Raw genomic sequence first — 142224 nt, 5'->3', positions numbered from 1 at the left:
ACTAGGCGTAGCGTCAGGACAAGTAGGGTTAGCGTCAGGACAAATAGGGTTAGCGTCAGGACAACTAGGGTTAGTGTCAGGACAAGTAGGGTTAGCATCAGGACAACTAGGGTTAGCGTCAGGACAACTAGGGTTAGCGTCAGGACATCTAGGGTTAGCGTCAGGACAACTAGGGTTAGCATCAGGACAACTAGGGTTAGCGTCAGGACAACTAGGGTTAGCGTCAGGACAACTAGGGTTAGCGTCAGGACATGTAGGGTTAGCGTCAGGACAACTAGGGTTAGCGTCAGGACAACTAGGGTTAGCGTCAGGACAACTAGGGTTAGCGTCAGGACAAGTAGGGTTAGCGTCAGGACAAGTAGGGTTAGCGTCAGGACAACTAGGGTTAGCGTCAGGACAAGTAGGGTTAGCGTCAGGACAAGTAGGGTTAGCGTCAGGACAACTAGGGTTAGCGTCAGGACAACTAGGGTTAGCGTCAGGACAACTAGGGTTAGCGTCAGGACAAGTAGGGTTAGCGTCAGGACAAGTAGGGTTAGCGTCAGGACAACTAGGGTTAGCGTCAGGACAAGTAGGGTTAGCGTCAGGACAACTAGGGTTAGCGTCAGGACAACTAGGGATAGCGTCAGGACAAGTAGGGTTAGCGTCAGGACAACTAGGGTTAGCGTCAGGACAACTAGGGTTAGCGTCAGGACAACTAGGGTTAGCGTCAGGACAAGTAGGGTTAGCGTCAGGACAACTAGGGTTAGCGTCAGGACAAGTAGGGTTAGCGTCAGGACAAGTAGGGTTAGCGTCAGGACAACTAGGGTTAGCGTCAGGACAACTAGGGTTAGCGTCAGGACAACTAGGGTTAGCATCAGGACAACTAGGGTTAGCGTCAGGACAAGTAGGGTTAGCGTCAGGACAACTAGGGTTAGCGTCAGGACAACTAGGGTTAGCGTCTGGACAACTAGGGATAGCGTCAGGACAAGTAGGGTTAGCGTCATGACAACTAGGGTTAGCGTCAGGACAACTAGGCTTAGCGTCAGGACAAGTAGGGTTAGCGTCAGGACAACTAGGGTTAGCATCAGGACAACTAGGGTTAGCGTCAGGACAAGTAGGGTTAGTGTCAGGACAACTAGGGTTAGCGTCAGGACAACTAGGGTTAGCGTCAGGACAACTAGGCGTAGCGTCAGGACAAGTAGGGTTAGCGTCAGGACAAATAGGGTTAGCGTCAGGACAACTAGGGTTAGCGTCAGGACAAGTAGGGTTAGCGTCAGGACAACTAGGGTTAGCGTCAGGACAACTAGGGTTAGCGTCAGGACAACTAGGGATAGCGTCAGGACAAGTAGGGTTAGCGTCAGGACAACTAGGGTTAGCGTCAGGACAACTAGGGATAGCGTCAGGACAAGTAGGGTTAGCGTCAGGACAAGTAGGGTTAGCGTCAGGACAACTAGGGTTAGCATCAGGACAACTAGGGTTAGCGTCAGGACAACTAGGGATAGCATCAGGACAAGAAGGGTTAGCGTCAGGACAAGTAGGGTTAGCGTCAGGACAACTAGGGTTAGCGTCAGGACAAGTAGGGTTAGCGTCAGGACAACTAGGGTTAGCGTCAGGACAACTAGGGTTAGCGTCAGGACAACTAGGGTTAGCGTCAGGACAACTAGGGTTAGCGTCAGGACAACTAGGGATAGCGTCAGTACAAGTAGGGTTAGCGTCAGGACAACTAGGGTTAGCGTCAGGACAAGTAGGGTTAGCGTCAGGACAAGTAGGGTTAGCGTCAGGACAAGTAGGGTTAGCGTCAGGACAACTAGGGTTAGCGTCAGGACAACTAGGGTTAGCGTCAGGACAACTAGGGTTAGCATCAGGACAAGTAGGGTTAGCGTCAAGACAACTAGGGTTAGCGTCAGGACAACTAGGGTTAGCGTCAGGACAAGTAGGGTTAGCGTCAGGACAAGTAGGGTTAGCGTCAGGACAACTAGGGTTAGCGTCAGGATAACTAGGGATAGCGTCAGTACAAGTAGGGTTAGCGTCAGGACAACTAGGGTTAGCGTCAGGACAACTAGGGTTAGCGTCAGGAAAAGTAGGGTTAGCGTCAGGACAACTAGGGTTAGCGTCAGGACAACTAGGGTTAGCGTCAGGACAAGTTGGGTTAGCATCAGGACAACTAGGGTTAGCGTCAGGACAACTAGGGTTAGCGTCAGGACAACTAGGGTTAGCGTCAGGACAAGCAGGGTTAGCGTCAGGACAACTAGGGTTAGCGTCAGGACAACTAGGCTTAGCGTCAGGACAAGTAGGGTTAGCGTCAGGACAACTATGGTTAGCATCAGGACAACTAGGGTTAGGGTCAGGACAACTAGGGTTAGCATCAGGACAACTAGGGTTAGCGTCAGGACAACTAGGGTTAGCGTCAGGACAACTAGGGTTAGCGTCAGGACAACTAGGGTTAGCGTCAGGACAACCAGGGTTAGCGTCAGGACAAGTAGGGTTAGCGTCAGGACATCTAGGGTTAGCGTCAGGACAACTAGGGTTAGCATCAGGACAACTGGGGTTAGCGTCAGGACAACTAGGGTTAGCGTCAGGACATGTAGGGTTAGCGTCAGGACAACTAGGGTTAGCGTCAGGACAACTAGGGTTTGCGTCAGGACAACTAGGGTTAGCGTCAGGACAAGTAGGGTTAGCGTCAGGACAAGTAGGGTTAGCGTCAGGACAAGTAGGGTTAGCGTCAGGACAACTAGGGTTAGCGTCAGGACAAGTATGGTTAGCGTCAGGACAACTAGGGTTAGCGTCAGGACAACTAGGGTTAGCGTCAGGACAACTAGGGTTAGCGTCAGGACAAGTAGGGTTAGCGTCAGGACAACTAGGGTTAGCGTCAGGACAACTAGGGTTAGCGTCAGGACAACTAGGGTTAGCGTCAGGACATCCAGGGTTAGCGTCAGGACAAGTAGGGTTAGCGTCAGGACATCTAGGGTTAGCGTCAGGACAACTAGGGTTAGCATCAGGACAACTGGGGTTAGCGTCAGGACAACTAGGGTTAGCGTCAGGACATGTAGGGTTAGCGTCAGGACAACTAGGGTTAGCGTCAGGACAACTAGGGTTTGCGTCAGGACAACTAGGGTTAGCGTCAGAACAAGTAGGGTTAGCGTCAGGACAAGTAGGGTTAGCGTCAGGACAAGTAGGGTTAGCGTCAGGACAACTAGGGTTAGCGTCAGGACAAGTATGGTTAGCGTCAGGACAACTAGGGTTAGCGTCAGGACAACTAGGGTTAGCGTCAGGACAACTAGGGTTAGCGTCAGGACAAGTAGGGTTAGCGTCAGGACAACTAGGGTTAGCGTCAGGACAAGTAGGGTTAGCGTCAGGACAACTAGGGTTAGCGTCAGGACAAGTAGGGTTAGCGTCAGGACAACTAGGGTTAGCGTCAGGACAACTAGGGTTAGCGTCAGGACAACAAGGGTTAGCATCAGGACAAGTAGGGTTAGCGTCAGGACAACTAGGGTTAGCGTCAGGACAACTAGGGTTAGCGTCAGGACAAGTAGGGTTAGCGTCAGGACAACTAGGGTTAGCGTCAGGACAACTAGGGTTAGCGTCAGGACAACTAGGGTTAGCGTCAGGATAACTAGGGATAGCGTCAGTACAAGTAGGGTTAGCGTCAGGACAACTAGGGTTAGCGTCAGGACAACTAGGGTTAGCGTCAGGACAACTAGGGTTAGCGTCAGGACAAGTAGGGTTAGCGTCAGGACAACTAGGGTTAGCGTCAGGACAACTAGGGTTAGCGTCAGGACAAGTAGGGTTAGCATCAGGACAACTAGGGTTAGCGTCAGGATAACTAGGGTTAGCGTCAGGACAACTAGGGTTAGCGTCAGGACAAGTAGGGTTAGCTTCAGGACAAGTAGGGTTAGCGTCAGGACAACTAGGCTTAGCGTCAGGACAAGTAGGGTTAGCGTCAGGACAACTAGGGTTAGCGTCAGGACAACTAGGGTTAGGGTCAGGACAACTAGGGTTAGCGTCAGGACAACTAGGGTTAGCGTCAGGACAACTAGGGTTAGCGTCAGGACAACTAGGGTTAGCGTCAGGACAACTAGGGTTAGCGTCAGGACAACCAGGGTTAGCGTCAGGACAAGTAGGGTTAGCGTCAGGACATCTAGGGTTAGCGTCAGGACAACTAGGGTTAGCATCAGGACAACTAGGGTTAGCGTCAGGACAACTAGGGTTAGCGTCAGGACATGTAGGGTTAGCGTCAGGACAACTAGGGTTAGTGTCAGGACAACTAGGGTTAGCATCAGGACAACTAGGGTTAGCGTCAGGACAAGTAGGGTTAGCGTCAGGACAACTAGGGTTAGCGTCAGGACAACTAGGGATAGCGTCAGTACAAGTAGGGTTAGCGTCAGGACAACTAGGGTTAGCGTCAGGACAACTAGGGTTAGCGTCAGGACAACTAGGGTTAGCGTCAGGACAAGTAGGGTTAGCGTCAGGACAACTAGGGTTAGCGTCAGGACAAGTAGGGTTAGCGTCAGGACAACTAGGGTTAGCGTCAGGACAACTAGGGTTAGCATCAGGACAAGTAGGGTTAGCATCAGGACAACTAGGGTTAGCGTCAGGACAACTAGGGTTAGGGTCAGGACAAGTAGGGTTAGCGTCAGGACAACTAGGGTTAGCATCAGGACAACTAGGGTTAGCGTCAGGACAATTAGGGTTAGCGTCAGGACAACTAGGGTTAGCGTCAGGACAAGTAGGGTTAGCGTCAGGACAACTAGGGTTAGCGTCAGGACAACTAGGGTTAGCATCAGGACAACTAGGGTTAGCATCAGGACAACTAGGGATAGCCTCAGTACAAGTAGGGTTAGCGTCAGGACAACTAGGGTTAGCGTCAGGACAACTAGGGTTAGCGTCAGGACAAGTAGGGTTAGCGTCAGGATAACTAGGGTTAGCGTCAGGACAAGTAGGGTTAGCGTCAGGACAACTAGGGTTAGCGTCAGGACAACTAGGGTTAGCGTCAGGACAAGTAGGGTTAGCGTCAGGACAACTAGGGTTAGCGTCAGGACAACTAGGGTTAGCGTCAGGACAACTAGGGTTAGCGTCAGGATAACTAGGGATAGCGTCAGTACAAGTAGGGTTAGCGTCAGGACAACTAGGGTTAGCGTCAGGACAACTAGGGTTAGCGTCAGGACAACTAGGGTTAGCGTCAGGACAAGTAGGGTTAGCGTCAGGACAACTAGGGTTAGCGTCAGGACAACTAGGGTTAGCGTCAGGACAAGTAGGGTTAGCATCAGGACAACTAGGGTTAGCGTCAGGATAACTAGGGTTAGCGTCAGGACAACTAGGGTTACCGTCAGGACAAGTAGGGTTAGCTTCAGGACAAGTAGGGTTAGCGTCAGGACAACTAGGCTTAGCGTCAGGACAAGTAGGGTTAGCGTCAGGACAACTAGGGTTAGCGTCAGGACAACTAGGGTTAGGGTCAGGACAACTAGGGTTAGCGTCAGGACAACTAGGGTTAGCGTCAGGACAACTAGGGTTAGCGTCAGGACAACTAGGGTTAGCGTCAGGACAACTAGGGTTAGCGTCAGGACAACCAGGGTTAGCGTCAGGGCATCTAGGGTTAGCGTCAGGACAACTAGGGTTAGCATCAGGACAACTAGGGTTAGCGTCAGGACAACTAGGGTTAGCGTCAGGACATGTAGGGTTAGCGTCAGGACAACTAGGGTTAGCGTCAGGACAACTAGGGTTAGCGTCAGGACAACTAGGGTTAGCGTCAGGACAAGTAGGGTTAGCGTCAGGACAAGTAGGGTTAGCGTCAGGACAACTAGGGTTAGCGTCAGGACAACTAGTGTTAGCGTCAGGACAACTAGGGTTAGCGTCAGGACAAGTAGGGTTAGCGTTAGGACAACTAGGGTTAGCGTCAGGACAACTAGGGTTAGCGTCAGGACAACTAGGGTTAGCGTCAGGACAACTAGGGTTAGCGTCAGGACAAGTAGGGTTAACGTCAGGACAACTAGGGTTAGCGTCAGGACAAGTAGGGTTAGCGTCAGGACAAGTAGGGTTAGCGTCAGGACAACTAGGGTTAGCGTCAGGACAACTAGGGTTAGCGTCAGGACAAGTAGGGTTAGCGTCAGGACAACTAGGGTTAGCATCAGGACAACTAGGGTTAGCGTCAGGACAACTAGGGTTAGCGTCAGGACAACTAGGGTTAGCGTCAGGACAACTAGGGTTAGCGTCTGGACAACTAGGGATAGCGTCAGGACAAGTAGGGTTAGCGTCATGACAACTAGGGTTAGCGTCAGGACAACTAGGGTTAGCGTCAGGACAAGTAGGGTTAGCGTCAGGACAACTAGGGTTAGCATCAGGACAACTAGGGTTAGCGTCAGGACAAGTAGGGTTAGCGTCAGGACAACTAGGGTTAGCGTCAGGACAACTAGGGTTAGCGTCAGGACAACTAGGCGTAGCATCAGGACAAGTAGGGTTAGCGTCAGGACAAATAGGGTTAGCGTCAGGACAACTAGGGTTAGCGTCAGGACAAGTAGGGTTAGCATCAGGACAACTAGGGTTAGCGTCAGGACAACTAGGGTTAGCGTCAGGACAACTAGGGATAGCGTCAGGACAAGTAGGGTTAGCGTCAGGACAACTAGGGTTAGCGTCAGGACAACTAGGGATAGCGTCAGGACAAGTAGGGTTAGCGTCAGGACAACTAGGGTTAGCGTCAGGACAACTAGGGTTAGCGTCAGGACAAGTAGGGTTAGCGTCAGGACAACTAGGGTTAGCGTCAGGACAAGTAGGGTTAGCGTCAGGACAACTAGGGTTAGCGTCAGGACAACTAGGGTTAGCGTCAGGACAACTAGGGTTAGCGTCAGGACAACTAGGGTTAGCATCAGGACAACTAGGGTTAGCGTCAGGACAACTAGGGTTAGGGTCAGGACAAGTAGGGTTAGCGTCAGGACAACTAGGGTTAGCGTCAGGACAACTAGGGTTAGCGTCAGGACAAGTAGGGTTAGCGTCAGGACAACTAGGGTTAGCGTCAGGACAACTAGGGTTAGCATCAGGACAACTAGGGTTAGCGTCAGGACAACTAGGGATAGCGTCAGTACAAGTAGGGTTAGCGTCAGGACAACTAGGGTTAGCGTCAGGACAACTAGGGTTAGCGTCAGGACAAGTAGGGTTAGCGTCAGGACAACTAGGGTTAGCGTCAGGACAAGTAGGGTTAGCGTCAGGACAACTAGGGTTAGCGTCAGGACAACTAGGGTTAGCATCAGGACAACTAGGGTTAGCTTCAGGACAAGTAGGGTTAGCGTCAGGACAACTAGGCTTAGCGTCAGGACAAGTAGGGTTAGCGTCAGGACAACTAGGGTTAGCGTCAGGACAACTAGGGTTAGGGTCAGGACAACTAGGGTTAGCGTCAGGACAACTAGGGTTAGCGTCAGGACAACTAGGGTTAGCGTCAGGACAACTAGGGTTAGCGTCAGGACAACTAGGGTTAGCGTCAGGACAACCAGGGTTAGCGTCAGGACATCTAGGGTTAGCGTCAGGACAACTAGGGTTAGCATCAGGACAACTAGGGTTAGCGTCAGGACAACTAGGGTTAGCGTCAGGACATGTAGGGTTAGCGTCAGGACAACTAGGGTTAGCGTCAGGACAACTAGGGTTAGCGTCAGGACAACTAGGGTTAGCGTCAGGACAAGTAGGGTTAGCGTCAGGACAAGTAGGGTTAGCGTCAGGACAACTAGGGTTAGCGTCAGGACAACTAGGGTTAGCGTCAGGACAACTAGGGTTAGCGTCAGGACAAGTAGGGTTAGCGTTAGGACAACTAGGGTTAGCGTCAGGACAACTAGGGTTAGCGTCAGGACAAGTAGGGTTAGCGTCAGGACAACTAGGGTTAGCGTCAGGACAACTAGGGATAGCGTCAGGACAAGTAGGGTTAGCGTCAGGACAACTAGGGTTAGCGTCAGGACAACTAGGGTTAGCGTCAGGACAACTAGGGTTAGCGTCAGGACAACTAGGGTTAGCGTCAGGACAAGTAGGGTTAGCGTCAGGACAACTAGGGTTAGCGTCAGGACAAGTAGGGTTAGCGTCAGGACAAGTAGGGTTAGCGTCAGGACAACTAGGGTTAGCGTCAGGACAACTAGGGTTAGCGTCAGGACAAGTAGGGTTAGCGTCAGGACAACTAGGGTTAGCATCAGGACAACTAGGGTTAGCGTCAGGACAAGTAGGGTTAGCGTCAGGACAACTAGGGTTAGCGTCAGGACAACTAGGGTTAGCGTCTGGACAACTAGGGATAGCGTCAGGACAAGTAGGGTTAGCGTCATGACAACTAGGGTTAGCGTCAGGACAACTAGGGTTAGCGTCAGGACAAGTAGGGTTAGCGTCAGGACAACTAGGGTTAGCATCAGGACAACTAGGGTTAGCGTCAGGACAAGTAGGGTTAGCGTCAGGACAACTAGGGTTAGCGTCAGGACAACTAGGGTTAGCGTCAGGACAACTAGGCGTAGCATCAGGACAAGTAGGGTTAGCGTCAGGACAAATAGGGTTAGCGTCAGGACAACTAGGGTTAGCGTCAGGACAAGTAGGGTTAGCATCAGGACAACTAGGGTTAGCGTCAGGACAACTAGGGTTAGCGTCAGGACAACTAGGGATAGCGTCAGGACAAGTAGGGTTAGCGTCAGGACAACTAGGGTTAGCGTCAGGACAACTAGGGATAGCGTCAGGACAAGTAGGGTTAGCGTCAGGACAACTAGGGTTAGCGTCAGGACAACTAGGGTTAGCGTCAGGACAAGTAGGGTTAGCGTCAGGACAACTAGGGTTAGCGTCAGGACAAGTAGGGTTAGCGTCAGGACAACTAGGGTTAGCGTCAGGACAACTAGGGTTAGCGTCAGGACAACTAGGGTTAGCGTCAGGACAACTAGGGTTAGCGTCAGGACAACTAGGGTTAGCGTCAGGACAACTAGGGTTAGGGTCAGGACAAGTAGGGTTAGCGTCAGGACAACTAGGGTTAGCGTCAGGACAACTAGGGTTAGCGTCAGGACAAGTAGGGTTAGCGTCAGGACAACTAGGGTTAGCGTCAGGACAACTAGGGTTAGCATCAGGACAACTAGGGTTAGCGTCAGGACAACTAGGGATAGCGTCAGTACAAGTAGGGTTAGCGTCAGGACAACTAGGGTTAGCGTCAGGACAACTAGGGTTAGCGTCAGGACAAGTAGGGTTAGCGTCAGGACAACTAGGGTTAGCGTCAGGACAAGTAGGGTTAGCGTCAGGACAACTAGGGTTAGCGTCAGGACAACTAGGGTTAGCGTCAGGACAACTAGGGTTAGCGTCAGGACAACTAGGGTTAGGGTCAGGACAAGTAGGGTTAGCGTCAGGACAACTAGGGTTAGCGTCAGGACAACTAGGGTTAGCGTCAGGACAAGTAGGGTTAGCGTCAGGACAACTAGGGTTAGCGTCAGGACAACTAGGGTTAGCATCAGGACAACTAGGGTTAGCGTCAGGACAACTAGGGATAGCGTCAGTACAAGTAGGGTTAGCGTCAGGACAACTAGGGTTAGCGTCAGGACAACTAGGGTTAGCGTCAGGACAAGTAGGGTTAGCGTCAGGACAACTAGGGTTAGCGTCAGGACAAGTAGGGTTATCGTCAGGACAACTAGGGTTAGCGTCAGGACAACTAGGGTTAGCATCAGGACAACTAGGGTTAGCGTCAGGACAAGTAGGGTTAGCGTCAGGACAACTAGGCTTAGCGTCAGGACAAGTAGGGTTAGCATCAGGACAACTAGGGTTAGCGTCAGGACAACTAGGGTTAGGGTCAGGACAACTAGGGTTAGCATCAGGACAACTAGGGTTAGCGTCAGGACAACTAGGGTTAGCGTCAGGACAACCAGGGTTAGCGTCAGGACAAGTAGGGTTAGCGTCAGGACATCTAGGGTTAGCGTCAGGACAACTAGGGTTAGCATCAGGACAACTAGGGTAAGCGTCAGGACAAGTAGGGTTAGCATCAGGACAACTAGGGTTAGCGTCAGGACAAGTAGGGTTAGCATCAGGACAACTAGGGTTAGCGTCAGGACAAGTAGGGTTAGCGTCAGGACAAGTAGGGTTAGCGTCAGGACAACTAGGGTTAGCGTCAGGACAACTAGGGTTAGAGTCAGGACAAGTAGGGTTAGCGTCAGGACAACTAGGGTTAGCATCAGGACAACTAGGGTTAGCGTCAGGACAAGTAGGGTTAGCGTCAGGACAACTAGGGTTAGCGTCAGGACAACTAGGGTTAGCGTCTGGACAACTAGGGATAGCGTCAGGACAAGTAGGGTTAGCGTCATGACAACTAGGGTTAGCGTCAGGACAAGTAGGGTTAGCGTCAGGACAACTAGGGTTAGCGTCAGGACAACTAGGGTTAGCGTCAGGACAACTAGGCGTAGCATCAGGACAAGTAGGGTTAGCGTCAGGACAAATAGGGTTAGCGTCAGGACAACTAGGGTTAGCGTCAGGACAAGTAGGGTTAGCATCAGGACAACTAGGGTTAGCGTCAGGACAACTAGGGTTAGCGTCAGGACAACTAGGGATAGCGTCAGGACAAGTAGGGTTAGCGTCAGGACAACTAGGGTTAGCGTCAGGACAACTAGGGATAGCGTCAGGACAAGTAGGGTTAGCGTCAGGACAACTAGGGTTAGCGTCAGGACAACTAGGGTTAGCGTCAGGACAAGTAGGGTTAGCGTCAGGACAAGTAGGGTTAGCGTCAGGACAACTAGGGTTAGCGTCAGGACAAGTAGGGTTAGCGTCAGGACAACTAGGGTTAGCGTCAGGACAACTAGGGTTAGCGTCAGGACAACTAGGGTTAGCGTCAGGACAACTAGGGTTAGCATCAGGACAACTAGGGTTAGCGTCAGGACAACTAGGGTTAGGGTCAGGACAAGTAGGGTTAGCGTCAGGACAACTAGGGTTAGCGTCAGGACAACTAGGGTTAGCGTCAGGACAAGTAGGGTTAGCGTCAGGACAACTAGGGTTAGCGTCAGGACAACTAGGGTTAGCATCAGGACAACTAGGGTTAGCGTCAGGACAAGTAGGGTTAGCGTCAGGACAACTAGGGTTAGCGTCAGGACAACTAGGGATAGCGTCAGTACAAGTAGGGTTAGCGTCAGGACAACTAGGGTTAGCGTCAGGACAACTAGGGTTAGCGTCAGGACAACTAGGGTTAGCGTCAGGACAAGTAGGGTTAGCGTCAGGACAACTAGGGTTAGCGTCAGGACAAGTAGGGTTAGCGTCAGGACAACTAGGGTTAGCGTCAGGACAAGTAGGGTTAGCGTCAGGACAACTAGGGTTAGCATCAGGACAACTAGGGTTAGCATCAGGACAAGTAGGGTTAGCGTCAGGACAACTAGGGTTAGCGTCAGGACAACTAGGGTTAGGGTCAGGACAAGTAGGGTTAGCGTCAGGACAACTAGGGTTAGCGTCAGGACAACTAGGGTTAGCGTCAGGACAACTAGGGTTAGCGTCAGGACAACTAGGGTTAGCGTCAGGACAAGTAGGGTTAGCGTCAGGACAACTAGGGTTAGCGTCAGGACAACTAGGGTTAGCATCAGGACAACTAGGGTTAGCGTCAGGACAACTAGGGATAGCGTCAGTACAAGTAGGGTTAGCGTCAGGACAACTAGGGTTAGCGTCAGGACAACTAGGGTTAGCGTCAGGACAAGTAGGGTTAGCGTCAGGACAACTAGGGTTAGCGTCAGGACAAGTAGGGTTAGCGTCAGGACAACTAGGGTTAGCGTCAGGACAACTAGGGTTAGCGTCAGGACAACAAGGGTTAGCATCAGGACAAGTAGGGATAGCGTCAGGACAACTAGGGTTAGCGTCAGGACAACTAGGGTTAGCGTCAGGACAAGTAGGGTTAGCGTCAGGACAACTAGGGTTAGCGTCAGGACAACTAGGGTTAGCGTCAGGACAACTAGGGTTAGCGTCAGGATAACTAGGGATAGCGTCAGTACAAGTAGGGTTAGCGTCAGGACAACTAGGGTTAGCGTCAGGACAACTAGGGTTAGCGTCAGGACAACTAGGGTTAGCGTCAGGACAAGTAGGGTTAGCGTCAGGACAACTAGGGTTAGCGTCAGGACAAGTAGGGTTAGCATCAGGACAACTAGGGTTAGCGTCAGGATAACTAGGGTTAGCGTCAGGACAACTAGGGTTAGCGTCAGGACAAGTAGGGTTAGCTTCAGGACAAGTAGGGTTAGCGTCAGGACAACTAGGCTTAGCGTCAGGACAAGTAGGGTTAGCGTCAGGACAACTAGGGTTAGCGTCAGGACAACTAGGGTTAGGGTCAGGACAACTAGGGTTAGCGTCAGGACAACTAGGGTTAGCGTCAGGACAACTAGGGTTAGCGTCAGGACAACTAGGGTTAGCATCAGGACAACTAGGGTTAGCGTCAGGACAACTAGGGTTAGGGTCAGGACAAGTAGGGTTAGCGTCAGGACAACTAGGGTTAGCGTCAGGACAACTAGGGTTAGCGTCAGGACAAGTAGGGTTAGCGTCAGGACAACTAGGGTTAGCATCAGGACAACTAGGGTTAGCATCAGGACAACTAGGGTTAGCGTCAGGACAAGTAGGGTTAGCGTCAGGACAACTAGGGTTAGCGTCAGGACAACTAGGGATAGCGTCAGTACAAGTAGGGTTAGCGTCAGGACAACTAGGGTTAGCGTCAGGACAACTAGGGTTAGCGTCAGGACAACTAGGGTTAGCGTCAGGACAAGTAGGGTTAGCGTCAGGAAAACTAGGGTTAGCGTCAGGACAAGTAGGGTTAGCGTCAGGACAACTAGGGTTAGCGTCAGGACAAGTAGGGTTAGCGTCAGGACAACTAGGGTTAGCATCAGGACAACTAGGGTTAGCATCAGGACAAGTAGGGTTAGCGTCAGGACAACTAGGGTTAGCGTCAGGACAACTAGGGTTAGGGTCAGGACAAGTAGGGTTAGCGTCAGGACAACTAGGGTTAGCGTCAGGACAACTAGGGTTAGCGTCAGGACAACTAGGGTTAGCGTCAGGACAACTAGGGTTAGCGTCAGGACAAGTAGGGTTAGCGTCAGGACAACTAGGGTTAGCGTCAGGACAACTAGGGTTAGCATCAGGACAACTAGGGTTAGCGTCAGGACAACTAGGGATAGCGTCAGTACAAGTAGGGTTAGCGTCAGGACAACTAGGGTTAGCGTCAGGACAACTAGGGTTAGCGTCAGGACAAGTAGGGTTAGCGTCAGGACAACTAGGGTTAGCGTCAGGACAAGTAGGGTTAGCGTCAGGACAACTAGGGTTAGCGTCAGGACAACTAGGGTTAGCGTCAGGACAACAAGGGTTAGCATCAGGACAAGTAGGGATAGCGTCAGGACAACTAGGGTTAGCGTCAGGACAACTAGGTTTAGCGTCAGGACAAGTAGGGTTAGCGTCAGGACAACTAGGGTTAGCGTCAGGACAACTAGGGTTAGCGTCAGGACAACTAGGGTTAGCGTCAGGATAACTAGGGATAGCGTCAGTACAAGTAGGGTTAGCGTCAGGACAACTAGGGTTAGCGTCAGGACAACTAGGGTTAGCGTCAGGACAACTAGGGTTAGCGTCAGGACAAGAAGGGTTAGCGTCAGGACAACTAGGGTTAGCGTCAGGACAAGTAGGGTTAGCATCAGGACAACTAGGGTTAGCGTCAGGATAACTAGGGTTAGCGTCAGGACAACTAGGGTTAGCGTCAGGACAAGTAGGGTTAGCTTCAGGACAAGTAGGGTTAGCGTCAGGACAACTAGGCTTAGCGTCAGGACAAGTAGGGTTAGCGTCAGGACAACTAGGGTTAGCGTCAGGACAACTAGGGTTAGGGTCAGGACAACTAGGGTTAGCGTCAGGACAACTAGGGTTAGCGTCAGGACAACTAGGGTTAGCGTCAGGACAACTAGGGTTAGCGTCAGGACAACTAGGGTTAGCGTCAGGACAACCAGGGTTAGCGTCAGGACAAGTAGGGTTAGCGTCAGGACATCTAGGGTTAGCGTCAGGACAACTAGGGTTAGCGTCAGGACAAGTAGGGTTAGCATCAGGACAACTAGGGTTAGCGTCAGGACAACTAGGGTTAGCGTCAGGACATGTAGGGTTAGCGTCAGGACAACTAGGGTTAGCGTCAGGACAACTAGGGTTAGCATCAGGACAACTAGGGTTAGCGTCAGGACAAGTAGGGTTAGCGTCAGGACAACTAGGGTTAGCGTCAGGACAACTAGGGATAGCGTCAGTACAAGTAGGGTTAGCGTCAGGACAACTAGGGTTAGCGTCAGGACAACTAGGGTTAGCGTCAGGACAACTAGGGTTAGCGTCAGGACAAGTAGGGTTAGCGTCAGGACAACTAGGGTTAGCGTCAGGACAAGTAGGGTTAGCGTCAGGACAACTAGGGTTAGCGTCAGGACAAGTAGGGTTAGCGTCAGGACAACTAGGGTTAGCATCAGGACAAGTAGGGTTAGCATCATTACAACTAGGGTTAGCGTCAGGACAACTAGGGTTAGGGTCAGGACAAGTAGGGTTAGCGTCAGGACAACTAGGGTTAGCGTCAGGACAACTAGGGTTAGCGTCAGGACAACTAGGGTTAGCGTCAGGACAACTAGGGTTAGCGTCAGGACAAGTAGGGTTAGCGTCAGGACAACTAGGGTTAGCGTCAGGACAACTAGGGTTAGCATCAGGACAACTAGGGTTAGCGTCAGGACAACTAGGGATAGCGTCAGTACAAGTAGGGTTAGCGTCAGGACAACTAGGGTTAGCGTCAGGACAACTAGGGTTAGCGTCAGGACAAGTAGGGTTAGCATCAGGATAACTAGGGTTAGCGTCAGGACAAGTAGGGTTAGCGTCAGGACAACTAGGGTTAGCGTCAGGACAACTAGGGTTAGCGTCAGGACAACAAGGGTTAGCGTCAGGACAACTAGGGTTAGCGTCAGGACAACTAGGGTTAGCGTCAGGATAACTAGGGATAGCGTCAGTACAAGTAGGGTTAGCGTCAGGACAACTAGGGTTAGCGTCAGGACAACTAGGGTTAGCGTCAGGACAACTAGGGTTAGCGTCAGGACAAGTAGGGTTAGCGTCAGGACAACTAGGGTTAGCGTCAGGACAACTAGGGTTAGCGTCAGGACAAGTAGGGTTAGCATCAGGACAACTAGGGTTAGCGTCAGGATAACTAGGGTTAGCGTCAGGACAACTAGGGTTAGCGTCAGGACAAGTAGGGTTAGCTTCAGGACAAGTAGGGTTAGCGTCAGGACAACTAGGCTTAGCGTCAGGACAAGTAGGGTTAGCGTCAGGACAACTAGGGTTAGCGTCAGGACAACTAGGGTTAGGGTCAGGACAACTAGGGTTAGCGTCAGGACAACTAGGGTTAGCGTCAGGACAACTAGGGTTAGCGTCAGGACAACTAGGGTTAGCGTCAGGACAACTAGGGTTAGCGTCAGGACAACTAGGGTTAGCGTCAGGACAAGTAGGGTTAGCGTCAGGACATCTAGGGTTAGCGTCAGGACAACTAGGGTTAGCATCAGGACAACTAGGGTTAGCGTCAGGACAACTAGGGTTAGCGTCAGGACATGTAGGGTTAGCGTCAGGACAACTAGGGTTAGCGTCAGGACAACTAGGGTTAGCGTCAGGACAACTAGGGTTAGCGTCAGGACAAGTAGGGTTAGCGTCAGGACAAGTAGGGTTAGCGTCAGGACAACTAGGGTTAGCGTCAGGACAAGTAGGGTTAGCGTCAGGACAAGTAGGGTTAGCGTCAGGACAACTAGGGTTAGCGTCAGGACAACTAGGGTTAGCGTCAGGACAACTAGGGTTAGCGTCAGGACAAGTAGGGTTAGCGTTAGGACAACTAGGGTTAGCGTCAGGACAACTAGGGTTAGCGTCAGGACAAGTAGGGTTAGCGTCAGGACAAGTAGGGTTAGCGTCAGGACAACTAGGGATAGCGTCAGGACAAGTAGGGTTAGCGTCAGGACAACTAGGGTTAGCGTCAGGACAACTAGGGTTAGCGTCAGGACAACTAGGGTTAGCGTCAGGACAAGTAGGGTTAACGTCAGGACAACTAGGGTTAGCGTCAGGACAAGTAGGGTTAGCGTCAGGACAAGTAGGGTTAGCGTCAGGACAACTAGGGTTAGCGTCAGGACAACTAGGGTTAGCGTCAGGACAAGTAGGGTTAGCGTCAGGACAACTAGGGTTAGCATCAGGACAACTAGGGTTAGCGTCAGGACAAGTAGGGTTAGCGTCAGGACAACTAGGGTTAGCGTCAGGACAACTAGGGTTAGCGTCTGGACAACTAGGGATAGCATCAGGACAAGTAGGGTTAGCGTCATGACAACTAGGGTTAGCGTCAGGACAACTAGGGTTAGCGTCAGGACAACTAGGGTTAGCGTCAGGACAAGTAGGGTTAGCGTCAGGACAACTAGGGTTAGCATCAGGACAACTAGGGTTAGCGTCAGGACAAGTAGGGTTAGCGTCAGGACAACTAGGGTTAGCGTCAGGACAACTAGGGTTAGCGTCAGGACAACTAGGCGTAGCATCAGGACAAGTAGGGTTAGCGTCAGGACAAATAGGGTTAGCGTCAGGACAACTAGGGTTAGCGTCAGGACAAGTAGGGTTAGCATCAGGACAACTAGGGTTAGCGTCAGGACAACTAGGGTTAGCGTCAGGACAACTAGGGATAGCGTCAGGACAAGTAGGGTTAGCGTCAGGACAACTAGGGTTAGCGTCAGGACAACTAGGGATAGCGTCAGGACAAGTAGGGTTAGCGTCAGGACAACTAGGGTTAGCGTCAGGACAACTAGGGTTAGCGTCAGGACAAGTAGGGTTAGCGTCAGGACAAGTAGGGTTAGCGTCAGGACAACTAGGGTTAGCGTCAGGACAAGTAGGGTTAGCGTCAGGACAACTAGGGTTAGCGTCAGGACAACTAGGGTTAGCGTCAGGACAACTAGGGTTAGCGTCAGGACAAGTAGGGTTAGCGTCAGGACAAGTAGGGTTAGCGTCAGGACAACTAGGGTTAGCGTCAGGACAAGTAGGGTTAGCGTCAGGACAAGTAGGGTTAGCGTCAGGACAACTAGGGTTAGCGTCAGGACAAGTAGGGTTAGCATCAGGACAACTAGGGTTAGCGTCAGGATAACTAGGGTTAGCGTCAGGACAACTAGGGTTAGCGTCAGGACAAGTAGGGTTAGCTTCAGGACAAGTAGGGTTAGCGTCAGGACAACTAGGCTTAGCGTCAGGACAAGTAGGGTTAGCGTCAGGACAACTAGGGTTAGCATCAGGACAATTAGGGTTAGGGTCAGGACAACTAGGGTTAGCGTCAGGACAACTAGGGTTAGCGTCAGGACAACTAGGGTTAGCGTCAGGACAACTAGGGTTAGCGTCAGGACAAGTAGGGTTAGCGTCAGGACATCTAGGGTTAGCGTCAGGACAACTAGGGTTAGCATCAGGACAACTAGGGTTAGCGTCAGGACAAGTAGGGTTAGCGTCAGGACAACTAGGCTTAGCGTCAGGACAACTAGGGTTAGCATCAGGACAACTAGGGTTAGGGTCAGGACAAGTAGGGTTAGCGTCAGGACAACTAGGGTTAGCGTCAGGACAACTAGGGTTAGCGTCAGGACAAGTAGGGTTAGCGTCAGGACAACTAGGGTTAGCATCAGGACAACTAGGGTTAGCATCAGGACAACTAGGGTTAGCGTCAGGACAAGTAGGGTTAGCGTCAGGACAACTAGGGTTAGCGTCAGGACAACTAGGGATAGCGTCAGTACAAGTAGGGTTAGCGTCAGGACAACTAGGGTTAGCGTCAGGACAACTAGGGTTAGCGTCAGGACAACTAGGGTTAGCGTCAGGACAAGTAGGGTTAGCGTCAGGACAACTAGGGTTAGCGTCAGGACAAGTAGGGTTAGCGTCAGGACAACTAGGGTTAGCGTCAGGACAAGTAGGGTTAGCGTCAGGACAACTAGGGTTAGCATCAGGACAACTAGGGTTAGCATCAGGACAAGTAGGGTTAGCGTCAGGACAACTAGGGTTAGCGTCAGGACAACTTGGGTTAGGGTCAGGACAAGTAGGGTTAGCGTCAGGACAACTAGGGTTAGCGTCAGGACAACTAGGGTTAGCGTCAGGACAACTAGGGTTAGCGTCAGGACAACTAGGGTTAGCGTCAGGACAAGTAGGGTTAGCGTCAGGACAACTAGGGTTAGCGTCAGGACAACTAGGGTTAGCATCAGGACAACTAGGGTTAGCGTCAGGACAACTAGGGATAGCGTCAGTACAAGTAGGGTTAGCGTCAGGACAACTAGGGTTAGCGTCAGGACAACTAGGGTTAGCGTCAGGACAAGTAGGGTTAGCGTCAGGACAACTAGGGTTAGCGTCAGGACAAGTAGGGTTAGCGTCAGGACAACTAGGGTTAGCGTCAGGACAACTAGGGTTAGCGTCAGGACAACAAGGGTTAGCATCAGGACAAGTAGGGATAGCGTCAGGACAACTAGGGTTAGCGTCAGGACAACTAGGGTTAGCGTCAGGACAAGTAGGGTTAGCGTCAGGACAACTAGGGTTAGCGTCAGGACAACTAGGGTTAGCGTCAGGACAACTAGGGTTAGCGTCAGGATAACTAGGGATAGCGTCAGTACAAGTAGGGTTAGCGTCAGGACAACTAGGGTTAGCGTCAGGACAACTAGGGTTAGCGTCAGGACAACTAGGGTTAGCGTCAGGACAAGTAGGGTTAGCGTCAGGACAACTAGGGTTAGCGTCAGGACAAGTAGGGTTAGCATCAGGACAACTAGGGTTAGCGTCAGGATAACTAGGGTTAGCGTCAGGACAACTAGGGTTAGCGTCAGGACAAGTAGGGTTAGCTTCAGGACAAGTAGGGTTAGCGTCAGGACAACTAGGCTTAGCGTCAGGACAAGTAGGGTTAGCGTCAGGACAACTAGGGTTAGCGTCAGGACAACTAGGGTTAGGGTCAGGACAACTAGGGTTAGCGTCAGGACAACTAGGGTTAGCGTCAGGACAACTAGGGTTAGCGTCAGGACAACTAGGGTTAGCGTCAGGACAACTAGGGTTAGCGTCAGGACAACCAGGGTTAGCGTCAGGACAAGTAGGGTTAGCGTCAGGACATCTAGGGTTAGCGTCAGGACAACTAGGGTTAGCGTCAGGACAAGTAGGGTTAGCATCAGGACAACTAGGGTTAGCGTCAGGACAACTAGGGTTAGCGTCAGGACATGTAGGGTTAGCGTCAGGACAACTAGGGTTAGCGTCAGGACAACTAGGGTTAGCATCAGGACAACTAGGGTTAGCGTCAGGACAAGTAGGGTTAGCGTCAGGACAACTAGGGTTAGCGTCAGGACAACTAGGGATAGCGTCAGTACAAGTAGGGTTAGCGTCAGGACAACTAGGGTTAGCGTCAGGACAACTAGGGTTAGCGTCAGGACAACTAGGGTTAGCGTCAGGACAAGTAGGGTTAGCGTCAGGACAACTAGGGTTAGCGTCAGGACAAGTAGGGTTAGCGTCAGGACAACTAGGGTTAGCGTCAGGACAAGTAGGGTTAGCGTCAGGACAACTAGGGTTAGCGTCAGGACAACTAGGGTTAGCATCAGGACAAGTAGGGTTAGCATCATTACAACTAGGGTTAGCGTCAGGACAACTAGGGTTAGGGTCAGGACAAGTAGGGTTAGCGTCAGGACAACTAGGGTTAGCGTCAGGACAACTAGGGTTAGCGTCAGGACAACTAGGGTTAGCGTCAGGACAACTAGGGTTAGCGTCAGGACAAGTAGGGTTAGCGTCAGGACAACTAGGGTTAGCGTCAGGACAACTAGGGTTAGCATCAGGACAACTAGGGTTAGCGTCAGGACAACTAGGGATAGCGTCAGTACAAGTAGGGTTAGCGTCAGGACAACTAGGGTTAGCGTCAGGACAACTAGGGTTAGCGTCAGGACAAGTAGGGTTAGCATCAGGATAACTAGGGTTAGCGTCAGGACAAGTAGGGTTAGCATCAGGACAACTAGGGTTAGCGTCAGGACAACTAGGGTTAGCGTCAGGACAACAAGGGTTAGCATCAGGACAAGTAGGGTTAGCGTCAGGACAACTAGGGTTAGCGTCAGGACAACTAGGGTTAGCGTCAGGACAAGTAGGGTTAGCGTCAGGACAACTAGGGTTAGCGTCAGGACAACTAGGGTTAGCGTCAGGACAACTAGGGTTAGCGTCAGGATAACTAGGGATAGCGTCAGTACAAGTAGGGTTAGCGTCAGGACAACTAGGGTTAGCGTCAGGACAACTAGGGTTAGCGTCAGGACAACTAGGGTTAGCGTCAGGACAAGTAGGGTTAGCGTCAGGACAACTAGGGTTAGCGTCAGGACAACTAGGGTTAGCGTCAGGACAAGTAGGGTTAGCATCAGGACAACTAGGGTTAGCGTCAGGATAACTAGGGTTAGCGTCAGGACAACTAGGGTTAGCGTCAGGACAAGTAGGGTTAGCTTCAGGACAAGTAGGGTTAGCGTCAGGACAACTAGGCTTAGCGTCAGGACAAGTAGGTTTAGCGTCAGGACAACTAGGGTTAGCGTCAGGACAACTAGGGTTAGGGTCAGGACAACTAGGGTTAGCGTCAGGACAACTAGGGTTAGCGTCAGGACAACTAGGGTTAGCGTCAGGACAACTAGGGTTAGCGTCAGGACAACTAGGGTTAGCGTCAGGACAACTAGGGTTAGCGTCAGGACAAGTAGGGTTAGCGTCAGGACATCTAGGGTTAGCGTCAGGACAACTAGGGTTAGCATCAGGACAACTAGGGTTAGCGTCAGGACAACTAGGGTTAGCGTCAGGACATGTAGGGTTAGCGTCAGGACAACTAGGGTTAGCGTCAGGACAACTAGGGTTAGCGTCAGGACAACTAGGGTTAGCGTCAGGACAAGTAGGGTTAGCGTCAGGACAAGTAGGGTTAGCGTCAGGACAACTAGGGTTAGCGTCAGGACAAGTAGGGTTAGCGTCAGGACAAGTAGGGTTAGCGTCAGGACAACTAGGGTTAGCGTCAGGACAACTAGGGTTAGCGTCAGGACAAGTAGGGTTAGCGTTAGGACAACTAGGGTTAGCGTCAGGACAACTAGGGTTAGCGTCAGGACAAGTAGGGTTAGCGTCAGGACAAGTAGGGTTAGCGTCAGGACAACTAGGGATAGCGTCAGGACAAGTAGGGTTAGCGTCAGGACAACTAGGGTTAGCGTCAGGACAACTAGGGTTAGCGTCAGGACAACTAGGGTTAGCGTCAGGACAAGTAGGGTTAACGTCAGGACAACTAGGGTTAGCGTCAGGACAAGTAGGGTTAGCGTCAGGACAAGTAGGGTTAGCGTCAGGACAACTAGGGTTAGCGTCAGGACAACTAGGGTTAGCGTCAGGACAAGTAGGGTTAGCGTCAGGACAACTAGGGTTAGCATCAGGACAACTAGGGTTAGCGTCAGGACAAGTAGGGTTAGCGTCAGGACAACTAGGGTTAGCGTCAGGACAACTAGGGTTAGCGTCTGGACAACTAGGGATAGCATCAGGACAAGTAGGGTTAGCGTCATGACAACTAGGGTTAGCGTCAGGACAACTAGGGTTAGCGTCAGGACAACTAGGGTTAGCGTCAGGACAAGTAGGGTTAGCGTCAGGACAACTAGGGTTAGCATCAGGACAACTAGGGTTAGCGTCAGGACAAGTAGGGTTAGCGTCAGGACAACTAGGGTTAGCGTCAGGACAACTAGGGTTAGCGTCAGGACAACTAGGCGTAGCATCAGGACAAGTAGGGTTAGCGTCAGGACAAATAGGGTTAGCGTCAGGACAACTAGGGTTAGCGTCAGGACAAGTAGGGTTAGCATCAGGACAACTAGGGTTAGCGTCAGGACAACTAGGGTTAGCGTCAGGACAACTAGGGATAGCGTCAGGACAAGTAGGGTTAGCGTCAGGACAACTAGGGTTAGCGTCAGGACAACTAGGGATAGCGTCAGGACAAGTAGGGTTAGCGTCAGGACAACTAGGGTTAGCGTCAGGACAACTAGGGTTAGCGTCAGGACAAGTAGGGTTAGCGTCAGGACAAGTAGGGTTAGCGTCAGGACAACTAGGGTTAGCGTCAGGACAAGTAGGGTTAGCGTCAGGACAACTAGGGTTAGCGTCAGGACAACTAGGGTTAGCGTCAGGACAACTAGGGTTAGCGTCAGGACAAGTAGGGTTAGCGTCAGGACAAGTAGGGTTAGCGTCAGGACAACTAGGGTTAGCGTCAGGACAAGTAGGGTTAGCGTCAGGACAAGTAGGGTTAGCGTCAGGACAACTAGGGTTAGCGTCAGGACAAGTAGGGTTAGCATCAGGACAACTAGGGTTAGCGTCAGGATAACTAGGGTTAGCGTCAGGACAACTAGGGTTAGCGTCAGGACAAGTAGGGTTAGCTTCAGGACAAGTAGGGTTAGCGTCAGGACAACTAGGCTTAGCGTCAGGACAAGTAGGGTTAGCGTCAGGACAACTAGGGTTAGCATCAGGACAACTAGGGTTAGGGTCAGGACAACTAGGGTTAGCGTCAGGACAACTAGGGTTAGCGTCAGGACAACTAGGGTTAGCGTCAGGACAACTAGGGTTAGCGTCAGGACAACTAGGGTTAGCGTCAGGACAAGTAGGGTTAGCGTCAGGACATCTAGGGTTAGCGTCAGGACAACTAGGGTTAGCATCAGGACAACTAGGGTTAGCGTCAGGACAAGTAGGGTTAGCGTCAGGACAACTAGGCTTAGCGTCAGGACAAGTAGGGTTAGCGTCAGGACAACTAGGGTTAGCGTCAGGACAACTAGGGTTAGGGTCAGGACAACTAGGGTTAGCGTCAGGACAACTAGGGTTAGCGTCAGGACAACTAGGGTTAGCGTCAGGACAACTAGGGTTAGCGTCAGGACAACTAGGGTTAGCGTCAGGACAACTAGGGTTAGCGTCAGGACAAGTAGGGTTAGCGTCAGGACATCTAGGGTTAGCGTCAGGACAACTAGGGTTAGCATCAGGACAACTAGGGTTAGCGTCAGGACAACTAGGGTTAGCGTCAGGACATGTAGGGTTAGCGTCAGGACAACTAGGGTTAGCGTCAGGACAACTAGGGTTAGCGTCAGGACAACTAGGGTTAGCGTCAGGACAAGTAGGGTTAGCGTCAGGACAAGTAGGGTTAGCGTCAGGACAACTAGGGTTAGCGTCAGTACAAGTAGGGTTAGCGTCAGGACAAGTAGGGTTAGCGTCAGGACAACTAGGGTTAGCGTCAGGACAACTAGGGTTAGCGTCAGGACAACTAGGGTTAGCGTCAGGACAAGTAGGGTTAGCGTTAGGACAACTAGGGTTAGCGTCAGGACAAGTAGGGTTAGCGTCAGGACAAGTAGGGTTAGCGTCAGGACAACTAGGGTTAGCGTCAGGACAACTAGGGATAGCGTCAGGACAAGTAGGGTTAGCGTCAGGACAACTAGGGTTAGCGTCAGGACAACTAGGGTTAGCGTCAGGACAACTAGGGTTAGCGTCAGGACAAGTAGGGTTAACGTCAGGACAACTAGGGTTAGCGTCAGGACAAGTAGGGTTAGCGTCAGGACAAGTAGGGTTAGCGTCAGGACAACTAGGGTTAGCGTCAGGACAACTAGGGTTAGCGTCAGGACAAGTAGGGTTAGCGTCAGGACAACTAGGGTTAGCATCAGGACAACTAGGGTTAGCGTCAGGACAAGTAGGGTTAGCGTCAGGACAACTAGGGTTAGCGTCAGGACAACTAGGGTTAGCGTCTGGACAACTAGGGATAGCGTCAGGACAAGTAGGGTTAGCATCATGACAACTAGGGTTAGCGTCAGGACAACTAGGGTTAGCGTCAGGACAAGTAGGGTTAGCGTCAGGACAACTAGGGTTAGCATCAGGACAACTAGGGTTAGCGTCAGGACAAGTAGGGTTAGCGTCAGGACAACTAGGGTTAGCGTCAGGACAACTAGGGTTAGCGTCAGGACAACTAGGCGTAGCGTCAGGACAACTAGGGTTAGCGTCAGGACAAGTAGGGTTAGCGTCAGGACAACTAGGGTTAGCGTCAGGACAACTAGGGTTAGCATCAGGACAACTAGGGTTAGCGTCAGGACAACTAGGGATAGCGTCAGTACAAGTAGGGTTAGCGTCAGGACAACTAGGGTTAGCGTCAGGACAACTAGGGTTAGCGTCAGGACAAGTAGGGTTAGCGTCAGGACAACTAGGGTTAGCGTCAGGACAAGTAGGGTTAGCGTCAGGACAACTAGGGTTAGCGTCAGGACAACTAGGGTTAGCGTCAGGACAACAAGGGTTAGCATCAGGACAAGTAGGGATAGCGTCAGGACAACTAGGGTTAGCGTCAGGACAACTAGGGTTAGCGTCAGGACAAGTAGGGTTAGCGTCAGGACAACTAGGGTTAGCGTCAGGACAACTAGGGTTAGCGTCAGGACAACTAGGGTTAGCGTCAGGATAACTAGGGATAGCGTCAGTACAAGTAGGGTTAGCGTCAGGACAACTAGGGTTAGCGTCAGGACAACTAGGGTTAGCGTCAGGACAACTAGGGTTAGCGTCAGGACAAGTAGGGTTAGCGTCAGGACAACTAGGGTTAGCGTCAGGACAAGTAGGGTTAGCATCAGGACAACTAGGGTTAGCGTCAGGATAACTAGGGTTAGCGTCAGGACAACTAGGGTTAGCGTCAGGACAAGTAGGGTTAGCTTCAGGACAAGTAGGGTTAGCGTCAGGACAACTAGGCTTAGCGTCAGGACAAGTAGGGTTAGCGTCAGGACAACTAGGGTTAGCGTCAGGACAACTAGGGTTAGGGTCAGGACAACTAGGGTTAGCGTCAGGACAACTAGGGTTAGCGTCAGGACAACTAGGGTTAGCGTCAGGACAACTAGGGTTAGCGTCAGGACAACTAGGGTTAGCGTCAGGACAACCAGGGTTAGCGTCAGGACAAGTAGGGTTAGCGTCAGGACATCTAGGGTTAGCGTCAGGACAACTAGGGTTAGCGTCAGGACAAGTAGGGTTAGCATCAGGACAACTAGGGTTAGCGTCAGGACAACTAGGGTTAGCGTCAGGACATGTAGGGTTAGCGTCAGGACAACTAGGGTTAGCGTCAGGACAACTAGGGTTAGCATCAGGACAACTAGGGTTAGCGTCAGGACAAGTAGGGTTAGCGTCAGGACAACTAGGGTTAGCGTCAGGACAACTAGGGATAGCGTCAGTACAAGTAGGGTTAGCGTCAGGACAACTAGGGTTAGCGTCAGGACAACTAGGGTTAGCGTCAGGACAACTAGGGTTAGCGTCAGGACAAGTAGGGTTAGCGTCAGGACAACTAGGGTTAGCGTCAGGACAAGTAGGGTTAGCGTCAGGACAACTAGGGTTAGCGTCAGGACAAGTAGGGTTAGCGTCAGGACAACTAGGGTTAGCGTCAGGACAACTAGGGTTAGCATCAGGACAAGTAGGGTTAGCATCATTACAACTAGGGTTAGCGTCAGGACAACTAGGGTTAGGGTCAGGACAAGTAGGGTTAGCGTCAGGACAACTAGGGTTAGCGTCAGGACAACTAGGGTTAGCGTCAGGACAACTAGGGTTAGCGTCAGGACAACTAGGGTTAGCGTCAGGACAAGTAGGGTTAGCGTCAGGACAACTAGGGTTAGCGTCAGGACAACTAGGGTTAGCATCAGGACAACTAGGGTTAGCGTCAGGACAACTAGGGATAGCGTCAGTACAAGTAGGGTTAGCGTCAGGACAACTAGGGTTAGCGTCAGGACAACTAGGGTTAGCGTCAGGACAAGTAGGGTTAGCATCAGGATAACTAGGGTTAGCGTCAGGACAAGTAGGGTTAGCGTCAGGACAACTAGGGTTAGCGTCAGGACAACTAGGGTTAGCGTCAGGACAACAAGGGTTAGCATCAGGACAAGTAGGGTTAGCGTCAGGACAACTAGGGTTAGCGTCAGGACAACTAGGGTTAGCGTCAGGACAAGTAGGGTTAGCGTCAGGACAACTAGGGTTAGCGTCAGGACAACTAGGGTTAGCGTCAGGACAACTAGGGTTAGCGTCAGGATAACTAGGGATAGCGTCAGTACAAGTAGGGTTAGCGTCAGGACAACTAGGGTTAGCGTCAGGACAACTAGGGTTAGCGTCAGGACAACTAGGGTTAGCGTCAGGACAAGTAGGGTTAGCGTCAGGACAACTAGGGTTAGCGTCAGGACAACTAGGGTTAGCGTCAGGACAAGTAGGGTTAGCATCAGGACAACTAGGGTTAGCGTCAGGATAACTAGGGTTAGCGTCAGGACAACTAGGGTTAGCGTCAGGACAAGTAGGGTTAGCTTCAGGACAAGTAGGGTTAGCGTCAGGACAACTAGGCTTAGCGTCAGGACAAGTAGGGTTAGCGTCAGGACAACTAGGGTTAGCGTCAGGACAACTAGGGTTAGGGTCAGGACAACTAGGGTTAGCGTCAGGACAACTAGGGTTAGCGTCAGGACAACTAGGGTTAGCGTCAGGACAACTAGGGTTAGCGTCAGGACAACTAGGGTTAGCGTCAGGACAACTAGGGTTAGCGTCAGGACAAGTAGGGTTAGCGTCAGGACATCTAGGGTTAGCGTCAGGACAACTAGGGTTAGCATCAGGACAACTAGGGTTAGCGTCAGGACAACTAGGGTTAGCGTCAGGACATGTAGGGTTAGCGTCAGGACAACTAGGGTTAGCGTCAGGACAACTAGGGTTAGCGTCAGGACAACTAGGGTTAGCGTCAGGACAAGTAGGGTTAGCGTCAGGACAAGTAGGGTTAGCGTCAGGACAACTAGGGTTAGCGTCAGGACAAGTAGGGTTAGCGTCAGGACAAGTAGGGTTAGCGTCAGGACAACTAGGGTTAGCGTCAGGACAACTAGGGTTAGCGTCAGGACAAGTAGGGTTAGCGTTAGGACAACTAGGGTTAGCGTCAGGACAACTAGGGTTAGCGTCAGGACAAGTAGGGTTAGCGTTAGGACAACTAGGGTTAGCGTCAGGACAACTAGGGTTAGCGTCAGGACAAGTAGGGTTAGCGTCAGGACAAGTAGGGTTAGCGTCAGGACAACTAGGGATAGCGTCAGGACAAGTAGGGTTAGCGTCAGGACAACTAGGGTTAGCGTCAGGACAACTAGGGTTAGCGTCAGGACAACTAGGGTTAGCGTCAGGACAAGTAGGGTTAACGTCAGGACAACTAGGGTTAGCGTCAGGACAAGTAGGGTTAGCGTCAGGACAAGTAGGGTTAGCGTCAGGACAACTAGGGTTAGCGTCAGGACAACTAGGGTTAGCGTCAGGACAAGTAGGGTTAGCGTCAGGACAACTAGGGTTAGCATCAGGACAACTAGGGTTAGCGTCAGGACAAGTAGGGTTAGCGTCAGGACAACTAGGGTTAGCGTCAGGACAACTAGGGTTAGCGTCTGGACAACTAGGGATAGCATCAGGACAAGTAGGGTTAGCGTCATGACAACTAGGGTTAGCGTCAGGACAACTAGGGTTAGCGTCAGGACAACTAGGGTTAGCGTCAGGACAAGTAGGGTTAGCGTCAGGACAACTAGGGTTAGCATCAGGACAACTAGGGTTAGCGTCAGGACAAGTAGGGTTAGCGTCAGGACAACTAGGGTTAGCGTCAGGACAACTAGGGTTAGCGTCAGGACAACTAGGCGTAGCATCAGGACAAGTAGGGTTAGCGTCAGGACAAATAGGGTTAGCGTCAGGACAACTAGGGTTAGCGTCAGGACAAGTAGGGTTAGCATCAGGACAACTAGGGTTAGCGTCAGGACAACTAGGGTTAGCGTCAGGACAACTAGGGATAGCGTCAGGACAAGTAGGGTTAGCGTCAGGACAACTAGGGTTAGCGTCAGGACAACTAGGGATAGCGTCAGGACAAGTAGGGTTAGCGTCAGGACATCTAGGGTTAGCGTCAGGACAACTAGGGTTAGCATCAGGACAACTAGGGTTAGCGTCAGGACAACTAGGGTTAGCGTCAGGACATGTAGGGTTAGCGTCAGGACAACTAGGGTTAGCGTCAGGACAACTAGGGTTAGCGTCAGGACAACTAGGGTTAGCGTCAGGACAAGTAGGGTTAGCGTCAGGACAAGTAGGGTTAGCGTCAGGACAACTAGGGTTAGCGTCAGGACAAGTAGGGTTAGCGTCAGGACAAGTAGGGTTAGCGTCAGGACAACTAGGGTTAGCGTCAGGACAACTAGGGTTAGCGTCAGGACAAGTAGGGTTAGCGTTAGGACAACTAGGGTTAGCGTCAGGACAACTAGGGTTAGCGTCAGGACAAGTAGGGTTAGCGTTAGGACAACTAGGGTTAGCGTCAGGACAACTAGGGTTAGCGTCAGGACAAGTAGGGTTAGCGTCAGGACAAGTAGGGTTAGCGTCAGGACAACTAGGGATAGCGTCAGGACAAGTAGGGTTAGCGTCAGGACAACTAGGGTTAGCGTCAGGACAACTAGGGTTAGCGTCAGGACAACTAGGGTTAGCGTCAGGACAAGTAGGGTTAACGTCAGGACAACTAGGGTTAGCGTCAGGACAAGTAGGGTTAGCGTCAGGACAAGTAGGGTTAGCGTCAGGACAACTAGGGTTAGCGTCAGGACAACTAGGGTTAGCGTCAGGACAAGTAGGGTTAGCGTCAGGACAACTAGGGTTAGCATCAGGACAACTAGGGTTAGCGTCAGGACAAGTAGGGTTAGCGTCAGGACAACTAGGGTTAGCGTCAGGACAACTAGGGTTAGCGTCTGGACAACTAGGGATAGCATCAGGACAAGTAGGGTTAGCGTCATGACAACTAGGGTTAGCGTCAGGACAACTAGGGTTAGCGTCAGGACAACTAGGGTTAGCGTCAGGACAAGTAGGGTTAGCGTCAGGACAACTAGGGTTAGCATCAGGACAACTAGGGTTAGCGTCAGGACAAGTAGGGTTAGCGTCAGGACAACTAGGGTTAGCGTCAGGACAACTAGGGTTAGCGTCAGGACAACTAGGCGTAGCATCAGGACAAGTAGGGTTAGCGTCAGGACAAATAGGGTTAGCGTCAGGACAACTAGGGTTAGCGTCAGGACAAGTAGGGTTAGCATCAGGACAACTAGGGTTAGCGTCAGGACAACTAGGGTTAGCGTCAGGACAACTAGGGATAGCGTCAGGACAAGTAGGGTTAGCGTCAGGACAACTAGGGTTAGCGTCAGGACAACTAGGGATAGCGTCAGGACAAGTAGGGTTAGCGTCAGGACAACTAGGGTTAGCGTCAGGACAACTAGGGTTAGCGTCAGGACAAGTAGGGTTAGCGTCAGGACAAGTAGGGTTAGCGTCAGGACAACTAGGGTTAGCGTCAGGACAAGTAGGGTTAGCGTCAGGACAACTAGGGTTAGCGTCAGGACAACTAGGGTTAGCGTCAGGACAACTAGGGTTAGCGTCAGGACAAGTAGGGTTAGCGTCAGGACAAGTAGGGTTAGCGTCAGGACAACTAGGGTTAGCGTCAGGACAAGTAGGGTTAGCGTCAGGACAAGTAGGGTTAGCGTCAGGACAACTAGGGTTAGCGTCAGGACAAGTAGGGTTAGCATCAGGACAACTAGGGTTAGCGTCAGGATAACTAGGGTTAGCGTCAGGACAACTAGGGTTAGCGTCAGGACAAGTAGGGTTAGCTTCAGGACAAGTAGGGTTAGCGTCAGGACAACTAGGCTTAGCGTCAGGACAAGTAGGGTTAGCGTCAGGACAACTAGGGTTAGCATCAGGACAACTAGGGTTAGGGTCAGGACAACTAGGGTTAGCGTCAGGACAACTAGGGTTAGCGTCAGGACAACTAGGGTTAGCGTCAGGACAACTAGGGTTAGCGTCAGGACAACTAGGGTTAGCGTCAGGACAAGTAGGGTTAGCGTCAGGACATCTAGGGTTAGCGTCAGGACAACTAGGGTTAGCATCAGGACAACTAGGGTTAGCGTCAGGACAAGTAGGGTTAGCGTCAGGACAACTAGGCTTAGCGTCAGGACAAGTAGGGTTAGCGTCAGGACAACTAGGGTTAGCGTCAGGACAACTAGGGTTAGGGTCAGGACAACTAGGGTTAGCGTCAGGACAACTAGGGTTAGCGTCAGGACAACTAGGGTTAGCGTCAGGACAACTAGGGTTAGCGTCAGGACAACTAGGGTTAGCGTCAGGACAACTAGGGTTAGCGTCAGGACAAGTAGGGTTAGCGTCAGGACATCTAGGGTTAGCGTCAGGACAACTAGGGTTAGCATCAGGACAACTAGGGTTAGCGTCAGGACAACTAGGGTTAGCGTCAGGACATGTAGGGTTAGCGTCAGGACAACTAGGGTTAGCGTCAGGACAACTAGGGTTAGCGTCAGGACAACTAGGGTTAGCGTCAGGACAAGTAGGGTTAGCGTCAGGACAAGTAGGGTTAGCGTCAGGACAACTAGGGTTAGCGTCAGGACAAGTAGGGTTAGCGTCAGGACAAGTAGGGTTAGCGTCAGGACAACTAGGGTTAGCGTCAGGACAACTAGGGTTAGCGTCAGGACAACTAGGGTTAGCGTCAGGACAAGTAGGGTTAGCGTTAGGACAACTAGGGTTAGCGTCAGGACAACTAGGGTTAGCGTCAGGACAAGTAGGGTTAGCGTCAGGACAACTAGGGTTAGCGTCAGGACAACTAGGGATAGCGTCAGGACAAGTAGGGTTAGCGTCAGGACAACTAGGGTTAGCGTCAGGACAACTAGGGTTAGCGTCAGGACAACTAGGGTTAGCGTCAGGACAAGTAGGGTTAACGTCAGGACAACTAGGGTTAGCGTCAGGACAAGTAGGGTTAGCGTCAGGACAAGTAGGGTTAGCGTCAGGACAACTAGGGTTAGCGTCAGGACAACTAGGGTTAGCGTCAGGACAAGTAGGGTTAGCGTCAGGACAACTAGGGTTAGCATCAGGACAACTAGGGTTAGCGTCAGGACAAGTAGGGTTAGCGTCAGGACAACTAGGGTTAGCGTCAGGACAACTAGGGTTAGCGTCTGGACAACTAGGGATAGCGTCAGGACAAGTAGGGTTAGCATCATGACAACTAGGGTTAGCGTCAGGACAACTAGGGTTAGCGTCAGGACAAGTAGGGTTAGCGTCAGGACAACTAGGGTTAGCATCAGGACAACTAGGGTTAGCGTCAGGACAAGTAGGGTTAGCGTCAGGACAACTAGGGTTAGCGTCAGGACAACTAGGGTTAGCGTCAGGACAACTAGGCGTAGCATCAGGACAAGTAGGGTTAGCGTCAGGACAAATAGGGTTAGCGTCAGGACAACTAGGGTTAGCGTCAGGACAAGTAGGGTTAGCATCAGGACAACTAGGGTTAGCGTCAGGACAACTAGGGTTAGCGTCAGGACAACTAGGGATAGCGTCAGGACAAGTAGGGTTAGCGTCAGGACAACTAGGGTTAGCGTCAGGACAACTAGGGATAGCGTCAGGACAAGTAGGGTTAGCGTCAGGACAACTAGGGTTAGCGTCAGGACAACTAGGGTTAGCGTCAGGACAAGTAGGGTTAGCGTCAGGACAAGTAGGGTTAGCGTCAGGACAACTAGTGTTAGCGTCAGGACAAGTAGGGTTAGCGTCAGGACAACTAGGGTTAGCGTCAGGACAACTAGGGTTAGCGTCAGGACAACTAGGGTTAGCGTCAGGACAAGTAGGGTTAGCGTCAGGACAAGTAGGGTTAGCGTCAGGACAACTAGGGTTAGCGTCAGGACAAGTAGGGTTAGCGTCAGGACAAGTAGGGTTAGCGTCAGGACAACTAGGGTTAGCGTCAGGACAAGTAGGGTTAGCATCAGGACAACTAGGGTTAGCGTCAGGATAACTAGGGTTAGCGTCAGGACAACTAGGGTTAGCGTCAGGACAAGTAGGGTTAGCTTCAGGACAAGTAGGGTTAGCGTCAGGACAACTAGGCTTAGCGTCAGGACAAGTAGGGTTAGCGTCAGGACAACTAGGGTTAGCATCCGGACAACTAGGGTTAGGGTCAGGACAACTAGGGTTAGCGTCAGGACAACTAGGGTTAGCGTCAGGACAACTAGGGTTAGCGTCAGGACAACTAGGGTTAGCGTCAGGACAACTAGGGTTAGCGTCAGGACAACTAGGGTTAGCGTCAGGACAAGTAGGGTTAGCGTCAGGACATCTAGGGTTAGCGTCAGGACAACTAGGGTTAGCATCAGGACAACTAGGGTTAGCGTCAGGACAACTAGGGTTAGCGTCAGGACATGTAGGGTTAGCGTCAGGACAACTAGGGTTAGCGTCAGGACAACTAGGGTTAGCGTCAGGACAACTAGGGTTAGCGTCAGGACAAGTAGGGTTAGCGTCAGGACAACTAGGGTTAGCGTCAGGACAAGTAGGGTTAGCGTCAGGACAAGTAGGGTTAGCGTCAGGACAACTAGGGTTAGCGTCAGGACAACTAGGGTTAGCGTCAGGACAACTAGGGTTAGCGTCAGGACAACTAGGGTTAGCGTCAGGACAAGTAGGGTTAGCGTTAGGACAACTAGGGTTAGCGTCAGGACAACTAGGGTTAGCGTCAGGACAAGTAGGGTTAGCGTCAGGACAACTAGGGTTAGCGTCAGGACAACTAGGGATAGCGTCAGGACAAGTAGGGTTAGCGTCAGGACAACTAGGGTTAGCGTCAGGACAACTAGGGTTAGCGTCAGGACAACTAGGGTTAGCTTCAGGACAAGTAGGGTTAACGTCAGGACAACTAGGGTTAGCGTCAGGACAAGTAGGGTTAGCGTCAGGACAAGTAGGGTTAGCGTCAGGACAACTAGGGTTAGCGTCAGGACAACTAGGGTTAGCGTCAGGACAAGTAGGGTTAGCGTCAGGACAACTAGGGTTAGCATCAGGACAACTAGGGTTAGCGTCAGGACAAGTAGGGTTAGCGTCAGGACAACTAGGGTTAGCGTCAGGACAAGTAGGGTTAGCGTCAGGACAACTAGGGTTAGCATCAGGACAACTAGGGTTAGCGTCAGGACAAGTAGGGTTAGCGTCAGGACAACTAGGGTTAGCGTCAGGACAACTAGGGTTAGCGTCTGGACAACTAGGGATAGCGTCAGGACAAGTAGGGTTAGCATCATGACAACTAGGGTTAGCGTCAGGACAACTAGGGTTAGCGTCAGGACAAGTAGGGTTAGCGTCAGGACAACTAGGGTTAGCATCAGGACAACTAGGGTTAGCGTCAGGACAAGTAGGGTTAGCGTCAGGACAACTAGGGTTAGCGTCAGGACAACTAGGGTTAGCGTCAGGACAACTAGGCGTAGCATCAGGACAAGTAGGGTTAGCGTCAGGACAAATAGGGTTAGCGTCAGGACAACTAGGGTTAGCGTCAGGACAAGTAGGGTTAGCATCAGGACAACTAGGGTTAGCGTCAAGACAACTAGGGTTAGCGTCAGGACAACTAGGGATAGCGTCAGGACAAGTAGGGTTAGCGTCAGGACAACTAGGGTTAGCGTCAGGACAACTAGGGATAGCGTCAGGACAAGTAGGGTTAGCGTCAGGACAACTAGGGTTAGCGTCAGGACAACTAGGGTTAGCGTCAGGACAAGTAGGGTTAGCGTCAGGACAAGTAGGGTTAGCGTCAGGACAACTAGGGTTAGCGTCAGGACAAGTAGGGTTAGCGTCAGGACAACTAGGGTTAGCGTCAGGACAACTAGGGTTAGCGTCAGGACAACTAGGGTTAGCGTCAGGACAAGTAGGGTTAGCGTCAGGACAAGTAGGGTTAGCGTCAGGACAACTAGGGTTAGCGTCAGGACAAGTAGGGTTAGCGTCAGGACAAGTAGGGTTAGCGTCAGGACAACTAGGGTTAGCGTCAGGACAAGTAGGGTTAGCATCAGGACAACTAGGGTTAGCGTCAGGATAACTAGGGTTAGCGTCAGGACAACTAGGGTTAGCGTCAGGACAAGTAGGGTTAGCTTCAGGACAAGTAGGGTTAGCGTCAGGACAACTAGGCTTAGCGTCAGGACAAGTAGGGTTAGCGTCAGGACAACTAGGGTTAGCATCAGGACAACTAGGGTTAGGGTCAGGACAACTAGGGTTAGCGTCAGGACAACTAGGGTTAGCGTCAGGACAACTAGGGTTAGCGTCAGGACAACTAGGGTTAGCGTCAGGACAACTAGGGTTAGCGTCAGGACAACTAGGGTTAGCGTCAGGACAAGTAGGGTTAGCGTCAGGACATCTAGGGTTAGCGTCAGGACAACTAGGGTTAGCATCAGGACAACTAGGGTTAGCGTCAGGACAACTAGGGTTAGCGTCAGGACATGTAGGGTTAGCGTCAGGACAACTAGGGTTAGCGTCAGGACAACTAGGGTTAGCGTCAGGACAACTAGGGTTAGCGTCAGGACAAGTAGGGTTAGCGTCAGGACAACTAGGGTTAGCGTCAGGACAAGTAGGGTTAGCGTCAGGACAAGTAGGGTTAGCGTCAGGACAACTAGGGTTAGCGTCAGGACAACTAGGGTTAGCGTCAGGACAACTAGGGTTAGCGTCAGGACAACTAGGGTTAGCGTCAGGACAAGTAGGGTTAGCGTTAGGACAACTAGGGTTAGCGTCAGGACAACTAGGGTTAGCGTCAGGACAAGTAGGGTTAGCGTCAGGACAACTAGGGTTAGCGTCAGGACAACTAGGGATAGCGTCAGGACAAGTAGGGTTAGCGTCAGGACAACTAGGATTAGCGTCAGGACAACTAGGGTTAGCGTCAGGACAACTAGGGTTAGCTTCAGGACAAGTAGGGTTAACGTCAGGACAACTAGGGTTAGCGTCAGGACAAGTAGGGTTAGCGTCAGGACAAGTAGGGTTAGCGTCAGGACAACTAGGGTTAGCGTCAGGACAACTAGGGTTAGCGTCAGGACAAGTAGGGTTAGCGTCAGGACAACTAGGGTTAGCATCAGGACAACTAGGGTTAGCGTCAGGACAAGTAGGGTTAGCGTCAGGACAACTAGGGTTAGCGTCAGGACAACTAGGGTTAGCGTCTGGACAACTAGGGATAGCGTCAGGACAAGTAGGGTTAGCGTCATGACAACTAGGGTTAGCGTCAGGACAACTAGGGTTAGCGTCAGGACAAGTAGGGTTAGCGTCAGGACAACTAGGGTTAGCATCAGGACAACTAGGGTTAGCGTCAGGACAAGTAGGGTTAGCGTCAGGACAACTAGGGTTAGCGTCAGGACAACTAGGGTTAGCGTCAGGACAACTAGGCGTAGCATCAGGACAAGTAGGGTTAGCGTCAGGACAAATAGGGTTAGCGTCAGGACAACTAGGGTTAGCGTCAGGACAAGTAGGGTTAGCATCAGGACAACTAGGGTTAGCGTCAGGACAACTAGGGTTAGCATCAGGACAACTAGGGATAGCGTCAGGACAAGTAGGGTTAGCGTCAGGACAACTAGGGTTAGCGTCAGGACAACTAGGGATAGCGTCAGGACAAGTAGGGTTAGCGTCAGGACAACTAGGGTTAGCGTCAGGACAAGTAGGGTTAGCGTCAGGACAACTAGGGTTAGCGTCAGGACAACTAGGGTTAGCGTCAGGACAACTAGGGTTAGCGTCAGGACAACTAGGGTTAGCATCAGGACAACTAGGGTTAGCGTCAGGACAACTAGGGTTAGGGTCAGGACAAGTAGGGTTAGCGTCAGGACAACTAGGGTTAGCGTCAGGACAACTAGGGTTAGCGTCAGGACAAGTAGGGTTAGCGTCAGGACAACTAGGGTTAGCGTCAGGACAACTAGGGTTAGCATCAGGACAACTAGGGTTAGCGTCAGGACAACTAGGGATAGCGTCAGTACAAGTAGGGTTAGCGTCAGGACAACTAGGGTTAGCGTCAGGACAACTAGGGTTAGCGTCAGGACAAGTAGGGTTAGCGTCAGGACAACTAGGGTTAGCGTCAGGACAAGTAGGGTTAGCGTCAGGACAACTAGGGTTAGCGTCAGGACAACTAGGGTTAGCATCAGGACAACTAGGGTTAGCATCAGGACAAGTAGGGTTAGCGTCAGGACAACTAGGGTTAGCGTCAGGACAACTAGGGTTAGCGTCAGGACAAGTAGGGTTAGCGTCAGGACAACTAGGGTTAGCGTCAGGACAACTAGGGTTAGCGTCAGGATAACTAGGGATAGCGTCAGTACAAGTAGGGTTAGCGTCAAGACAGCTAGGGTTAGCGTCAGGACAACTAGGGTTAGCGTCAGGACAACTAGGGTTAGCGTCAGGACAAGTAGGGTTAGCGTCAGGACAACTAGGGTTAGCGTCAGGACAACTAGGGTTAGCGTCAGGACAAGTAGGGTTAGCGTCAGGACAACTAGGGTTAGCGTCAGGACAACTAGGGTTAGCGTCAGGACAACTAGGGTTAGCGTCAGGACAACTAGGGTTAGCGTCAGGACAAGTAGGGTTAGCGTCAGGACAACTAGGCTTAGCGTCAGGACAAGTAGGGTTAGCATCAGGACAACTAGGGTAAGCGTCAGGACAAGTAGGGTTAGCATCAGGACAACTAGGGTTAGCGTCAGGACAAGTAGGGTTAGCATCAGGACAACTAGGGTTAGCGTCAGGACAACTAGGGTTAGCGTCAGGACAAGTAGGGTTAGCGTCAGGACAACTAGGCTTAGCGTCAGGACAAGTAGGGTTAGCGTCAGGACAACTAGGGTTAGCATCAGGACAACTAGGGTTAGGGTCAGGACAACTAGGGTTAACGTCAGGACAACTAGGGTTAACGTCAGGACAACTTTTGTTAGCGTCAGGACAACTAGGGTTAGCGTCAGGACAACTAGGGTTAGCGTCAGGACAACCAGGGTTAGCGTCAGGACAAGTAGGGTTAGCGTCAGGACAACTAGGGTTAGCGTCAGGACAACTAGGGTTAGCGTCAGGACAAGTAGGGTTAGCGTCAGGACAAGTAGGGTTAGCGTCAGGACAACTAGTGTTAGCGTCAGGACAAGTAGGGTTAGCGTCAGGACAACTAGGGTTAGCGTCAGGACAACTAGGGTTAGCGTCAGGACAACTAGGGTTAGCGTCAGGACAAGTAGGGTTAGCGTCAGGACAAGTAGGGTTAGCGTCAGGACAACTAGGGTTAGCGTCAGGACAAGTAGGGTTAGCGTCAGGACAAGTAGGGTTAGCGTCAGGACAACTAGGGTTAGCGTCAGGACAAGTAGGGTTAGCATCAGGACAACTAGGGTTAGCGTCAGGATAACTAGGGTTAGCGTCAGGACAACTAGGGTTAGCGTCAGGACAAGTAGGGTTAGCTTCAGGACAAGTAGGGTTAGCGTCAGGACAACTAGGCTTAGCGTCAGGACAAGTAGGGTTAGCGTCAGGACAACTAGGGTTAGCATCCGGACAACTAGGGTTAGGGTCAGGACAACTAGGGTTAGCGTCAGGACAACTAGGGTTAGCGTCAGGACAACTAGGGTTAGCGTCAGGACAACTAGGGTTAGCGTCAGGACAACTAGGGTTAGCGTCAGGACAACTAGGGTTAGCGTCAGGACAAGTAGGGTTAGCGTCAGGACATCTAGGGTTAGCGTCAGGACAACTAGGGTTAGCATCAGGACAACTAGGGTTAGCGTCAGGACAACTAGGGTTAGCGTCAGGACATGTAGGGTTAGCGTCAGGACAACTAGGGTTAGCGTCAGGACAACTAGGGTTAGCGTCAGGACAACTAGGGTTAGCGTCAGGACAAGTAGGGTTAGCGTCAGGACAACTAGGGTTAGCGTCAGGACAAGTAGGGTTAGCGTCAGGACAAGTAGGGTTAGCGTCAGGACAACTAGGGTTAGCGTCAGGACAACTAGGGTTAGCGTCAGGACAACTAGGGTTAGCGTCAGGACAACTAGGGTTAGCGTCAGGACAAGTAGGGTTAGCGTTAGGACAACTAGGGTTAGCGTCAGGACAACTAGGGTTAGCGTCAGGACAAGTAGGGTTAGCGTCAGGACAACTAGGGTTAGCGTCAGGACAACTAGGGATAGCGTCAGGACAAGTAGGGTTAGCGTCAGGACAACTAGGGTTAGCGTCAGGACAACTAGGGTTAGCGTCAGGACAACTAGGGTTAGCTTCAGGACAAGTAGGGTTAACGTCAGGACAACTAGGGTTAGCGTCAGGACAAGTAGGGTTAGCGTCAGGACAACTAGGGTTAGCGTCAGGACAACTAGGGTTAGCGTCAGGACAAGTAGGGTTAGCGTCAGGACAACTAGGGTTAGCATCAGGACAACTAGGGTTAGCGTCAGGACAAGTAGGGTTAGCGTCAGGACAACTAGGGTTAGCGTCAGGACAAGTAGGGTTAGCGTCAGGACAACTAGGGTTAGCATCAGGACAACTAGGGTTAGCGTCAGGACAAGTAGGGTTAGCGTCAGGACAACTAGGGTTAGCGTCAGGACAACTAGGGTTAGCGTCTGGACAACTAGGGATAGCGTCAGGACAAGTAGGGTTAGCATCATGACAACTAGGGTTAGCGTCAGGACAACTAGGGTTAGCGTCAGGACAAGTAGGGTTAGCGTCAGGACAACTAGGGTTAGCATCAGGACAACTAGGGTTAGCGTCAGGACAAGTAGGGTTAGCGTCAGGACAACTAGGGTTAGCGTCAGGACAACTAGGGTTAGCGTCAGGACAACTAGGCGTAGCATCAGGACAAGTAGGGTTAGCGTCAGGACAAATAGGGTTAGCGTCAGGACAACTAGGGTTAGCGTCAGGACAAGTAGGGTTAGCATCAGGACAACTAGGGTTAGCGTCAAGACAACTAGGGTTAGCGTCAGGACAACTAGGGATAGCGTCAGGACAAGTAGGGTTAGCGTCAGGACAACTAGGGTTAGCGTCAGGACAACTAGGGATAGCGTCAGGACAAGTAGGGTTAGCGTCAGGACAACTAGGGTTAGCGTCAGGACAACTAGGGTTAGCGTCAGGACAAGTAGGGTTAGCGTCAGGACAAGTAGGGTTAGCGTCAGGACAACTAGGGTTAGCGTCAGGACAAGTAGGGTTAGCGTCAGGACAACTAGGGTTAGCGTCAGGACAACTAGGGTTAGCGTCAGGACAACTAGGGTTAGCGTCAGGACAAGTAGGGTTAGCGTCAGGACAAGTAGGGTTAGCGTCAGGACAACTAGGGTTAGCGTCAGGACAAGTAGGGTTAGCGTCAGGACAAGTAGGGTTAGCGTCAGGACAACTAGGGTTAGCGTCAGGACAAGTAGGGTTAGCATCAGGACAACTAGGGTTAGCGTCAGGATAACTAGGGTTAGCGTCAGGACAACTAGGGTTAGCGTCAGGACAAGTAGGGTTAGCTTCAGGACAAGTAGGGTTAGCGTCAGGACAACTAGGCTTAGCGTCAGGACAAGTAGGGTTAGCGTCAGGACAACTAGGGTTAGCATCAGGACAACTAGGGTTAGGGTCAGGACAACTAGGGTTAGCGTCAGGACAACTAGGGTTAGCGTCAGGACAACTAGGGTTAGCGTCAGGACAACTAGGGTTAGCGTCAGGACAACTAGGGTTAGCGTCAGGACAACTAGGGTTAGCGTCAGGACAAGTAGGGTTAGCGTCAGGACATCTAGGGTTAGCGTCAGGACAACTAGGGTTAGCATCAGGACAACTAGGGTTAGCGTCAGGACAACTAGGGTTAGCGTCAGGACATGTAGGGTTAGCGTCAGGACAACTAGGGTTAGCGTCAGGACAACTAGGGTTAGCGTCAGGACAACTAGGGTTAGCGTCAGGACAAGTAGGGTTAGCGTCAGGACAACTAGGGTTAGCGTCAGGACAAGTAGGGTTAGCGTCAGGACAAGTAGGGTTAGCGTCAGGACAACTAGGGTTAGCGTCAGGACAACTAGGGTTAGCGTCAGGACAACTAGGGTTAGCGTCAGGACAACTAGGGTTAGCGTCAGGACAAGTAGGGTTAGCGTTAGGACAACTAGGGTTAGCGTCAGGACAACTAGGGTTAGCGTCAGGACAAGTAGGGTTAGCGTCAGGACAACTAGGGTTAGCGTCAGGACAACTAGGGATAGCGTCAGGACAAGTAGGGTTAGCGTCAGGACAACTAGGATTAGCGTCAGGACAACTAGGGTTAGCGTCAGGACAACTAGGGTTAGCTTCAGGACAAGTAGGGTTAACGTCAGGACAACTAGGGTTAGCGTCAGGACAAGTAGGGTTAGCGTCAGGACAAGTAGGGTTAGCGTCAGGACAACTAGGGTTAGCGTCAGGACAACTAGGGTTAGCGTCAGGACAAGTAGGGTTAGCGTCAGGACAACTAGGGTTAGCATCAGGACAACTAGGGTTAGCGTCAGGACAAGTAGGGTTAGCGTCAGGACAACTAGGGTTAGCGTCAGGACAACTAGGGTTAGCGTCTGGACAACTAGGGATAGCGTCAGGACAAGTAGGGTTAGCGTCATGACAACTAGGGTTAGCGTCAGGACAACTAGGGTTAGCGTCAGGACAAGTAGGGTTAGCGTCAGGACAACTAGGGTTAGCATCAGGACAACTAGGGTTAGCGTCAGGACAAGTAGGGTTAGCGTCAGGACAACTAGGGTTAGCGTCAGGACAACTAGGGTTAGCGTCAGGACAACTAGGCGTAGCATCAGGACAAGTAGGGTTAGCGTCAGGACAAATAGGGTTAGCGTCAGGACAACTAGGGTTAGCGTCAGGACAAGTAGGGTTAGCATCAGGACAACTAGGGTTAGCGTCAGGACAACTAGGGTTAGCATCAGGACAACTAGGGATAGCGTCAGGACAAGTAGGGTTAGCGTCAGGACAACTAGGGTTAGCGTCAGGACAACTAGGGATAGCGTCAGGACAAGTAGGGTTAGCGTCAGGACAACTAGGGTTAGCGTCAGGACAAGTAGGGTTAGCGTCAGGACAACTAGGGTTAGCGTCAGGACAACTAGGGTTAGCGTCAGGACAACTAGGGTTAGCGTCAGGACAACTAGGGTTAGCATCAGGACAACTAGGGTTAGCGTCAGGACAACTAGGGTTAGGGTCAGGACAAGTAGGGTTAGCGTCAGGACAACTAGGGTTAGCGTCAGGACAACTAGGGTTAGCGTCAGGACAAGTAGGGTTAGCGTCAGGACAACTAGGGTTAGCGTCAGGACAACTAGGGTTAGCATCAGGACAACTAGGGTTAGCGTCAGGACAACTAGGGATAGCGTCAGTACAAGTAGGGTTAGCGTCAGGACAACTAGGGTTAGCGTCAGGACAACTAGGGTTAGCGTCAGGACAAGTAGGGTTAGCGTCAGGACAACTAGGGTTAGCGTCAGGACAAGTAGGGTTAGCGTCAGGACAACTAGGGTTAGCGTCAGGACAACTAGGGTTAGCATCAGGACAACTAGGGTTAGCATCAGGACAAGTAGGGTTAGCGTCAGGACAACTAGGGTTAGCGTCAGGACAACTAGGGTTAGCGTCAGGACAAGTAGGGTTAGCGTCAGGACAACTAGGGTTAGCGTCAGGACAACTAGGGTTAGCGTCAGGATAACTAGGGATAGCGTCAGTACAAGTAGGGTTAGCGTCAAGACAGCTAGGGTTAGCGTCAGGACAACTAGGGTTAGCGTCAGGACAACTAGGGTTAGCGTCAGGACAAGTAGGGTTAGCGTCAGGACAACTAGGGTTAGCGTCAGGACAACTAGGGTTAGCGTCAGGACAAGTAGGGTTAGCGTCAGGACAACTAGGGTTAGCGTCAGGACAACTAGGGTTAGCGTCAGGACAACTAGGGTTAGCGTCAGGACAACTAGGGTTAGCGTCAGGACAAGTAGGGTTAGCGTCAGGACAACTAGGCTTAGCGTCAGGACAAGTAGGGTTAGCATCAGGACAACTAGGGTAAGCGTCAGGACAAGTAGGGTTAGCATCAGGACAACTAGGGTTAGCGTCAGGACAAGTAGGGTTAGCATCAGGACAACTAGGGTTAGCGTCAGGACAACTAGGGTTAGCGTCAGGACAAGTAGGGTTAGCGTCAGGACAACTAGGCTTAGCGTCAGGACAAGTAGGGTTAGCGTCAGGACAACTAGGGTTAGCATCAGGACAACTAGGGTTAGGGTCAGGACAACTAGGGTTAACGTCAGGACAACTAGGGTTAACGTCAGGACAACTTTTGTTAGCGTCAGGACAACTAGGGTTAGCGTCAGGACAACTAGGGTTAGCGTCAGGACAACCAGGGTTAGCGTCAGGACAAGTAGGGTTAGCGTCAGGACAAGTAGGGTTAGCGTCAAGACATCTAGGGTTAGCGTCAGGACAAGTAGGGTTAGCGTCAGGACAACTAGGGTTAGCGTCAGGACAACTAGGGTTAGCGTCAGGACAAGTAGGGTTAGCGTCAGGACAACTAGGGTTAGCGTCAGGACAACTAGGGTTAGCGTCAGGACAACTAGGGTTAGCGTCAGGATAACTAGGGATAGCGTCAGTACAAGTAGGGTTAGCGTCATGACAACTAGGGTTAGCGTCAGGACAACTAGGGTTAGCGTCAGGACAAGTAGGGTTAGCGTCAGGACAACTAGGGTTAGCGTCAGGACAACTAGGGTTAGCGTCAGGACAAGTAGGGTTAGCGTCAGGACAACTAGGGTTAGCGTCAGGACAAGTAGGGTTAGCGTCAGGACAAGTAGGGTTAGCGTCAGGACAAGTAGGGTTAGCGTCAGGACAACTAGGCTTAGCGTCAGGACAAGTAGGGTTAGCGTCAGGACAACTAGGGTTAGCGTCAGGACAACTAGGGTTAGGGTCAGGACAACTAGGGTTAGCGTAAGGACAACTAGGGTTAGCGTCAGGACAACTAGGGTTAGCGTCAGGACAACTAGGGTTAGCGTCAGGACAACCAGGGTTAGCATCAGGACAAGTAGGGTTAGCGTCAGGACATCTAGGGTTAGCGTCAGGACAAGTAGGGTTAGCATCAGGACAACTAGGGTTAGTGTCAGGACAAGTAGGGTTAGCATCAGGACAACTAGGGTTAGCATCAGGACAACTAGGGTTAGCGTCAGGACAACTAGGGTTAGCGTCAGGACAAGTAGGGTTAGCGTCAGGACAACTAGGCTTAGCGTCAGGACAAGTAGGGTTAGCGTCAGGACAACTAGGGTTAGCGTCAGGACAACTAGGGTTAGGGTCAGGACAACTAGGGTTAACGTCAGGACAACTAGGGTTAACGTCAGGACAACTAAGGTTAGCGTCAGGACAACTAGGGTTAGCATCAGGACAACTAGGGTTAGCGTCAGGACAACCAGGGTTAGCATCAGGACAAGTAGGGTTAGCGTCAGGACAAGTAGGGTTAGCGTCAGGACAACTAGGGTTAGGGTCAGGACAAGTAGGGTTAGCGTCAGGACAACTAGGGTTAGCGTCAGGACAACTAGGGTTAGCGTCAGGACAAGTAGGGTTAGCGTCAGGACAACTAGGGTTAGCGTCAGGACCACTAGGGTTAGCATCAGGACAACTAGAGTTAGCGTCAGGACAACTAGGGTTAGGGTCAGGACAAGTAGGGTTAGCGTCAGGACAACTAGGGTTAGCGTCAGGACAACTAGGGTTAGCGTCAGGACAAGTAGGGTTAGCGTCAGGACAACTAGGGTTAGCGTCAGGACAACTAGGGTTAGCATCAGGACAACTAGGGTTAGCGTCAGGACAACTAGGGATAGCGTCAGTACAAGTAGGGTTAGCGTCAGGACAACTAGGGTTAGCGTCAGGACAACTAGGGTTAGCGTCAGGACAAGTAGGGTTAGCGTCAGGACAACTAGGGTTAGCGTCAGGACAAGTAGGGTTAGCGTCAGGACAACTAGGGTTAGCGTCAGGACAACTAGGGTTAGCGTCAGGACAAGTAGGGTTAGCGTCAGGACAAGTAGGGTTAGCGTCAGGACAACTAGGGTTAGCGTCAGGACAACTAGGGTTAGCGTCAGGACAACTAGGGTTAGCGTCAGGACAACTAGGGTTAGCGTCAGGATAACTAGGGATAGCGTCAGTACAAGTAGGGTTAGCGTCAGGACAACTAGAGTTAGCGTCAGGACAACTAGGGTTAGCGTCAGGACAACTAGGGTTAGCGTCAGGACAAGTAGGGTTAGCGTCAGGACAACTAGGGTTAGCGTCAGGACAACTAGGGTTAGCGTCAGGACAAGTAGGGTTAGCGTCAGGACAACTAGGGTTAGCGTCAGGACAACCAGGGTTAGCGTCAGGACAAGTAGGGTTAGCGTCAGGACAACCAGGGTTAGCGTCAGGACAAGTAGGGTTAGCGTCAGGACATCTAGGGTTAGCGTCAGGACAACTAGGGTTAGCATCAGGACAACTAGGGTTAGCGTCAGGACAAGTAGGGTTAGCATCAGGACAACTAGGGTTAGCGTCAGGACAAGTAGGGTTAGCATCAGGACAACTAGGGTTAGCGTCAGGACAACTAGGGTTAGCGTCAGGACAACTAGGGTTAGCGTCAGGACAAGTAGGGTTAGCGTCAGGACAACTAGGCTTAGCGTCAGGACAAGTAGGGTTAGCGTCAGGACAACTAGGGTTAGCGTCAGGACAACTAGGGTTAAGGTCAGGACAACTAGGGTTAACGTCAGGACAACTAGGGTTAACGTCAGGACAACTTTTGTTAGCGTCAGGACAACTAGGGTTAGCGTCAGGACAACCAGGGTTAGCGTCAGGACAACTAGGGTTAGCGTCAGGACAAGTAGGGTTAGCGTCAGGACAACTAGGGTTAGCGTCAGGACAACTAGGGTTAGCGTCAGGACAACTAGGGTTAGCGTCAGGATAACTAGGGATAGCGTCAGTACAAGTAGGGTTAGCGTCAGGACAACTAGGGTTAGCGTCAGGACAACTAGGGTTAGCGTCAGGACAACTAGGGTTAGCGTCAGGACAAGTAGGGTTAGCGTCAGGACAACTAGGGTTAGCGTCAGGACAAGTAGGGTTAGCGTCAGGACAAGTAGGGTTAGCGTCATGACAACTAGGGTTAGCGTCAGGACAACTAGGGTTAGCATCAGGACAACTAGGGTTAGCGTCAGGACAAGTAGGGTTAACGTCAGGACAAGTAGGGTTAGCGTCAGGACAACTAGGCTTAGCGTCAGGACAAGTAGGGTTAGCGTCAGGACAACTAGGGTTAGCGTCAGGACAACTAGGGTTAGGGTCAGGACAACTAGGGTTAGCGTAAGGACAACTAGGGTTAGCGTCAGGACAACTAGGGTTAGCGTCAGGACAACCAGGGTTAGCGTCAGGACAAGTAGGGTTAGCGTCAGGACATCTAGGGTTAGCGTCAGGACAACTAGGGTTAGCATCAGGACAACTAGGGTTCGCGTCAGGACAAGTAGGGTTAGCATCAGGACAACTAGGGTTAGCGTCAGGACAAGTAGGGTTAGCATCAGGACAACTAGGGTTAGCGTCAGGACAACTAGGGTTAGCGTCAGGACAACTAGGGTTAGCGTCAGGACAAGTAAGGTTAGCGTCAGGACAACTAGGCTTAGCGTCAGGACAAGTAGGGTTAGCGTCAGGACAACTAGGGTTAGCGTCAGGACAACTAGGGTTAGGGTCAGGACAACTAGGGTTAACGTCAGGACAACTAGGGTTAGCGTCAGGACAACTAGGGTTAGCGTCAGGACAACTAGGGTTAGCATCAGGACAACTAGGGTTAGCGTCAGGACAACTAGGGTTAGGGTCAGGACAAGTAGGGTTAGCGTCAGGACAACTAGGGTTAGCGTCAGGACAACTAGGGTTAGCGTCAGGACAAGTAGGGTTAGCGTCAGGACAACTAGGGTTAGTGTCAGGACAACTAGGGTTAGCATCAGGACAACTAGGGTTAGCGTCAGGACAACTAGGGATAGCGTCAGTACAAGTAGGGTTAGCGTCAGGACAACTAGGGTTAGCGTCAGGACAACTAGGGTTAGCGTCAGGACAAGTAGGGTTAGCGTCAGGACAACTAGGGTTAGCGTCAGGACAAGTAGGGTTAGCGTCAGGACAACTAGGGTTAGCGTCAGGACAACTAGGGTTAGCGTCAGGACAACTAGGGTTAGCATCAGGACAAGTAGGGTTAGCGTCAGGACAACTAGGGTTAGCGTCAGGACAACTAGGGTTAGCGTCAGGACAAGTAGGGTTAGCGTCAGGACAACTAGGGTTAGCGTCAGGACAACTAGGGTTAGCGTCAGGACAACTAGGGTTAGCGTCAGGATAACTAGGGATAGCGTCAGTACAAGTAGGGTTAGCGTCAGGACAACTAGGGTTAGCGTCAGGACAACTAGGGTTAGCGTCAGGACAACTAGGGTTAGCGTCAGGACAAGTAGGGTTAGCGTCAGGACAACTAGGGTTAGCGTCAGGACAACTAGGGTTAGCGTCAGGACAAGTAGGGTTAGCGTCAGGACAACTAGGGTTAGCGACAGGACAACTAGGGTTAGCGTCAGGACAACTAGGGTTAGCATCAGGACAAGTAGGGTTAGCGTCAGGACAACTAGGCTTAGCGTCAGGACAAGTAGGGTTAGCGTCAGGACAACTAGGGTTAGCGTCAGGACAACTAGGGTTAGGGTCAGGACAACTAGGGTTAGCGTAAGGACAACTAGGGTTAGCGTCAGGACAACTAGGGTTAGCGTCAGGACAACTAGGGTTAGCGTCAGGACAACCAGGGTTAGCGTCAGGACAAGTAGGGTTAGCGTCAGGACAACTAGGGTTAGCGTCAGGACAACCAGGGTTAGCGTCAGGACAACTAGGGTTAGCGTCAGGACAACTAGGGTTAGCGTCAGGACAACTAGGGTTAGCGTCAGGACAACTAGGGTTAGCGTCAGGACAAGTAGGGTTAGCGTCAGGACAACTAGGCTTAGCGTCAGGACAAGTAGGGTTAGCGTCAGGACAACTAGGGTTAGCGTCAGGACAACTAGGGTTAGGGTCAGGACAACTAGGGTTAACGTCAGGACAACTAGAGTTAACGTCAGGACAACTTTTGTTAGCGTCAGGACAACTAGGGTTAGCGTCAGGACAACTAGGGTTAGCGTCAGGACAACCAGGGTTAGCGTCAGGACAAGTAGGGTTAGCGTCAGGACAAGTAGGGTTAGCGTCAAGACATCTAGGGTTAGCGTCAGGACAAGTAGGGTTAGCGTCAGGACAACTAGGGTTAGCGTCAGGACAACTAGGGTTAGCGTCAGGACAAGTAGGGATAGCGTCAGGACAACTAGGGTTAGCGTCAGGACAACTAGGGTTAGCGTCAGGACAACTAGGGTTAGCGTCAGGATAACTAGGGATAGCGTCAGTACAAGTAGGGTTAGCGTCAGGACAACTAGGGTTAGCGTCAGGACAACTAGGGTTAGCGTCAGGACAACTAGGGTTAGCGTCAGGACAAGTAGGGTTAGCGTCAGGACAAGTAGGGTTAGCGTCAGGACAACTAGGGTTAGCGTCAGGACAAGTAGGGTTAGCGTCAGGACAACTAGGGTTAGCGTCAGGACAACTAGCGTTAGCGTCAGGACAACTAGGGTTAGCGTCAGGACAACTAGGGTTAGCGTCAGGACAAGTAGGGTTAGCGTCAGGACAACTAGGCTTAGCGTCAGGACAAGTAGGGTTAGCGTCAGGACAACTAGGGTTAGCGTCAGGACAACTAGGGTTAGGGTCAGGACAACTAGGGTTAGCGTAAGGACAACTAGGGTTAGCGTCAGGACAACTAGGGTTAGCGTCAGTACAACTAGGGTTAGCGTCAGGACAACCAGGGTTAGCATCAGGACAAGTAGGGTTAGCGTCAGGACATCTAGGGTTAGCATCAGGACAACTAGGGTTAGCATCAGGACAACTAGGGTTAGCGTCAGGACAAGTAGGGTTAGCATCAGGACAACTAGGGTTAGCGTCAGGACAAGTAGGGTTAGCATCAGGACAACTAGGGTTAGCGTCAGGACAACTAGGGTTAGCGTCAGGACAACTAGGGTTAGCGTCAGGACAAGTAGGGTTAGCGTCAGGACAACTAGGCTTAGCGTCAGGACAAGTAGGGTTAGCGTCAGGACAAGTAGGGTTAGCGTCAGGACAAGTAGGGTTAGCGTCAAGACATCTAGGGTTAGCGTCAGGACAAGTAGGGTTAGCGTCAGGACAACTAGGGTTAGCGTCAGGACAACTAGGGTTAGCGTCAGGACAAGTAGGGATAGCGTCAGGACAACTAGGGTTAGCGTCAGGACAACTAGGGTTAGCGTCAGGACAACTAGGGTTAGCTTCAGGATAACTAGGGATAGCGTCAGTACAAGTAGGGTTAGCGTCAGGACAACTAGGGTTACCGTCAGGACAACTAGGGTTAGCGTCAGGACAAGAAGGGTTAGCGTCAGGACAACTAGGGTTAGCGTCAGGACAACTAGGGTTAGCGTCAGGACAAGTAGGGTTAGCGTCAGGACAACTAGGGTTAGCGTCAGGACAACTAGGGTTAGCGTCAGGACAACTAGGGTTAGCGTCAGGACAAGTAGGGTTAGCGTCAGGACAAGTAGGGTTAGCGTCAGGACAACTAGGCTTAGCGTCAGGACAAGTAGGGTTAGCGTCAGGACAACTAGGGTTAGCGTCAGGACAACTAGGGTTAGGGTCAGGACAACTAGGGTTAGCGTAAGGACAACTAGGGTTAGCGTCAGGACAACTAGGGTTAGCGTCAGTACAACTAGGGTTAGCGTCAGGACAACCAGGGTTAGCATCAGGACAAGTAGGGTTAGCGTCAGGACATCTAGGGTTAGCATCAGGACAACTAGGGTTAGCATCAGGACAACTAGGGTTAGCGTCAGGACAAGTAGGGTTAGCATCAGGACAACTAGGGTTAGCGTCAGGACAAGTAGGGTTAGCATCAGGACAACTAGGGTTAGCGTCAGGACAACTAGGGTTAGCGTCAGGACAACTAGGGTTAGCGTCAGGACAAGTAGGGTTAGCGTCAGGACAACTAGGCTTAGCGTCAGGACAAGTAGGGTTAGCGTCAGGACAACTAGGGTTAGCGTCAGGATAACTAGGGTTAGGGTCAGGACAACTAGGGTTAACGTCAGGACAACTAGGGTTAGCGTCAGGACAACTAGGGTTAGCGTCAGGACAACTAGGGTTAGCGTCAGGACAACCAGGGTTAGCGTCAGGACAAGTAGGGTTAGCGTCAGGACAAGTAGGGTTAGCGTCAGGACAACTAGGGTTAGGGTCAGGACAAGTAGGGTTAGCGTCAGGACAACTAGGGTTAGCGTCAGGACAACTAGGGTTAGCGTCAGGACAAGTAGGGTTAGCGTCAGGACAACTAGGGTTAGCGTCAGGACAACTAGGGTTAGCATCAGGACAACTAGGGTTAGCGTCAGGACAACTAGGGTTAGGGTCAGGACAAGTAGGGTTAGCGTCAGGACAACTAGGGTTAGCGTCAGGACAACTAGGGTTAGCGTCAGGACAAGTAGGGTTAGCGTCAGGACAACTAGGGTTAGCGTCAGGAGAACTAGGGTAAGCATCAGGACAACTAGGGTTAGCGTCAGGACAACTAGGGATAGCGTCAGTACAAGTAGGGTTAGCGTCAGGACAACTAGGGTTAGCGTCAGGACAACTAGGGTTAGCGTCAGGACAAGTAGGGTTAGCGTCAGGACAACTAGGGTTAGCGTCAGGACAAGTAGGGTTAGCGTCAGGACAACTAGGGTTAGCGTCAGGACAACTAGGGTTAGCGTCAGGACAACTAGGGTTAGCGTCAGGACAACTAGGGTTAGCGTCAGGACAAGTAGGGTTAGCATCAGGACAACTAGGGTTAGCGTCAGGACAACTAGGGTTAGCGTCAGGACAACTAGAGTTAGCGTCAGGATAACTAGGGATAGCGTCAGTACAAGTAGTGTTAGCGTCAGGACAACTAGGGTTAGCGTCAGGACAACTAGGGTTAGCGTCAGGACAACTAGGGTTAGCGTCAGGACAAGTAGGGTTAGCGTCAGGACAACTAGGGTTAGCGTCAGGACAACTAGGGTTAGCGTCAGGACAAGTAGGGTTAGCGTCAGGACAACTAGGGTTAGCGTCAGTACAACTAGGGTTAGCGTCAGGACAACTAGGGTTAGCGTCAGGACAAGTAGGGTTAGCGTCAGGACAAGTAGGGTTAGCGTCAGGACAACTAGGCTTAGCGTCAGGACAAGTAGGGTTAGCGTCAGGACAACTAGGGTTAGCGTCAGGACAACTAGGGTTATGGTCAGGACAACTAGGGTTAGCGTAAGGACAACTAGGGTTAGCGTCAGGACAACTAGGGTTAGCGTCAGGACAACTAGGGTTAGCGTCAGGACAACCAGGTTTAGCGTCAGGACAAGTAGGGTTAGCGTCAGGACATCTAGGGTTAGCGTCAGGACAACTAGGGTTAGCATCAGGACAACTAGGGTTAGCGTCAGGACAAGTAGGGTTAGCATCAGGACAACTAGGGTTAGCGTCAGGACAAGTAGGGTTAGCATCAGGACAACTAGGGTTAGCGTCAGGACAACTAGGGTTAGCGTCAGGACAACTAGGGTTAGCGTCAGGACAAGTAGGGTTAGCGTCAGGACAACTAGGCTTAGCGTCAGGACAAGTAGGGTTAGCGTCAGGACAACTAGGGTTAGCGTCAGGACAACTAGGGTTAGGGTCAGGACAACTAGGGTTAACGTCAGGACAACTAGGGTTAACGTCAGGACAACTTTTGTTAGCGTCAGGACAACTAGGGTTAGCGTCAGGACAACCAGGGTTAGCGTCAGGACAAGTAGGGTTAGCGTCAGGACAAGTAGGGTTAGCGTCAAGACATCTAGGGTTAGCGTCAGGACAAGTAGGGTTAGCGTCAGGACAACTAGGGTTAGCGTCAGGACAACTAGGGTTAGCGTCAGGACAAGTAGGGTTAGCGTCAGGACAACTAGGGTTAGCGTCAGGACAACTAGGGTTAGCGTCAGGACAACTAGGGTTAGCGTCAGGATAACTAGGGATAGCGTCAGTACAAGTAGGGTTAGCGTCAGGACAACTAGGGTTAGCGTCAGGACAACTAGGGTTAGCGTCAGGACAACTAGGGTTAGCGTCAGGACAAGTAGGGTTAGCGTCAGGACAACTAGGGTTAGCGTCAGGACAACTAGGGTTAGCGTCAGGACAAGTAGGGTTAGCATCAGGACAACTAGGGTTAGCGTCAGGACAACTAGGGTTAGCGTCAGGACAACTAGGGTTAGCGTCAGGACAAGTAGGGTTAGCGTCAGGACAAGTTGGGTTAGCGTCAGGACAACTAGGCTTAGCGTCAGGACAAGTAGGGTTAGCGTCAGGACAACTAGGGTTAGCGTCAGGACAACTAGGGTTAGGGTCAGGACAACTAGGGTTACCGTAAGGACAACTAGGTTTAGCATCAGGACAACTAGGGTTAGCGTCAGGACAACCAGGGTTAGCGTCAGGACAAGTAGGGTTAGCATAAGGACATCTAGGGTTAGCGTCAGGACAACTAGGGTTAGCATCAGGACAACTAGGGTTAGCGTCAGGACAAGTAGGGTTAGCATCAGGACAACTAGGGTTAGCATCAGGACAAGTAGGGTTAGCATAAGGACAACTAGGGTTAGCGTCAGGACAACTAGGGTTAGCATCAGGACAACTAGGGTTAGCGTCAGGACAAGTAGGGTTAGCGTCAGGACAACTAGGCTTAGCGTCAGGACAAGTAGGGTTAGCGTCAGGACAACTAGGGTTAGCGTCAGGACAACTAGGGTTAGGGTCAGGACAACTAGGGTTAACGTCAGGACAACTAGGGTTAACGTCAGGACAGCTAGGGTTAGCTTCAGGACAACTAGGGTTAGCGTCAGGACAACTAGGGTTAGCGTCAGGACAACCAGGGTTAGCGTCAGGACAAGTAGGGTTAGCGTCAAGACATCTAGGGTTAGCGTCAGGACAACTAGGGTTAGCATCAGGACAACTAGGGTTAGCGTCAGGACAACTAGGGTTAGCGTCAGGACATGTAGGGTTAGCGTCAGGACAACTAGGGTTAGCGTCAGGACAACTAGGGTTAGCGTCAGGACAACTAGGGTTAGCGTCAGGACAAGTAGGGTTAGCGTCAGGACAAGTAGGGTTAGCGTCATGACAACTAGGGTTAGCGTCAGGACAAGTAGGGTTAGCGTCAGGACAAGTAGGGTTAGCGTCAGGACAACTAGGGTTAGCGTCAGGACAACTAGGGTTAGCGTCAGGACAACCAGGGTTAGCGTCAGGACAAGTAGGGTTAGCATCAGGACAACTAGGGTTAGCGTCAGGACAACTAGGGTTAGCGTCAGGACATGTAGGGTTAGCGTCAGGACAACTAGGGTTAGCGTCAGGACAACTAGGGTTAGCGTCAGGACAACTAGGGTTAGCGTCAGGACAAGTAGGGTTAGCGTCAGGACAAGTAGGGTTAGCGTCATGACAACTAGGGTTAGCGTCAGGACAAGTAGGGTTAGCGTCAGGACAAGTAGGGTTAGCGTCATGACAACTAGGGTTAGCGTCAGGACAAGTAGGGTTAGCGTCAGGACAAGTAGGGTTAGCGTCAGGACAACTAGGGTTAGCGTCAGGACAACTAGGGTTATCGTCAGGACAACTAGGGTTAGCGTCAGGACAACTAGGGTTAGCGTCAGGACAACTAGGGTTAGCGTCAGGACAAGTAGGGTTAGCGTCAGGACAACTAGGGTTAGCGTCAGGACAACTAGGGATAGCGTCAGGACAAGTAGGGTTAGCGTCAGGACAACTATGGTTAGCGTCAGGACAACTAGGGTTAGCGTCAGGACAACTAGGGTTAGCCTCAGGACAAGTAGGGTTAGCGTCAGGACAACTAGGGTTAGCGTCAGGACAACTAGGGTTAGCGTCAGGACAAGTAGGGTTAGCATCAGGACAACTAGGGTTAGCGTCAGGACAACTAGGGTTAGCATCAGGACAACTAGGGTTAGCGTCAGGACAAGTAGGGTTAGCGTCAGGACAAGTAGGGTTAGCGTCAGGACAACTAGGCTTAGCGTCAGGACAAGTAGGGTTAGCGTCAGGACAACTAGGGTTAGCGTCAGGACAACTAGGGTTAGGGTCAGGACAACTAGGGTTACCGTAAGGACAACTAGGTTTAGCATCAGGACAACTAGGGTTAGCGTCAGGACAACCAGGGTTAGCGTCAGGACAAGTAGGGTTAGCATCAGGACATCTAGGGTTAGCGTCAGGACAACTAGGGTTAGCATCAGGACAACTAGGGTTAGCGTCAGGACAAGTAGGGTTAGCATCAGGACAACTAGGGTTAGCATCAGGACAAGTAGGGTTAGCATAAGGACAACTAGGGTTAGCGTCAGGACAACTAGGGTTAGCATCAGGACAACTAGGGTTAGCGTCAGGACAAGTAGGGTTAGCGTCAGGACAACTAGGCTTAGCGTCAGGACAAGTAGGGTTAGCGTCAGGACAACTAGGGTTAGCGTCAGGACAACTAGGGTTAGGGTCAGGACAACTAGGGTTAACGTCAGGACAACTAGGGTTAACGTCAGGACAGCTAGGGTTAGCTTCAGGACAACTAGGGTTAGCGTCAGGACAACTAGGGTTAGCGTCAGGACAACCAGGGTTAGCGTCAGGACAAGTAGGGTTAGCGTCAAGACATCTAGGGTTAGCGTCAGGACAACTAGGGTTAGCATCAGGACAACTAGGGTTAGCGTCAGGACAACTAGGGTTAGCGTCAGGACATGTAGGGTTAGCGTCAGGACAACTAGGGTTAGCGTCAGGACAACTAGGGTTAGCGTCAGGACAACTAGGGTTAGCGTCAGGACAAGTAGGGTTAGCGTCAGGACAAGTAGGGTTAGCGTCATGACAACTAGGGTTAGCGTCAGGACAAGTAGGGTTAGCGTCAGGACAAGTAGGGTTAGCGTCAGGACAACTAGGGTTAGCGTCAGGACAACTAGGGTTAGCGTCAGGACAACCAGGGTTAGCGTCAGGACAAGTAGGGTTAGCATCAGGACAACTAGGGTTAGCGTCAGGACAACTAGGGTTAGCGTCAGGACATGTAGGGTTAGCGTCAGGACAACTAGGGTTAGCGTCAGGACAACTAGGGTTAGCGTCAGGACAACTAGGGTTAGCGTCAGGACAAGTAGGGTTAGCGTCAGGACAAGTAGGGTTAGCGTCATGACAACTAGGGTTAGCGTCAGGACAAGTAGGGTTAGCGTCAGGACAAGTAGGGTTAGCGTCATGACAACTAGGGTTAGCGTCAGGACAAGTAGGGTTAGCGTCAGGACAAGTAGGGTTAGCGTCAGGACAACTAGGGTTAGCGTCAGGACAACTAGGGTTATCGTCAGGACAACTAGGGTTAGCGTCAGGACAACTAGGGTTAGCGTCAGGACAACTAGGGTTAGCGTCAGGACAAGTAGGGTTAGCGTCAGGACAACTAGGGTTAGCGTCAGGACAACTAGGGATAGCGTCAGGACAAGTAGGGTTAGCGTCAGGACAACTATGGTTAGCGTCAGGACAACTAGGGTTAGCGTCAGGACAACTAGGGTTAGTGTCAGGACAACTAGGGTTAGCGTCAGGACAAGTAGGGTTAGCGTCAGGACAACTAGGGTTAGCGTCAGGACAAGTAGGGTTAGCGTCAGGACAAGTAGGGTTAGCGTCAGGACAACTAGGGTTAGCGTCAGGACAACTAGGGTTAGCGTCAGGACAAGTAGGGTTAGCGTCAGGACAACTAGGGTTAGCATCAGGACAACTAGGGTTAGCGTCAGGACAAGTAGGGTTAGCGTCAGGACAACTAGGGTTAGCGTCTGGACAACTAGGGATAGCGTCAGGACAAGTAGGGTTAGCGTCATGACAACTAGGGTTAGCGTCAGGACAAGTAGGGTTAGCGTCAGGACAACTAGGGTTAGCGTCAGGACAACTAGGGTTAGCGTCAGGACAAGTAGGGTTAGCGTCAGGACAACTAGGGTTAGCGTCAGGACAAGTAGGGTTAGCGTCAGGACAACTAGGGTTAGCGTCAGGACAACTAGGGTTAACATCAGGACAAGTAGGGTTAGCGTCAGGACAACTAGCGTTAGCGTCAGGACAACTAGGGTTAGGGTCAGGACAAGTAGGGTTAGCGTCAGGACAACTAGGGTTAGCGTCAGGACAACTAGGGTTAGCGTCAGGACAACTAGGGTTAGCGTCAGGATAACTAGGGATAGCGTCAGTACAAGTAGGGTTAGCGTCCGGACAACTAGGGTTAGCGTCAGGACAAATAGGGTTAGCGTCAGGACAACTAGGGTTAGCGTCAGGACAACTAGGGTTAGCGTCAGGACAAGTAGGGTTAGCGTCAGGACAACTAGGGTTAGCGTCAGGACAAGTAGGGTTAGCATCAGGGCAACTAGGGTTAGCGTCAGGACAACTAGGGTTAGCGTCAGGACAACTAGGGTTACCGTCAGGACAACTAGGGTTAGCGTCAGGACAAGTAGGGTTAGCGTCAGGACAACTAGGGTTAGCGTCAGGACAACTAGGCTTAGCGTCAGGACAAGTAGGGTTAGCATCAGGACAACTAGGGTTAGCATCAGGACAAGTAGGGTTAGCATAAGGACAACTAGGGTTAGCGTCAGGACAACTAGGGTTAGCATCAGGACAACTAGGGTTAGCGTCAGGACAAGTAGGGTTAGCGTCAGGACAACTAGGCTTAGCGTCAGGACAAGTAGGGTTAGCGTCAGGACAACTAGGGTTAGCGTCAGGACAACTAGGGTTAGGGTCAGGACAACTAGGGTTAACGTCAGGACAACTAGGGTTAACGTCAGGACAGCTAGGGTTAGCTTCAGGACAACTAGGGTTAGCGTCAGGACAACTAGGGTTAGCGTCAGGACAACCAGGGTTAGCGTCAGGACAAGTAGGGTTAGCGTCAAGACATCTAGGGTTAGCGTCAGGACAACTAGGGTTAGCATCAGGACAACTAGGGTTAGCGTCAGGACAACTAGGGTTAGCGTCAGGACATGTAGGGTTAGCGTCAGGACAACTAGGGTTAGCGTCAGGACAACTAGGGTTAGCGTCAGGACAACTAGGGTTAGCGTCAGGACAAGTAGGGTTAGCGTCAGGACAAGTAGGGTTAGCGTCATGACAACTAGGGTTAGCGTCAGGACAAGTAGGGTTAGCGTCAGGACAAGTAGGGTTAGCGTCAGGACAACTAGGGTTAGCGTCAGGACAACTAGGGTTAGCGTCAGGACAACCAGGGTTAGCGTCAGGACAAGTAGGGTTAGCATCAGGACAACTAGGGTTAGCGTCAGGACAACTAGGGTTAGCGTCAGGACATGTAGGGTTAGCGTCAGGACAACTAGGGTTAGCGTCAGGACAACTAGGGTTAGCGTCAGGACAACTAGGGTTAGCGTCAGGACAAGTAGGGTTAGCGTCAGGACAAGTAGGGTTAGCGTCATGACAACTAGGGTTAGCGTCAGGACAAGTAGGGTTAGCGTCAGGACAAGTAGGGTTAGCGTCATGACAACTAGGGTTAGCGTCAGGACAAGTAGGGTTAGCGTCAGGACAAGTAGGGTTAGCGTCAGGACAACTAGGGTTAGCGTCAGGACAACTAGGGTTATCGTCAGGACAACTAGGGTTAGCGTCAGGACAACTAGGGTTAGCGTCAGGACAACTAGGGTTAGCGTCAGGACAAGTAGGGTTAGCGTCAGGACAACTAGGGTTAGCGTCAGGACAACTAGGGATAGCGTCAGGACAAGTAGGGTTAGCGTCAGGACAACTATGGTTAGCGTCAGGACAACTAGGGTTAGCGTCAGGACAACTAGGGTTAGCCTCAGGACAAGTAGGGTTAGCGTCAGGACAACTAGGGTTAGCGTCAGGACAACTAGGGTTAGCGTCAGGACAAGTAGGGTTAGCATCAGGACAACTAGGGTTAGCGTCAGGACAACTAGGGTTAGCATCAGGACAACTAGGGTTAGCGTCAGGACAAGTAGGGTTAGCGTCAGGACAAGTAGGGTTAGCGTCAGGACAACTAGGCTTAGCGTCAGGACAAGTAGGGTTAGCGTCAGGACAACTAGGGTTAGCGTCAGGACAACTAGGGTTAGGGTCAGGACAACTAGGGTTACCGTAAGGACAACTAGGTTTAGCATCAGGACAACTAGGGTTAGCGTCAGGACAACCAGGGTTAGCGTCAGGACAAGTAGGGTTAGCATCAGGACATCTAGGGTTAGCGTCAGGACAACTAGGGTTAGCATCAGGACAACTAGGGTTAGCGTCAGGACAAGTAGGGTTAGCATCAGGACAACTAGGGTTAGCATCAGGACAAGTAGGGTTAGCATAAGGACAACTAGGGTTAGCGTCAGGACAACTAGGGTTAGCATCAGGACAACTAGGGTTAGCGTCAGGACAAGTAGGGTTAGCGTCAGGACAACTAGGCTTAGCGTCAGGACAAGTAGGGTTAGCGTCAGGACAACTAGGGTTAGCGTCAGGACAACTAGGGTTAGGGTCAGGACAACTAGGGTTAACGTCAGGACAACTAGGGTTAACGTCAGGACAGCTAGGGTTAGCTTCAGGACAACTAGGGTTAGCGTCAGGACAACTAGGGTTAGCGTCAGGACAACCAGGGTTAGCGTCAGGACAAGTAGGGTTAGCGTCAAGACATCTAGGGTTAGCGTCAGGACAACTAGGGTTAGCATCAGGACAACTAGGGTTAGCGTCAGGACAACTAGGGTTAGCGTCAGGACATGTAGGGTTAGCGTCAGGACAACTAGGGTTAGCGTCAGGACAACTAGGGTTAGCGTCAGGACAACTAGGGTTAGCGTCAGGACAAGTAGGGTTAGCGTCAGGACAAGTAGGGTTAGCGTCATGACAACTAGGGTTAGCGTCAGGACAAGTAGGGTTAGCGTCAGGACAAGTAGGGTTAGCGTCAGGACAACTAGGGTTAGCGTCAGGACAACTAGGGTTAGCGTCAGGACAACCAGGGTTAGCGTCAGGACAAGTAGGGTTAGCATCAGGACAACTAGGGTTAGCGTCAGGACAACTAGGGTTAGCGTCAGGACATGTAGGGTTAGCGTCAGGACAACTAGGGTTAGCGTCAGGACAACTAGGGTTAGCGTCAGGACAACTAGGGTTAGCGTCAGGACAAGTAGGGTTAGCGTCAGGACAAGTAGGGTTAGCGTCATGACAACTAGGGTTAGCGTCAGGACAAGTAGGGTTAGCGTCAGGACAAGTAGGGTTAGCGTCATGACAACTAGGGTTAGCGTCAGGACAAGTAGGGTTAGCGTCAGGACAAGTAGGGTTAGCGTCAGGACAACTAGGGTTAGCGTCAGGACAACTAGGGTTATCGTCAGGACAACTAGGGTTAGCGTCAGGACAACTAGGGTTAGCGTCAGGACAACTAGGGTTAGCGTCAGGACAAGTAGGGTTAGCGTCAGGACAACTAGGGTTAGCGTCAGGACAACTAGGGATAGCGTCAGGACAAGTAGGGTTAGCGTCAGGACAACTATGGTTAGCGTCAGGACAACTAGGGTTAGCGTCAGGACAACTAGGGTTAGTGTCAGGACAACTAGGGTTAGCGTCAGGACAAGTAGGGTTAGCGTCAGGACAACTAGGGTTAGCGTCAGGACAAGTAGGGTTAGCGTCAGGACAAGTAGGGTTAGCGTCAGGACAACTAGGGTTAGCGTCAGGACAACTAGGGTTAGCGTCAGGACAAGTAGGGTTAGCGTCAGGACAACTAGGGTTAGCATCAGGACAACTAGGGTTAGCGTCAGGACAAGTAGGGTTAGCGTCAGGACAACTAGGGTTAGCGTCTGGACAACTAGGGATAGCGTCAGGACAAGTAGGGTTAGCGTCATGACAACTAGGGTTAGCGTCAGGACAAGTAGGGTTAGCGTCAGGACAACTAGGGTTAGCGTCAGGACAACTAGGGTTAGCGTCAGGACAAGTAGGGTTAGCGTCAGGACAACTAGGGTTAGCGTCAGGACAAGTAGGGTTAGCGTCAGGACAACTAGGGTTAGCGTCAGGACAACTAGGGTTAACATCAGGACAAGTAGGGTTAGCGTCAGGACAACTAGCGTTAGCGTCAGGACAACTAGGGTTAGGGTCAGGACAAGTAGGGTTAGCGTCAGGACAACTAGGGTTAGCGTCAGGACAACTAGGGTTAGCGTCAGGACAACTAGGGTTAGCGTCAGGATAACTAGGGATAGCGTCAGTACAAGTAGGGTTAGCGTCCGGACAACTAGGGTTAGCGTCAGGACAAATAGGGTTAGCGTCAGGACAACTAGGGTTAGCGTCAGGACAACTAGGGTTAGCGTCAGGACAAGTAGGGTTAGCGTCAGGACAACTAGGGTTAGCGTCAGGACAAGTAGGGTTAGCATCAGGGCAACTAGGGTTAGCGTCAGGACAACTAGGGTTAGCGTCAGGACAACTAGGGTTACCGTCAGGACAACTAGGGTTAGCGTCAGGACAAGTAGGGTTAGCGTCAGGACAACTAGGGTTAGCGTCAGGACAACTAGGCTTAGCGTCAGGACAAGTAGGGTTAGCGTCAGGACAACTAGGGTTAGCGTCAGGACAACTAGGGTTAGCGTCAGGACAACTAGGGTTAGCGTCAGGACATGTAGGGTTAGCGTCAGGACAACTAGGGTTAGCGTCAGGACAAGTAGGGTTAGCGTCAGGACAAGTAGGGTTAGCGTCAGGACAAGTAGGGTTAGCGTCAGGACAACTAGGGTTAGCGTCAGGACAACTAGGGTTAGCGTCAGGACAAGTAGGGTTAGCGTCAGGACAAGTAGGGTTAGCGTCATGACAACTAGGGTTAGCGTCAGGACAAGTAGGGTTAGCGTCAGGACAAGTAGGGTTAGCGTCATGACAACTAGGGTTAGCGTCAGGACAAGTAGGGTTAGCGTCAGGACAAGTAGGGTTAGCGTCAGGACAACTAGGGTTAGCGTCAGGACAACTAGGGTTATCGTCAGGACAACTAGGGTTAGCGTCAGGACAACTAGGGTTAGCGTCAGGACAACTAGGGTTAGCGTCAGGACAAGTAGGGTTAGCGTCAGGACAACTAGGGTTAGCGTCAGGACAACTAGGGATAGCGTCAGGACAAGTAGGGTTAGCGTCAGGACAACTATGGTTAGCGTCAGGACAACTAGGGTTAGCGTCAGGACAACTAGGGTTAGCCTCAGGACAAGTAGGGTTAGCGTCAGGACAACTAGGGTTAGCGTCAGGACAACTAGGGTTAGCGTCAGGACAAGTAGGGTTAGCATCAGGACAACTAGGGTTAGCGTCAGGACAACTAGGGTTAGCATCAGGACAACTAGGGTTAGCGTCAGGACAAGTAGGGTTAGCGTCAGGACAAGTAGGGTTAGCGTCAGGACAACTAGGCTTAGCGTCAGGACAAGTAGGGTTAGCGTCAGGACAACTAGGGTTAGCGTCAGGACAACTAGGGTTAGGGTCAGGACAACTAGGGTTACCGTAAGGACAACTAGGTTTAGCATCAGGACAACTAGGGTTAGCGTCAGGACAACCAGGGTTAGCGTCAGGACAAGTAGGGTTAGCATCAGGACATCTAGGGTTAGCGTCAGGACAACTAGGGTTAGCATCAGGACAACTAGGGTTAGCGTCAGGACAAGTAGGGTTAGCATCAGGACAACTAGGGTTAGCATCAGGACAAGTAGGGTTAGCATAAGGACAACTAGGGTTAGCGTCAGGACAACTAGGGTTAGCATCAGGACAACTAGGGTTAGCGTCAGGACAAGTAGGGTTAGCGTCAGGACAACTAGGCTTAGCGTCAGGACAAGTAGGGTTAGCGTCAGGACAACTAGGGTTAGCGTCAGGACAACTAGGGTTAGGGTCAGGACAACTAGGGTTAACGTCAGGACAACTAGGGTTAACGTCAGGACAGCTAGGGTTAGCTTCAGGACAACTAGGGTTAGCGTCAGGACAACTAGGGTTAGCGTCAGGACAACCAGGGTTAGCGTCAGGACAAGTAGGGTTAGCGTCAAGACATCTAGGGTTAGCGTCAGGACAACTAGGGTTAGCATCAGGACAACTAGGGTTAGCGTCAGGACAACTAGGGTTAGCGTCAGGACATGTAGGGTTAGCGTCAGGACAACTAGGGTTAGCGTCAGGACAACTAGGGTTAGCGTCAGGACAACTAGGGTTAGCGTCAGGACAAGTAGGGTTAGCGTCAGGACAAGTAGGGTTAGCGTCATGACAACTAGGGTTAGCGTCAGGACAAGTAGGGTTAGCGTCAGGACAAGTAGGGTTAGCGTCAGGACAACTAGGGTTAGCGTCAGGACAACTAGGGTTAGCGTCAGGACAACCAGGGTTAGCGTCAGGACAAGTAGGGTTAGCATCAGGACAACTAGGGTTAGCGTCAGGACAACTAGGGTTAGCGTCAGGACATGTAGGGTTAGCGTCAGGACAACTAGGGTTAGCGTCAGGACAACTAGGGTTAGCGTCAGGACAACTAGGGTTAGCGTCAGGACAAGTAGGGTTAGCGTCAGGACAAGTAGGGTTAGCGTCATGACAACTAGGGTTAGCGTCAGGACAAGTAGGGTTAGCGTCAGGACAAGTAGGGTTAGCGTCATGACAACTAGGGTTAGCGTCAGGACAAGTAGGGTTAGCGTCAGGACAAGTAGGGTTAGCGTCAGGACAACTAGGGTTAGCGTCAGGACAACTAGGGTTATCGTCAGGACAACTAGGGTTAGCGTCAGGACAACTAGGGTTAGCGTCAGGACAACTAGGGTTAGCGTCAGGACAAGTAGGGTTAGCGTCAGGACAACTAGGGTTAGCGTCAGGACAACTAGGGATAGCGTCAGGACAAGTAGGGTTAGCGTCAGGACAACTATGGTTAGCGTCAGGACAACTAGGGTTAGCGTCAGGACAACTAGGGTTAGTGTCAGGACAACTAGGGTTAGCGTCAGGACAAGTAGGGTTAGCGTCAGGACAACTAGGGTTAGCGTCAGGACAAGTAGGGTTAGCGTCAGGACAAGTAGGGTTAGCGTCAGGACAACTAGGGTTAGCGTCAGGACAACTAGGGTTAGCGTCAGGACAAGTAGGGTTAGCGTCAGGACAACTAGGGTTAGCATCAGGACAACTAGGGTTAGCGTCAGGACAAGTAGGGTTAGCGTCAGGACAACTAGGGTTAGCGTCTGGACAACTAGGGATAGCGTCAGGACAAGTAGGGTTAGCGTCATGACAACTAGGGTTAGCGTCAGGACAAGTAGGGTTAGCGTCAGTACAACTAGGGTTAGCGTCAGGACAACTAGGGTTAGCGTCAGGACAAGTAGGGTTAGCGTCAGGACAACTAGGGTTAGCGTCAGGACAAGTAGGGTTAGCGTCAGGACAACTAGGGTTAGCGTCAGGACAACTAGGGTTAACATCAGGACAAGTAGGGTTAGCGTCAGGACAACTAGCGTTAGCGTCAGGACAACTAGGGTTAGGGTCAGGACAAGTAGGGTTAGCGTCAGGACAACTAGGGTTAGCGTCAGGACAACTAGGGTTAGCGTCAGGACAACTAGGGTTAGCGTCAGGATAACTAGGGATAGCGTCAGTACAAGTAGGGTTAGCGTCCGGACAACTAGGGTTAGCGTCAGGACAAATAGGGTTAGCGTCAGGACAACTAGGGTTAGCGTCAGGACAACTAGGGTTAGCGTCAGGACAAGTAGGGTTAGCGTCAGGACAACTAGGGTTAGCGTCAGGACAAGTAGGGTTAGCATCAGGGCAACTAGGGTTAGCGTCAGGACAACTAGGGTTAGCGTCAGGACAACTAGGGTTACCGTCAGGACAACTAGGGTTAGCGTCAGGACAAGTAGGGTTAGCGTCAGGACAACTAGGGTTAGCGTCAGGACAACTAGGCTTAGCGTCAGGACAAGTAGGGTTAGCGTCAGGACAACTAGGGTTAGCGTCAGGACAACTAGGGTTAGCGTCAGGACAACTAGGGTTAGCGTCAGGACATGTAGGGTTAGCGTCAGGACAACTAGGGTTAGCGTCAGGACAACTAGGGTTAGCGTCAGGACAACTAGGGTTAGCGTCAGGACAAGTAGGGTTAGCGTCAGGACAAGTAGGGTTAGCGTCAGGACAAGTAGGGTTAGCGTCAGGACAACTAGGGTTAGCGTCAGGACAACTAGGTTTAGCGTCAGGACAAGTAGGGTTAGCGTCAGGACAAATAGGGTTAGCGTCAGGACAACTAGGGTTAGAGTCAGGACAACTAGGGTTAGCGTCAGGGCAACTAGGGTTAGCGTCAGGACAAGTAGGGTTAGCGTCAGGACAAATAGGGTTAGCGTCAGGACAACTAGGGTTAGCGTCAGGACAAGTAGGGTTAGCATCAGGACAACTAGGGTTAGCGTCTGGACAACTAGGGTTAGCGACAGGACAACTAGGGATAGCGTCAGGACAAGTAGGGTTAGCGTCAGGACAACTATGGTTAGCGTCAGGACAACTAGGGATAGCGTCAGGATAACTAGGGATAGCGTCAGTACAAGTAGGGTTAGCGTCCGGACAACTAGGGTTAGCGTCAGGACAAATAGGGTTAGCGTCAGGACAACTAGGGTTAGCGTCAGGACAACTAGGGTTAGCGTCAGGACAAGTAGGGTTAGCGTCAGGACAACTAGGGTTAGCGTCAGGACAAGTAGGTTTAGCATCAGGACAACTAGGGTTAGCGTCAGGACAACTAGGGTTAGCATCAGGACAACTAGGGTTACCGTCAGGACAACTAGGGTTAGCGTCAGGACAAGTAGGGTTAGCGTCAGGACAACTAGGGTTAGCGTCAGGACAACTAGGCTTAGCGTCAGGACAAGTAGGGTTAGCGTCAGGACAACTAGGGTTAGCGTCAGGACAACTAGGGTTAGCGTCAGGACAACTAGGGTTAGCGTCAGGACAACTAGGGTTAGCGTCAGGACATCTAGGGTTAGCGTCAGGACAAGTAGGGTTAGCGTCAGGACAAGTAGGATTAGCGTCAGGACAACTAGGGTTAGCGTCAGGACAACTAGGTTTAGCGTCAGGACAAGTAGGGTTAGCGTCAGGACAAATAGGGTTAGCGTCAGGACAACTAGGGTTAGAGTCAGGACAACTAGGGTTAGCGTCAGGGCAACTAGGGTTAGCGTCAGGACAAGTAGGGTTAGCGTCAGGACAAATAGGGTTAGCGTCAGGACAACTAGGGTTAGCGTCAGGACAAGTAGGGTTAGCATCAGGACAACTAGGGTTAGCGTCTGGACAACTAGGGTTAGCGACAGGACAACTAGGGATAGCGTCAGGACAAGTAGGGTTAGCGTCAGGACAACTAGGGTTAGCGTCAGGACAACTAGGGATAGCGTCAGGACAAGTAGGGTTAGCGTCAGGACAACTAGGGTTAGCGTCAGGACAACTAGGGTTAGCGTCAGGACAACTAGGGTTAGCGTCAGGACAAGTAGGGTTAGCGTCAGGACAACTAGGGTTAGCGTCAGGACAACTAGGGATAGCGTCAGTACAAGTAGGGTTAGCGTCAGGACAACTAGGGTTAGCGTCAGGACAACTAGGGTTAGCGTCAGGACAACTAGGGTTAGCGTCAGGACAACTAGGGTTAGCGTCAGGACAAGTAGGGTTAGCGTCAGGACAACTAGGGTTAGCGTCAGGACAAGTAGGGTTAGCGTCAGGACAACTAGGGTTAGCGTCAGGACAACTAGGGTTAGCGTCAGGACAACTAGGGTTAGCGTCAGGACAAGTAGGGTTAGCGTCAGGACAACTAGGGTTAGCGTCATGACAACTAGGCTTAGCGTCAGGACAAGTAGGGTTAGCGTCAGGACAACTAGGGTTAGCATCAGGACAACTAGGGTTAGCGTCAGGACAACTAGGGTTAGCGTCAGGACATGTAGGGTTAGCGTCAGGACAACTAGGGTTAGCGTCAGGACAACTAGGGTTAGCGTCAGGACAAGTAGGGTTAGCGTCAGGACAAGTAGGGTTAGCGTCAGGACAACTAGGGTTAGCGTCAGGACAACTAGGTTTAGCGTCAGGACAAGTAGGGTTAGCGTCAGGACAAATAGGGTTAGCGTCAGGACAACTAGGGTTAGCGTCAGGACAACTAGGGTTAGCGTCAGGGCAACTAGGGTTAGCGTCAGGACAAGTAGGGTTAGCGTCAGGACAAATAGGGTTAGCGTCAGGACAACTAGGGTTAGCGTCAGGACAAGTAGGGTTAGCGTCAGGACAACTAGGGTTAGCGTCAGGACAACTAGGGTTAGCGACAGGACAACTAGGGATAGCGTCAGGACAAGTAGGGTTAGCGTCAGGACAACTAGGGTTAGCGTCAGGACAACTAGGGATAGCGTCAGGACAAGTAGGGTTAGCGTCAGGACAACTAGGGTTAGCGTCAGGACAACTAGGGTTAGCGTCAGGACAAGTAGGGTTAGCGTCAGGACAACTAGGGTTAGCGTCAGGACAACTAGGGATAGCGTCAGTACAAGTAGGGTTAGCGTCAGGACAACTAGGGTTAGCGTCAGGACAACTAGGGTTAGCGTCAGGACAACTAGGGTTAGCGTCAGGACAACTAGGGTTAGCGTCAGGACAAGTAGGGTTAGCGTCAGGACAACTAGGGTTAGCGTCAGGACAAGTAGGGTTAGCGTCAGGACAACTAGGGTTAGCGTCAGGACAACTAGGGTTAGCGTCATGACAACTAGGGTTAGCGTCAGGACAAGTAGGGTTAGCGTCAGGACAACTAGGGTTAACGTCAGGACAACTAGGCTTAGCGTCAGGACAAGTAGGGTTAGCGTCAGGACAACTAGGGTTAGCATCAGGACAACTAGGGTTAGCGTCAGGACAACTAGGGTTAGCGTCAAGACAACTAGGGTTAGCGTCAGGACAACTAGGGTTAGCGTCAGGACAACTAGGGATAGCGTCAGGACAAGTAGGGTTAGCGTCAGGACAACTAGGGTTAGCGTCAGGACAACTAGGGTTAGCGTCAGGACAACTAGGGTTAGCGTCAAGACAACTAGGGTTAGCATCAGGACAACTAGGGTTAGCGTCAGGACAACTAGGGTTAGCATCAGGACATGTAGGGTTAGCATCAGGACAACTAGGGTTAGCGTCAGGACAACTAGGGTTAGCATCAGGACAACTAGGGTTGGCGTCAGGACAAGTAGGGTTAGCGTCAGGACAACTAGGGTTAGCGTCAGGACAACTAGGGTTAGCGTCAGGACAAGTAGGGTTAGCGTCAGGACAAATAGGGTTAGCGTCAGGACAACTAGGGTTAGCGTCAGGGCAACTAGGGTTAGCGTCAGGACAAGTAGGGTTAGCGTCAGGACAAGTAGGGTTAGCGTCAGGACAACTAGGGATAGCGTCAGGACAAGTAGGGTTAGCGTCAAGACAACTAGGGTTAGCGTCAGGACAACTAGGGATAGCGTCAGGACAAGTAGGGTTAGCGTCAGGACAACTAGGGTTAGCGTCAGGACAACTAGGGTTAGCGTCAGGACAAGTAGGGTTAGCATCAGGACAACTAGGGTTAGCGTCAGGACAACTAGGGATAGCGTCAGTACAAGAAGGGTTAGCGTCAGGACAACTAGGGTTAGCGTCAGGACAACTAGGGTTAGCGTCAGGACAACTAGGGTTAGCGTCAGGACAAGTAGGGTTAGCGTCAGGACAACTAGGGTTAGCGTCAGGACAAGTAGGGTTAGCGTCAGGACAACTAGGGTTAGCGTCAGGACAACTAGGGTTAGCGTCAGGACAACTAGGGTTAGCGTCAGAACAACTAGGGTTAGCATCAGGACAAGTAGGGTTAGCATCAGGACAACTAGGGTTAGCGTCAGGACAACTAGGGTTAGGGTCAGGACACCTAGGGTTAGCGTCAGGACAACTAGGGTTAGCGTCAGGACAACTAGGGTTAGCATCAGGACAACTAGGGTTAGCGTCAGGACAAGTAGGGTTAGCGTCAGGACAACTAGGGTTAGCGTCAGGACAACTAGGGTTAGCGTCAGGACAACTAGGGTTAGCGTCAGGACAACTAGGGATAGCGTCAGTACAAGTAGGGTTAGCGTCAGGACAACTAGGGTTAGCGTCAGGACAACTAGGGTTAGCGTCAGGACAAGTAGGGTTAGCGTCAGGACAAGTAGGGTTAGCGTCAGGACAACTAGGGTTAGCGTCAGGACAAGTAGGGTTAGCGTCAGGACAACTAGGGTTAGCATCAGGACAACTAGGGTTAGCGTCAGGACAACTAGGGTTAGCGTCAGAACAACTAGGGTTAGCATCAGGACAAGTAGGGTTAGCGTCAGGACAACTAGGGTTAGCGTCAGGACAACTAGGGTTAGCGTCAGGACAAGTAGGGTTAGCATCAGGACAACTAGGGTTAGCGTCAGGACAACTAGGGTTAGCGTCAGGACAACTAGGGTTAGCGTCAGGATAACTAGGGATAGCGTCAGTACAAGTAGGGTTAGCGTCAGGACAACTAGGGTTAGTGTCAGGACAACTAGGGTTAGCGTCAGGACAACTAGGGTTAGCGTCAGGACAAGTAGGGTTAGCGTCAGGACAACTAGGGTTAGCGTCAGGACAAGTAGGGTTAGCATCAGGACAACTAGGGTTAGCGTCAGGACAACTAGGGTTAGCGTCAGGACAACTAGGGTTAGCGTCAGGACAACTAGGGTTAGCGTCAGGACAAGTAGGGTTAGCGTCAGGACAAGTAGGGTTAGCGTCAGGACAACTAGGGTTAGCGTCAGGACAACTAGGGTTAGCGTCAGGACAACTAGGGTTAGCGTCAGGACAACCAGGGTTAGCGTCAGGACAAGTAGGGTTAGCGTCAGGACATCTAAGGTTAGCGTCAGGACAACTAGGGTTAGCATCAGGACAACTAGGGTTAGCGTCAGGACAACTAGGGTTAGCGTCAGGACAACTAGGGTTATCATCAGGACAAGTAGGGTTAGCGTCAGGACAAGTAGGGTTAGCGTCAGGACAACTAGGGTTAGCGTCAGGACAAGTAGGGTTAGCGTCAGGACAAGTAGGGTTAGCATCAGGATAACTAGGGTTAGCGTCAGGACAACTAGGGTTAGCGTCAGGACAACTAGGGTTAGCATCAGGACAAGTAGGGTTAGCGTCAGGGCAACTAGGGTTAGCGTCAGGACAACTAGGGTTAGCGTCAGGACAACTAGGGTTAGCGTCAGGACAAGTAGGGTTAGCGTCAGGACAACTAGGGTTAGCGTCAGGACAACTAGGGTTAGCGTCAGAACAACTAGGGATAGCGTCAGGACAAGTAGGGTTAGCGTCAGGACAACTAGGGTTAGCGTCAGGACAACTAGGGTTAGCATCAGGACAAGTAGGATTAGCGTCAGGACAACTACGGTTAGCATGAGGACAACTAGGGTTAGCGTCAGGACAAGTAGGGTTAGCGTCAGGACAAATAGGGTTAGCGTCAGGACAACTAGGGTTAGCGTCAGGGCAACTAGGGTTAGCGTCAGGACAAGTAGGGTTAGCGTCAGGACAAGTAGGGTTAGCGTCAGGACAACTAGGGATAGCGTCAGGACAAGTAGGGTTAGCGTCAAGACAACTAGGGTTAGCGTCAGGACAACTAGGGATAGCGTCAGGACAAGTAGGGTTAGCGTCAGGACAACTAGGGTTAGCGTCAGGACAACTAGGGTTAGCGTCAGGACAAGTAGGGTTAGCATCAGGACAACTAGGGTTAGCGTCAGGACAACTAGGGATAGCGTCAGTACAAGAAGGGTTAGCGTCAGGACAACTAGGGTTAGCGTCAGGACAACTAGGGTTAGCGTCAGGACAACTAGGGTTAGCGTCAGGACAAGTAGGGTTAGCGTCAGGACAACTAGGGTTAGCGTCAGGACAAGTAGGGTTAGCGTCAGGACAACTAGGGTTAGCGTCAGGACAACTAGGGTTAGCGTCAGGACAACTAGGGTTAGCGTCAGAACAACTAGGGTTAGCATCAGGACAAGTAGGGTTAGCATCAGGACAACTAGGGTTAGCGTCAGGACAACTAGGGTTAGGGTCAGGACAACTAGGGTTAGCGTCAGGACAACTAGGGTTAGCGTCAGGACAACTAGGGTTAGCGTCAGGACAACTAGGGTTAGCGTCAGGACAAGTAGGGTTAGCGTCAGGACAACTAGGGTTAGCGTCAGGACAACTAGGGTTAGCGTCAGGACAACTAGGGTTAGCGTCAGGACAACTAGGGATAGCGTCAGTACAAGTAGGGTTAGCGTCAGGACAACTAGGGTTAGCGTCAGGACAACTAGGGTTAGCGTCAGGACAAGTAGGGTTAGCGTCAGGACAAGTAGGGTTAGCGTCAGGACAACTAGGGTTAGCGTCAGGACAAGTAGGGTTAGCGTCAGGACAACTAGGGTTAGCGTCAGGACAACTAGGGTTAGCGTCAGGACAACTAGGGTTAGCGTCAGAACAACTAGGGTTAGCATCAGGACAAGTAGGGTTAGCGTCAGGACAACTAGGGTTAGCGTCAGGACAACTAGGGTTAGCGTCAGGACAAGTAGGGTTAGCATCAGGACAACTAGGGTTAGCGTCAGGACAACTAGGGTTAGCGTCAGGACAACTAGGGTTAGCGTCAGGATAACTAGGGATAGCGTCAGTACAAGTAGGGTTAGCGTCAGGACAACTAGGGTTAGCGTCAGGACAACTAGGGTTAGCGTCAGGACAACTAGGGTTAGCGTCAGGACAAGTAGGGTTAGCATCAGGACAACTAGGGTTAGCGTCAGGACAAGTAGGGTTAGCATCAGGACAACTAGGGTTAGCGTCAGGACAACTAGGGTTAGCGTCAGGACAACTAGGGTTAGCGTCAGGACAACTAGGGTTAGCGTCAGGACAAGTAGGGTTAGCGTCAGGACAAGTAGGGTTAGCGTCAGGACAACTAGGGTTAGCGTCAGGACAACTAGGGTTAGCGTCAGGACAACTAGGGTTAGCGTCAGGACAACCAGGGTTAGCGTCAGGACAAGTAGGGTTAGCGTCAGGACATCTAAGGTTAGCGTCAGGACAACTAGGGTTAGCATCAGGACAACTAGGGTTAGCGTCAGGACAACTAGGGTTAGCGTCAGGACAACTAGGGTTATCATCAGGACAAGTAGGGTTAGCGTCAGGACAAGTAGGGTTAGCGTCAGGACAACTAGGGTTAGCGTCAGGACAAGTAGGGTTAGCGTCAGGACAAGTAGGGTTAGCATCAGGATAACTAGGGTTAGCGTCAGGACAACTAGGGTTAGCGTCAGGACAACTAGGGTTAGCATCAGGACAAGTAGGGTTAGCGTCAGGGCAACTAGGGTTAGCGTCAGGACAACTAGGGTTAGCGTCAGGACAACTAGGGTTAGCGTCAGGACAACTAGGGTTAGCGTCAGGACAACTAGGGTTAGCGTCAGGACAACTAGGGATAGCGTCAGGACACGTAGGGTTAGCGTCAGGACAACTAGGGTTAGCGTCAGGACAACTAGGGTTAGCATCAGGACAAGTAGGATTAGCGTCAGGACAACTAGGGTTAGCATGAGGACAACTAGGGTTAGCGTCAGGACAAGTAGGGTTAGCGTCAGGACAACTAGGGTTAGCGTCAGGACAACTAGGGTTAGCGTCTGGACAACTAGGGATAGCGTCAGGACAAGTAGGGTTAGCGTCAGGACAACTAGGGTTAGCGTCAGGACAACTAGGGTTAGCGTCAGGACAAGTATTGTTAGCGTCAGGACAACTAGGGTTAGCGTCAGGACAACTAGGGTTAGCGTCAGGACAACTAGGCATAGCGTCAGGACAAGTAGGGTTAGCGTCAGGACAACTAGGGTTAGCGTCAGGACAACTAGGGATAGCGTCAGGACAAGTAGGGTTAGCGTCAGGACAACTAGGGTTAGCGTCAGGACAACTAGGGTTAGCGTCAGGACAACTAGGGTTAGCGTCAGGACAAGTAGGGTTAGCGTCAGGACAACTAGGGTTAGCGTCAGGACAACTAGGGATAGCGTCAGTACAAGTAGGGTTAGCGTCAGGACAACTAGGGTTAGCGTCAGGACAACTAGGGTTAGCGTCAGGACAACTAGGGTTAGCGTCAGGACAACTAGGGTTAGCGTCAGGACAAGTAGGGTTAGCGTCAGGACAACTAGGGTTAGCGTCAGGACAAGTAGGGTTAGCGTCAGGACAACTAGGGTTAGCGTCAGGACAACTAGGGTTAGCGTCAGGACAAGTAGGGTTAGCGTCAGGACAACTAGGGTTAGCGTCAGGACAACTAGGGTTAGCGTCAGGACAAGTAGGGTTAGCATCAGGACAACTAGGGTTAGCGTCAGGACAACTAGGGTTAGCGTCAGGACAACTAGGGTTAGCGTCAGGACAACTAGGGTTAGCGTCAGGACAACTAGGCTTAGCGTCAGGACAACTAGGGTTAACGTCAGGACAACTAGGGTTAGCGTCAGGACAACTAGGGTTAGCGTCAGGACAACTAGGGTTAGCGTCAGGACAACCAGGGTTAGCGTCAGGACAAGTAGGGTTAGCGTCAGGACATCTAGGGTTAGCGTCAGGACAACTAGGGTTAGCATCAGGACAACTAGGGTTAGCGTCAGGACAACTAGGGTTAGCGTCAGGACAACTAGGGTTAGCGTCAGGACAACTAGGGATAGCGTCAGTACAAGTAGGGTTAGCGTCAGGACAACTAGGGTTAGCGTCAGGACAACTAGGGTTAGCGTCAGGACAAGTAGGGTTAGCGTCAGGACAAGTAGGGTTAGCGTCAGGACAACTAGGGTTAGCGTCAGGACAAGTAGGGTTAGCGTCAGGACAACTAGGGTTAGCGTCAGGACAACTAGGGTTAGCGTCAGGACAACTAGGGTTAGCGTCAGAACAACTAGGGTTAGCATCAGGACAAGTAGGGTTAGCGTCAGGACAACTAGGGTTAGCGTCAGGACAACTAGGGTTAGCGTCAGGACAAGTAGGGTTAGCATCAGGACAACTAGGGTTAGCGTCAGGACAACTAGGGTTAGCGTCAGGACAACTAGGGTTAGCGTCAGGATAACTAGGGATAGCGTCAGTACAAGTAGGGTTAGCGTCAGGACAACTAGGGTTAGCGTCAGGACAACTAGGGTTAGCGTCAGGACAACTAGGGTTAGCGTCAGGACAAGTAGGGTTAGCATCAGGACAACTAGGGTTAGCGTCAGGACAAGTAGGGTTAGCATCAGGACAACTAGGGTTAGCGTCAGGACAACTAGGGTTAGCGTCAGGACAACTAGGGTTAGCGTCAGGACAACTAGGGTTAGCGTCAGGACAAGTAGGGTTAGCGTCAGGACAAGTAGGGTTAGCGTCAGGACAACTAGGGTTAGCGTCAGGACAACTAGGGTTAGCGTCAGGACAACCAGGGTTAGCGTCAGGACAAGTAGGGTTAGCGTCAGGACATCTAAGGTTAGCGTCAGGACAACTAGGGTTAGCATCAGGACAACTAGGGTTAGCGTCAGGACAACTAGGGTTAGCGTCAGGACAACTAGGGTTATCATCAGGACAAGTAGGGTTAGCGTCAGGACAAGTAGGGTTAGCGTCAGGACAAGTAGGGTTAGCGTCAGGACAAGTAGGGTTAGCGTCAGGACAACTAGGGTTAGCATCAGGATAACTAGGGTTAGCGTCAGGACAACTAGGGTTAGCATGAGGACAACTAGGGTTAGCGTCAGGACAAGTAGGGTTAGCGTCAGGACAACTAGGGTTAGCGTCAGGACAACTAGGGTTAGCGTCTGGACAACTAGGGATAGCGTCAGGACAAGTAGGGTTAGCGTCAGGACAACTAGGGTTAGCGTCAGGACAACTAGGGTTAGCGTCAGGACAAGTATTGTTAGCGTCAGGACAACTAGGGTTAGCGTCAGGACAACTAGGGTTAGCGTCAGGACAACTAGGCATAGCGTCAGGACAAGTAGGGTTAGCGTCAGGACAACTAGGGTTAGCGTCAGGACAACTAGGGATAGCGTCAGGACAAGTAGGGTTAGCGTCAGGACAACTAGGGTTAGCGTCAGGACAACTAGGGTTAGCGTCAGGACAACTAGGGTTAGCGTCAGGACAAGTAGGGTTAGCGTCAGGACAACTAGGGTTAGCGTCAGGACAACTAGGGATAGCGTCAGTACAAGTAGGGTTAGCGTCAGGACAACTAGGGTTAGCGTCAGGACAACTAGGGTTAGCGTCAGGACAACTAGGGTTAGCGTCAGGACAACTAGGGTTAGCGTCAGGACAAGTAGGGTTAGCGTCAGGACAACTAGGGTTAGCGTCAGGACAAGTAGGGTTAGCGTCAGGACAACTAGGGTTAGCGTCAGGACAACTAGGGTTAGCGTCAGGACAAGTAGGGTTAGCGTCAGGACAACTAGGGTTAGCGTCAGGACAACTAGGGTTAGCGTCAGGACAAGTAGGGTTAGCATCAGGACAACTAGGGTTAGCGTCAGGACAACTAGGGTTAGCGTCAGGACAACTAGGGTTAGCGTCAGGACAACTAGGGTTAGCATCAGGACAACTAGGCTTAGCGTCAGGACAACTAGGGTTAACGTCAGGACAACTAGGGTTAGCGTCAGGACAACTAGGGTTAGCGTCAGGACAACTAGGGTTAGCGTCAGGACAACCAGGGTTAGCGTCAGGACAAGTAGGTTTAGCGTCAGGACATCTAGGGTTAGCGTCAGGACAACTAGGGTTAGCATCAGGACAACTAGGGTTAGCGTCAGGACAACTAGGGTTAGCGTCAGGACATGTAGGGTTAGCGTCAGGACAACTAGGGTTAGCGTCAGGACAACTAGGGTTAGCGTCAGGACAACTAGGGTTAGCGTCAGGACAAGTAGGGTTAGCGTCAGGACAAGTAGGGTTAGCGTCAGGACAACTAGGGTTAGCGTCAGGACAAGTAGGGTTAGCGTCAGGACAAATAGGGTTAGCGTCAGGACAACTAGGGTTAGCGTCAGGACAACTAGGGTTAGCGTCAGGGCAACTAGGGTTAGCGTCAGGACAAGTAGGGTTAGCGTCAGGACACCTAGGGTTAGCGTCAGGACAACTAGGGTTAGCGTCAGGACAACTAGGGTTAGCGTCAGGACAAGTAGGGTTAGCGTCAGGACAACTAGGGTTAGCGTCAGGACAAGTAGGGTTAGCGTCAGGACAACTAGGGTTAGCGTCAGGACAACTAGGATTAGCGTCAGGACAACTAGGGTTAGCATCAGGACAACTAGGGTTAGCATCAGGACAAGTAGGGTTAGCGTCAGGACAACTAGGGTTAGCGTCAGGACAACTAGGGTTAGCGTCAGGACAAGTAGAGTCAGCGTCAGGACAACTAGGGTTAGCGTCAGGACAACTAGGGTTAGCGTCAGGGCAACTAGGTTTAGCGTCAGGACAAGTAGGGTTAGCGTCAGGACAACTAGGGTTAGCGTCAGGACAACTAGGGTTAGCGTCAGGACAACTAGGGTTAGCGTCAGGACAAGTAGGGTTAGCGTCAGGACAACTAGGGTTAGCGTCAGGACAAGTAGGGTTAGCGTCAGGACAACTAGGGTTAGCGTCAGGACAACTAGGGTTAGCGTCAGGACAACTAGGGTTAGCGTCAGGACAAGTAGGGTTAGCGTCAGGACAACTAGGGTTAGCGTCAGGAAAACTAGGGTTAGCGTCAGGACAAGTAGAGTTAGCGTCAGGACAACTAGGGTTAGCGTCAGGACAACTAGGGTTAGCGTCAGGACAACTAGGGTTAGCGTCAGGACGACTAGGGTTAGCGTCAGGACGACTAGGGTTAGCGTCAGGACGACTAGGGTTAGCATCAGGACGACTAGGGTTAGCGTCAGGACAACTAGGGCTAGCGTCAGGACAACTAGGGTTAGCGTCAGGACAACTAGTGTTAGCGTCAGGACAACTAGGGTTAGAGTCAGGACAACTAGGGTTAGCGTCAGGACAACTAGGGTTAGCGTCAGGACAAGTAGGGTTAGCGTCAGGACAACTAGGGTTAGCGTCAGGACAACTAGGGTTAGCGTCAGGACAAGTAGGGTTAGCGTCAGGACAACTAGGGTTAGCGTCAGGACAACTAGGATTAGAGTCAGGACAACTAGGGTTAGCATCAGGACAACTAGGGTTAGCATCAGGACAAGTAGGGTTAGCGTCAGGACAACTAGGGTTAGCGTCAGGACAACTAGGGTTAGCGTCAGGACAAGTAGAGTCAGCGTCAGGACAACTAGGGTTAGCGTCAGGACAACTAGGGTTAGCGTCAGGGCAACTAGGTTTAGCGTCAGGACAAGTAGGGTTAGCGTCAGGACAACTAGGGTTAGCGTCAGGACAACTAGGGTTAGCGTCAGGACAAGTAGGGTTAGCGTCAGGACAACTAGGGTTAGCGTCAGGACAACTAGGGTTAGCGTCAGGACAACTAGGGTTAGCGTCAGGACAAGTAGGGTTAGCGTCAGGACAACTAGGGTTAGCGTCAGGAAAACTAGGGTTAGCGTCAGGACAAGTAGAGTTAGCGTCAGGACAACTAGGGTTAGCGTCAGGACAACTAGGGTTAGCGTCAGGACAACTAGGGTTAGCGTCAGGAAAACTAGGGTTAGCGTCAGAACAAGTAGGGTTAGCGTCAGGACAACTAGGGTTAGCGTCAGGACGACTAGGGTTAGCGTCAGGACGACTAGGGTTAGCGTCAGGACGACTAGGGTTAGCATCAGGACGACTAGGGTTAGCGTCAGGACAACTAGGGTTAGCGTCAGGACAACTAGGGTTAGTGTCAGGACAAGTAGGGTTAGCGTCAGGACAACTAGGGTTAGCGTCAGGACAACTAGGGTTAGCGTCAGGACAACTAGGGTTAGCGTCAGGACAAGTAGGGTTAGCGTCAGGACAACTAGGGTTAGCGTCAGGAAAACTAGGGTTAGCGTCAGGACAAGTAGAGTTAGCGTCAGGACAACTAGGGTTAGCGTCAGGACAACTAGGGTTAGCGTCAGGACAACTAGGGTTAGCGTCAGGAAAACTAGGGTTAGCGTCAGAACAAGTAGGGTTAGCGTCAGGACAACTAGGGTTAGCGTCAGGACGACTAGGGTTAGCGTCAGGACGACTAGGGTTAGCGTCAGGACGACTAGGGTTAGCGTCAGGACGACTAGGGTTAGCGTCAGGACAACTAGGGCTAGCGTCAGGACAACTAGGGTTAGCGTCAGGACAACTAGTGTTAGCGTCAGGACAACTAGGGTTAGAGTCAGGACAACTAGGGTTAGCGTCAGGACAACTAGGGTTAGCGTCAGGACAAGTAGGGTTAGCGTCAGGACAACTAGGGTTAGCGTCAGGACAACTAGGGTTAGCGTCAGGACAAGTAGGGTTAGCGTCAGGACAACTAGGGTTAGCGTCAGGACAACTAGGATTAGAGTCAGGACAACTAGGGTTAGCATCAGGACAACTAGGGTTAGCATCAGGACAAGTAGGGTTAGCGTCAGGACAACTAGGGTTAGCGTCAGGACAAGTAGAGTCAGCGTCAGGACAACTAGGGTTAGCGTCAGGACAACTAGGGTTAGCGTCAGGGCAACTAGGTTTAGCGTCAGGACAAGTAGGGTTAGCGTCAGGACAACTAGGGTTAGCGTCAGGACAACTAGGGTTAGCGTCAGGACAAGTAGGGTTAGCGTCAGGACAACTAGGGTTAGCGTCAGGACAACTAGGGTTAGCGTCAGGACAAGTAGGGTTAGCGTCAGGACAACTAGGGTTAGCGTCAGGACAACTAGGGTTAGCGTCAGGACAACTAGGGTTAGCGTCAGGACAAGTAGGGTTAGCGTCAGGACAACTAGGGTTAGCGTCAGGAAAACTAGGGTTAGCGTCAGGACAAGTAGAGTTAGCGTCAGGACAACTAGGGTTAGCGTCAGGACAACTAGGGTTAGCGTCAGGACAACTAGGGTTAGCGTCAGGAAAACTAGGGTTAGCGTCAGAACAAGTAGGGTTAGCGTCAGGACAACTAGGGTTAGCGTCAGGACGACTAGGGTTAGCGTCAGGACGACTAGGGTTAGCGTCAGGACGACTAGGGTTAGCATCAGGACGACTAGGGTTAGCGTCAGGACAACTAGGGTTAGCGTCAGGACAACTAGGGTTAGCGTCAGGACAACTAGGGTTAGCGTCAGGACAACTAGGGTTAGAGTCAGGACAACTAGGGTTAGCGTCAGGACAACTAGGGTTAGCGTCAGGACAAGTAGGGTTAGCGTCAGGACAACTAGGGTTAGCGTCGGGACAACTAGGGTTAGCGTCAGGACAATTAGTGTTAGCGTCAGGACAAATAGGGTTAGCGTCAGGACAACTAGGGTTAGCGTCAGGACAACTAGGGTTAGCGTCAGGACAACTATGGTTAGCGTCAGGACAACTAGGGTTAGCGTCAGGACAAGTAGGGTTAGCGTCAGGACAAGTAGGGTTAGCGTCAGGACAAGTAGGGTTAGCGTCAGGACAACTAGGGTTAGCGTCAGGACAACTAGGGTTAGCGTCAGGACAAGTAGGGTTAGCGTCAGGACAACTAGGGTTAGCGTCAGGACAACTAGGGTTAGCGTCAGGACAACTAGGGTTAGCGTCAGGACAAGTAGGTTTAGCGTCAGGACAACTAGGGTTAGCGTCAGGACAGCTAGGGTTAGCGTCAGGACAACTAGGGTTAGCGTCAGGACAACTAGGGTTAGCGTCAGGACAAGTAGGGTTAGCGTCAGGACAACTAGGGTTAGCATCAGGACAAGTAGGGTTAGCGTCAGGACAACTAGGGTTAGCGTCAGGACAACTAGGGTTAGCGTCAGGACAAGTAGGGTTAGCGTCAGGACAACTAGGGTTAGCGTCAGGAAAACTAGGGTTAGCGTCAGGACAAGTAGAGTTAGCGTCAGGACAACTAGGGTAAGCGTCAGGACAACTAGGGTTAGCGTCAGGACAACTAGGGTTAGCGTCAGGACAAGTAGGGTTAGCGTCAGAACAACTAGGGTTAGCGTCAGGAAAACTAGGGTTAGCATCAGGACAAGTAGAGTTAGCGTCAGGACAACTAGGGTTAGCGTCAGGACAAGTAGGGTTAGCGTCAGGACAACTAGGGTTAGCGTCAGGACAAGTAGGGTTAGCGTCAGGACAAGTAGGGTTAGCGTCAGGACAACTAGGGTTAGCGTCAGGACAACTAGGGTTAGCGTCAGGACATGTAGGGTTAGCGTCAGGACAACTAGGGTTAGCCTCAGGACAAGTAGGGTTAGCGTCAGGACAACTAGGGTTAGCGTCAGGACAACTAGGGTTAGCGTCAGGACAACTAGGGTTAGCCTCAGGACAACTAGGGTTAGCATCAGGACAACTAGGGTTAGCGTCAGGACAACTAGGGTTAGCGTCAGGACAACTAGGGTTAGCGTCATTACAACTAGGGTTAGCGTCATTTCAACTAGGGTTAGCGTCAGGACAACTAGGGTTAGCGTCAGGACAACTAGGGTTAGCGTCAGGACAAGTAGGGTTAGCGTCAGAACAAGTAGGGTTAGCGTCAGGACAACTAGGGTTAGCGTCAGGACGACTAGGGTTAGCGTCAGGACGACTAGGGTTAGCGTCAGGACGACTAGGGTTAGCATCAGGACGACTAGGGTTAGCGTCAGGACAACTAGGGTTAGCGTCAGGACAACTAGGGTTAGCGTCAGAACAATTAGTGTTAGCGTCAGGACAAATAGGGTTAGCGTCAGGACAGCTAGGGTTAGCGTCAGGACAACTAGGGTTAGCATCAGGACAACTATGGTTAGCGTCAGGACAACTAGGGTTAGCGTCAGGACAAGTAGGGTTAGCGTCAGGACAACTAGGGTTAGCGTCAGGACAACTAGGGTTAGCGTCAGGACAACTAGGGTTAGCGCCAGGACAACTAGGGTTAGCATCAGGACAAGTAGGGTTAGCGTCAGGACAAGTAGGGTTAGCGTCAGGACAACTAGGGTTAGCGTCAGGACAACTAGGGTTAGCGTCAGGACAAGTAGGGTTAGCGTCAGGACAACTAGGGTTAGCGTCAGGACAAGTAGGGTTAGCGTCAGGACAAGTAGGGTTAGCGTCAGGACAACTAGGGTTAGCGTCAGGACAAGTAGGGTTAGCGTCAGGACAACTAGGGTTAGCGTCAGGAAAACTAGGGTTAGCGTCAGGACAAGTAGAGTTAGCGTCAGGACAACTAGGGTTAGCGTCAGGACAACTAGGGTTAGCGTCAGGACAACTAGGGTTAGCGTCAGGACAACTAGGGTTAGCGCCAGGACAACTAGGGTTAGCGTCAGGACAACTAGGGTTAGCGTCAGGACAAGTAGGGTTAGCGTCAGGACAACTAGGGTTAGCGTCAGGACAAGTAGGGTTAGCGTCAGGACAACTAGGGTTAGCGTCAGGACAACTAGGGTTAGCGTCAGGACAAGTAGGGTTAGCGTCAGGACAACTAGGGTTAGCGTCAGGACAACTAGGGTTAGCGTCAGGACAAGTAGGGTTAGCGTCAGGACAACTAGGGTTAGCGTCAGGACAACTAGGGTTAGCGTCAGGACAACTAGGGTTAGCGTCAGGACATGTAGGGTTAGCGTCAAGACAACTAGGGATAGCGTCAGGACAAGTAGGGTTAGAGTCAGGACAACTAGGGTTAGCGTCAGGACAACTAGGGTTAGCGTCAAGACAACTAGGGTTAGCGTCAGGACAAGTAGGGTTAGCGTCAGGACAACTAGGGTTAGCGTCAGGACAAGTAGGGTTAGCGTCAGGACAAGTAGGGTTAGCGTCAGGACAACTAGGGTTAGCGTCAGGACAACTAGGGTTAGCGTCAGGACATGTAGGGTTAGCGTCAGGACAACTAGGGTTAGCCTCAGGACAAGTAGGGTTAGCGTCAGGACAACTAGGGTTAGCGTCAGGACAACTAGGGTTAGCGTCAGGACAACTAGGGTTAGCCTCAGGACAACTAGGGTTAGCGTCAGGACAACTAGGGTTAGCGTCAGGACAACTAGGGTTAGCGTCAGGACAACTAGGGTTAGCGTCATTACAACTAGGGTTAGCGTCATTTCAACTAGGGTTAGCGTCAGGACAACTAGGGTTAGCGTCAGGACGACTAGGGTTAGCATCAGGACGACTAGGGTTAGCGTCAGGACAACTAGGGTTAGCGTCAGGACAACTAGGGTTAGCGTCAGGACAATTAGTGTTAGCGTCAGGACAAATAGGGTTAGCGTCAGGACAGCTAGGGTTAGCGTCAGGACAACTAGGGTTAGCATCAGGACAACTATAGTTAGCGTCAGGACAACTAGGGTTAGCGTCAGGACAAGTAGGGTTAGCGTCAGGACAACTAGGGTTAGCGTCAGGACAACTAGGGTTAGCGTCAGGACAACTAGGGTTAGCGCCAGGACAACTAGGGTTAGCATCAGGACAAGTAGGGTTAGCGTCAGGACAAGTAGGGTTAGCGTCAGGACAACTAGGGTTAGCGTCAGGACAACTAGGGTTAGCGTCAGGACAAGTAGGGTTAGCGTCAGGACAACTAGGGTTAGCGTCAGGACAAGTAGGGTTAGCGTCAGGACAAGTAGGGTTAGCGTCAGGACAACTAGGGTTAGCGTCAGGACAACTAGGGTTAGCGTCAGGACAAGTAGGGTTAGCGTCAGGACAACTAGGGTTAGCGTCAGGAAAACTAGGGTTAGCGTCAGGACAAGTAGAGTTAGCGTCAGGACAACTAGGGTTAGCGTCAGGACAACTTGGGTTAGCGTCAGGACAACTAGGGTTAGCGTCAGGACAACTAGGGTTAGCGCCAGGACAACTAGGGTTAGCGTCAGGACAACTAGGGTTAGCGTCAGGACAAGTAGGGTTAGCGTCAGGACAACTAGGGTTAGCGTCAGGACAAGTAGGGTTAGCGTCAGGACAACTAGGGTTAGCGTCAGGACAACTAGGGTTAGCGTCAGGACAAGTAGGGTTAGCGTCAGGACAACTAGGGTTAGCGTCAGGACAACTAGGGTTAGCGTCAGGACAAGTAGGGTTAGCGTCAGGACAACTAGGGTTAGCGTCAGGACAACTAGGGTTAGCGTCAGGACATGTAGGGTTAGCGTCAAGACAACTAGGGATAGCGTCAGGACAAGTAGGGTTAGAGTCAGGACAACTAGGGTTAGCGTCAGGACAACTAGGGTTAGCGTCAAGACAACTAGGGTTAGCGTTAGGACAACTAGGGTTAGCGTCAGGACAACTATGGTTAGCGTCAGGACAACTAGGGTTATCGTCAGGACAACTAGCGTTAGCGTCAGGACAACTAGGGTTAGCATCATTACAACTAGGGTTAGCGTCATTTCAACTAGGGTTAGCGTCAGGACAACTAGGGTTAGCGTCAGGACAACTAGGGTTAGCGTCAGGACAAGTAGGGTTAGCGTCAGGACAAGTAGGGTTAGCGTCAGGACAAGAAGGGTTAGCGTCAGGACGACTAGGGTTAGCGTCAGGACGACTAGGGTTAGCGTCAGGACAACTAGGGTTAGAGTCAGGAAAACTCGTGTTAGCGTCAGGACAACTAGGGTTAGCATCAGGACAAGTAGGGTTAGCGTCAGGACAACTAGGGTTAGCGTCAGGACAACTAGGGTTAGCGTCAGGACAATTAGTGTTAGCGTCAGGACAAGTAGGGTTAGCGTCAGGACAACTAGGGTTAGCGTCAGGACAACTAGGGTTAGCGTCAGGACAACTATGGTTAGCGTCAGGACAACTAGGGTTAGCGTCAGGACAAGTAGGGTTAGCGTCAGGACAAGTAGGGTTAGCGTCAGGACAAGTAGGGTTAGCGTCAGGACAACTAGGGTTAGCATCAGGACAAGTAGGGTTAGCGTCAGGACAAGTAGGGTTAGCGTCAGGACAAGTAGGGTTAGCGTCAGGACAACTAGTGTTAGCGTCAGGACAACTAGGGTTAGCGTCAGGACAAGTATGGTTAGCGTCAGGACAACTAGGGTTAGCGTCAGGACAACTAGGATTAGCGTCAGGACAACTAGGGTTAGCGTCAGGACAACTAGGGTTAGCGTCAGGACAACCAGGGTTAGCGTCAGGACAAGTAGGGTTAGCGTCAGGACATCTAGGGTTAGCGTCAGGACAACTAGGGTTAGTATCAGGACAACTAGGGTTAGCGTCAGGACAACTAGGGTTAGCGTCAGGACAACTAGAGTTAGCATCAGGACAACTAGGGTTAGCGTCAGGACAAGTAGGGTTAGCGTCAGGACAAGTAGGGTTAGCGTCAGGACAACTAGGGTTAGCGTCAGGACAACTAGGGTTAGCGTCAGGACAACTAGGGTTAGCGTCAGGACAACTAGGGTTAGCATCAGGACAACTAGGTTTAGCGTCAGGACAACTAGGGTTAGCGTCAGGACAAGTAGGGTTAGCGTCAGGACAACTAGGGTTAGCGTCAGGACAACTAGGGTTAGCATCAGGACAACTAGGGTTAGCGTCAGGACAACTAGGGTTAGCATCAGGACAAGTAGGGTTAGCGTCAGGACAAGTAGGGTTAGCGTCAGGACAACTAGGGTTAGCGTCAGGACAACTAGGGTTAGCATTAGGACAAGTAGGGTTAGCGTCAGGACAACTAGGGTTAGCGTCAGGACAAGTAGGGTTAGCGTCAGGACAAGTAGGGTTAGCGTCAGGACAACTAGGGTTAGCGTCAGGACAACTAGGGTTAGCATCAGGACAAGTAGGGTTAGCGTCAGGACAACTAGGGTTAGCGTCAGGAAAACTAGGGTTAGCGTCAGGACAAGTAGAGTTAGCGTCAGGACAACTAGGGTTAGCGTCAGGACAACTAGGGTTAGCGTCAGGACAACTAGGGTTAGCGCCAGGACAACTAGGGTTAGCGTCAGGACAACTAGGGTTAGCGTCAGGACAAGTAGGGTTAGCGTCAGGACAACTAGGGTTAGCGTCAGGACAAGTAGGGTTAGCGTCAGGACAACTAGGGTTAGCGTCAGGACAACTAGGGTTAGCGTCAGGACAAGTAGGGTTAGCGTCAGGACAACTAGGGTTAGCGTCAGGACAACTAGGGTTAGCGTCAGGACAAGTAGGGTTAGCGTCAGGACAACTAGGGTTAGCGTCAGGACAAGTAGGGTTAGCGTCAGGACAACTAGGGTTAGCGTCAGGACAACTAGGGTTAGCGTCAGGACATGTAGGGTTAGCGTCAAGACAACTAGGGTTAGCGTCAGGACAAGTAGGGTTAGAGTCAGGACAACTAGGGTTAGCGTCAGGACAACTAGGGTTAGCGTCAAGACAACTAGGGTTAGCGTTAGGACAACTAGGGTTAGCGTCAGGACAACTAGGGTTAGCGTCAGGACAACTAGGGTTATCGTCAGGACAACTAGCGTTAGCGTCAGGACAACTAGGGTTAGCATCATTACAACTAGGGTTAGCGTCATTTCAACTAGGGTTAGCGTCAGGACAACTAGGGTTAGCGTCAGGACAACTAGAGTTAGCGTCAGGACAACTAGGGTTAGCGTCAGGACAAGTAGGGTTAGCGTCAGGACAAGTAGGGTTAGCGTCAGGACAAGAAGGGTTAGCGTCAGGACGACTAGGGTTAGCGTCAGGACAACTAGGGTTAGAGTCAGGACAACTAGTGTTAGCGTCAGGACAACTAGGGTTAGCGTCAGGACAAGTAGGGTTAGCATCAGGACAACTAGGGTTAGCGTCAGGACAACTAGGGTTAGCGTCAGGACAATTAGTGTTAGCGTCAGGACAAGTAGGGTTAGCGTCAGGACAACTAGGGTTAGGGTCAGGACAACTAGGGTTAGCGTCAGGACAACTATGGTTAGCGTCAGGACAACTAGGGTTAGCGTCAGGACAAGTAGGGTTAGCGTCAGGACAAGTAGGGTTAGCGTCAGGACAAGTAGGGTTAGCGTCAGGACAAGAAGGGTTAGCGTCAGGACGACTAGGGTTAGCGTCAGGACGACTACTGTTAGCGTCAGGACAACTATGGTTAGAGTCAGGAAAACTCGTGTTAGCGTCAGGACAACTAGGGTTAGCATCAGGACAAGTAGGGTTAGCGTCAGGACAACTAGGGTTAGCGTCAGGACAACTAGGGTTAGCGTCAGGACAATTAGTGTTAGCGTCAGGACAAGTAGGGTTAGCGTCAGGACAACTAGGGTTAGCGTCAGGACAACTAGGGTTAGCGTCAGGACAACTATGGTTAGCGTCAGGACTACTAGGGTTAGCGTCAGGACAAGTAGGGTTAGCGTCAGGACAAGTAGGGTTAGCGTCAGGACAAGTAGGGTTAGCGTCAGGACAACTAGAGTTAGCATCAGGACAAGTAGGGTTAGCGTCAGGACAAGTAGGGTTAGCGTCAGGACAAGTAGGGTTAGCGTCAGGACAACTAGTGTTAGCGTCAGGACAACTAGTGTTAGCGTCAGGACAAGTAGGGTTAGCGTCAGGACAACTAGGGTTAGCGTCAGGACAACTAGGATTAGCGTCAGGACAACTAGGGTTAGCGTCAGGACAACTAGGGTTAGCGTCAGGACAACCAGGGTTAGCGTCAGGACAAGTAGGGTTAGCGTCAGGACATCTAGGGTTAGCGTCAGGAAAACTAGGGTTAGTATCAGGACAACTAGGGTTAGCGTCAGGACAACTAGGGTTAGCGTCAGGACAACTAGAGTTAGCATCAGGACAACTAGGGTTAGCGTCAGGACAAGTAGGGTTAGAGTCAGGACAAGTAGGGTTAGCGTCAGGACAACTAGGGTTAGCGTCAGGACAACTAGGGTTAGCGTCAGGACAACTAGGGTTAGCGTCAGGACAACTAGGGTTAGCATCAGGACAACTAGGTTTAGCGTCAGGACAACTAGGGTTAGCATCAGGACAAGTAGGGTTAGCGTCAGGACAAGTAGGGTTAGCGTCAGGACAAGTAGGGTTAGCGTCAGGACAACTAGTGTTAGCGTCAGGACAACTAGGGTTAGCGTCAGGACAAGTAGGGTTAGCGTCAGGACAACTAGGGTTAGCGTCAGGACAACTAGGATTAGCGTCAGGACAACTAGGGTTAGCGTCAGGACAACTAGGGTTAGCGTCAGGACAACCAGGGTTAGCGTCAGGACAAGTAGGGTTAGCGTCAGGACATCTAGGGTTAGCGTCAGGACAACTAGGGTTAGTATCAGGACAACTAGGGTTAGCGTCAGGACAAATAGGGTTAGCGTCAGGACAACTAGAGTTAGCATCAGGACAACTAGGGTTAGCGTCAGGACAAGTAGGGTTAGCGTCAGGACAAGTAGGGTTAGCGTCAGGACAACTAGGGTTAGCGTCAGGACAACTAGGGTTAGCGTCAGGACAACTAGGGTTAGCGTCAGGACAACTAGGGTTAGCATCAGGACAACTAGGTTTAGCGTCAGGACAACTAGGGTTAGCGTCAGGACAAGTAGGGTTAGCGTCAGGACAACTAGGGTTAGCGTCAGGACAACTAGGGTTAGCATCAGGACAACTAGGGTTAGCGTCAGGACAACTAGGGTTAGCATCAGGACAAGTAGGGTTAGCGTCAGGACAAGTAGGGTTAGCGTCAGGACAACTAGGGTTAGCGTCAGGACAACTAGGGTTAGCATTAGGACAAGTAGGGTTAGCGTCAGGACAACTAGGGTTAGCGTCAGGACAAGTAGGGTTAGCGTCAGGACAAGTAGGGTTAGCGTCAGGACAACTAGGGTTAGCGTCAGGACAACTAGGGTTAGCGTCAGGACAAGTAGGGTTAGCGTCAGGACAACTAGGGTTAGCGTCAGGAAAACTAGGGTTAGCGTCAGGACAAGTAGAGTTAGCGTCAGGACAACTAGGGTTAGCGTCAGGACAACTAGGGTTAGCGTCAGGACAACTAGGGTTAGCGTCAGGACAACTAGGGTTAGCGCCAGGACAACTAGGGTTAGCGTCAGGACAACTAGGGTTAGCGTCAGGACAAGTAGGGTTAGCGTCAGGACAACTAGGGTTAGCGTCAGGACAAGTAGGGTTAGCGTCAGGACAACTAGGGTTAGCGTCAGGACAACTAGGGTTAGCGTCAGGACAAGTAGGGTTAGCGTCAGGACAACTAGGGTTAGCGTCAGGACAACTAGGGTTAGCGTCAGGACAAGTAGGGTTAGCGTCAGGACAACTAGGGTTAGCGTCAGGACAAGTAGGGTTAGCGTCAGGACAACTAGGGTTAGCGTCAGGACAACTAGGGTTAGCGTCAGGACATGTAGGGTTAGCGTCAAGACAACTAGGGTTAGCGTCAGGACAAGTAGGGTTAGAGTCAGGACAACTAGGGTTAGCGTCAGGACAACTAGGGTTAGCATCAAGACAACTAGGGTTAGCGTTAGGACAACTAGGGTTAGCGTCAGGACAACTAGGGTTAGCGTCAGGACAACTAGGGTTATCGTCAGGACAACTAGCGTTAGCGTCAGGACAACTAGGGTTAGCATCATTACAACTAGGGTTAGCGTCATTTCAACTAGGGTTAGCGTCAGGACAACTAGGGTTAGCGTCAGGACAACTAGGGTTAGCGTCAGGACAACTAGAGTTAGCGTCAGGACAACTAGGGTTAGCGTCAGGACAAGTAGGGTTAGCGTCAGGACAAGTAGGGTTAGCGTCAGGACAAGAAGGGTTAGCGTCAGGACGACTAGGGTTAGCGTCAGGACAACTAGGGTTAGAGTCAGGACAACTAGTGTTAGCGTCAGGACAACTAGGGTTAGCGTCAGGACAAGTAGGGTTAGCATCAGGACAACTAGGGTTAGCGTCAGGACAACTAGGGTTAGCGTCAGGACAATTAGTGTTAGCGTCAGGACAAGTAGGGTTAGCGTCAGGACAACTAGGGTTAGGGTCAGGACAACTAGGGTTAGCGTCAGGACAACTATGGTTAGCGTCAGGACAACTAGGGTTAGCGTCAGGACAAGTAGGGTTAGCGTCAGGACAAGTAGGGTTAGCGTCAGGACAAGTAGGGTTAGCGTCAGGACAAGAAGGGTTAGCGTCAGGACGACTAGGGTTAGCGTCAGGACGACTAGGGTTAGCGTCAGGACAACTAGGGTTAGAGTCAGGAAAACTCGTGTTAGCGTCAGGACAACTAGGGTTAGCATCAGGACAAGTAGGGTTAGCGTCAGGACAACTAGGGTTAGCGTCAGGACAACTAGGGTTAGCGTCAGGACAATTAGTGTTAGCGTCAGGACAAGTAGGGTTAGCGTCAGGACAACTAGGGTTAGCGTCAGGACAACTAGGGTTAGCGTCAGGACAACTATGGTTAGCGTCAGGACTACTAGGGTTAGCGTCAGGACAAGTAGGGTTAGCGTCAGGACAAGTAGGGTTAGCGTCAGGACAAGTAGGGTTAGCGTCAGGACAACTAGAGTTAGCATCAGGACAAGTAGGGTTAGCGTCAGGACAAGTAGGGTTAGCGTCAGGACAAGTAGGGTTAGCGTCAGGACAACTAGTGTTAGCGTCAGGACAACTAGGGTTAGCGTCAGGACAAGTAGGGTTAGCGTCAGGACAACTAGGGTTAGCGTCAGGACAACTAGGATTAGCGTCAGGACAACTAGGGTTAGCGTCAGGACAACTAGGGTTAGCGTCAGGACAACCAGGGTTAGCGTCAGGACAAGTAGGGTTAGCGTCAGGACATCTAGGGTTAGCGTCAGGAAAACTAGGGTTAGTATCAGGACAACTAGGGTTAGCGTCAGGACAACTAGGGTTAGCGTCAGGACAACTAGAGTTAGCATCAGGACAACTAGGGTTAGCGTCAGGACAAGTAGGGTTAGAGTCAGGACAAGTAGGGTTAGCGTCAGGACAACTAGGGTTAGCGTCAGGACAACTAGGGTTAGCGTCAGGACAACTAGGGTTAGCATCAGGACAACTAGGTTTAGCGTCAGGACAACTAGGGTTAGCGTCAGGACAAGTAGGGTTAGCGTCAGGACAACTAGGGTTAGCGTCAGGACAACTAGGGTTAGCGTCAGGACAACTAGGGTTAGCGTCAGGACAACTAGGGTTAGCGTCAGGACAACTAGGGTTAGCGTCAGGACAAGTAGGGTTAGCGTCAGGACAAGTAGGGTTAGCGTCAGGACAACTAGGGTTAGCGTCAGGACAACTAGGGTTAGCATCAGGACAAGTAGGGTTAGTGTCAGGACAACTAGGGTTAGCGTCAGGACAAGTAGGGTTAGCGTCAGGACAAGTAGGGTTAGCGTCAGGACAACTAGGGTTAGCGTCAGGACAACTAGGGTTAGCGTCAGGACAACTAGGGTTAGCGTCAGGACAACTAGGGTTAGCGCCAGGACAACTAGGGTTAGCGTCAGGACAACTAGGGTTAGCGTCAGGACAAGTAGGGTTAGCGTCAGGACAACTAGGGTTAGCGTCAGGACAAGTAGGGTTAGCGTCAGGACAACTAGGGTTAGCGTCAGGACAACTAGGGTTAGCGTCAGGACAAGTAGGGTTAGCGTCAGGACAACTAGGGTTAGCGTCAGGACAACTAGGGTTAGCGTCAGGACAAGTAGGGTTAGCGTCAGGACAACTAGGGTTAGCGTCAGGACAAGTAGGGTTAGCGTCAGGACAACTAGGGTTAGCGTCAGGACAACTAGGGTTAGCGTCAGGACATGTAGGGTTAGCGTCAAGACAACTAGGGTTAGCGTCAGGACAAGTAGGGTTAGAGTCAGGACAACTAGGGTTAGCGTCAGGACAACTAGGGTTAGCGTCAAGACAACTAGGGTTAGCGTTAGGACAACTAGGGTTAGCGTCAGGACAACTAGGGTTAGCGTCAGGACAACTAGGGTTATCGTCAGGACAACTAGCGTTAGCGTCAGGACAACTAGGGTTAGCATCATTACAACTAGGGTTAGCGTCATTTCAACTAGGGTTAGCGTCAGGACAACTAGGGTTAGCGTCAGGACAACTAGGGTTAGCGTCAGGACAACTAGAGTTAGCGTCAGGACAACTAGGGTTAGCGTCAGGACAAGTAGGGTTTACGTCAGGACAACTAGGGTTAGCGTCAGGACAAGAAGGGTTAGCGTCAGGACGACTAGGGTTAGCGTCAGGACAACTAGGGTTAGAGTCAGGACAACTAGTGTTAGCGTCAGGACAACTAGGGTTAGCGTCAGGACAAGTAGGGTTAGCATCAGGACAACTAGGGTTAGCGTCAGGACAACTAGGGTTAGCGTCAGGACAATTAGTGTTAGCGTCAGGACAAGTAGGGTTAGAGTCAGGACAACTAGGGTTAGCGTCAGGACAACTAGGGTTAGCGTCAGGACAACTATGGTTAGCGTCAGGACAACTAGGGTTAGCGTCAGGACAAGTAGGGTTAGCGTCAGGACAAGTAGGGTTAGCGTCAGGACAACTAGGGTTAGCATCAGGACAAGTAGGGTTAGCGTCAGGACAAGTAGGGTTAGCGTCAGGACAAGTAGGGTTAGCGTCAGGACAACTAGTGTTAGCGTCAGGACAACTAGGGTTAGCGTCAGGACAAGTAGGGTTAGCGTCAGGACAACTAGGGTTAGCGTCAGGACAACTAGGATTAGCGTCAGGACAACTAGGGTTAGCGTCAGGACAACTAGGGTTAGCGTCAGGACAACCAGGGTTAGCGTCAGGACAAGTAGGGTTAGCGTCAGGACATCTAGGGTTAGCGTCAGGACAACTAGGGTTAGTATCAGGACAACTAGGGTTAGCGTCAGGACAACTAAGGTTAGCGTCAGGACAACTAGGGTTAGCATCAGGACAACTAGGGTTAGCGTCAGGACAAGTAGGGTTAGCGTCAGGACAAGTAGGGTTAGCGTCAGGACAACTAGGGTTAGCGTCAGGACAACTAGGGTTAGCGTCAGGACAACTAGGGTTAGCGTCAGGACAACTAGGGTTAGCATCAGGACAACTAGGTTTAGCGTCAGGACAACTAGGGTTAGCGTCAGGACAACTAGGGTTAGCATCAGGACAACTAGGGTTAGCGTCAGGACAACTAGGGTTAGCGTCAGGACAAGTAGGGTTAGCATCAGGACAAGTAGGGTTAGCGTCAGGACAAGTAGGGTTAGCGTCAGGACAACTAGGGTTAGCATCAGGACAACTAGGGTTAGCGTCAGGACAAGTAGGGTTAGCGTCAGGACAAGTAGGGTTAGCATCAGGACAACTAGGGTTAGCGTCAGGACAACTAGGGTTAGCGTCAGGACAACTAGGGTTAGCGTCAGGACAACTAGGGTTAGCGTCAGGACAACTAGGGTTAGCATCAGGACAAGTAGGGTTAGCGTCAGGACAAGTAGGGTTAGCGTCAGGACAACTAGGGTTAGCTTCAGGACAACTAGGGTTAGCGTCAGGACAACTAGGGTTAGCGTCAGGACAACTAGGGTTAGCGTCAGGAAAACTAGGGTTAGCGTCAGGACAAGTAGAGTTAGCGCCAGGACAACTAGGGTTAGCGTCAGGACAACTAGGGTTAGCGTCAGGACAACTAGGGTTAGCGTCAGGACAACTAGGGTTAGCGTCAGCACAACTAGGGTTAACGTCAGGACAAGTAGGGTTAGCGTCAGGACAAGTAGGGTTAGCGTCAGGACAACTAGGGTTAGCGTCAGGACAAGTAGGGTTAGCGTCAGGACAAGTAGGGTTAGCGTCAGGACAACTAGGGTTAGCGTCAGGACAACTAGAGTTAGCATCAGGACAAGTAGGGTTAGCGTCAGGACAACTAGGGTTAGCGTCAGGACAAGTAGGGTTAGCGTCAGGACAACTAGGGTTAGCGTCAGGACAACTAGGGTTAGCGTCAGGACAACTAGGGTTAGCGTCAGGACATGTAGGGTTATCATCAGGACAACTAGGGTTAGCGTCAGGACAAGTAGGGTTAGCGTCAGGACAACTAGGGTTAGCATCAGGACAAGTAGGGTTGGCGTCAGGACAACTAGGGTTAGCGTTAGGACAACTAGGATTAGCGTCAGGATGACTAGGGTTAGCGTCAGGACGACTAGGGTTAGCGTCAGGACGACTAGGGTTAGCGTCAGGACAACTAGGGTTAGCGTCAGGACAACTAGGGTTAGCGTCAGGACAACTAGGGTTAGCGTCAGGACAACTAGGGTTAGCGTCATTTCAACTAGGGTTAGCGTCAGGACAACTAGGGTTAGCGTCAGGACAACTAGGGTTAGCGTCAGGACAAGTAGGGTTAGCGTCAGGACAAGTAGGGTTAGAGTCAGGACAACTAGGGTTAGAGTCAGGACAACTAGGGTTAGCGTCAGGACGACTAGGGTTAGCGTCAGGACGACTAGGGTTAGCGTCAGGACGACTAGGGTTAGCGTCAGGACGACTAGGGTTAGCGTCAGAACGACTAGGGTTAGCGTCAGGACAACTAGGGTTAGCGTCAGGACAACTAGTGTTAGCGTCAGGACAACTAGGGTTAGCGTCAGGACAACTAGGGTTAGCGTCAGGACAACTAGGGTTAGCGTCAGGACAACTCGGGTTAGAGTCAGGACAACCAGGGTTAGCGTCAGGACAAGTAGGGTTAGCGTCAGGACATCTAGGGTTAGCGTCAGGACAACTAGGGTTAGCGTCAGGACTACTAGGGTTAGCGTCAGGACAACTAGGGTTAGCGTCAGGACAACTAGGGTTAGCATCAGGACAAGTAGGGTTAGCGTCAGGACAACTAGGGTTAGCGTCAGGACAAGTAGGGTTAGCGTCAGGACAAGTAGGGTTAGCGTCAGGACAAGTAGGGTTAGCGTCAGGACAACTAGGGTTAGCATCAGGAAAACTAGGGTTAGCGTCAGGACAAGTAGGGTTAGCGTCAGGACAAGTAGGGTTAGCGTCAGGACAACTAGGGTTAGCGTCAGGACAAGTAGGGTTAGCGCCAGGACAACTAGGGTTAGCGTCAGGACAACTAGGGTTAGCGTCAGGACAAGTAGGGTTAGCGTCAGGACAACTAGGGTTAGCGTCAGGACAACTAGGGTTAGCTTCAGGACAACTAGGGTTAGCGTCAGGACAACTAGGGTTAGCGTCAGGACAACTAGCGTTAGCGTCAGGACAACTAGGGTTAGCGTCAGGACAACTAGGGTTAGCGTCAGGGCAACTAGGGTTAGCATCAGGACAAGTAGAGTTAGCGTCAGGACAACTAGGGTTAACGTCAGGACAACTAGGGTTAGCGTCAGGACAAGTAGGGTTAGCGTCAGGACAAGTAGGGTTAGCGTCAGGACAACTAGGGTTAGCGTCAGGACAACTAGGGTTAGCGTCAGGACAAGTAGGGTTAGCGTCAGGACAACTAGGGTTAGCGTCAGGACAACTAGGTTTAGCGTCAGGACAACTAGGGTTAGCGTCAGGACAACTAGGGTTAGCGTCAGGACAAGTAGGGTTAGCGTCAGGACAACTAGGGTTAGCGTCAGGAAAACTAGGGTTAGCGTCAGGACAAGTAGAGTTAGCGTCAGGACAAGTAGGGTTAGCGTCAGGACAACTAGGGTTAGCGTCAGGACAAGTAGGGTTAGCGTCAGGACAAGTAGGGTTAGCGTCAGGACAACTAGGGTTAGCGTCAGGACAACTAGGGTTAGCGTCAGGACAACTAGGGTTAGCGTCAGGACATGTAGGGTTATCATCAGGACAACTAGGGTTAGCGTCAGGACAAGTAGGGTTAGCGTCAGGACAACTAGGGTTAGCGTCAGGACAAGTAGGGTTAGCGTCAGGACAAGTAGGGTTAGCATCAGGACAACTAGGGTTAGCGTCAGGACAACTAGGGTTAGCGTCAGGACAACTAGGGTTAGCGTCAGGACATGTAGGGTTATAATCAGGACAACTAGGGTTAGCGTCAGGACAAGTAGGTTTAGCGTCAGGACAACTAGGGTTAGCGTCAGGACAAGTAGGGTTAGCGTCAGGACAACTAGGGTTAGCGTCAGGACAACTAGGGTTAGCGTCAGGACAACTCGGGTTAGCGTCAGGACATGTAGGGTTATCATCAGGACAACTAGGGTTAGCGTCAGGACAAGTAGGGTTAGCGTCAGGAAACCTAGGGTTAGCGTCAGGACAAGTAGGGTTAGCGTCAGGACAACTAGGGTTAGCGTCAGGACAACTAGGGTTAGCGTCAGGACGACTAGGGTTAGCGTCAGGACGACTAGGGTTAGCGTCAGGACGACTAGGGTTAGCGTCAGGACAACTAGGGTTAGCGTCAGGACAACTAGGGTTAGCGTCAGGACAACTAGGGTTAGCGTCAGGACAACTAGGGTTAGCGTCAGTACAACTAGGGTTAGCGTCATTTCAACTAGGGTTAGCGTCAGGACAACTAGGGTTAGCGTCAGGACAACTAGGGTTAGCGTCAGGACAAGTAGGGTTAGCGTCAGGACAAGTAGGGTTAGAGTCAGGACAACTAGGGTTAGAGTCAGGACAACTAGGGTTAGCGTCAGGACAACTAGGGTTAGCGTCAGGACGACTAGGGTTAGCGTCAGGACGACTAGGGTTAGCGTCAGGACGACTAGGGTTAGCGTCAGAATGACTAGGGTTAGCGTCAGGACGACTAGGGTTAGCGTCAGGACAACTAGTGTTAGCGTCAGGACAACTAGGGTTAGCGTCAGGACAACTAGGGTTAGCGTCAGGACAACTAGGGTTAGCGTCAGGACAACTAGGGTTAGCGTCAGGACAACTAGGGTTAGCGTCAGGATAACTAGGGTAAGCGTCAGGACAACTAGGGTTAGCGTCAGGACAACTAGGGTTAGCGTCAGGACAACTAGGGTTAGCGTCAGGACAACTAGGGTTAGCGTCAGGACAAGAAGGGTTAGTGTCAGGACAACTAGGGTTAGCGTCAGGACAACTAGGGTTAGCGTCAGGACAACTAGGGTTAGCGTCAGGACAACTAGAGTTAGCGTCAGGACAACTAGGGTTGGCATCAGGACAACTAGGGTTAGCGTCAGGACAACTAGGGTTAGCGTCAGGACAACTAGGGTTGGCGTCAGGACAACTAGGGTTGGCGTCAGGACAACTAGGGTAGGCGTCAGGACAACTAGGGTTAGCGTCAGGACAACTAGGGTTAGCGTCAGGACAACTAGGGTTAGCGTGAGGACAACTAGGGTTAGCGTCAGGACAACTAGGGTTAGCGTCAGGACAACTAGGGTTAGCGTCAGGACAAGTAGGGTTAGCGTCAGGACAAGTAGGGTTAGCGTCAGGACAACTAGGGTTAGCGTCAGGACAACTAGGGTTAGCGTCAGGACAAGTAGGGTTAGCGTCAGGACAACTAGGGTTAGCGTCAGGAAAAGTAGGGTTAGCGTCAGGACAAGTAGGGTTAGCGTCAGGACAAGTAGGGTTAGCGTCAGGACAACTAGGGTTAGCGTCAGGACAACTAGGGTTAGCGTCAGGACAAGTAGTGTTAGCGTCAGGACAACTAGGGTTAGCGTCAGGACAACTAGGGTTAGCGTCAGGACAACTAGGGTTAGCGTCAGGTCAACTATGGTTAGCGTCAGGACAACTAGGGTTAGCGTTAGGACAAGTAGGGTTAGCGTCAGGACAAGTAGGGTTAGCGTCAGGACAAGTAGGGTTAGCGTCAGGACAACTAGGGTTAGCGTCAGGACAAGTAGGGTTAGCGTCAGGACAACTAGGGTTAGCGCCAGGACAACTAGGGTTAGCGTCAGGACAAGTAGGGTTAGCGTCAGGACAACTAGGGTTAGCGTCAGGAAAAGTAGGGTTAGCGTCAGGACAAGTAGGGTTAGCGTCAGGACAAGTAGGGTTAGCATCAGGACAACTAGGGTTAGCGTCAGGACAACTAGGGTTAGCGTCAGGACAAGTAGTGTTAGCGTCAGGACAACTAGGGTTAGCGTCAGGACAACTAGGGTTAGCGTCAGGACAACTAGGGTTAGCGTCAGGTCAACTATGGTTAGCGTCAGGACAACTAGGGTTAGCGTTAGGACAAGTAGGGTTAGCGTCAGGACAAGTAGGGTTAGCGTCAGGACAACTAGGGTTAGCGTCAGGACAAGTAGGGTTAGCGTCAGGACAACTAGGGTTAGCGTCAGGACAACTAGGGTTAGCGTCAGGACAAGTAGGGTTAGCGTCAGGACAACTAGGGTTAGCGTCAGGAAAAGTAGGGTTAGCGTCAGGACAAGTAGGGTTAGCGTCAGGACAAGTAGGGTTAGCGTCAGGACAACTAGGGTTAGCGTCAGGACAACTAGGGTTAGCGTCAGGACAAGTAGTGTTAGCGTCAGGACAACTAGGGTTAGCGTCAGGACAACTAGGGTTAGCGTCAGGACAACTAGGGTTAGCGTCAGGACAATTAGGGTTAGCGTCAGGTCAACTATGGTTAGCGTCAGGACAACTAGGGTTAGCGTTAGGACAAGTAGGGTTAGCGTCAGGACAAGTAGGGTTAGCGTCAGGACAAGTAGGGTTAGCGTCAGGACAACTAGGGTTAGCGTCAGTACAAGTAGGGTTAGCGTCAGGACAACTAGGGTTAGCATCAGGACAACTAGGGTTAGCGTCAGGACAAGTAGGGTTAGCGTCAAGACAACTAGGGTTAGCGTCAGGACAACTAGGGTTAGCGTCAGAACAACTAGGGTTAGCGTCAGTACAACTAGGGTTAGCGTCAGGACAACTAGGGTTAGCGTCAGGACAACTAGGGTTAGCGTCAGGACAACTAGGGTCAGCGTCAGGACAACCAGGGTTAGCGTCAGGACAAGTAGGGTTAGCGTCAGGACATCTAGGGTTAGCGTCAGGACAACTAGGGTTAGCATCAGGACAACTAGGGTTAGCGTCAGGACAACTAGGGTTAGCGTCAGGACAACTAGGGTTAGCGTCAGGATAACTAGGGTAAGCGTCAGGACAACTAGGGTTAGCGTCAGGACAACTAGGGTTAGCGTCAGGACAACTAGGGTTAGCGTCAGGACAAGAAGGGTTAGTGTCAGGACAACTAGGGTTAGCGTCAGGACAACTAGGGTTAGCGTCAGGACAAGTAGGGTTAGCGTCAGGACAACTAGGGCTAGCGTTAGGACAACTAGGGTTAGCGTCAGGACAAGTAGGGTTAGCGTCAGGACAACTAGGGTTAGCGTCAGAAAAACTAGGGTTAGCGTCAGGACAAGTAGGGTTAGCGTCAGGACAACTAGGGTTAGCTTCAGGACAACTAGGGTTAGCGTCAGGACAACTAGGGTTGGCATCAGGACAACTAGGGTTAGCGTCAGGACAACTAGGGTTGGCGTCAGGACAACTAGGGTTGGCGTCAGGACAACTAGGGTAGGCGTCAGGACAACTAGGGTTAGCGTGAGGACAACTAGGGTTAGCGTCAGGACAACTAGGGTTAGCGTCAGGACAACTAGGGTTAGCGTCAGGACAACTAGGGTTAGAGTCAGAACAACTAGGGTTAGCGTCAGGACAAGTAGGGTTAGCGTCAGGACAACTAGGGTTAGCGTCAGGACAACTAGGGTTAGCGTCAGGACAACTAGGGTTAGCTTCAGGACAACTAGGGTTAGCTTCAGGACAACTAGGGTTAGCGTCAGGACAAGTAGGGTTAGCGTCAGGACAACTATGGTTAGCGTCAGGACAAGTAGGGTTAGCGTCAGGACAAGTAGGGTTAGCGTCAGGACAACTAGTGTTAGCGTCAGGACAAGTAGGGTTAGCGTCAGGACAACTAGGGTTAGCGTCAGGACAAGTAGGGTTAGCGTCAGGACAACTATGGTTAGCGTCAGGACAAGTAGGGTTAGCGTCAGGACAAGTAGGGTTAGCGTCAGGACAACTAGTGTTAGCGTTAAGGCAAGTAGGGTTAGCGTCAGGACAACTAGGGTTAGCGTCAGGACAAGTAGGGTTAGCGTCAGGACAACTAGGGTTAGCGTCAGGACAACTAGGGTTAACGTCAGGACAACTAGGGTTAGCATCAGGACAACTCGGGTTAGCGTCAGGACAATTAGGGTTAGCGTCAGGACAACTCGGGTTAGCTTCAGGACAACTCGGGTTAGCGTCAGGACAACTCGGGTTAGCTTCAGGACAACTCGGGTTAGCGTCAGGACAACTCGGGTTAGCGTCAGGACAACTCGGGTTAGCGTCAGAACAACTCGGGTTAGCGTCAGGACAACTCGGGTTAGCATCAGGACAACTCGGGTTAGCGTCAGGACAACTCGGGTTAGCGTCAGGACAACTAGGGTTAGCGTCAGGACAACTCGGGTTAGCGTCAGGACAACTAGGGTTAGCGTCAGGACAACTAGGGTTAGCGTCAGGACAACTCGGGTTAGCGTCAGGACAATTAGGGTTAGCGTCAGGACAACTCGGGTTAGCATCAGGACAACTTGGGTTAGCTTCAGGACAACTCGGGTTAGCGTCAGGACAACTCGGGTTAGCGTCAGGACAACTCGGTTTAGCGTCAGAACAACTCGGGTTAGCGTCAGGACAACTCGGGTTAGCGTCAGGACAACTCGGGTTATCGTCAGGACAACTCGGGTTAGCGTCAGGACAACTCGGGTTAGCGTCAGGACAACTAGGGTTAGCGTCAGGACAACTCGGGTTAGCGTCAGGACAACTAGGGTTAGCGTCAGGACAACTAGGGTTAGCGTCAGGACAACTAGGGTTGGCGTCAGGACAACTAGGGTTGGCGTCAGGACAACTAGGGTTGGCGTCAGGACAACTAGGGTTAGCGTCAGGACAACTAGGGTTGGCGTCAGGACAACTACGGTTGGCGTCAGGACAACTAGGGTAGGCGTCAGGACAACGAGGGTTAGCGTCAGGACAACTAGGGTTAGCGTCAGGACAACTAGGGTTAGCGTCAGTACAACTAGGGTTAGCGTGAGGACAAGTAGGGTTATCATCAGGACAACTAGGGTTAGCGTCAGGACAACTAGGGTTAGCGTCATTACAACTAGGGTTAGCGTCAGGACAGCTACGTTTAGCGTCAGGACAACTAGGGTTAGCATCAGGACAACTAGGGTTAGCGTCAGGACAACTAGGGTTAGCGTCAGGACAACTAGGGTTAGCGTCAGGACAACTAGGGTTAGCGTCAGGACAAGTAGGGTTAGCGTCAGGAAAAGTTGGGTTAGCGTCAGGACAAGTAGGGTTAGCGTCAGGACAACTAGAGTTAGCGTCAGGACAACTAGGGTTAGCGTCAGGACAACTAGGGTTAGCGTCAGGACAAGTAGGGTTAGCGTCAGGAAAAGTTGGGTTAGCGTCAGGACAAGTAGGGTTAGCGTCAGGACAACTAGGGTTAGCGTCAGGACAACTAGGGTTAGCGTCAGGACAACTAGGGTTAGCGTCAGGACAAGTAGGGTTAGCGTCAGGACAACTATGGTTAGCGTCAGGACAAATAGGGTTAGCGTCAGGACAAGTAGGGTTAGCGTCAGGATAACTAGGGTTAGCGTCAGGACAACTAGGGTTAGAGTCAGGACAAGTAGGGTTAGCGTCAGGACAACTAGGGTTAGCGTCAGGACAATTAGGGTTAGCGTCAGGATAACTCGGGTTAGCGTCATGACAACTCGGGTTAGCGTCAGGACAACTCGGGTTATCGTCAGGACAACTCGGGTTAGCGTCAGGATAACTCGGGTTAGCGTCAGGACAACTCGGGTTAGCGTCAGGACAACTCGGGTTAGCGTCAGGACAACTCGGGTTAGCATCAGGACAACTAGGGTTAACGTCAGGACAACTAGGGTTAGCGTCAGGACAACTAGGGTTAGCGTCAGGACAACTAGGGTTAGCGTCAGGACAAGTAGGGTTAGCGTCAGGACAACTAGGGTTAGCGTCAGGACAACTAGGGTTAGCGTCAGGACAAGTAGGGTTAGCGTCAGGACAACTAGGGTTAGCATCAGGAAAACTAGGGTTAGCGTCAGGACAAGTAGGGTTAGCGTCAGGACAACTAGGATTAGCGTCAGGACAACTAGGGTTAGCGTCAGGACAACTAGGGTTAGCGTCAGGACAACTCGGGTTAGCATCAGGACAATTAGGGTTAGCGTCAGGACAACTCGGGTTAGCGTCAGGACAACTCGGGTTCGCTTCAGGACAACTCGGGTTAGCGTCAGGACAACTCGGGTTAGCGTCAGGACAACTCGGGTTAGCGTCAGGACAACTCGGGTTATCGTCAGGACAACTCGGGTTAGCGTCAGGACAACTCGGGTTAGCGTCAGGACAACTCGGGTTCGCTTCAGGACAACTCGGGTTAGCGTCAGGACAACTCGAGTTAGCGTCAGGACAACTCGGGTTAGCGTCAGGACAACTCGGGTTAGCGTCAGGACAACTCGGGTTATCGTCAGGACAACTCGGGTTATCGTCAGGAAAACTCGGGTTAGCGTCAGGACAACTCGGGTTAGCGTCAGGACAACTCGGGTTAGCGTCAGGACAACTCGGGTTAGCGTCAGGACAACTAGGGTTAGCGTCAGTACAACTAGGGTTAGCGTCAGGACAACTAGGGTTAGCGTCAGGACAACTAGGGTTAGCGTCAGGACAACCAGGGTTAGCGTCAGGACAAGTAGGGTTAGCGTCAGGACAACTAGGGTTAGCGTCAGGACAACTAGGGTTAGCATCAGGACAACTAGGGTTGGCGTCAGGACAACTAGGGTTGGCGTCAGGACAACTAGGGTAGGCGTCAGGACAACTAGGGTTAGCATCAGGACAACTAGGGTTAGCGTCAGGACAACTAGGGTTAGCGTCAGGACAACTATGGTTAGCGTCAGGACAACTAGGGTTAGCGTGAGGACAACTAGGGTTAGCGTCAGGACAACTAGGGTTAGCGTCAGGACAACTAGGGTTAGCGTCAGAACAACTAGGGTTAGCGTCAGGACATGTAGGGTTAGCGTCAGGACAAGTAGGGTTAGCGTCAGGACAACTAGGGTTAGCGTCAGGACAACTAGGGTTAGCGTCAGGACATGTAGGGTTAGCGTCAGGACAACTAGGGTTAGCGTCAGGACAAGTAGGGTTAGCGTCAGGACAAGTAGGGTTAGCGTCAGGACAACTAGGGTTAGCGTCAGGACAACTAGGGTTTGCGTCAGGACAACGAGGGTTAGCGTCAGGACAAGTAGGGTTAGCGTCAGGACAACTAGGGTTAGCGTCAGGACAACTAGGGTTAGCGTCAGGACAACTAGGGTTAGCGTCAGGACAACTCGGGTTAGCGTCAGGACAATTAGGGTTAGCGTCAGGACAACTCGGGTTAGCGTCAGGACAACTCGGGTTAGCTTCAGGACAACTCAAGTTAGCGTCAGGACAACTCGGGTTAGCGTCAGGACAACTCGGGTTAGCGGCAGAACAACTCGGGTTAGTGTCAGGACAACTCGGGTTAGCGTCAGGACAACTCGGGTTATCGTCAGGACAACTCGGGTTAGCGTCAGGACAACTCGGGTTAGCGTCAGGACAACTCGGGTTAGCGTCAGGACAACTCGGGTTAGCGTCAGGACAACTCGGGTTAGCGTCAGGACAACTAGCGTTAGCGTCAGGACAACTAGGGTTAGCGTCAGGACAACTCGGGTTAGCGTCAGGACAACTCGGGTTAGCTTCAGGACAACTCGGGTTAGCGTCATGACAACTCGGGTTAGCGTCAGGACAACCCGGGTTAGAGTCAGGACAACTAGGGTTAGCGTCAGGACAACTCGGGTTAGCGTCAGGACAACTAGGGTTAGCGTCAGGACAACTAGGGTTAGCGTCAGGACAACTAGGGTTGGCGTCAGGACAACTAGGGTTGGCGTCAGGACAACTAGGGTTGGCGTCAGGACAACTAGGGTTAGCGTCAGGACAACTAGGGTTGGCATCAGGACAACTAGGGTTGGAGTCAGGACAACTAGGGTTGGCGTCAGGACAACTAGGGTAGGCGTCAGGACAACTAGGGTTAGCGTCAGGACAACTAGGGTTAGCGTCAGGACAACTAGGGTTAGCGTCAGTACAACTAGGGTTAGCGTGAGGACAAGTAGGGTTAGCGTCAGGACAACTAGGGTTAGCGTCAGGACAACTAGGGTTAGCGTCAGGACAACTAGGGTTAGCGTCAGGACAAGTAGGGTTAGCGTCAGGACAACTAGGGTTAGCGTCAGGACAACTAGGGTTAGCGTCAGGACAAGTAGGGTTAGCGTCAGGACAACTAGGGTTAGCGTCAGGAAAACTAGGGTTAGCGTCAGGACAAGTAGGGTTAGCGTCAGGACAACTAGGGTTAGCGTCAGGACAACTAGGGTTGGCGTCAGGACAACTAGGGTTGGCGTCAGGACAACTAGGGTAGGCGTCAGGACAACTAGGGTTAGCGTCAGGACAACTAGGGTTAGCGTCAGGACAACTAGGGTTAGCGTGAGGACAACTAGGGTTAGCGTCAGGACAACTAGGGTTAGCGTCAGGACAACTAGGGTTAGCGTCAGGACAAGTAGGGTTAGCGTCAGGACAACTATGGTTAGCGTCAGGACAAGTAGGGTTAGCGTCAGGACAAGTAGGGTTAGCGTCAGGACAACTAGGGTTAGCGTCAGGACAAGTAGGGTTAGCGTCAGGACAACTAGGGTTAGCGTCAGGACAAGTAGGGTTAGCGTCAGGACAACTAGGGTTAGCGTCAGGAAAAGTAGGGTTAGCGTCAGGACAAGTAGGGTTAGCGTCAGGACAAGTAGGGTTAGCGTCAGGACAACTAGGGTTAGCGTCAGGACAACTAGGGTTAGCGTCAGGACAAGTAGTGTTAGCGTCAGGACAACTAGGGTTAGCGTCAGGACAACTAGGGTTAGCGTCAGGACAACTAGGGTTAGCGTCAGGTCAACTATGGTTAGCGTCAGGACAACTAGGGTTAGCGTTAGGACAAGTAGGGTTAGCGTCAGGACAAGTAGGGTTAGCGTCAGGACAAGTAGGGTTAGCGTCAGGACAACTAGGGTTAGCGTCAGGACAAGTAGGGTTAGCGTCAGGACAACTAGGGTTAGCGTCAGGACAACTAGGGTTAGCGTCAGGACAAGTAGGGTTAGCGTCAGGACAACTAGGGTTAGCGTCAGGAAAAGTAGGGTTAGCGTCAGGACAAGTAGGGTTAGCGTCAGGACAAGTAGGGTTAGCGTCAGGACAACTAGGGTTAGCGTCAGGACAACTAGGGTTAGCGTCAGGACAAGTAGTGTTAGCGTCAGGACAACTAGGGTTAGCGTCAGGACAACTAGGGTTAGCGTCAGGACAACTAGGGTTAGCGTCAGGTCAACTATGGTTAGCGTCAGGACAACTAGGGTTAGCGTTAGGACAAGTAGGGTTAGCGTCAGGACAAGTAGGGTTAGCGTCAGGACAACTAGGGTTAGCGTCAGGACAAGTAGGGTTAGCGTCAGGACAACTAGGGTTAGCGTCAGGACAACTAGGGTTAGCGTCAGGACAAGTAGGGTTAGCGTCAGGACAACTAGGGTTAGCGTCAGGACAACTAGGGTTAGCGTCAGGACAAGTAGGGTTAGCGTCAGGACAACTAGGGTTAGCGTCAGGAAAAGTAGGGTTAGCGTCAGGACAAGTAGGGTTAGCGTCAGGACAAGTAGGGTTAGCGTCAGGACAACTAGGGTTAGCGTCAGGACAACTAGGGTTAGCGTCAGGACAAGTAGTGTTAGCGTCAGGACAACTAGGGTTAGCGTCAGGACAACTAGGGTTAGCGTCAGGACAATTAGGGTTAGCGTCAGGTCAACTATGGTTAGCGTCAGGACAACTAGGGTTAGCGTTAGGACAAGTAGGGTTAGCGTCAGGACAAGTAGGGTTAGCGTCAGGACAAGTAGGGTTAGCGTCAGGACAACTAGGGTTAGCGTCAGGACAACTAGGGTTAGCGTCAGTACAAGTAGGGTTAGCGTCAGGACAACTAGGGTTAGCATCAGGACAACTAGGGTTAGCGTCAGGACAAGTAGGGTTAGCGTCAAGACAACTAGGGTTAGCGTCAGGACAACTAGGGTTAGCGTCAGAACAACTAGGGTTAGCGTCAGTACAACTAGGGTTAGCGTCAGGACAACTAGGGTTAGCGTCAGGACAACTAGGGTTAGCGTCAGGACAACTAGGGTCAGCGTCAGGACAACCAGGGTTAGCGTCAGGACAAGTAGGGTTAGCGTCAGGACATCTAGGGTTAGCGTCAGGACAACTAGGGTTAGCGTCAGGACAACTAGGGTTAGCGTCAGGACAACTAGGGTTAGCGTCAGGACAACTAGGGTCAGCGTCAGGACAACCAGGGTTAGCGTCAGGACAAGTAGGGTTAGCGTCAGGACATCTAGGGTTAGCGTCAGGACAACTAGGGTTAGCATCAGGACAACTAGGGTTAGCGTCAGGACAACTAGGGTTAGCGTCAGGATAACTAGGGTAAGCGTCAGGACAACTAGGGTTAGCGTCAGGACAACTAGGGTTAGCGTCAGGACAACTAGGGTTAGCGTCAGGACAAGAAGGGTTAGTGTCAGGACAACTAGGGTTAGCGTCAGGACAACTAGGATTAGCGTCAGGACAAGTAGGGTTAGCGTCAGGACAACTAGGGCTAGCGTCAGGACAACTAGGGTTAGCGTCAGGACAAATAGGGTTAGCGTCAGGACAACTAGGGTTAGCGTCAGAAAAACTAGGGTTAGCGTCAGGACAAGTAGGGTTAGCGTCAGGACAACTAGGGTTAGCTTCAGGACAACTAGGGTTAGCGTCAGGACAACTAGGGTTGGCATCAGGACAACTAGGGTTAGCGTCAGGACAACTAGGGTTGGCGTCAGGACAACTAGGGTTGGCGTCAGGACAACTAGGGTAGGCGTCAGGACAACTAGGGTTAGCGTGAGGACAACTAGGGTTAGCGTCAGGACAACTAGGGTTAGCGTCAGGACAACTAGGGTTAGCGTCAGGACAACTAGGGTTAGAGTCAGAACAACTAGGGTTAGCGTCAGGACAAGTAGGGTTAGCGTCAGGACAAGTAGGGTTAGCGTCAGGACAACTAGGGTTAGCGTCAGGACAACTAGGGTTAGCTTCAGGACAACTAGGGTTAGCTTCAGGACAACTAGGGTTAGCGTCAGGACAAGTAGGGTTAGCGTCAGGACAACTATGGTTAGCGTCAGGACAAGTAGGGTTAGCGTCAGGACAAGTAGGGTTAGCGTCAGGACAACTAGTGTTAGCGTCAGGACAAGTAGGGTTAGCGTCAGGACAACTAGGGTTAGCGTCAGGACAAGTAGGGTTAGCGTCAGCACAACTATGGTTAGCGTCAGGACAAGTAGGGTTAGCGTCAGGACAAGTAGGGTTAGCGTCAGGACAACTAGTGATAGCGTCAGGACAAGTAGGGTTAGCGTCAGGACAACTAGGGTTAGCGTCAGGACAAGTAGGGTTAGCGTCAGGACAACTAGGGTTAGCGTCAGGACAACTAGGGTTAGCATCAGGACAACTCGGGTTAGCGTCAGGACAATTAGGGTTAGCTTCAGGACAACTCGGGTTAGCGTCAGGACAACTCGGGTTAGCTTCAGGACAACTCGGGTTAGCGTCAGGACAACTCGGGTTAGCGTCAGGACAACTCGGGTTAGCGTCAGAACAACTCGGGTTAGCGTCAGGACAACTCGGGTTAGCATCAGGACAACTCGGGTTAGCGTCAGGACAACTCGGGTTAGCGTCAGGACAACTAGGGTTAGCGTCAGGACAACTCGGGTTAGCGTCAGGACAACTAGGGTTAGCGTCAGGACAACTAGGGTTAGCGTCAGGACAACTCGGGTTAGCGTCAGGACAATTAGGGTTAGCGTCAGGACAACTCGGGTTAGCATCAGGACAACTCGGGTTAGCTTCAGGACAACTCGGGTTAGCGTCAGGACAACTCGGGTTAGCGTCAGGACAACTCGGTTTAGCGTCAGAACAACTCGGGTTAGCGTCAGGACAACTCGGGTTAGCGTCAGGACAACTCGGGTTATCGTCAGGACAACTCGGGTTAGCGTCAGGACAACTCGGGTTAGCGTCAGGACAACTAGGGTTAGCGTCAGGACAACTCGGGTTAGCGTCAGGACAACTAGGGTTAGCGTCAGGACAACTAGGGTTAGCGTCAGGACAACTAGGGTTGGCGTCAGGACAACTAGGGTTGGCGTCAGGACAACTAGGGTTGGCGTCAGGACAACTAGGGTTAGCGTCAGGACAACTAGGGTTGGCGTCAGGACCACTACGGTTGGCGTCAGGACAACTAGGGTAGGCGTCAGGACAACTAGGGTTAGCGTCAGGACAACTAGGGTTAGCGTCAGGACAACTAGGGTTAGCGTCAGTACAACTAGGGTTAGCGTGATGACAAGTAGGGTTATCATCAGGACAACTAGGGTTAGCGTCAGGACAACTAGGGTTAGCGTCATTGCAACTAGGGTTAGCATCAGGACAGCTAGGTTTAGCGTCAGGACAACTAGGGTTAGCATCAGGACAACTAGGGTTAGCGTCAGGACAACTAGGGTTAGCGTCAGGACAACTAGGGTTAGCGTCAGGACAACTAGGGTTAGCGTCAGGACAAGTAGGGTTAGCGTCAGGAAAAGTTGGGTTAGCGTCAGGACAAGTAGGGTTAGCGTCAGGACAACTAGAGTTAGCGTCAGGACAACTAGGGTTAGCGTCAGGACAACTAGGGTTAGCGTCAGGACAAGTAGGGTTAGCGTCAGGAAAAGTTGGGTTAGCGTCAGGACAAGTAGGGTTAGCGTCAGGACAACTAGGGTTAGCGTCAGGACAACTAGGGTTAGCGTCAGGATAACTAGGGTTAGCGTCAGGACAACTAGGGTTAGCGTCAGTACAACTAGGGTTAGCGTCAGGACAACTAGGGTTAGCGTCAGGACAACTAGGGTTAGCATCAGGACAACTAGGGTTAGCGTCAGGACATGTAGGGTTAGCGTCAGGACAACTAGGGTTAGCGTCAGGACAACTAGGGTTAGCGTCAGGACAAGTAGGGTTAGCGTCAGGACAACTAGGGTTAGCGTCAGGACAACTAGGGTTTGCGTCAGGACAATGAGGGTTAGCGTCAGGACAAGTAGGGTTAGCGTCAGGACAACTAGGGTTAGCGTCAGGACAACTAGGGTTAGCGTCAGGACAACTAGGGTTAGCGTCAGGACAAGTAGGGTTAGCGTCAGGACAACTAGGGTTAGCGTCAGGACAACTAGGGTTAGCGTCAGGACAACTAGGGTTGGCGTCAGGACAACTAGGGTTGGCGTCAGGACAACTAGGGTTGGCGTCAGGACAACTAGGGTTAGCGTCAGGACAACTAGGGTTGGCGTCAGGACCACTACGGTTGGCGTCAGGACAACTAGGGTAGGCGTCAGGACAACTAGGGTTAGCGTCAGGACAACTAGGGTTAGCGTCAGGACAACTAGGGTTAGCGTCAGTACAACTAGGGTTAGCGTGATGACAAGTAGGGTTATCATCAGGACAACTAGGGTTAGCGTCAGGGTTAGGGTTAGGGTTAGGGTTAGGGTTAGGGTTAGGGTTAGGGTTAGGGTTAGGGTTAGCGTCAGGACAAGTAGGGTTAGCGTCAGGACAACTAGGGTTAACGTCAGGACAACTAGGGTTAGCGTCAGGACAACTAGGGTTAGCGTCAGGACAACTCGGGTTAGCATCAGGACAATTAGGGTTAGCGTCAGGACAACTCGGGTTAGCGTCAGGACAACTCGGGTTCGCTTCAGGACAACTCGGGTTAGCGTCAGGACAACTCGGGTTAGCGTCAGGACAACTCGGGTTAGCGTCAGGACAACTCGGGTTAGCGTCAGGACAACTCGGGTTAGCGTCAGGACAACTAGGGTTAGCGTCAGGACAACTCGGGTTAGCGTCAGGACAACTAGGGTTAGCGTCAGGACAACTAGGGTTAGCGTCAGGACAACTAGGGTTAGCGTCAGGACAACTAGGGTTAGCGTCAGGACAACTCGGGTTAGCATCAGGAGAATTAGGGTTAGCGTCAGGACAACTCGGGTTAGCGTCAGGACAACTCGGGTTAGCTTCAGGACAACTCAAGTTAGCGTCAGGACAACTCGGGTTAGCGTCAGGACAACTCGGGTTAGCGGCAGAACAACTCGGGTTAGCGTCAGGACAACTCGGGTTAGCGTCAGGACAACTCGGGTTATCGTCAGGACAACTCGGGTTAGCGTCAGGACAACTCGAGTTAGCGTCAGGACAACTCGGGTTAGCGTCAGGACAACTCGGGTTAGCGTCAGGACAACTCGGGTTAGCGTCAGGACAACTAGCGTTAGCGTCAGGACAACTAGGGTTAGCGTCAGGACAACTCGGGTTAGCGTCAGGACAACTCGGGTTAGCTTCAGGACAACTCGGGTTAGCGTCATGACAACTCGGGTTAGCGTCAGGACAACCCGGGTTAGAGTCAGGACAACTAGGGTTAGCGTCAGGACAACTCGGGTTAGCGTCAGGACAACTAGGGTTAGCGTCAGGACAACTAGGGTTGGCGTCAGGACAACTAGGGTTGGCGTCAGGACAACTAGGGTTGGCGTCAGGACAACTAGGGTTAGCGTCAGGACAACTAGGGTTGGCATCAGGACAACTAGGGTTGGAGTCAGGACAACTAGGGTTGGCGTCAGGACAACTAGGGTAGGCGTCAGGACAACTAGGGTTAGCGTCAGGACAACTAGGGTTAGCGTCAGGACAACTAGGGTTAGCGTCAGTACAACTAGGGTTAGCGTGAGGACAAGTAGGGTTAGCGTCAGGACAACTAGGGTTAGCGTCAGGACAACTAGGGTTAGCGTCAGGACAACTAGGGTTAGCGTCAGGACAACTAGGGTTAGCGTCAGGACAAGTAGGGTTAGCGTCAGGACAAGTAGGGTTAGCGTCAGGACAAGTAGGGTTAGCGTCAGGACAACTAGGGTTAGCGTCAGGACAACTAGGGTTAGCGTCAGGACAAGTAGGGTTAGCGTCAGGACAAGTAGGGTTAGCGTCAGGACAAGTAGGGTTAGCGTCAGGACAACTAGGGTTAACGTCAGGACAACTAGGGTTAGCGTCAGGACAACTAGGGTTAGCGTCAGGACAACTCGGGTTAGCATCAGGACAATTAGGGTTAGCGTCAGGACAACTCGGGTTAGCGTCAGGACAACTCGGGTTCGCTTCAGGACAACTCGGGTTAGCGTCAGGACAACTCGGGTTAGCGTCAGGACAACTCGGGTTAGCGTCAGGACAACTCGGGTTAGCGTCAGGACAACTCGGGTTAGCGTCAGGACAACTAGGGTTAGCGTCAGGACAACTCGGGTTAGCGTCAGGACAACTAGGGTTAGCGTCAGGACAACTAGGGTTAGCGTCAGGACAACTAGGGTTAGCGTCAGGACAACTAGGGTTAGCGTGAGGACAACTAGGGTTAGCGTCAGGACAACTGGGGTTAGCGTCAGGACAACTAGGGTTAGCGTCAGGACAACTAGGGTTAGCGTCAGGACAACTAGGGTTAGCGTCAGGACAAGTAGGGTTAGCGTCAGGACAACTAGGGTTAGCGTCAGGACAACTAGGGTTAGCGTCAGGACAACTAGGTTTAGCATTAGGACAACTAGGGTTGGCGTCAGGACAACTAGGGTTGGCGTCAGGACAACTAGGGTTGGCGTCAGGACAACTAGGGTTAGCGTGAGGACAACTAGGGTTAGCGTGAGGACAACTAGGGTTAGCGTGAGGACAACTAGGGTTAGCGTCAGGACAACTGGGGTTAGCGTCAGGACAACTAGGGTTAGCGTCAGGACAACTAGGGTTAGCGTCAGGACAACTAGGGTTAGCGTCAGGACAACTAGGGTTAGCGTCAGGACAACTAGGGTTAGCGTCAGGACAACTAGGGTTAGCGTCAGGACAACTAGGTTTAGCGTTAGGACAACTAGGGTTAGCATCAGGACAACTAGGGTTAGCATCAGGACAACTAGGGTTAGCGTCAGGACAACTAGGGTTAGCGTCAGGACAACTAGGGTTAGCGTCAGGACAACTAGGGTTAGCGTCAGGACAACTAGGGTTAGCGTCAGGACAAGTAGGGTTAGCGTCAGGAAAAGTAGGGTTAGCGTCAGGACAACTAGGGTTAGCGTCAGGACAACTAGGGTTAGCGTCAGGACAAGTAGGGTTAGCGTCAGGACAAGTAGGGTTAGCGTCAGGAAAAGTTGGGTTAGCGTCAGGACAAGTAGGGTTAGCGTCAGGACAAGTAGGGTTAGCATCAGGACAACTAGGGTTAGCGTCAGGACAAGTAGGGTTAGCGTCAGGACAAGTAGGGTTAGCGTCAGGACAACTAGGGTTAGCGTCAGGACAACTAGGGTTAGAGTCAGGACAAGTAGGGTTAGCGTCAGGACAATTAGGGTTAGCGTCAGGACAATTAGGGTTAGCATCAGGACAACTCGGGTTAGCGTCAGGACAACAAGGGTTAGTGTCAGGACAACTCGGGTTAGCGTCAGGACAACTCGAGTTAGCGTCAGGACAACTCGGGTTAGCGTCAGGATAACTCGGGTTAGCGTCAGGACAACTCGGGTTAGCGTCAGGACAACTCGGGTTAGCGTCAGGACAACTCGGGTTAGCGTCAGGACAACTCGGGTTAGCGTCAGGACAACTAGGGTTAACGTCAGGACAACTAGGGTTAGCATCAGGACAACTAGGGTTAGCGTCAGGACAACTAGGGTTAGCGTCAGGACAACTAGGGTTAGCGTCAGGACAAGTAGGGTTAGCGTCAGGAAAACTAGGGTTAGCGTCAGGACAACTAGGGTTAGCGTCAGGACAACTAGGGTTAGCGTCAGGAAAACTAGGGTTAGCGTCAGGACAAGTAGGGTTAGCGTCAGGACAACTAGGGTTAGCGTCAGGACAACTAGGGTTAGCATCAGGACAACTCGGGTTAGCGTCAGGACAATTAGGGTTAGCGTCAGGACAACTCGGGTTAGCGTCAGGACAACTCGGGTTCGCTTCAGGACAACTCGGGTTAGCATCAGGACAACTCGGGTTAGCGTCAGGACAACTCGGGTTAGCGTCAGGACAACTCGGGTTATCGTCAGGACAACTCGGGTTAGCGTCAGGACAACTCGGGTTAGCGTCAGGACAACTCGGGTTAGCGTCAGGACATCTCGGGTTAGCGTCAGGACAACTAGGGTTAGCGTCAGGAGAACTAGGGTTAGCGTCAGGACAACTAGGGTTAGCGTCAGGACAACCAGGGTTAGCGTCAGGACAAGTAGGGTTAGCATCAGGACATCTAGGGTTAGCATCAGGACAACTAGGGTTAGCATCAGGACAACTAGGGTAAGCATCAGGACAACTAGGGTTAGCTTCAGGACAACTACGGTTAGCGTCAGGACAACTAGGGTTAGCGTCAGGATAACTAGGGTAAGCGTCAGGACAACTAGGGTTAGCGTCAGGACAACTAGGGTTAGCGTCAGGACAACTAGGGTTAGCGTCAGGACAACTAGGGTTAGCGTCAGGACAAGAAGGGTTAGTGTCAGGACAACTAGGGTTAGCGTCAGGACAACTAGGGTTAGCGTCAGGACAAGTAGGGTTAGCGTCAGGACAACTAGGGTTAGCGTCAGGACAACTAGGGTTAGCGTCAGGACAAGTAGGGTTAGCGTCAGGACAACTAGGGATAGCGTCAGGAAAACTAGGGTTAGCGTCAGGACAAGTAGGGTTAGCGTCAGGACAACTAGGGTTAGCGTCAGGACAACTAGGGTTAGCGTCAGGACAACTAGGGTTAGCGTCAGGACAGCTAGGGTTGGCATCAGGACAACTAGGGTTAGCGTCAGGACAACTCGGGTTAGCTTCAGGACAACTCGGGTTAGCGTCAGGACAACTCGGGTTAGCGTCAGGACAACTCGGGTTAGCGTCAGAACAACTCGGGTTAGCGTCAGGACAACTCGAGTTAGCGTCAGGACAACTCGCGTTAGCGTCAGGACAACTCGCGTTAGCGTCAGGACAACTCGGGTTAGCGTCAGGACAACTCGGGTTAGAGTCAGGACAACTAGGGTTAGCGTCAGGACAACTCGGGTTAGCGTCAGAACAACTAGGGTTAGCGTCAGGACAACTAGGGTTAGCGTCAGGACAACTAGGGTTGGCGTCAGGACAACTAGGGTTGGCGTCAGGACAACTAGGGTTAGCGTCAGGACAACTAGGGTTAGCGTCAGGACAACTAGGGTTGGCATCAGGACAACTAGGGTTGGAGTCAGGACAACTAGGGTTGGCGTCAGGACAACTAGGGTAGGCGTCAGGACAACTAGGGTTAGCGTCAGGACAACTAGGGTTAGCGTCAGTACAACTAGGGTTAGCGTGAGGACAAGTAGGGTTAGCGTCAGGACAACTAGGGTTAGCGTCAGGACAACTAGGGTTAGCGTCAGGACAACTAGGGTTAGCGTCAGGACAGCTAGGTTTAGCGTCAGGACAACTAGGGTTAGCATCAGGACAACTAGGGTTAGCGTCAGGACAACTAGGGTTAGCGTCAGGACAACTAGGGTTAGCGTCAGGACAACTAGGGTTAGCGTCAGGACAACTAGGGTTAGCGTCAGGACAAGTAGGGTTAGCGTCAGGACAACTAGGGTTAGCGTCAGGACAACTAGGGTTAGCGTCAGGACAACTAGGTTTAGCGTCAGGACAACTAGGGTTAGCATCAGGACAACTAGGGTTAGCGTCAGGACAACTAGGGTTAGCGTCAGGACAAGTAGGGTTAGCGTCAGGACAACTATGGTTAGCGTCAGGACAAGTAGGGTTAGCGTCAGGACAAGTAGGGTTAGCGTCAGGACAACTAGGGTTAGCGTCAGGACAAGTAGGGTTAGCGTCAGGACAACTAGGGTTAGCGTCAGGACAACTAGGGTTAGAGTCAGGACAAGTAGGGTTAGCGTCAGGACAACTAGGGTTAGCATCAGGACAACTAGGGTTAGCGTCAGGACAACTAGAGTTAGCGTCAGGACAACTAGCGTTAGCGTCAGGACAACTAGGGTTAGCATCAGGACAACTAGGGTTAGCGTCAGGACAACTAGGGTTGGCATCAGGACAACTAGGGTTGGAGTCAGGACAACTAGGGTTAGCGTCAGGACAAGTAGGGTTAGCGTCAGGAAAACTAGGGTTAGCGCCAGGACAACTAGGGTTAGCGCCAGGACAACTAGGGTTAGCGCCAGGACAACTAGGGTTAGCGCCAGGACAACTAGGGATAGCACCAGGACAACTAGGGTTAGCGCCAGGACAACTAGGGTTAGCGCCAGGACAACTAGGGTTAGCGCCAGGACAACTAGGGTAAGCGCCAGGTCAACTAGGGTTAGCGCCAGGACAACTAGGGTTACCGCCAGGACAACTAGGGTTAGCGCCAGGACAACTAGGGTTAGCGCCAGGACAACTAGGGTTAGCACCAGGACAACTAGGGTTAGCGTCAGGACAACTAGGGTTAGCGTCAGGACAACTAGGGTTAGCGTCATAACTAGGGTTAGCGTCAGGACAGCTAGAGTTAGCGTCACAACAACTAGGGTTAGCGTCAGGACAACTAGGGTTAGCGCCAGGACAACTAGGGTTAGCGCCAGGACAACTAGGGTTAGCGTCAGGACAACTAGGGTTAGCGTCAGGACAACTAGGGTTAGCGCCAGGACAACTAGGGTTAGCGCCAGGACAACTAGGGTTAGCGCCAGGACAACTAGGGTTAGCGTCAGGACAACTAGGGTTAGCGCCAGGACAACTAGGGTTAGCGTCAGGACAACTAGGGTTAGCATCAGGACAACTAGGGTTAGCGCCAGGACAACTAGGGTTAGCGCCAGGACAACTAGGGTTAGCGCCAGGACAACTAGGGTTAGTGCCAGGACAACTAGGGTTAGCGCTAGGACAACTAGGGTTAGCGCCAGGACAACTAGGGTTAGCGCCAGGACAACTAGGGTTAGCGCCAGGACAACTAGGGTTAGCGCCAGGACAACTAGGGTTAGCGCCAGGACAACTAGGGTTAGCGCCAGGACAACTAGGGTTAGCGCCAGGACAACTAGGGTTAGCGTCAGGACAACTAGGGTTAGCGCCAGGACAACTAGGGTTAGCGCCAGGACAGCTAGGGTTAGCGCCAGGACAACTAGGGTTAGCGCCAGGACAACTAGGGTTAGCGCCAGTAAAACTAGGGATAGCGTCAGGACAACTAGGGTTAGCGCCAGGACAACTAGCGTTAGCGTCAGGACAACTAGGGTTAGCTTCAGGACAACTAGGGTTAGCGCCAGGACAACTAGGGTTAGCGCCAGGACAGCTAGGGTTAGCGTCAGGACAACTAGGGTTAGCGTCAGGACAGCTAGGGTTAGCATCAGGACAGCTAGGGTTAGCGTCAGGACAACTAGGGTTAGCGTCAGGACAACTAGGGTTAGCGCCAGGACAACTAGGGTTAGCGCCAGGACAACTAGGGTTAGCGCCAGGACAACTATGGTTAGCGCCAGGACAACTAGGGTTAGCGCCAGGACAACTAGGGATAGCGCCAGGACAACTAGGGTTAGCGTCAGGACAACTAGGGTTAGCACCAGGACAACTAGGGTTAGCGCCAGGACAACTAGGGTTAGCGTCAGGACAACTAGGGTTAGCGTCTGGCCAACTAGGGTTAGCGTCAGGACAACTAGGGTTAGCGTCAGGACAACTAGGGTTAGCGTCAGGACAACTAGGGTTAGCGTCAGGACAACTAGTATTAGCGTCAGGACAACTAGAGTTAGCGCCAGGACAACTAGGGTTAGCGCCAGGACAACTAGGGTTAGCACCAGGACAACTAGGTTTAGCGCCAGGACAACTAGGGATAGCACGAGGACAACTAGGGTTAGCGCCATTACAACTAGGGTTAGCGCCAGGACAACTAGGGTTAGCGCCAGGACAACTAGGGTAAGCGCCAGGTCAACTAGGGTTAGCGCCAGGACAACTAGGGTTACCGCCAGGACAACTAGGGTTAGCGCCAGGACAACTAGGGTTAGCGCCAGGACAACTAGGGTTAGCACCAGGACAACTAGGGTTAGCGCCGGGACAACTAGGGTTAGCGCCGGGACAACTAGGGTTAGCGCCAGGACAACTAGGGTTAGCGCCAGGACAACTAGGGTTAGCGCCAGGACAACTAGGGTTAGCGCCAGGACAACTAGGGTTAGCGCCAGGACAATTAGGGTTAGCGCCAGGACAACAAGGGTTAGCATCAGGACAACTAGGGTTAGCGCCAGGACAACTAGGGTTAGCGCCAGGACAACTAGGGTTAGTATCAGGACAACTAGGGTTAACGTCAGAACAACTAGGGTTAGCGTCAGGACAACTAGGGTTAGAGTCAGGACAACTAGGGTTAGCGTCAGGACAACTAGGGTTAGAGTCAGGACAACTAGGGTTAGCATCAGGACAACTAGGGTTAGCGTCAGGACAACTAGGGTTAGCGTCAGGACAACTAGGGTTAGCGTCAGGACAACTAGGGTTAGCGTCACGACAACTAGGGTTAGCGTCAGGACAACTATGGTTAGCGTCAGGACAACTAGGGTTAGCGTCCGGACAACTAGGGTTAGCGTCACAACTAGGGTTAGCGTCAGGACAACTAGAGTTAGCGTCACACAACTAGGGTTAGCGTCAGGACAACTAGGGTTAGCGTCAGGACAACTAGGGTTAGCGTCAGGACAACTAGGGTTAGAGTCACGACAACTAGTGTTAGCGTCAGGACAACTAGGGTTAGCGTCACGACAACTAGGGTTAGCGTCAGGACAACTAGGGTTAGCGTCACGACAACTGGGGTTAGCGTCAGGACAACTAGGGTTAGCGTCAGGACAACTAGGGTTAGTGTCACGACAACTAGGGTTAGCGTCAGGACAACTAGGGTTAGCGTCAGGACAACTAGGGTTAGCGTCACGACAACTAGGGTTAGCGTCAGGACAACTAGGGTTAGCGTCACGACAACTAGGGTTAGCGTCAGGACAACTAGGGTTAGCGTCACGACAACTAGGGTTAGCGTCAGGACAACTAGGGTTAGCGTCACAACTAGGGTTAGCGTCAGGACAACTAGGGTTAGCGTCAGGACAATTAGGGTTAGCGTCACGACAACTAGGGTTAGCGTCAGGACAACTAGGGTTAGCGTCAGGACAACTAGGGTTAGCATCAGGACAACTAGGGTTAGCGTCAGGACAACTAGGGTTAGCGCCAGGACAACTAGGGTTAGCGCCAGGACAACTAGGGTTAGCGCCAGGACAACTAGGGTTAGCGCCAGGACAACTAGGTTTAGCGCCATTACAACTAGGGTTAGCGCCAGGACAACTAGGGTTAGCGCCAGGACAACTAGGGTTAGCGCCAGGACAACTAGGGTTAGCGTCACGACAACTAGGGTTAGCGTCAGGACAACTAGGGTTAGCGTCAGGAAAACTAGGGTTAGCGTCAGGACAACTAGGGTTAGCGCCATTACAACTAGGGTTAGCGCCAGGACAACTAGGGTTAGCGCCAGGACAACTAGGGTTAGCGTCAGGACAACTAGGGTTCGCGTCAGGACAACTAGGGTTAGCGTCAGGACAACTAGGGTTAGCTCCAGGACAACTAGGGTTAGCGCCAGGACAACTAGGGTTAGCGCCATTACAACTAGGGTTAGCGCCAGGACAACTAGGGTTAGCGCCAGGACAACTAGGGTTAGCACCAGGACAACTAGGGTTAGCGCCAGGACAACTAGGGTTAGCGCCAGGACAACTAGAGTTAGCGCCAGGACAACTAGGGTTAGCGCCAGGACAACTAGGGTTAGCGCCAGGACAACTAGGGTTAGCGCCAGGACAACTAGGGTTAGCGCCAGGACAACTAGGGTTACCGCCAGGACAACTAGGGTTAGCGCCAGGACAACTAGGGTTAGCGCCAGGACAACTAGGGTTAGCGCCAGTAAAACTAGGGTTAGCGTCAGGACAACTAGGGTTAGCGCCAGGACAACTAGCGTTAGCGTCAGGACAACTAGGGTTAGCTTCAGGACAACTAGGGTTAGCGCCAGGACAACTAGGGTTAGCTCCAGGACAGCTAGGGTTAGCGTCAGGACAACTAGGGTTAGCGTCAGGACAGCTAGGGTTAGCGTCAGGACAGCTAGGGTTAGCGTCAGGACAACTAGGGTTAGCGCCAGGACAACTAGGGTTAGCGCCAGGACAACTAGGGTTAGCGCCAGGACAACTATGGTTAGCGCCAGGACAACTAGGGTTAGCGCCAGGACAACTAGGGATAGCGCCAGGACAACTAGGGTTAGCGTCAGGACAACTAGGGTTAGCGCCAGGACAACTAGGGTTAGCGCCAGGACAACTAGGGTTAGCGTCAGGACAACTAGGGTTAGCGTCTGGACAACTAGGGTTAGCGTCAGGACAACTAGGGTTAGCGTCAGGACAACTAGGGTTAGCGTCAGGACAACTAGAGTTAGCGCCAGGACAACTAGGGTTAGCGCCAGGACAACTAGGGTTAGCGCCAGGACAACTAGGGTTAGCGCCAGGACAACTAGGGATAGCACCAGGACAACTAGGGTTAGCGCCATTACAACTAGGGTTAGCGCCAGGACAACTAGGGTTAGCGCCAGGACAACTAGGGTAAGCGCCAGGTCAACTAGGGTTAGCGCCAGGACAACTAGGGTTACCGCCAGGACAACTAGGGTTAGCGCCAGGACAACTAGGGTTAGCACCAGGACAACTAGGGTTAGCGCCGGGACAACTAGGGTTAGCGCCGGGACAACTAGGGTTAGCGCCAGGACAACTAGGGTTAGCGCCAGGACAACTAGGGTTAGCGCCAGGACAATTAGGGTTAGCGCCAGGACAACAAGGGTTAGCGTCAGGACAACTAGGGTTAGCGCCAGGACAACTAGGGTTAGCGCCAGGACAACTAGGGTTAGTATCAGGACAACTAGGGTTAGCGTCAGAACAACTAGGGTTAGCGTCAGGACAACTAGGGTTAGAGTCAGGACAACTAGGGTTAGCGTCAGGACAACTAGGGTTAGCGTCAGGACAACTAGGGTTAGCATCAGGACAACTAGGGTTAGCGTCAGGACAACTAGGGTTAGCGTCAGGACAACTAGGGTTAGCGTCAGGACAACTAGGGTTAGCGTCAGGACAACTATGGTTAGCGTCAGGACAACTAGGGTTAGCGTCAGGACAACTAGTGTTAGCGTCACAACTAGGGCTAGCGTCAGGACAACTAGAGTTAGCGTCACACAACTAGGGTTAGCGTCAGGACAACTAGGGTTAGCGTCAGGACAACTAGGGTTAGCGTCAGGACAACTAGGGTTAGAGTCACGACAACTAGGGTTAGCGTCAGGACAACTAGGGTTAGCGTCACGACAACTAGGGTTAGCGTCAGGACAACTAGGGTTAGCGTCACGACAACTAGGGTTAGCGTCAGGACAACTAGGGTTAGCGTCAGGACAACTAGGGTTAGCGTCACGACAACTAGGGTTAGCGTCAGGACAACTAGGGTCAGCGTCAGGACAACTAGGGTTAGCGTCACGACAACTAGGGTTAGCGTCAGGACAACTAGGGTTAGCGTCACGACAACTAGGGTTAGCGTCAGGACAACTAGGGTTAGCGTCAGGACAACTAGGGTTAGCGTCACGACAACTAGGGTTAGCGTCAGGACAACTAGGGTTAGCGTCACGACAACTAGGGTTAGCGTCAGGACAACTAGGGTTAGCGTCAGGACAATTAGGGTTAGCGTCACGACAACTAGGGTTAGCGTCAGGACAACTAGGGTTAGCGTCAGGACAACTAGGGTTAGCGTCAGGACAACTAGGGTTAGCATCAGTACAACTAGGGTTAGCGTCAGGACAACTAGGGTTAGCGCCAGGACAACTAGGGTTAGCGCCAGGACAACTAGGGTTAGAGTCACGACAACTAGTGTTAGCGTCAGGACAACTAGGGTTAGCGTCACGACAACTAGGGTTAGCGTCAGGACAACTAGGGTTAGCGTCACGACAACTGGGGTTAGCGTCAGGACAACTAGGGTTAGCGTCAGGACAACTAGGGTTAGCGTCACGACAACTAGGGTTAGCGTCAGGACAACTAGGGTTAGCGTCAGGACAACTAGGGTTAGCGTCACGACAACTAGGGTTAGCGTCAGGACAACTAGGGTTAGCGTCACGACAACTAGGGTTAGCGTCAGGACAACTAGGGTTAGCGTCACGACAACTAGGGTTAGCGTCAGGACAACTAGGGTTAGCGTCAGGACAACTAGGGTTAGCATCAGGACAACTAGGGTTAGCGTCAGGACAACTAGGGTTAGCGCCAGGACAACTAGGGTTAGCGCCAGGACAACTAGGGTTAGCGCCAGGACAACTAGGGTTAGCGCCAGGACAACTAGGTTTAGCGCCATTCCAACTAGGGTTAGCGCCAGGACAACTAGGGTTAGCGCCAGGACAACTAGGGTTAGCGCCAGGACAACTAGGGTTAGCGTCACGACAACTAGGGTTAGCGTCAGGACAACTAGGGTTAGCGTCAGGAAAACTAGGGTTAGCGTCAGGACAACTAGGGTTAGCGCCATTACAACTAGGGTTAGCGCCAGGACAACTAGGGTTAGCGCCAGGACAACTAGGGTTAGCGTCAGGACAACTAGGGTTCGCGTCAGGACAACTAGGGTTAGCGTCAGGACAACTAGGGTTAGCGCCAGGACAACTAGGGTTAGCGCCAGGACAACTAGGGTTAGCGCCAGGACAACTAGGGTTAGCGCCATTACAACTAGGGTTAGCGCCAGGACAACTAGGGTTAGCGCCAGGACAACTAGGGTTAGCACCAGGACAACTAGAGTTAGCGCCAGGACAACTAGGGTTAGCGCCAGGACAACTAGGGTTAGCGCCAGGACAACTAGGGTTAGCACCAGGACAACTAGAGTTAGCGCCAGGACAACTAGGGTTAGCGCCAGGACAACTAGGGTTAGCGCCAGGACAACTAGGGTTAGCGCCAGGACAACTAGGGTTACCGCCAGGACAACTAGGGTTACCGCCAGGACAACTAGGGTTAGCGCCAGGACAACTAGGGTTAGCGCCAGGACAACTAGGGTTAACGCCAGTAAAACTAGGGTTAGCGTCAGGACAACTAGGGTTAGCGCCAGGACAACTAGCGTTAGCGTCAGGACAACTAGGGTTAGCTTCAGGACAACTAGGGTTAGCGCCAGGACAACTAGGGTTAGCTCCAGGACAGCTAGGGTTAGCGTCAGGACAACTAGGGTTAGCGTCAGGACAGCTAGGGTTAGCGTCAGGACAACTAGGGTTAGCGTCAGGACAACTAGGGTTAGCGCCAGGACAACTAGGGTTAGCGCCAGGACAACTATGGTTAGCGCCAGGACAACTAGGGTTAGCGCCAGGACAACTAGGGATAGCGCCAGGACAACTAGGGTTAGCGTCAGGACAACTAGGGTTAGCGCCAGGACAACTAGGGTTAGCGCCAGGACAACTAGGGTTAGCGTCAGGACAACTAGGGTTAGCGTCTGGACAACTAGGGTTAGCGTCAGGACAACTAGGGTTAGCGTCAGGACAACTAGGGTTAGCGTCAGGACAACTAGAGTTAGCGCCAGGACAACTAGGGTTAGCGCCAGGACAACTAGGGTTAGCGCCAGGACAACTAGGGTTAGCGCCAGGACAACTAGGGATAGCACCAGGACAACTAGGGTTAGCGCCATTACAACTAGGGTTAGCGCCAGGACAACTAGGGTTAGCGCCAGGACAACTAGGGTAAGCGCCAGGTCAACTAGGGTTAGCGCCAGGACAACTAGGGTTACCGCCAGGACAACTAGGGTTAGCGCCAGGACAACTAGGGTTAGCACCAGGACAACTAGGGTTAGCGCCGGGACAACTAGGGTTAGCGCCGGGACAACTAGGGTTAGCGCCAGGACAACTAGGGTTAGCGCCAGGACAACTAGGGTTAGCGCCAGGACAACTAGGGTTAGCGCCAGGACAATTAGGGTTAGCGCCAGGACAACAAGGGTTAGCGTCAGGACAACTAGGGTTAGCGCCAGGACAACTAGGGTTAGCGCCAGGACAACTAGGGTTAGTATCAGGACAACTAGGGTTAGCGTCAGAACAACTAGGGTTAGCGTCAGGACAACTAGGGTTAGAGTCAGGACAACTAGGGTTAGCGTCAGGACAACTAGGGTTAGTGTCAGGACAACTAGGGTTAGCATCAGGACAACTAGGGTTAGCGTCAGGACAACTAGGGTTAGCGTCAGGACAACTAGGGTTAGCGTCAGGACAACTAGGGTTAGCGTCAGGACAACTATGGTTAGCGTCAGGACAACTAGGGTTAGCGTCAGGACAACTAGTGTTAGCGTCACAACTAGGGCTAGCGTCAGGACAACTAGAGTTAGTGTCACACAACTAGGGTTAGCGTCAGGACAACTAGGGTTAGCGTCAGGACAACTAGGGTTAGCGTCAGGACAACTAGGGTTAGAGTCACGACAACTAGGGTTAGCGTCAGGACAACTAGGGTTAGCGTCACGACAACTAGGGTTAGCGTCAGGACAACTACGGTTAGCGTCACGACAACTAGGGTTAGCGTCAGGACAACTAGGGTTAGCGTCAGGACAACTAGGGTTAGCGTCACGACAACTAGGGTTAGCGTCAGGACAACTAGGGTCAGCGTCAGGACAACTAGGGTTAGCATCACGACAACTAGGGTTAGCGTCAGGACAACTAGGGTTAGCGTCACGACAACTAGGGTTAGCGTCAGGACAACTAGGGTTAGCGTCAGGACAACTAGGGTTAGCGTCACGACAACTAGGGTTAGCGTCAGGACAACTAGGGTTAGCGTCACGACAACTAGGGTTAGCGTCAGGACAACTAGGGTTAGCGTCAGGACAATTAGGGTTAGCGTCACGACAACTAGGGTTAGCGTCAGGACAACTAGGGTTAGCGTCAGGACAACTAGGGTTAGCGTCAGGACAACTAGGGTTAGCATCAGTACAACTAGGGTTAGCGTCAGGACAACTAGGGTTAGCGCCAGGACAACTAGGGTTAGCGCCAGGACAACTAGGGTTAGAGTCACGACAACTAGTGTTAGCGTCAGGACAACTAGGGTTAGCGTCACGACAACTAGGGTTAGCGTCAGGACAACTAGGGTTAGCGTCACGACAACTGGGGTTAGCGTCAGGACAACTAGGGTTAGCGTCAGGACAACTAGGGTTAGCATCACGACAACTAGGGTTAGCGTCAGGACAACTAGGGTTAGCGTCAGGACAACTAGGGTTAGCGTCACGACAACTAGGGTTAGCGTCAGGACAACTAGGGTTAGCGTCACGACAACTAGGGTTAGCGTCAGGACAACTAGGGTTAGCGTCACGACAACTAGGGTTAGCGTCAGGACAACTAGGGTTAGCGTCACAACTAGGGTTAGCGTCAGGACAACTAGGGTTAGCGTCAGGACAATTAGGGTTAGCGTCACGACAACTAGGGTTAGCGTCAGGACAACTAGGGTTAGCGTCAGGACAACTAGGGTTAGCATCAGGACAACTAGGGTTAGCGTCAGGACAACTAGGGTTAGCGCCAGGACAACTAGGGTTAGCGCCAGGACAACTAGGGTTAGCGCCAGGACAACTAGGGTTAGCGCCAGGACAACTAGGTTTAGCGCCATTACAACTAGGGTTAGCGCCAGGACAACTAGGGTTAGCGCCAGGACAACTAGGGTTAGCGCCAGGACAACTAGGGTTAGCGTCACGACAACTAGGGTTAGCGTCAGGACAACTAGGGTTAGCGTCAGGAAAACTAGGGTTAGCGTCAGGACAACTAGGGTTAGCGCCATTACAACTAGGGTTAGCGCCAGGACAACTAGGGTTAGCGCCAGGACAACTAGGGTTAGCGTCAGGACAACTAGGGTTCGCGTCAGGACAACTAGGGTTAGCGTCAGGACAACTAGGGTTAGCGCCAGGACAACTAGGGTTAGCGCCAGGACAACTAGGGTTAGCGCCAGGACAACTAGGGTTAGCGCCATTACAACTAGGGTTAGCGCCAGGACAACTAGGGTTAGCGCCAGGACAACTAGGGTTAGCACCAGGACAACTAGGGTTAGCGCCAGGACAACTAGGGTTAGCGCCAGGACAACTAGAGTTAGCGCCAGGACAACTAGGGTTAGCGCCAGGACAACTAGGGTTAGCACCAGGACAACTAGGGTTAGCGCCAGGACAACTAGGGTTAGCGCCAGGACAACTAGGGTTAGCGCCAGGACAACTAGGGTTACCGCCAGGACAACTAGGGTTAGCGCCAGGACAACTAGGGTTAGCGCCAGTAAAACTAGGGTTAGCGTCAGGACAACTAGGGTTAGCGTTAGGACAACTAGCGTTAGCGTCAGGACAACTAGGGTTAGCTTCAGGACAACTAGGGTTAGCGCCAGGACAACTAGGGTTAGCTCCAGGACAGCTAGGGTTAGCGTCAGGACAACTAGGGTTAGCGTCAGGACAGCTAGGGTTAGCGTCAGGACAGCTAGGGTTAGCGTCAGGACAACTAGGGTTAGCGTCAGGACAACTAGGGTTAGCGCCAGGACAACTAGGGTTAGCGCCAGGACAACTAGGGTTAGCGCCAGGACAACTATGGTTAGCGCCAGGACAACTAGGGTTAGCGCCAGGACAACTAGGGATAGCGCCAGGACAACTAGGGTTAGCGTCAGGACAACTAGGGTTAGCGCCAGGACAACTAGGGTTAGCGCCAGGACAACTAGGGTTAGCGTCAGGACAACTAGGGTTAGCGTCTGGACAACTAGGGTTAGCGTCAGGACAACTAGGGTTAGCGCCAGGACAACTAGGGTTAGCGCCAGGACAACTAGGGTTAGCGCCAGGACAACTAGGGTTAGCGCCAGGACAACTAGGGTTAGCGCCAGGACAACTAGGGTTAGCGCCAGGACAACTAGGGTTAGCGCCAGGACAATTAGGGTTAGCGCCAGGACAACAAGGGTTAGCGTCAGGACAACTAGGGTTAGCGCCAGGACAACTAGGGTTAGCGCCAGGACAACTAGGGTTAGTATCAGGACAACTAGGGTTAGCGTCAGAACAACTAGGGTTAGCGTCAGGACAACTAGGGTTAGAGTCAGGACAACTAGGGTTAGCGTCAGGACAACTAGGGTCAGCGTCAGGACAACTAGGGTTAGCGTCACGACAACTAGGGTTAGCGTCAGGACAACTAGGGTTAGCGTCACGACAACTAGGGTTAGCGTCAGGACAACTAGGGTTAGCGTCAGGACAACTAGGGTTAGCGTCACGACAACTAGGGTTAGCGTCAGGACAACTAGGGTTAGCGTCACGACAACTAGGGTTAGCGTCAGGACAACTAGGGTTAGCGTCAGGACAATTAGGGTTAGCGTCACGACAACTAGGGTTAGCGTCAGAACAACTAGGGTTAGCGTCAGGACAACTAGGGTTAGCGTCAGGACAACTAGGGTTAGCATCAGTACAACTAGGGTTAGCGTCAGGACAACTAGGGTTAGCGCCAGGACAACTAGGGTTAGCGCCAGGACAACTAGGGTTAGCGCCAGGACAACTAGGTTTAGCGCCATTACAACTAGGGTTAGCGCCAGGACAACTAGGGTTAGCGCCAGGACAACTAGGGTTAGCGCCAGGACAACTAGGGTTAGCGTCACGACAACTAGGGTTAGTGTCAGGACAACTAGGGTTAGCGTCAGGAAAACTAGGGTTAGCGTCAGGACAACTAGGGTTAGCGCCATTACAACTAGGGTTAGCGCCAGGACAACTAGGGTTAGCGCCAGAACAACTAGGCTTAGCGTCAGGACAACTAGGGTTAGCGTCTGGACAACTAGGGTTAGCGTCAGAACAACTAGGGTTAGCGTCAGGACAACTAGGGTTAGCGCCAGGACAACTAGGGTTAGCGCCAGGACAACTAGGGTTAGCGCCAGGACAACTAGGGTTAGCGCCATTACAACTAGGGTTAGCGCCAGGACAACTAGGGTTAGCGCCAGGACAACTAGGGTTAGCGCCAGGACAACTAGGGTTAGCGCCAGGACAACTAGGGTTAGCGCCAGGACAACTAGAGTTAGCGCCAGGACAACTAGGGTTAGCTTCAGGACAACTAGGGTTAGCGCCAGGACAACTAGAGTTAGCGCCAGGACAACTAGGGTTAGCGTCAGGACAACTAGGGTTAGCGCCAGGACAACTAGGGTTAGCGCCAGGACAACTAGGGTTAGCGTCAGGACAACTAGGGTTAGCGTCAGGACAACTAGGGTTAGCGTCAGGACAACTAGGGTTAGCGCCAGGACAACTAGGGTTAGCGCCAGGACAACTAGGGTTAGCGCCAGGACAAATAGGTTTAGCGCCATTACAACTAGGGTTAGCGCCAGGACAACTAGGGTTAGCGCCAGGACAACTAGGGTTAGCGCCAGGACAACTAGGGTTAGCGTCACGACAACTAGGGTTAGCGTCAGGACAACTAGGGTTAGCGCCAGGACAACTAGGGTTAGCGCCAGGACAACTAGGGTTACCGCCAGGACAACTAGGGTTAGCGCCAGGACAACTAGGGTTAGCGTCAGGACAACTAGGGTTAGCGCCAGGACAACTAGGGTTAGCGCCAGGACAACTAGGGTTAGCGTCAGGACAACTAGGGTTAGCGTCAGGACTACTAGGGTAAGCGTCAGGACAACTAGGGTTAGCGTCAGGACAACTACGGTTAGCGTCAGAACAACTAGGGTTAGCGCCATTACAACTAGGGTTAGCGCCAGGACAACTAGGGTTAGCGCCAGGACAACTAGGGTTAGCGTCAGGACAACTAGGGTTAGCGTCTGGACAACTAGGGTTAGCGTCAGGACAACTAGGGTTAGCGTCAGGACAACTAGGGATAGCGCCAGGACAACTAGGGATAGCGCCAGGACAACAAGGGTTAGCGCCAGGACAACTTGGGTTAGCGCCAGGACAACTAGGGTTAGCGCCATTACAACTAGGGTTAGCGCCAGGACAACTAGGGTTAGCGCCAGGACAACTAGGGTTAGCACCAGGACAACTAGGGTTAGCGCCAGGACAACTAGGGTTAGCGCCAGGACAACTAGAGTTAGCGCCACGACAACTAGGGTAAGCGCCAGGACAACTAGGGTTAGCGCTAGGACAACTAGGGTTAGCGCCAGGACAACTAGGGTTAGCGCCAGGACAACTAGGGTTACCGCCAGGACAACTAGGGTTAGCGCCAGGACAACTAGGGTTAGCGTCAGGACAACTAGGTTTAGCGCCAGGACAACTAGGGTTAGCGCCAGGACAACTAGGGTTAGCGTCAGGACAACTAGGGTTAGCGCCAGGACAACTAGGGTTAGCGCCAGGAGAACTAGGGTTAGCGCCAGGACAACTAGGGTTAGCACCAGGACAAATAGGTTTAGCGCCATTACAACTAGGGTTAGCGCCAGGACAACTAGGGTTAGCGCCAGGACAACTAGGGTTAGCGCCAGGACAACTAGGGTTAGCGTCACGACAACTAGGGTTAGCGTCAGGACAACTAGGGTTAGCGCCAGGACAACTAGGGTTAGCGCCAGGACAACTAGGGTTAGCGCCAGGAGAACTAGGGTTACCACCAGGACAACTAGGGTTAGCGCCAGGACAACTAGGGTTAGCGTCAGGACAACTAGGGTTAGCGCCAGGACAACTAGGGTTAGCGCCAGGACAACTAGGGTTAGCGTCAGGACAACTAGGGTTAGCGTCAGGACTACTAGGGTAAGCGTCAGGACAACTAGGGTTAGCGTCAGGACAACTACGGTTAGCATCAGGACAACTAGGGTTAGCGTCAGGACAACTAGGGTTAGCGTCAGGACAACTAGGGTTAGCGTCAGGACATCTAGGGTTAGCGTCAGGACAACTAGGTTTAGCGTCAGGACAACTAGGGTTAGCGCCAGGACAACTAGGGTTAGCGCCAGGACAACTAGGGTTAGCACCAGGACAACTAGGGTTAGCGCCATTACAACTTGGGTTAGCACCAGGACAACTAGGGTTAGCGCCAGTACAACTAGGGTAAGCGCCAGGACAACTAGGGTTAGCGCCAGGACAACTAGGGATACCGCCAGGACAACTAGGGTTAGCGCCAGGACAACTAGGGTTAGCGCCAGGACAACTAGGGTTAGCGCCGGGACAACTAGGGTTAGCGCCGGGACAACTAGGGTTAGCGCCAGGACAACTAGGCTTAGCGCCAGGACAACTAGGGTTAGCGCCAGGACAACTAGGGTTAGCGCCAGGACAACTAGGGTTAGCGCCAGGACAACTAGGGTTAGCGTCAGGACAACTAGGATTAGCGTCAGGACAACTAGGGTTAGGGTCAGGACAACTAGGGTTAGCGTCAGGACAACTAGGGTTAGCGACAGGACAACTAGGGTTAGCGTCAGGACAACTAGGGTTAGCGTCAGGACAACTAGGGTTAGCGTCAGGACAAGTAGGGTTAGCGTCAGGACAACTAGGGTTAGCGTCAGGACAACTAGGGTTAGCCTCAGGACAAGTAGGGTTAGCGTCAGGACAAGTAGGGTTAGCGTCAGGACAAGTAGGGTTAGCGTCAGGACAACTAGGGTTAGCGTCAGGACAACTAGGGTTAGCGTCAGGACAAGTAGGGTTAGCGTCAGGACAACTAGGGTTAGCGTCAGGACAACTAGGGTTAGCGTCAGGACAACTAGGGTTAGCATCAGGACAAGTAGGGTTAGCGTCAGGACAAGTAGGGTTAGCGTCAGGACATCTAGGGTTAGCGTCAGGACAACTAGGGTTAGCGTCAGGACAACTAGGGTTAGCATCAGGACAAGTAGGGTTAGCGTCAGGACAACTAGGGTTAGCATCAGGACAACTAGGGTTAGCGTCAGGACAACTAGGGTTAGCGTCAGGACAACTAGGGTTATCATCAGGACAACTAGGGTTAGCGCCAGTACAACTAGGGTAAGCGCCAGGACAACTAGGGTTAGCGCCAGGACAACTAGGGATACCGCCAGGACAACTAGGGTTAGCGCCAGGACAACTAGGGTTAGCGCCAGGACAACTAGGGTTAGCGCCGGGACAACTAGGGTTAGCGCCGGGACAACTAGGGTTAGCGCCAGGACAACTAGGCTTAGCGCCAGGACAACTAGGGTTAGCGCCAGGACAACTAGGGTTAGCGCCAGGACAACTAGGGTTAGCGCCAGGACAACTAGGGTTAGCGTCAGGACAACTAGGATTAGCGTCAGGACAACTAGGGTTAGGGTCAGGACAACTAGGGTTAGCGTCAGGACAACTAGGGTTAGCGTCAGGACAACTAGGGTTAGCGTCAGGACAACTAGGGTTAGCGTCAGGACAACTAGGGTTAGCGTCAGGACAAGTAGGGTTAGCGTCAGGACAACTAGGGTTAGCGTCAGGACAACTAGGGTTAGCCTCAGGACAAGTAGGGTTAGCGTCAGGACAACTAGGGTTAGCGTCAGGACAAGTAGGGTTAGCGTCAGGACAACTAGGGTTAGCGTCAGGACAACTAGGGTTAGCGTCAGGACAAGTAGGGTTAGCGTCAGGACAACTAGGGTTAGCGTCAGGACAACTAGGGTTAGCGTCAGGACAACTAGGGTTAGCGTCAGGACAACTAGGGTTAGCGTCAGGACAAGTAGGGTTAGCATCAGGACATCTAGGGTTAGCGTCAGGACAACTAGGGTTAGCGTCAGGACAACTAGGGTTAGCGTCAGGACAAGTAGGGTTAGCGTCAGGACAACTAGGGTTAGCATCAGGACAACTAGGGTTAGCGTCAGGACAACTAGGGTTAGCGTCAGGACAACTAGGGTTATCATCAGGACAACTAGGGTTAGCGTCAGGACAACTAGGGTTAGCGTCAGGACAACTAGGGTTAGCGTCAGGACAACTCGGGTTAGCGTGAGGACAACTAGGGTCAGCGTCAGGACAACTCGGGTTAGCGTCAGGACAACTCGGGTTAGTGTCAGGACAACTCGGGTTAGCGTCAGGACAACTCGGGTTAGCGTCAGGACAACTCGAGTTAGCGTCAGGACAACTAGGGTTAGCGTCAGGACAACTAGGGTTAGCGTCAGGACAACTAGGGTTAGTGTCAGGACAACTAGGGTTATCGTCAGGACAACTAGGGTTAGCGTCAGGACAACTAGGGTTAGCGTCAGGACAAGTAGGGTTAGCGTCAGGACAAGTAGGGTTAGCGTCAGGATAACTAGGGTTAGCGTCAGGACAAGTAGGGTTAGCGTCAGGACAACTAGGGTTAGCGTCAGGACAACTAGGGTTAGCGTCAGGTCAACTAGGGTTAGCGTCAGGACAACTAGGGTTAGCGTCAGGACAACTAGGGTTAGCGTCAGGACAAGTAGGGTTAGCGTCAGGACAACTAGGGTTAGCGTCAGGACAAGTAGGGTTAGCGTCAGGACAACTAGGGTTAGCGTCAGGACAAGTAGGGTTAGCGTCAGGACAACTAGGGTTAGCGTCAGGACAACTAGGGTTAGCGTCAGGACAAGTAGGGTTAGCGTCAGGACAACTAGGGTTAGCGTCAGGACAACTAGGGTTAGCGTCAGGACAAGTAGGGTTAGCGTCAGGACAAGTAGGGTTAGCGTCAGGACAACTAGGGTGAGCGTCAGGACGACTAGGGTTAGCGTCAGGACGACTAGGGTTAGCGTCAGGACAACTAGGGTTAGCGTCAGGACAACTAGGGTTAGCGTCAGGACAACTAGTGTTACCGTCAGGACAACTAGGGTTAGCGTCAGGACAACTAGGGTTAGCATCAGGACAACTAGGGTTAGCGTCAGTACAACTAGGGTTAGCGTCATTTCAACTAGGTTTAGCGTCAGGACAACTAGGGTTAGCGTCAGGACAACTAGGGTTAGCGTCAGGACAACTAGGGTTAGCGCCAGGACAAATAGAGTTAGCGTCAGGACAACTAGGGTTAGCGTCAGGACAACTAGGGTTAGCGTCAGGACAAGTAGGGTTAGCGTCAGGACAACTAGAGTTAGCGTCAGGACAACTAGGGTTAGCGTCAGGACGACCAGGGTTAGCGTCAGGACGACTAGGGTTAGCGTCAGGACGACTAGGGTTAGCGTCAGAACATCTAGGGTTAGCGTCAGGACAACTAGGGTTGGCATCAGGACAAGTAGGGTTAGCGTCAGGACAAGTAGGGTTAGCGTCAGGACATCTATGGTTAGCGTCAGGACAACTAGGGTTAGCGTCAGGACAACTAGGGTTAGCGTCAGGACAACTAGGGTTAGCATCAGGACAACTAGGGTTAGCGTCAGGACAACTAGGGTTAGCGTCAGGACAACTAGGGTTATCATCAGGACAACTAGGGTTAGCGTCAGGACAACTAGGATTAGCGTCAGGACAACTAGGGTTAGAGTCACGACATCTAGAGTTAGCGTCAGGACAACTAGGGTTAGCGTCACGACAACTAGGGTTAGCGTCAGGACAACTAGGGTTAGCATCACGACAACTAGGGTTAGCGTCAGGACAACTAGGGTTAGCGTCACGACAACTAGGGTTAGCGTCAGGACAACTAGGGTTAGCGTCAGGACAACTAGGGTTAGCGTCACGACAACTAGGGTTAGCGTCAGGACAACTAGGGTTAGCGTCAGGACAACTAGGTTTAGCGTCAGGACAACTAGGGTTAGCGCCAGGACAACTAGGGTTACCGCCAGGACAACTAGGGTTAGCGTCAGGACAACTAGGGATAGCGCCAGGACAACTAGGGTTAGCTCCAGGACAACTAGGGTTAGCATCAGGACAACTAGGGTTAGCGTCAGGACAACTAGGGTAAGCGTCAGGACAACTAGGGTTAGCGTCAGGACAACTACGGTTAGCGTCAGGACAACTAGGGCAAGCGTCAGGACAACTAGGGTTAGCGTCAGGACAACTACGGTTAGCATCAGGACAACTAGGGTTAGCGTCAGGACAACTAGGGTTAGCGTCAGGACAACTAGGGTTAGCGTCAGGACAACTAGGTTTAGCGTCAGGACAACTAGGGTTAGCGTCAGGACAACTAGGGTTAGCATCAGGACAACTAGGGTTAGCGTCAGGACAAGTAGGGTTAGCGTCAGGACAACTAGGGTTAGCGTCAGGACAACTAGGGTTAGCCTCAGGACAAGTAGGGTTAGCGTCAGGACAACTAGGGTTAGCGTCAGGACAAGTAGGGTTAGCGTCAGGACAACTAGGGTTAGCTTCAGGACAACTAGGGTTAGCGTCAGGACAAGTAGGGTTAGCGTCAGGACAACTAGGGTTAGCGTCAGGACAACTAGGGTTAGCGTCAGGACAACTAGGGTTAGCATCAGGACAAGTAGGGTTAGCGTCAGGACAAGTAGGGTTAGCGTCAGGACATCTAGGGTTAGCGTCAGGACAACTAGGGTTAGCGTCAGGACAACTAGGGTTAGCGTCAGGACAAGTAGGGTTAGCGTCAGGACAACTAGGGTTAGCATCAGGACAACTAGGGTTAGCGTCAGGACAACTAGGGTTAGCGTCAGGACAACTAGGGTTATCATCAGGACAACTAGGGTTAGCGTCAGGACAACTAGGGTTAGCGTCAGGACAACTAGGGTTAGCGTCAGGACAACTCGGGTTAGCGTCAGGACAACTAGGGTCAGCGTCAGGACAACTCGGGTTAGCGTCAGGACAACTCGGGTTAGTGTCAGGACAACTCGGGTTAGCGTCAGGACAACTCGAGTTAGCGTCAGGACAACTAGGGTTAGCGTCAGGACAACTAGGGTTAGCCTCAGGACAAGTAGGGTTAGCGTCAGGACAACTAGGGTTAGCGTCAGGACAAGTAGGGTTAGCGTCAGGACAACTAGGGTTAGCTTCAGGACAACTAGGGTTAGCGTCAGGACAAGTAGGGTTAGCGTCAGGACAACTAGGGTTAGCGTCAGGACAACTAGGGTTAGCGTCAGGACAACTAGGGTTAGCATCAGGACAAGTAGGGTTAGCGTCAGGACAAGTAGGGTTAGCGTCAGGACATCTAGGGTTAGCGTCAGGACAACTAGGGTTAGCGTCAGGACAACTAGGGTTAGCGTCAGGACAAGTAGGGTTAGCGTCAGGACAACTAGGGTTAGCATCAGGACAACTAGGGTTAGCGTCAGGACAACTAGGGTTAGCGTCAGGACAACTAGGGTTATCATCAGGACAACTAGGGTTAGCGTCAGGACAACTAGGGTTAGCGTCAGGACAACTAGGGTTAGCGTCAGGACAACTCGGGTTAGCGTCAGGACAACTAGGGTCAGCGTCAGGACAACTCGGGTTAGCGTCAGGACAACTCGGGTTAGTGTCAGGACAACTCGGGTTAGCGTCAGGACAACTCGAGTTAGCGTCAGGACAACTAGGGTTAGCGTCAGGACAACTAGGGTTAGCGTCAGGACAACTAGGGTTAGCGTCAGGACAACTAGGGTTATCGTCAGGACAACTAGGGTTAGCGTCAGGACAACTAGGGTTAGCGTCAGGACAAGTAGCGTTAGCGTCAGGACAACTAGGGTTAGCGTCAGGACAAGTAGGGTTAGCGTCAGGACAACTAGGGTTAGCGTCAGGACAAGTAGGGTTAGCGTCAGGACAACTAGGGTTAGCGTCAGGACAACTAGGGTTAGCGTCAGGACAAGTAGGGTTAGCGTCAGGACAACTAGGGTTAGCGTCAGGACAACTAGGGTTAGCGTCAGGACAAGTAGGGTTAGCGTCAGGACAAGTAGGGTTAGCGTCAGGACAAGTAGGGTTAGCGTCAGGACAACTAGGGTTAGCGTCAGGACAAGTAGGGTTAGCGTCAGGACAAGTAGGGTTAGCGTCAGGACAAGTAGGGTTAGCATCAGGACAACTAGGGTTAGCGTCAGGACAACTAGGGTTAGCATCAGGACAACTAGGGTTAGCGTCAGGACAAGTAGGGTTAGCGTCAGGACAACTAGGGTTAGCGTCAGGACAACTAGGGTTAGCGTCAGGACAAGTAGGGTTAGCGTCAGGACAACTAGGGTTAGCGTCAGGACAACTAGGGTTAGCTTCAGGACAACTAGGGTTTGCGTCAGGACAACTAGGGTTAGCGTCAGGACAAGTAGGGTTAGCGTCAGGACAACTAGGGTTAGCGTCAGGACAACTAGGGTTAGCGTCAGGACGACTAGGGTTAGCGTCAGGACGACTAGGGTTAGCGTCAGGACAACTAGGGTTAGCGTCAGGACAACTAGGGTTAGCGTCAGGACAACTAGTGTTAGCGTCAGGACAACTAGGGTTAGCGTCAGGACAACTAGGGTTAGCGTCAGTACAACTAGGGTTAGCGTCATTTCAACTAGGTTTAGCGTCAGGACAACTAGGGTTAGCGTCAGGACAACTAGGGTTAGCGTCAGGACAACTAGGGTTAGCGCCAGGACAACTAGAGTTAGCGTCAGGACAACTAGGGTTAGCGTCAGGACAACTAGGGTTAGCGTCAGGAAAAGTAGGGTTAGCGTCAGGACAACTAGGGTTAGCGTCAGGACTACTAGGGTTAGCGTCACGACGACCAGGGTTAGCGTCAGGACGACTAGGGTTAGCGTCAGGACGACTAGGGTTAGCGTCAGAACAACTAGGGTTAGCGTCAGGACAACTAGGGTTAGCATCAGGACAAGTAGGGTTAGCGTCAGGACAAGTAGGGTTAGCGTCAGGACATCTAGGGTTAGCGTCAGGACAACTAGGGTTAGCGTCAGGACAACTAGGGTTAGCGTCAGGACAAGTAGGGTTAGCGTCAGGACAACTAGGGTTAGCATCAGGACAACTAGGGTTAGCGTCAGGACAACTAGGGTTAGCGTCAGGACAACTAGGGTTATCATCAGGACAACTAGGGTTAGCGTCAGGACAACTAGGGTTAGCGTCAGGACAACTGGGGTTAGCGTCAGGACAACTCGGGTTAGCGTGAGGACAACTAGGGTCAGCGTCAGCACAACTCGGGTTAGCGTCAGGACAACTCGGGTTAGCGTCAGGACAACTCGAGTTAGCGTCAGGACAACTAGGGTTAGCGTCAGGACAACTAGGGTTAGCGTCAGGACAACTAGGGTTAGTGTCAGGACAACTAGGGTTATCGTCAGGACAACTAGGGTTAGCGTCAGGACAACTAGGGTTAGCGTCAGGACAACTAGGGTTAGCGTCAGGACAACTAGGGTTAGCGTCAGGACAAGTAGGGTTAGCGTCAGGACAACTAGGGTTAGCGTCAGGACAAGTAGGGTTAGCGTCAGGACAACTAGGGTTAGCGTCAGGACAACTAGGGTTAGCGTCATGACAAGTAGGGTTAGCGTCAGGACAACTAGGGTTAGCGTCAGGACAACTAGGGTTAGCGTCAGGACAAGTAGGGTTAGCGTCAGGACAAGTAGGGTTAGCGTCAGGACAAGTAGGGTTAGCGTCAGGACAACTAGGGTTAGCGTCAGGACGACTAGGGTTAGCGTCAGGACAACTAGGGTTAGCGTCAGGACAACTAGGGTTAGCGTCAGGACAACTAGTGTTACCGTCAGGACAACTAGGGTTAGCGTCAGGACAACTAGGGTTAGCATCAGGACAACTAGGGTTAGCGTCAGTACAACTAGGGTTAGCGTCATTTCAACTAGGTTTAGCGTCAGGACAACTAGGGTTAGCGTCAGGACAACTAGGGTTAGCGTCAGGACAACTAGGGTTAGCGCCAGGACAAATAGAGTTAGCGTCAGGACAACTAGGGTTAGCGTCAGGACAACTAGGGTTAGCGTCAGGACAAGTAGGGTTAGCGTCAGGACAACTAGGGTTAGCGTCAGGACAACTAGGGTTAGCGTCAGGACGACCAGGGTTAGCGTCAGGACGACTAGGGTTAGCGTCAGGACGACTAGGGTTAGCGTCAGAACAACTAGGGTTAGCGTCAGGACAACTAGGGTTAGCATCAGGACAAGTAGGGTTAGCGTCAGGACAAGTAGGGTTAGCGTCAGGACATCTAGGGTTAGCGTCAGGACAACTAGGGTTAGCGTCAGGACAAGTAGGGTTAGCGTCAGGACAACTAGGGTTAGCATCAGGACAACTAGGGTTAGCGTCAGGACAACTAGGGTTAGCGTCAGGACAACTAGGGTTATCATCAGGACAACTAGGGTTAGCGTCAGGACAACTAGGATTAGCGTCAGGACAACTAGGGTTAGAGTCACGACAACTAGGGTTAGCGTCAGGACAACTAGGGTTAGCGTCACGACAACTAGGGTTAGCGTCAGGACAACTAGGGTTAGCATCACGACAACTAGGGTTAGCGTCAGGACAACTAGGGTTAGCGTCAGGACAACTAGGGTTAGCGTCACGACAACTAGGGTTAGCGTCAGGACAACTAGGGTTAGCGTCAGGACAACTAGGGTTAGCGTCACGACAACTAGGGTTAGCGTCAGGACAACTAGGGTTAGCGTCAGGACAACTAGGTTTAGCGTCAGGACAACTAGGGTTAGCGCCAGGACAACTAGGGTTACCGCCAGGACAACTAGGGTTAGCGTCAGGACAACTAGGGTTAGCGCCAGGACAACTAGGGTTAGCTCCAGGACAACTAGGGTTAGCATCAGGACAACTAGGGTTAGCGTCAGGACAACTAGGGTTAGCGTCAGGACAACTAGGGTAAGCGTCAGGACAACTAGGTTTAGCGTCAGGACAACTAGGGTTAGCGCCAGGACAACTAGGGTTAGCACCAGGACAACTAGGGTTAGCGCCAGGACAACTAGAGTTAGCGCCATTACAACTAGGGTTAGCGCCAGGACAACTAGGGTTAGCGCCAGGACAACTAGGGTAAGCGCAAGGACAACTAGGGTTAGCGCCAGGACAACTAGGGTTACCGCCAGGACAACTAGGGTTAGCGCCAGGACAACTAGGGTTAGCGCCAGGACAACTAGGGTTAGCGCCAGGACAACTAGGGTTAGCGTCACGACAACTTGGGTTAGCGTCAGGACAACTAGGGTTAGCGTCAGGACAACTAGGGTTAGCGTCACGACAACTAGGGTTAGCGTCAGGACAACTAGGGTTAGCGTCACGACAACTAGGGTTAGCGTCAGGACAACTAGGGTTAGCGTCAGGACAACTAGGTTTAGCGCCAGGACAACTAGAGTTAGCGCCAGCACAACTAGGGATAGCTCCAGGACAACTAGGGTTAGCGCCAGGACAACTAGGGTTAGCGCCAGGACAACTAGGGTTAGCGTCAGGACAACTAGGGTTAGCGCCAGGACAACTAGGGTTAGCGCCAGGACAACTAGGGTTAGCGTCAGGACAACTAGGGTTAGCGTCAGGACAACTAGGGTTAGCGCCAGGACAACTAGGGTTAGCGCCAGGACAACTCGGGTTAGCGTCAGGACAACTAGGGTTAGCGCCAGGACAACTAGGGTTAGCGCCAGGACAACTAGGGTTAGCGTCAGGACAATTAGGGTTAGCATCAGGACAACTAGGGTTAGCGCCAGGACAACTAGGGTTAGCGCCAGGACAACTAGGGTTAGCGCCAGGACAACTAGGGTTAGCGCCAGGACAACTAGGGTTAGCGCTAGGACAACTAGGGTTAGCGCCAGGACAACTAGGGTTAGCGCCAGGACAACTAGGGTTAGCACCAGGACAACTAGGGTTAGCGCCAGGACAACTAGGGTTAGCGCCAGGACAACTAGGGTTAGCGCCAGGACAACTAGGGTTAGCACCAGGACAACTAGGGTTAGCGCCAGGACAACTAGGGTTAGCGCCAGGACAGCTAGGGTTAGCGTCAGGACAACTAGGGTTAGCGTCAGGACAGCTAGGGTTAGCGTCAGGACAGCTAGGGTTAGCGTCAGGACAACTAGGGTTAGCGTCAGGACAACTAGGGTTAGCGCCAGGACAACTAGGGTTAGCGCCAGGACAACTAGGGTTAGCGCCAGGACAACTAGGGATAGCGCCAGGACAACTAGGTTTAGCGTCAGGACAACTAGGGTTAGCGCCAGGACAACTAGGGTTAGCGCCAGGACAACTAGGGTTAGCACCAGGACAACTAGGGTTAGCGCCATTACAACTAGGGTTAGCGCCAGGACAACTAGGGTTAGCGCCAGGACAACTAGGGTAAGCGCCAGGACAACTAGGGTTAGCGCCAGGACAACTAGGGTTACCGCCAGGACAACTAGGGTTAGCGCCAGGACAACTAGGTTTAGCGCCAGGACAACTAGGGTTAGCGCCGGGACAACTAGGGATAGAGCCGGGACAACTAGGGTTAGCGCCAGGACAACTAGGGTTAGCGGCAGGACAACTAGGGTTAGCGCCAGGACAACTAGGGTTAGCGCCAGGACAACTAGGGTTAGCGCCAGGACAACTAGGGTTAGCGTCAGGACAACTAGGGTTAGCGCCAGGACAACTAGGGTTAGCATCAGGACAACTAGGGTTAGCGTCAGAACAACTAGGGTTAGCGTCAGGACAACTAGGGTTAGCGTCAGGACAACTAGCCTTAGCGTCAGGACAACTAGGGTTAGCGTCAGGACAACTAGGGTTAGCGTCAGGACAACTAGGCTTAGCGTCAGAACAACTAGGGTTAGCGTCAGGACAACTAGGGTTAGCGTCAGGACAACTAGGGTTAGCGTCAGGACAACTAGGGTTAGCGTCACGACAACTAGGGTTAGCGCCAGGACAACTAGGGTTAGCGTCAGGACAACTAGGGTTAGCGTCACAACTAGGGTTAGCGTCAGGACAACTAGGGTTAGCGTCACAACAACTAGGGTTAGCGTCAGGACAACTAGGGTTAGCGTCAGGACAACTAGGATTAGCGTCAGGACAACTAGGGTTAGAGTCACGAGAACTAGGGTTAGCGTCAGGACAACTAGGGTTAGCGTCATGACAACTAGGGTTAGCGTCAGGACAACTAGGGTTAGCGTCACGACAACTAGGGTTAGCGTCAGGACAACTAGGGTTAGCGTCAGGACAACTAGGGTTAGCGTCAGGACAACTAGGGTTAGCGTCACGACAACTAGGGTTAGCGTCAGGACAACTAGGGTTAGCGTCACGACAACTAGGGTAAGCGTCAGGACAACTAGGGTTAGCGTCAGGACAACTAGGGTTAGCGTCAGGACAACTAGGGTTAGCGTCACGACAACTAGGGTTAGCGTCACGACAACTAGGGTTAGCGTCAGGACAACTAGGGTTAGCGTCAGGACAACTAGGGTTAGCGTCACGACAACTAGGGTTAGCGTCAGGACAACTAGGGTTAGCGTCAGGACAACTAGGATTAGCGTCAGGACAACTAGGGTTAGAGTCACGACAACTAGGGTTAGCGTCAGGACAACTAGGGTTAGCGTCACAACAACTAGGGTTAGCGTCAGGACAACTAGGGTTAGCGTCAGGACAACTAGGATTAGCGTCAGGACAACTAGGGTTAGAGTCACGACAACTAGGGTTAGCGTCAGGACAACTAGGGTTAGCGTCACGACAACTAGGGTTAGCGTCAGGACAACTAGGGTTAGCGTCACGACAACTAGGGTTAGCGTCAGGACAACTAGGGTTAGCGTCAGGACAACTAGGGTTAGCGTCACGACAACTTGGGTTAGCGTCAGGACAACTAGGGTTAGCGTCAGGACAACTAGGGTTAGCGTCACGACAACTAGGGTTAGCGTCAGGACAACTAGGGTTAGCGTCACGACAACTAGGGTTAGCGTCAGGACAACTAGGGTTAGCGTCAGGACAACTAGGGTTAGCGCCAGGACAACTAGGTTTAGCGCCAGGACAACTAGAGTTAGCGCCAGCACAACTAGGGATAGCTCCAGGACAACTAGGGTTAGCGCCAGGACAACTAGGGTTAGCGCCAGGACAACTAGGGTTAGCGTCAGGACAACTAGGGTTAGCGCCAGGACAACTAGGGTTAGCGCCAGGACAACTAGGGTTAGCGCCAGGACAACTAGGGTTAGCGTCAGGACAACTAGGGTTAGCGTCAGGACAACTAGGGTTAGCGCCAGGACAACTAGGGTTAGCGCCAGGACAACTCGGGTTAGCGTCAGGACAACTAGGGTTAGCGCCAGGACAACTAGGGTTAGCGCCAGGACAACTAGGGTTAGCGTCAGGACAATTAGGGTTAGCATCAGGACAACTAGGGTTAGCGCCAGGACAACTAGGGTTAGCGCTAGGACAACTAGGGTTAGCGCCAGGACAACTAGGGTTAGCGCCAGGACAACTAGGGTTAGCGCCAGGACAACTAGGGTTAGCGCTAGGACAACTAGGGTTAGCGCCAGGACAACTAGGGTTAGCGCCAGGACAACTAGGGTTAGCACCAGGACAACTAGGGTTAGCGCCAGGACAACTAGGGTTAGCGCCAGGACAACTAGGGTTAGCACCAGGACAACTAGGGTTAGCGCCAGGACAACTAGGGTTAGCGCCAGGACAACTAGGGTTAGCGCCAGGACAACTAGGGTTAGCGCCAGGAAAACTAGGGTTAGCGTCAGGACAACTAGGGTTAGCTTCAGGACAACTAGGGTTAGCGCCAGGACAACTAGGGTTAGCGCCAGGACAGCTAGGGTTAGCGTCAGGACAACTAGGGTTAGCGTCAGGACAGCTAGGGTTAGCGTCAGGACAGCTAGGGTTAGCGTCAGGACAACTAGGGTTAGCGTCAGGACAACTAGGGTTAGCGCCGGGACAACTAGGGATAGAGCCGGGACAACTAGGGTTAGCGCCAGGACAACTAGGGTTAGCGGCAGGACAACTAGGGTTAGCGCCAGGACAACTAGGGTTAGCGCCAGGACAACTAGGGTTAGCGCCAGGACAACTAGGGTTAGCGCCAGGACAACTAGGGTTAGCGCCAGGACAACTAGGGTTAGCATCAGGACAACTAGGGTTAGCGTCAGAACAACTAGGGTTAGCGTCAGGACAACTAGGGTTAGCGTCAGGACAACTAGCCTTAGCGTCAGGACAACTAGGGTTAGCGTCAGGACAACTAGGGTTAGCGTCAGGACAACTAGGGTTAGCGTCAGAACAACTAGGGTTAGCGTCAGGACAACTAGGGTTAGCGTCAGGACAACTAGGGTTAGCGTCAGGACAACTAGGGTTAGCGTCACGACAACTAGGGTTAGCGCCAGGACAACTAGGGTTAGCGTCAGGACAACTAGGGTTAGCGTCACAACTAGGGTTAGCGTCAGGACAACTAGGGTTAGCGTCAGGACAACTAGGGTTAGCGTCAGGACAACTAGGGTTAGCGTCAGGACAACTAGGATTAGCGTCAGGACAACTAGGGTTAGAGTCACGACAACTAGGGTTAGCGTCAGGACAACTAGGGTTAGCGTCATGACAACTAGGGTTAGCGTCAGGACAACTAGGGTTAGCGTCACGACAACTAGGGTTAGCGTCAGGACAACTATGGTTAGCGTCAGGACAACTAGGGTTAGCGTCACGACAACTAGGGTTAGCGTCAGGACAACTAGGGTTAGCGTCAGGACAACTAGGGTTAGCGTCACGACAACTAGGGTTAGCGTCAGGACAACTAGGGTTAGCGTCACGACAACTAGGGTAAGCGTCAGGACAACTAGGGTTAGCGTCAGGACAACTAGGGTTAGCGCCAGGACAACTAGGGTTAGCGCCAGGACAACTAGAGTTAGCGCCAGGACAACTAGGGTTAGCGCCAGGACAACTAGGGTTAGCACCAGGACAACTAGGGTTAGCGCCAGGACAACTAGGGTTAGCGCCAGGACAACTAGGGTTAGCGTCAGGACAACTAGGGTTAGCGCCAGGACAACTAGGGTTAGCGCCAGGACAACTAGGGTTAGCGCCAGGACAACTAGGGTTAGCGTCAGGACAACTAGGGTTAGCGTCAGGACAACTAGGGTTAGCGCCAGGACAACTAGGGTTAGCGCCAGGACAACTCGGGTTAGCGTCAGGACAACTAGGGTTAGCGCCAGGACAACTAGGGTTAGCGCCAGGACAACTAGGGTTAGCGTCAGGACAATTAGGGTTAGCATCAGGACAACTAGGGTTAGCGCCAGGACAACTAGGGTTAGCGCTAGGACAACTAGGGTTAGCGCCAGGACAACTAGGGTTAGCGCCAGGACAACTAGGGTTAGCGCCAGGACAACTAGGGTTAGCGCTAGGACAACTAGGGTTAGCGCCAGGACAACTAGGGTTAGCGCCAGGACAACTAGGGTTAGCACCAGGACAACTAGGGTTAGCGCCAGGACAACTAGGGTTAGCGCCAGGACAACTAGGGTTAGCACCAGGACAACTAGGGTTAGCGCCAGGACAACTAGGGTTAGCGCCAGGACAACTAGGGTTAGCGCCAGGACAACTAGGGTTAGCGCCAGGAAAACTAGGGTTAGCGTCAGGACAACTAGGGTTAGCTTCAGGACAACTAGGGTTAGCGCCAGGACAACTAGGGTTAGCGCCAGGACAGCTAGGGTTAGCGTCAGGACAACTAGGGTTAGCGTCAGGACAGCTAGGGTTAGCGTCAGGACAGCTAGGGTTAGCGTCAGGACAACTAGGGTTAGCGTCAGGACAACTAGGGTTAGCGCCGGGACAACTAGGGATAGAGCCGGGACAACTAGGGTTAGCGCCAGGACAACTAGGGTTAGCGGCAGGACAACTAGGGTTAGCGCCAGGACAACTAGGGTTAGCGCCAGGACAACTAGGGTTAGCGCCAGGACAACTAGGGTTAGCGCCAGGACAACTAGGGTTAGCGCCAGGACAACTAGGGTTAGCATCAGGACAACTAGGGTTAGCGTCAGAACAACTAGGGTTAGCGTCAGGACAACTAGGGTTAGCGTCAGGACAACTAGCCTTAGCGTCAGGACAACTAGGGTTAGCGTCAGGACAACTAGGGTTAGCGTCAGGACAACTAGGGTTAGCGTCAGAACAACTAGGGTTAGCGTCAGGACAACTAGGGTTAGCGTCAGGACAACTAGGGTTAGCGTCAGGACAACTAGGGTTAGCGTCACGACAACTAGGGTTAGCGCCAGGACAACTAGGGTTAGCGTCAGGACAACTAGGGTTAGCGTCACAACTAGGGTTAGCGTCAGGACAACTAGGGTTAGCGTCAGGACAACTAGGGTTAGCGTCAGGACAACTAGGGTTAGCGTCAGGACAACTAGGATTAGCGTCAGGACAACTAGGGTTAGAGTCACGACAACTAGGGTTAGCGTCAGGACAACTAGGGTTAGCGTCATGACAACTAGGGTTAGCGTCAGGACAACTAGGGTTAGCGTCACGACAACTAGGGTTAGCGTCAGGACAACTATGGTTAGCGTCAGGACAACTAGGGTTAGCGTCACGACAACTAGGGTTAGCGTCAGGACAACTAGGGTTAGCGTCAGGACAACTAGGGTTAGCGTCACGACAACTAGGGTTAGCGTCAGGACAACTAGGGTTAGCGTCACGACAACTAGGGTAAGCGTCAGGACAACTAGGGTTAGCGTCAGGACAACTAGGGTTAGCGCCAGGACAACTAGGGTTAGCGCCAGGACAACTAGAGTTAGCGCCAGGACAACTAGGGTTAGCGCCAGGACAACTAGGGTTAGCACCAGGACAACTAGGGTTAGCGCCAGGACAACTAGGGTTACCGCCAGGACAACTAGGGTTAGCGTCAGGACAACTAGGGTTAGCGCCAGGACAACTAGGGTTAGCGCCAGGACAACTAGGGTTAGCGTCAGGACAACTAGGGTTAGCGTCAGGACAACTAGGGTTAGCGCCAGGACAACTAGGGTTAGCGCCAGGACAACTAGGGTTAGCGCCAGGACAACTAGGGTTAGCGCCAGGACAACTAGGGTTAGCGTCAGGACAACTAGGGTTAGCGCCAGGACAACTAGGGTTAGCGCCAGGACAACTAGGGTTAGCGTCAGGACAACTAGGGTTAGCATCAGGACAACTAGGGTTAGCGCCAGGACAACTAGGGTTAGCGCCAGGACAACTAGGGTTAGCGCCAGGACAACTAGGGTTAGCGTTACGACAACTAGGGTTAGCGTCAGGACAACTAGGGTTAGCGTAACGACAACTAGGGTTAGCGTCAGGACAACTAGGGTTAGCGTCAGGACAACTAGGGTTAGCACCAGGACAACTAGGGTTAGCGCCAGGACAACTAGGGTTAGCGCCAGGACAACTAGGGTTAGCGCCAGGACAACTAGGGTTAGCTCCAGGACAACTAGGGTTAGCGCCAGGACAACTAGGGTTAGCGCCAGTACAACTAGGTTTACCGCCAGGACAACTAGGGTTAGCGTCAGGACAACTAGGGTTAGCGCCAGGACAACTAGGGTTAGCGTCAGGACAACTAGGGTTAGCGTCAGGACAACTAGGGTTAGCGTCAGGACAACTAGGGTTATCGCCAGGACAACTAGGGATAGCGCCAGGACAACTAGGGTTAGCGCCAGGACAACTAGGGTTAGCGTCAGGACAACTAGGGTTAGCGCCAGGACAACTAGGGTTAGCGCCAGGACAACTAGGGTTAGCGCCAGGACAACTAGGGTTAGCGTCAGGACAACTAGGGTTAGCGCCAGGACAACTAGGGTTAGCGTCAGGACAACTAGGGTTAGCGTCAGGACAACTAGGGTTAGCGTCAGGACAACTTGGGTTAGCGTCACGACAACTAGGGTTAGCGTCAGGACAACTAGGGTTAGCGTCAGGACAACTAGGGTTAGCGTCAGGACAACTAGGGTTAGCGTCACAACTAGGGTTAGCGTCAGGACAACTAGGGTTAGCGTCACACCAACTAGGGTTAGCGTCAGGACAACTAGGGTTAGCGTCAGGACAACTAGGATTAGCGTCAGGACAACTAGGGTTAGAGTCACGACAACTAGGGTTAGCGTCAGGACAACTAGGGTTAGCGTCACGACAACTAGGGTTAGCGTCAGGACAACTAGGGTTAGCGTCACGACAACTAGGGTTAGCGTCAGGACAACTAGGGTTAGCGTCAGGACAACTAGGGTTAGCGTCACGACAACTAGGGTTAGCGTCAGGACAACTAGGGTTAGCGTCAGGACAACTAGGGTTAGCGTCACGACAACTAGGGTTAGCGTCAGGACAACTAGGGTTAGCGTCACGACAACTAGGGTTAGCGTCAGGACAACTAGGGTTAGCGTCAGGACAACTAGGGTTAGCGCCAGGACAACTAGGGTTAGCGCCAGGACAACTAGAGTTAGCGCCAGGACAACTAGGGTTAGCGCCAGGACAACTAGGGTTAGCGCCAGGACAACTAGGGTTACCGCCTGGACAACTAGGGTTAGCGTCAGGACAACTAGGGTTAGCGCCAGAACAATTAGGGTTAGCGTCAGGACAACTAGGGTTAGCGTCAGGACAACTAGGGTTAGCGCCAGGACAACTAGGGTTAGCGCCAGGACAACTAGGGTTAGCGCCAGGACAACTAGGGTTAGCGCCAGGACA

This window comes from Phyllobates terribilis, unplaced genomic scaffold (genome assembly GCF_046119375.1).
Source record: "Phyllobates terribilis strain yellow unplaced genomic scaffold, ASM4611937v1 Scaffold_9__5_contigs__length_417890890, whole genome shotgun sequence".
Lineage (NCBI taxonomy): Eukaryota > Metazoa > Chordata > Amphibia > Anura > Dendrobatidae > Phyllobates > Phyllobates terribilis.
This window is presented reverse-complemented; position numbering follows the sequence as displayed.